The 136,811-nt window shown below is 54.1% G+C and overlaps 27 protein-coding genes; 12 read left to right on the forward strand and 15 right to left on the reverse strand.

Moving 5' to 3' along the window:
* Positions 1–6,881: 6,881 nt before the first annotated feature.
* On the reverse strand, positions 6,882–8,180 carry CHC_T00001986001 (hypothetical protein). The gene is made up of 2 exons (XM_005712878.1): positions 7,608–8,180; positions 6,882–7,454 (listed from the first exon to the last, which is right to left on the reverse strand). The coding sequence occupies exons 1-2, from the start codon at positions 8,178–8,180 to the stop codon at positions 6,882–6,884; spliced, it is 1,146 nt and encodes a 381-aa protein (XP_005712935.1).
* A 7,404-nt stretch (positions 8,181–15,584) lies between these two features.
* CHC_T00009051001 (hypothetical protein) lies at positions 15,585–16,607 on the forward strand. Its single transcript, XM_005712879.1, has one exon. It carries the CDS (start codon positions 15,585–15,587, stop codon positions 16,605–16,607), a length of 1,023 nt encoding a protein of 340 aa, XP_005712936.1.
* A 255-nt stretch (positions 16,608–16,862) lies between these two features.
* Positions 16,863–17,060, forward strand: CHC_T00001987001 (hypothetical protein). Its single transcript, XM_005712880.1, has one exon. It carries the CDS (start codon positions 16,863–16,865, stop codon positions 17,058–17,060), a length of 198 nt encoding a protein of 65 aa, XP_005712937.1.
* Positions 17,061–17,775: 715 nt separating this feature from the next.
* Positions 17,776–19,820, forward strand: CHC_T00010259001 (hypothetical protein). XM_005712881.1 is given in 3 exon segments: positions 17,776–18,560; positions 18,561–19,625; positions 19,626–19,820. The coding sequence occupies 1 exon segment, from the start codon at positions 18,561–18,563 to the stop codon at positions 19,623–19,625; it is 1,065 nt and encodes a 354-aa protein (XP_005712938.1). The 5' UTR covers positions 17,776–18,560; the 3' UTR covers positions 19,626–19,820.
* Positions 19,821–19,876: 56 nt separating this feature from the next.
* CHC_T00001989001 (hypothetical protein) lies at positions 19,877–20,750 on the forward strand. XM_005712882.1 is given in 2 exon segments: positions 19,877–20,656; positions 20,657–20,750. The coding sequence occupies 1 exon segment, from the start codon at positions 19,877–19,879 to the stop codon at positions 20,654–20,656; it is 780 nt and encodes a 259-aa protein (XP_005712939.1). The 3' UTR covers positions 20,657–20,750.
* A 30-nt stretch (positions 20,751–20,780) lies between these two features.
* CHC_T00001990001 (hypothetical protein) lies at positions 20,781–21,746 on the reverse strand. The gene has a single exon (XM_005712883.1). The coding sequence runs from the start codon at positions 21,744–21,746 to the stop codon at positions 20,781–20,783; it is 966 nt and encodes a 321-aa protein (XP_005712940.1).
* A 39-nt stretch (positions 21,747–21,785) lies between these two features.
* On the reverse strand, positions 21,786–22,001 carry CHC_T00001991001 (hypothetical protein). The gene has a single exon (XM_005712884.1). It carries the CDS (start codon positions 21,999–22,001, stop codon positions 21,786–21,788), a length of 216 nt encoding a protein of 71 aa, XP_005712941.1.
* Positions 22,002–23,297: 1,296 nt separating this feature from the next.
* Positions 23,298–23,928, forward strand: CHC_T00008843001 (vacuolar sorting protein SNF8). Its single transcript, XM_005712885.1, has 2 exons — positions 23,298–23,509; positions 23,610–23,928. The coding sequence occupies exons 1-2, from the start codon at positions 23,298–23,300 to the stop codon at positions 23,926–23,928; spliced, it is 531 nt and encodes a 176-aa protein (XP_005712942.1).
* Positions 23,929–24,115: 187 nt separating this feature from the next.
* Positions 24,116–24,664, reverse strand: CHC_T00001992001 (hypothetical protein). Its single transcript, XM_005712886.1, has one exon. It carries the CDS (start codon positions 24,662–24,664, stop codon positions 24,116–24,118), a length of 549 nt encoding a protein of 182 aa, XP_005712943.1.
* A 335-nt stretch (positions 24,665–24,999) lies between these two features.
* Positions 25,000–26,276, forward strand: CHC_T00001993001 (hypothetical protein). XM_005712887.1 is given in 2 exon segments: positions 25,000–26,187; positions 26,188–26,276. 1 exon segment carries the CDS (start codon positions 25,000–25,002, stop codon positions 26,185–26,187), a length of 1,188 nt encoding a protein of 395 aa, XP_005712944.1. The 3' UTR covers positions 26,188–26,276.
* A 24-nt stretch (positions 26,277–26,300) lies between these two features.
* On the forward strand, positions 26,301–26,690 carry CHC_T00001994001 (hypothetical protein). Its single transcript, XM_005712888.1, has one exon. It carries the CDS (start codon positions 26,301–26,303, stop codon positions 26,688–26,690), a length of 390 nt encoding a protein of 129 aa, XP_005712945.1.
* Positions 26,691–60,054: 33,364 nt separating this feature from the next.
* Positions 60,055–62,901, forward strand: CHC_T00008437001 (phosphoenolpyruvate carboxylase). Its single transcript, XM_005712889.1, has one exon. It carries the CDS (start codon positions 60,055–60,057, stop codon positions 62,899–62,901), a length of 2,847 nt encoding a protein of 948 aa, XP_005712946.1.
* Positions 62,902–62,935: 34 nt separating this feature from the next.
* Positions 62,936–63,043, reverse strand: CHC_T00001995001 (hypothetical protein). Its single transcript, XM_005712890.1, has one exon. The coding sequence runs from the start codon at positions 63,041–63,043 to the stop codon at positions 62,936–62,938; it is 108 nt and encodes a 35-aa protein (XP_005712947.1).
* A 94-nt stretch (positions 63,044–63,137) lies between these two features.
* Positions 63,138–63,349, reverse strand: CHC_T00001996001 (hypothetical protein). XM_005712891.1 is given in 2 exon segments: positions 63,138–63,193; positions 63,194–63,349. 1 exon segment carries the CDS (start codon positions 63,347–63,349, stop codon positions 63,194–63,196), a length of 156 nt encoding a protein of 51 aa, XP_005712948.1. The 3' UTR covers positions 63,138–63,193.
* Positions 63,350–63,550: 201 nt separating this feature from the next.
* On the reverse strand, positions 63,551–64,840 carry CHC_T00001997001 (hypothetical protein). Its single transcript, XM_005712892.1, has one exon. The coding sequence runs from the start codon at positions 64,838–64,840 to the stop codon at positions 63,551–63,553; it is 1,290 nt and encodes a 429-aa protein (XP_005712949.1).
* A 3,273-nt stretch (positions 64,841–68,113) lies between these two features.
* CHC_T00001998001 (hypothetical protein) lies at positions 68,114–69,286 on the reverse strand. The gene has a single exon (XM_005712893.1). The coding sequence runs from the start codon at positions 69,284–69,286 to the stop codon at positions 68,114–68,116; it is 1,173 nt and encodes a 390-aa protein (XP_005712950.1).
* A 2,187-nt stretch (positions 69,287–71,473) lies between these two features.
* CHC_T00008993001 (hypothetical protein) lies at positions 71,474–73,153 on the reverse strand. Its single transcript, XM_005712894.1, has one exon. It carries the CDS (start codon positions 73,151–73,153, stop codon positions 71,474–71,476), a length of 1,680 nt encoding a protein of 559 aa, XP_005712951.1.
* Positions 73,154–75,045: 1,892 nt separating this feature from the next.
* CHC_T00001999001 (hypothetical protein) lies at positions 75,046–77,061 on the reverse strand. XM_005712895.1 is given in 2 exon segments: positions 75,046–75,411; positions 75,412–77,061. The coding sequence occupies 1 exon segment, from the start codon at positions 77,059–77,061 to the stop codon at positions 75,412–75,414; it is 1,650 nt and encodes a 549-aa protein (XP_005712952.1). The 3' UTR covers positions 75,046–75,411.
* Positions 77,062–78,770: 1,709 nt separating this feature from the next.
* On the forward strand, positions 78,771–78,866 carry CHC_T00002000001 (hypothetical protein). The gene has a single exon (XM_005712896.1). It carries the CDS (start codon positions 78,771–78,773, stop codon positions 78,864–78,866), a length of 96 nt encoding a protein of 31 aa, XP_005712953.1.
* Positions 78,867–80,204: 1,338 nt separating this feature from the next.
* CHC_T00002001001 (hypothetical protein) lies at positions 80,205–81,794 on the reverse strand. The gene has a single exon (XM_005712897.1). It carries the CDS (start codon positions 81,792–81,794, stop codon positions 80,205–80,207), a length of 1,590 nt encoding a protein of 529 aa, XP_005712954.1.
* A 305-nt stretch (positions 81,795–82,099) lies between these two features.
* On the reverse strand, positions 82,100–84,629 carry CHC_T00002002001 (hypothetical protein). XM_005712898.1 is given in 2 exon segments: positions 82,100–82,919; positions 82,920–84,629. The coding sequence occupies 1 exon segment, from the start codon at positions 84,627–84,629 to the stop codon at positions 82,920–82,922; it is 1,710 nt and encodes a 569-aa protein (XP_005712955.1). The 3' UTR covers positions 82,100–82,919.
* Positions 84,630–85,320: 691 nt separating this feature from the next.
* CHC_T00010171001 (U4/U6 small nuclear ribonucleoprotein Prp3, putative) lies at positions 85,321–87,087 on the forward strand. The gene has a single exon (XM_005712899.1). The coding sequence runs from the start codon at positions 85,321–85,323 to the stop codon at positions 87,085–87,087; it is 1,767 nt and encodes a 588-aa protein (XP_005712956.1).
* Positions 87,088–87,235: 148 nt separating this feature from the next.
* Positions 87,236–88,676, reverse strand: CHC_T00002004001 (hypothetical protein). XM_005712900.1 is given in 2 exon segments: positions 87,236–88,118; positions 88,119–88,676. 1 exon segment carries the CDS (start codon positions 88,674–88,676, stop codon positions 88,119–88,121), a length of 558 nt encoding a protein of 185 aa, XP_005712957.1. The 3' UTR covers positions 87,236–88,118.
* Positions 88,677–88,696: 20 nt separating this feature from the next.
* CHC_T00002005001 (hypothetical protein) lies at positions 88,697–90,064 on the forward strand. Its single transcript, XM_005712901.1, has one exon. It carries the CDS (start codon positions 88,697–88,699, stop codon positions 90,062–90,064), a length of 1,368 nt encoding a protein of 455 aa, XP_005712958.1.
* Positions 90,065–90,197: 133 nt separating this feature from the next.
* Positions 90,198–91,568, reverse strand: CHC_T00009519001 (Dolichyl-P-Man:Man(5)GlcNAc(2)-PP-dolichyl mannosyltransferase, family GT58). Its single transcript, XM_005712902.1, has one exon. The coding sequence runs from the start codon at positions 91,566–91,568 to the stop codon at positions 90,198–90,200; it is 1,371 nt and encodes a 456-aa protein (XP_005712959.1).
* Positions 91,569–92,110: 542 nt separating this feature from the next.
* CHC_T00002006001 (hypothetical protein) lies at positions 92,111–93,430 on the forward strand. XM_005712903.1 is given in 2 exon segments: positions 92,111–93,370; positions 93,371–93,430. 1 exon segment carries the CDS (start codon positions 92,111–92,113, stop codon positions 93,368–93,370), a length of 1,260 nt encoding a protein of 419 aa, XP_005712960.1. The 3' UTR covers positions 93,371–93,430.
* A 60-nt stretch (positions 93,431–93,490) lies between these two features.
* Positions 93,491–96,040, reverse strand: CHC_T00002007001 (hypothetical protein). Its single transcript, XM_005712904.1, has one exon. The coding sequence runs from the start codon at positions 96,038–96,040 to the stop codon at positions 93,491–93,493; it is 2,550 nt and encodes an 849-aa protein (XP_005712961.1).
* Between the last annotated feature and the right edge of the window lie 40,771 nt (positions 96,041–136,811).

The raw sequence follows: 136,811 nt of genomic DNA on the forward strand, positions 1-136,811 counted from the left end.
AACGGGCAGGTCGAGCGATACAACCGGACCATCGCTTCGATGTTACGCAATTACGTCGGCGAACATCAGGACGACTGGGACGTGTACGTGGGGCCGCTCACGTACGCGTACAACTCCCACGTACATCGTACGACGAGTACCACGCCCTTCGAGCTCGTCCTCAGCCGACCCCCGCCGGAGTTCTCTCTACGTAGAGCCGACGGTGATGCGCCCCCGTCCGATAGGGGCAACGCGCGCGCTGAATTCCTCAAGACGTTGGACGACACGATCCAGAAGGCGTACGGGAGCCTGCGCCGGACGCAGGCTCGGTACAAGCGCGACTTCGATAAGCGCGTCAGACGGCTCAACGCACGTATCAAGCCAGGTAATCACGTCTACCTGAACCCCACCGATGGGGCAAAGACGTCTAACAAACTCGCGTCGCCCGCCGTCGGGCCATACCGGGTACTCGCCAACGACCGGCGAACCATCACGATCGATCGTGATGGTGTCACCGAGCGCGTCTCCGCAGACCGCTGCGTGTACGCGCCGCCACCGACGGGCGCGCCACGGGCGAGTACAACAACCCCAAGTGACCTTGCCGACAAGGTCACCGAGGGCACGCAGTATGCCGTGGAACGATTACTCCGGCATCGAGGCATGGAGGACGGTACTATCGAGTTCCTCATCAAGTGGGCGGATTACGACACGCCCACATGGACCGCCCGGACTCACGTTCCGGAGGAGTTGGTGTCTCGTTACGCCCAACGCCTCCGGAGACGCACCGGCAGGAACCTCACGTCTGACGTGAACGCGGACGTTCACGCTTGAGAGGGGGGCCCTCAACCGCTTCGTTACGGTTGACGTGAGGACCGCACAGAAGTCAAGCCGTATTTGACTTCCGAAACCCAAGGACACACGACGTAAAGGCGAGGCAATACGGACTGCCAGCGAGGATCTCGACCCCGCAGCGAACGACGATACGAGGACGCAGAGCTCGAAGGGAAGTCGAATACCCCTTCCGGAGCTGAAAGGTCGGACACTCACCCCCCGAACAGGGTCACCGGACGTTCCGTTAAGTCCGATCACCGCGGCGAGGGGAGGTCCGACGACTGAGGCAACCCCAGCGGAATCACGGGAGTCCCTGGCTTGATAGGACGCAATGGCTGAAGAAAGCGGTACCGCGTAACGTATCCCACGCTGGAGGTTCGTAACGCAGTTGGAGGCTGGGAGGCGATCGCCTCCATACGGCACACCAGCCCCAGAACGCAGGAGGAGCTAGGCAAGATAAGGAGTTGCAAATTGCTGAGAAGAGCTGCAACGCGTGGGCGTAGAGACCGAGAGTCACTGTGGCTCGCGAGGATAGGGGTCCCGGATGCGACACCGAGCCACTCCGCCAACGGCTAATACGCGAAAATTGGGGCAAGGAGAAATTACACTGTCGTATCCCCAACCCGGTCTCGGCAGCACCGGCGGTCGAGGTGTGAGAAAATGGAAAAATATGGACTCTTGGCGTACAGTGCGGCAATTCCGCACAGCGCACCGTTCACTCGGTGCCAATATGCCAGCGCCGGAACGGGGAAAATTAACGGAAATTTATTAGTGAAAGAAATGGGCAACTCACGTGAGCGAACGTACGCACGTTGGCACGCGAGACACAGCATGCCCCGACCCGACCCTTCAGACGGACAGCCCAGCACACGGGGGAGACACACCCCGCAGAGGCGCCAACGAAGCCGCGCTCCGAACGCGCAGCTTCCCGGCGGCACCGTACGAGATCGGCCGCCGAAAAGCGACGCCGTCGACACAGGCATCCTACCCGGACATCAAAAATTTTGGGTGGTGAAAATCGCCTTGGCCAGACGCGCAGCACGGATCGCACGTGCACGGGGCGGCGCGCGTGTCGTACGCTCGACCCGCAATGACGGGAAAGATACAAATCATCTCCTCTGGCTGAATGCGAACGCGACGTCGCGTTGCTCACTACAACGGATCGAGGAAGGCGTCCTTTTCGGGTACGGGATACGTGTGCTGCCGCTCGTGAGGCGACTGGCAGGGCCGTCGCTGGGATATCGGAGATTCGAGTCCGCCTTGTCCGACCGAAAGACAAGGAGAGGAAGCCGTCGTCAGGGGGAAGAAGGGATGTCGCGCGACACACCGACTTTGCACTTCGTACACCCTCACCGCCTACAACCCCCGGCGCCGACAAGGCCGGCATAAGCACGAGGTCCCCGCGACGTGAGCGTCCCCGGGCTGATCGCAAATACATGTCCAACAGGCTGTCCGACACGGCCTCGGGCTCGTCGTCGATCTCATATCCCCCCTCCCCGCGCACGTTCGTCGACGCCGCGCGCTTGTGCCCTCGCCCCGATGGCGAGGGGGCGCGCTGAAGGAGACGAAGTCCGCGCGCTTGTGCCCTCGCCCCGATGGCGAGGGGGGCGCGCTGAAGGAGGCGAATGCCACGCGCTCGCGCACCCGCCGCCCGGAAGGCGAGGGGCGCGAAAGATAAGGAGAGGCGCCGCGCGAGAAGACGAATTCCTCGTGCTGTACCCGCGCGCTGCGCCCTCGCCTCAGACGGAGAGGGACGCCAAGGAAGAGGACCGCCGCACGCGCCCTCGCAACCGATAACGAAGGGCGCTGGGTAAAGAAATTTGCCGAGGGCTCGCGCTCCCACCACAGACGGCGAGAGACGCGAGCAAAGAAGAAGACGTACGTCGACGCGTCCGCCCCCTCGCCCCGATGGCGAGAGGCGCGAGCGACGAAAAAGACGAACGGCGCACGCGCAGCGCCCTGCCACCGATGGCGGACGTCGCGCGATGAAGAAAACGTACGGCGCACGCGCAGCGCCCCCGCCACCGATGGCGGACGACGCGCAAAGAAGAATAAGTACGTCCACGCATTCACGCCCTCGCCCCGATGGCGAGGACCGCCGCACCGCAGCGCGAAGGTCGCGAGCCGTGCCCTCGCCATCGGCGGCGAGGGCCGCCAAACATAAGGAACGTCGCCGTGCGTCGTCGGGCGCCCCTGCCCTCGCCGCCGACGGCGAGAGGCCTCAAGGAGCATACGGGCCCTCGCGCGCCCCTGCCCTCGCCACCGACGGCGAGAGGCCTCAAGAAGGACGACCGTCGCGCGTGCCCTCGCCCCGAACGGCGAGGGACGCGCGAGACGAAGACAACGCGCCGTGCTCCGCCCCGGACGACGAAGGGGCGGGACGTGAAGACAGACGTTCGCTGCGCCGCGCGCCCTCAGCCCGAATGGCGAGGGACGTGATAGATAAGAGCGTTCGTTGTGCGCTAGGCCCTCGCTACCGATGGCGAGAGGCCTCAAGGAGAATATGAGTTCGCGCGCGCCCCTGCCCTCGCTACCGGATGGCGAAGAGGGACGAGGGGAACGCGATCTGCCATCGCCCCTTCCTCCTCCGCTTTGAGGAAAGCACAGGCGGGCGTGCTGTGTCACGCCGATGACAAAGGGGAATTAGAAGCAACGAACAGACTCGAAGAAACGCGTCACGATGGAAGCAATGTTTACTGTGTCGTCCTCGACGACGTAAGGGAAGAAGGGCACCGCGCGGTTGACGACCAGACCGCGCGGTCAGCGACTGGCATTGTTCGAGGGCCCGCGAGACCCCGAAGCATGTTTATCCGGGGGACAATACCCCGGATGCCGAGGTGTCTCGGTGTCCAGTTCGGCGAGGCTAGGCATGAAGACATGCGGCGTGCCCTCCCCATTGACGGTAGACGGAAGGGGTAGCCGGGCGAAACGAAAGGACCGGCCTGGATGGCCCCTCACCGGGGGCCACCAGTTCCAAGGACACGGTCGTGGACCGCGAGCGGGACTTCTGGAAACCCGGCGGAGGGAGCGGACCCGCTTGGGCCAGGACGACGCCACCCCCACGCGGTCCGGATGACGCACTTGGGAGTCCGAGCCCGCTCGAAGGCGGGGTCCCGACGGCCACCGCCTCCGCCATAGTTGGCTTCACGACGCCCGGGGGTGACTGCCGGAGAGGAATAGACCGCGGGTCGGCCATGCTGACACGGGCGGTGACGCGAGAGGGGACGACCAAATGGCGCTGTCAAGGACGAAGTGGGACAGTGCGCAAAGGGGGGGGGAAATTCGTATACCAGGTCGGATCTGCTCGGGGTTCAGGGAGTGGGACGGACAGGTTCTGCAAGCCTCAGGAGTGAACGCGGACGTTCACTCTTGAGGGGGGGGTGATGTGGTATAACCCCAAACGCAAATTAGATTAGGATTGGATCAGGGACAGTAAGGCAACGAGCCTTACAGCCATGCGCGCACACACGTGTCCTCCACGTGTACGGGACGTGTACTACACGTGGACTGTCAGCCCCGCCGGCTGACAGCGCTACAGTGTCGGTAGACCGGCACTACTGTAGAGTTATGATAGATTACGATGTACATTAAATATGAGCGGACCGCCGGCGGTGGAGGACGACAAGCACGGACTTGTCAAGGATCCTCCACCTTGGTCCGCCCGCTTACTTTTAGGTACTTCCGTCCGTTTTACCTAGAAGTAGCACCGCGCGCGGGTTGAGGACGCGCGTAGCACGCCCACGAGCCGGCTCCGCCTCCGCCCGTCGGTACTGGATCGTCACCCAGTACCGCTCCGGGGCGTCGAGGCGTAGAACCGCTCGCGCGTGCGCGCGTCCTCCCCGATCCCGCTCTACCACCGCTACCTCGAGCCCGTGCTCGGTACCGTGGGTGGGCCGAGCTTCTGTCTTCCCGCCGATCGGGGTCTTTCCGAACTGTCAGTACTCACCCCCCTCGTCGTTGGGGGTGATTATACTACAGATGCTGTACTACTTGGCGGACGGAAACTACCCGGAGTGGTCCGATCAGCTACATGCGCTGTTAGAAATCCACGACAAGGTGGACTACCCGCGCGTACCTTACGGTCAAGGTCATCATTACGACCGTACTGATCGGGCGAACGCATCGCCGGGGAGGCGCGAGGACGTCGGAGGGCCGGGGTCCGGAAATTGGATCCGGTTTGATCCGGTGACTTTTAAAAGTCTACAGCCCGAACTGATACGCAGCCAGGCAGAGCCGGTGACAACGGCTACCGATGAGCCCCCTACCCTTGAAGGCGGTCTTGGCTCGGGAGGGACTCAGGTTGCGTCGGCACCGGCTGAAGTACCGTTGCGCGGGGGAGGTCCGGTTGAAGTGCCTGGCGACGGACCGCCGTCGCCCGGAGAGGGATCAACGGCACGGCGTAGGCTGTTTGTCGAGTTGGGCGTCTCGGAGGACGAGTTAACGAAATTAGTACATTACGCCGAATTTGTGGCGGGGGTGAAGCGCTTTAAAGCGGGGGCAGATGCGGGCTCTTACGCGTCTCGGACGGATACCCCGATGTTGGGGGAGGTGCCGAGTGTGGGGGTTGTGCCGCCCGTGACGCCGCCTCCCGTAGCGACGGAGACCGAAGGAGACCCGGTCGATTCCGACTCGGGATCGGTTCCTTCGAATGCCCCGGCGGCGCTGGTGGCGGGGGTAGAGGATGACCTTGCCGACTACGAATAGTCGGAGGAAGAGCGGGTGTGCGTCCTCTTAAAGGAGCACCCCGAGGTTACGACTAGCACGCGTGTAGCAACCGAGAAGGGATTTGGCGATAGACGTAAAACGGGTCCCCTTTGCATATCGATCGCTATAGGCGGGCGCCTCGTACCGGGCGGAGCGGCCATGCGTTGTCTCGTGAGTGTCAGCAGGGACATGCCGGGGGTCACCTGAGACGGACGCCTGGTACGACGCGGAGGGTTCCCCCGGGACGCCGATCATACTCCCTCGGAGATGCCCGTTCCGCCCGCCTACGTATAGTCCGTGACGGGTTCAGGGGAGGGAGTCCCTCCTTGGATACGGATCCTTCGCCTACAGTGGCGGTTCTCCTACTCAGTTCGGAAATGACCCGTGCGTGCGTGCCGTCTCGGAGAGCGTGCAGTAATCCCGATGCAGAAGGGCTCCCTTTGGGCTGGATAATTGCTTTCGACCTTGAAGGTCTTGTTGCTTTCGCGCCATGCGTCGCGTTTTCGATCTTGCTCTTATCGCGGGTAGTGTCTTGGTCCTCAGGTTCTGTTGACTTTGGCGGAGATATATCCGGGTTACCTGTGTCGAGGTCGTCTCTCATCGGGCGGGGAGGTGCCCCGGCAGGGAGGAAGGTAGAAGCGTCGCCGTTGGCCGGCGTAGGTGACGAGGGTTCGGCGTCGGCGGGTATGGTCCGTAGAGGGGGAGCCTTCACAATGCGGTCTCTCGAGACTGTATATTTCAGGCCTGTTGTCCGGACAATGGTCACGGTATGCTCGTCGAGCGCCACCACCGGGAACGGGCCTTCCGTCCGTGGGGCTAACTTGTTATTGACCCGGTCCTTATCCGTCTTCTCATCCACTCGCAGGGATGTCTCTCCCTCGATGAGGACTTGATCACGAACCGAATATTGTGGTGTCGGCGTCCGTAATCTCCTATCGAAGTCGCATTTATATCGGTCCTGACCCGCGAGTAGCGTGTCGCGGGCTGTTGACATGAGCCGGCGTAACCACGTTAAGAAACGGAGCTTGTACTGCGTCCGCGAGACATCCTGTTCCAGTGTAGAGGTTTGTTGGATGGAAAGCGGCGACGGCGTCGGGATAACACAAGATCAAACGGCTTCATGCCGATCATGCGAGTCACGATACAATTGTAACCGTAGGTTAGCGCGTCCGTGAACTGGTCCCAATCGCGTTGGTTGTCGGCTAGGTAGTGCCGTAGTGAGGACACCAGGGTGCGGTTGAACCTCTCCACTTGTCCATTAACTTGTGGGTGATAAGCTGTGGTTAACATGCTTTCGACGCGGAGGATTTTGCACACGGCAAGGAAGAACTTTGACGTGAATTGACTCCCACTGTCAGAGAATAGCTTCACTGGGGCTCCGTATACGAAGACCCAGTGTGTGACGAACGCCTGAGCAACTGTCTCGGGGTAATTCTCTTAAGCGGCACCGTTCGGGTCAGCTTTGAGTAACAATCAGATATGACCAAGAGGTATCGATTGCCTCTTGGCGTTCTGGGGATTTCGCCTAGGATGTCAATGGCGATACACTCCAAGGGTCCAATCGGAGGGAACGATTTCAACTTCGCGTTGTGCTTACGCAGTTTAATGCGAGCTTTCGCACAGTCGGAGCACCTTCTGACTGTGGCGTATGCGTCGACGGACATACTCGGCCAGCAATACCGTTGTCTAAATGTGTAGAACAGCCGCCTGCCTCCGGGATGTCCCGAGGCGGCGGGGTAATGCGCCATATACAACACTCGCTCGCGCAGAGTGGTTGGTACGAAGATTTGCTCAACACCGTCAAGGTGCGCTTTCCGACAAAGTACCCGTTCCTTGTTCATGAAGAACTTGGAAAGGCGAGTTTGGGCCACACCCTCCCCCTTCTTAAGATGGGAAGCGATCTCCTTACAGAATGGCTCGGAGCGTTGAGCGAGTACCATCTCGTCGTGTGTAATTGCGGCCTTGGAAGCCGGAGGGGCGAGGGCGAAGCATCCGTCGTGAATGTCGTCGTCCCACTCCTCGGATTCCACTTCCAGCTTGTCTTCGTGAAACTCCATAACGGAGAAACACGGTATTTCTTCGTCGATGGGGACGGTTGTGCCCCCTCTAGACGGTATTCGACTGAGGGCGTCGGCGAGACAATTCTTGATGCCCTTCACGTACGTGATGTCGAAGTCAAACTCGGCTAGGCGCAAGCGCCACCGTGCTAGACGCCCGCTTGCGTCGGCGAGATTCATTAACCAACGGAGGGAATGATGGTCGGTATTAACCGTGAATCGCTCTCGTTCCAAGTATGGACGCAGCGTCTGAATTGCCCATACAATGGCCAAACATTCTTTCTCCGTCGTGGAGTAATTCCTTTCCGCCGACGAGAGCGTTCGCGACCAGAACCCGACAGGGTATCTGTTACCATCCTCGTGTTGCTGCAATAACGTGCAACCGAGTTGGGCGTCGGATGCATCCGTGTCGAGGGAATACGGTATTCCCAGTCGCGGTAGTTGCAAGATCGGCGGGGAAATCAGGCAAGTCTTCAGAGCTTCGAAGGAGGACCTGCTGTCTTCGTCCAGTTCGGGGAGGCGATCGGGCTCCCCCTTCTTGAGCATGGACGTTAATGGCGCCGCAATCTTGGCGAAGTGGTGCACAAAACGTCGGTACACGGTACACATACCCAGAAACGAGCGAAGCTCGGTCTGGGTTCGTGGCGGCTTGGCCTCGGCCAAAGCCGAGACGTTCTTCGGGTGGACATGAAGTTCCCCGGGTCGAATGATGTGACCCAGGTACTCCACGGAGTCCCGAAAGAATTTACACTTGTTCAATTTCAGTGATAACCCCTCTTGTTATAGAGCAGAGAGAATAACCTTGACATCCTTGAGATGAGTTTCATAATCCTTCGAGAATATGACAATGTCATCTAGATAGATGAGGCAGCTCTTCCATCTGTATCCGGAGAGGAGATGTCCAACATCCGTTGTAATGTGGAGGGCGCGTTCATTAGCTCTAACGGCATTCGGTTAAATTGATAAGTACCGGCATGACACGTGAACGTGGTTTTTGGGCGGTCTTCTTCGGCAAAGAGGATTTTGCCAATAACACGAGTTACAATCTAGAGTTGTGAACACGTTCGCCTCGCCGAGCAAGTCCAGGCACTCGTCCATCCGAGGAATCTGGTAAGTGTCCCGTACTGTCATCGCGTTCAAACGTCTGTAGTCGACGCAGAAACGGAGTGATCCATCCGGTTTGGGGATCATCCCCAAACCGGATGGATCAGAAGAGTATGATACTGTTTCCTTATGGGCAGGATGGGTGGCATCCGGAGCTGAGACTTCCGCCCAGTGCTGCTTCTGCAACATGCAGTACTGCTCCCCGTGGGCGCAAAGTAACACCTTCGATGTTCTACACATGGAGACTCTTCCAGAGGGCGTGGAAGTTTAGCACGATTTTCCACGCACGCAGACTCTTTCACCAGTACTTGGTCGACCAGTACTGCAAAATTGAGGCTGAGAGGCTATCGTATCTGCGGTACAATCAACAAGCGCTACGCGCATCCGATTACACCTCTCTGCCAGAGTCTATTGGTGATTCCGGGCGTGGTGAAGATGTGGCTGATGCTGTGTGTGCTGACCGATAGTTCATACTGCCTTCTACTCACATTGGGGGCGGTAGATACATGAGACAGCAGATGCATGACAACATTGCTATATCGAATAAGGTTGGGCAACCTGATATCTTCCTGACGGTCATCTGCAATCCTAACTGGCCTGACATAGGTCGAGCTCTCCTTGGAGACCAGATGACTCAAGATAGGCCCGATCTTTGTGGTCGCATGTTCCGACTCAAGCTTGATGCTTTGATGTCGTATGTCATTGAAAGAAAGCTCTTTGGAACAGTTGTCGCACATGTCCGTAAGATAGAGTTTCAGTAGCGAGGTCTGCTGCGTGCCACGTCATATTCTTTCTGGATGAGAGATCAAAACATGATCTTCGGACACCAGCCAATGTCAACAGCATTATCTCTGCCGAGATCCCGCCTTCTTCTGAGTCGGAACTGCACGAATTGGTCTTGAAACACATGGTTAATACCCCTTGCGGTTCTCAAAACAGACAAGCTACGTGCATGAATGAACTGTTCGGCAGAAAGCGCTTCCCGAAGGACTTTAGCAGTGAGACTGGTCAATCTGAGAATGAATACTACATCACGTACAGAGGAGGAAACCCACTGAAGGTGGCGTGTCTGTACAGAGGCATATAGGATTGGTAGAGCTCATCGAACGGTTACTCTTGACAACTCCTGGGTTGTCCCACACAGCCCGAAGCTGCTCCGACTGTTTTCTTGCCGTATCATTGTCGAATTGTGCGTGTCTCGCGTTGGTGGAATCAAGTATCTCTTCAAGTATTTGTGCAAGGGATTGGACAGAGTAACAATAGAGATTATTGCTGAGTACGAACGGTACGATGAGATCAGTAATTTTCAGGATGCGAGATATATGTCTGCATCCGAGGCTGTTTGGAGAATATTGCGGTTTGACATTGTTGATCGCAACCCGAATGTAATGAGACTCGATGTTCACCTCGAGAACCACCACACAGTAGTTTTTGAAGAGGGACGAGAGCGGGAGACCTCAGCCCGTAACAGACTGGGGAAAAAGCCGGCGGAGTGGTTCAAGGCCAATGAAAATTATCCGGGAGCACGACATATTAAATATGACGACTTTCCTAGATACTTCATTTGGAACAGATCCACAAAGACTTGGAAGCCATGCACAAATATCAGGAGGACAAAACCTCAAGAAGAGAACGAACTCTTCAACTTTAGTGGACCTGGGTCGATTGTCATTGGTCGCATCTACACAGTCAGTCCACGAGAGGGCGAGAGGTACTTTCTCCGTTTGCTTCTCACGCAAGTACCAGGGACTATTTCTTTCCGGAATCTGCGCACCGTCGATAGTGTAGAGTGTGCCAGTTTCTGAGAGGCCTGCTGTAAGATGGGACTGCTACCAGACGACGCGGAGTGGAAGCACGCCATACGTGAGTCATTCCGTTCGTCGTTTGTGCCCCTATCTCACGTGATTGCTACTATCCTGGAATACTGCGAGCCTTCTAATCCACGTGCGCTCTGGAACGAGCATGTGTCGTTATTCTTGACAGACATACGTGCACGCGCACGGGGGCCTGGGAACAGCTCCCGCCGACAACAACTCTCCAGAGATGAACATGCTTTGTCGTACGTTTTACTAGAGGTGATGGAAGCGCTGCAGTCCATTAGTCGTTACACTCTCACGGACTTCAACCTGCCTGAGCCTATGGAAGACCTTCCCCCGTTGCACGAAGAGCTGTCTACGAACTCGGGTCATGTGAACACGGAAGTTCGGGAGCAACGACTTCAGAAAGCTCTTCCCCTCTTCAATGAAGGGCAGAAAAATGCATCTACTCCAATCGTTGGTTCCATTCTTCCAGTCGTGTCCGTCCAAAGCTTGCAAGGGCTACCTACTCCACCACTTGCCCCAATCGCAAGTAGTTGTGCTTCACCCAACTCTCGCGTTTTCTTGCTTGATGCTCCAGGTGGCACCGGAAAGACTTTCCTTACCAATGCTATACAGAACGTGCTCACTATTCGTGCCAAAACTGTTTTACCAGTTGACACGCTGGCAGTAGCTGCGGTCTTACGCGATGGCAGCAGAACGGCGCATTCGGTCTTTAAGATTCCCATACCTATTCTGTCAGATAGTACGTGTAACATGTCGCTCAAATCCACGCTAGGTCATGATATGAAGGACGTCGACTTGATCATATAGGATGAGATCGTAGTGTGCCATAGGTATTGTATAGAAGCCGTGGATCGCAACCTACGCCACCTGACTGGCACCGACTTTCCTTTCGGCGGTAAACACGTCCTGTTTTCTGGAGACTTTCGGCAGATTCTTCCAGTCGTGCCGGGCGGGTCAAGAACACAGATAGTCAATGCATGTGTCAGATCCTCGGCTCTCTTCCAAGCATTCGAGTCGCTCTCTCTCACAGAGAACATGAGACTTTCAGCTCTCCGCCAAGAGACGTTTGCAGGCCGCGAAGCTCTCCAGTTCGCACCATTTCTGCTTCACGTTGGTGAAGGACAACTAAGAGGTCGGAAGACGTATCATGTCGCGACATGATACGTCTTCCGACCTCTGTACGGACTGTGAGATCCATTACAGACCTCTGTCGTTCCATCTTGACAGAATTGCGACACGGCACTCTGACATGGATTGGCTTACTTCTAGAGTCATTCGAGCAACCAAGAGCAGTGTCCTGCTAGAAATCAATGAGATTGTTGGGGACATGATTCCGGGTGCGCATCGCACGTTCTTGAGAGCAGAAAAAGTAGAGAACGAGGACGAAACGCCCTCAGGTATCCATTTGAACTATTAAATAAACTGACTGCAGGTTCGTCTCCACCTGACCATCAACTAAGGTTAAAGAAGGATTTCGTTGTCATGCTTCTTCGGAACCTCGACCCTAACGATGGACATGTCAACGGCGCTAGGTACATAGTAGACAGCATGTCTAAAAGCTTGCTTTGTCTCCACGTAGCTACGGGAAGTCATCAGGGAAGGCCACCCTGCCTGTCTGGCATGCCCTGCGGACCCGGAGACGACAAATATATTTCCCAGGATTTACAAGGGCCCAGTTTTCCATTCGCACTTGCTTTGCCTTGATTACGAACAAGGTGCTGGGACAGTATTTTGAAGGACTCCTGGGACTCGATCTTAGAAACCACTGCTTCTCTCACGGTCAACTATATGTTTCCCTGTCCAGAACCACACATCCGGGCAACGTCATTGTTTTGACATCGGAAGCAGTTGAAACTACCTGCAACGTAGTGTTCCCTGAAGTCCTTTCGCAGAGGGACTTCATCGATAGAGTTTAAATAAAGCTACTTTACGTTTTGTCAACCACCCCGTGCCTTTACCACTCCATTTTATTACACCAAATCTCTTTTGCACGACTTCCCACCTTTCCACTCTATTCCATTTTTTTATATTGAAACTGTCATGCCAAAACCCTTATTACTTTCAGACCCTTTCGCATTCCTCCCCACTTGCTGCGCGCAACGCGCGCCACGGAGCCCACTTGTACTTGTAGTAATCTCCAACCCAGGCGACTCTCCTTCCGTTGCGTATACTGTAGTGCCTACATAAACTTTACGCTTATTGCACGTGTGCGAACTCGGCAACTTGACACACATGCGGAATGTACAGTTGCAAATTACAGTGGATCGCGGTAGCCAGAGGTCTAAGTATCAATCAGCGGGGGAGTGAGGGATCAGTGTACTGTAGCGGATGGTCTCGACCCAGCGAGTTCGTTCGGTACAAGCTACAGTGCAACCTCCCAATAAGAGTGCTGTTCGTAAAAGACAAAGATACCCATAGACAGAGGTTTATCACTACGGGAGGCGTTATTATCATAATTCTGTCCTAAAAAAATCACTGATTCTTGTTTGACAAAATTCCTCCCGCGCTTGACGTCTCAGTCCCCGTTGCACCTTTTCCAACCCCCGTAGAACCGCCCCAGAGGTGTAATCATTGCTCATAATGACGTGAGCAGAAGCCAAAATGCGCAACTGCTCACGAAGGGGAGGCATAAACACTTCCTCATCGCCTCCTTCTGTGTTCCCCGAATCTTCTTCGGGACCGAAGATAAAAGCAACCAGATCTCGGTCTGTGACTGGCTCTGTAGACTCCATTTCTGATTTGTGATGAAGTAGATACTCCATTCGCATTCGCTCGCTGCTATCTTGTACAACTTGATCAATTTCGATGTCAAGCTCCCGACGGTCACGGTGCAACACAATTTCACCGTTCACATCAACATCCTCACCTACGACTTTGGTGTGACACCAGCAGTTTCGAATAACCCTGCTGTCCATTTCTTCCCATGCTTTTTTATCCAACGCATACCTTGTAGCACATCAAACTTGTATATATTCTTCTCTCCCATGTCAATAAAGTCAAGAGCTCTGCCCATTTGCAACCTCCTGTAGCGACACTTCAAAGCAGCGATAATTCCCGCATCGCATGGCTGCATGATTGATGTGGTATTCGGAGGAAGGAAAACAATCTTCGTGTTGGACAAGTTCAATGTGTCTACCTCTGTCATCGTTCCATGTGCGGAACAGTTGTCTAACAAGAGAAGAGCTCTCCTTCCTTTCTGAATCATCCTTGAATTGAATAATTGGAGCCACTCAAAAAAAGTGCCTGTGTCATCCAGGCCTTGGCATTATTTCTCTAGTCGAACCCCAGCTCCTCCCCACTTTTTGCCCGAAAAGCACGCGGCGATCGAGCGTTTCCAATTATCCGCAAGGGAACCAAATCACTTCCACTAGCGTTGCAGCAGGCCAGACACGTGATTCTTGCCTTGACCTTTTTGGATCCACTAAGGTGTGTGGCGGCAATGGTCTCGGTAGGTGCTAATCAGTACTGCAGACCGAATTCGTCGGCGTTATAAATCTCGTCTAAATTGTAGCCGTCAAGCATCGTCCTGATGAGAGGTAGTGCTCTCTCAGCCTCAGTAAACGCAGCCGATATCTGCTCGCCATGATATGATATGCGTCTTAATCCATGCCTTTTCTTACACTTTTGAAGCCAGCCGTTGGAAAAACGAAGCTCTGGAGCCCTATAGTCGTTTGTTGTCAATTTCCAAAGACGTTCGGCCTTCTGCTTGATGATATTATCCGAAAGGGCGACGTTACGGCTTGCACAGTCACTGATCCATACAGCAAGAGCTTCATCAAATCGTGAAGACAACGGATTCCGAAGAGATTTCGAATTTATGGATGCACTCGCCTCTAGCTTGCTGTGCATCTTAACGATGCTCGAGACAGTAGACTGCGGAACAGGTCGGTTGAGTTGAAAGTAACGACCTGCCCATTCTCCAACAGAAGGCTGGTCACAGCGTTCCCCGTTGCGACGGCGAAGATCGTAATCGGCAAGCAGCTCATTTTGCTGAGCAATAGTAAGGGGATTACGTTCTGACATGACTTGGGCGGGATGGGGGAGAAGGGAGATTGCCAAGGGGATGAGATGGGCTGCCGCCAGCGACTGCACGCGCTATGCAAAACCTTGGTGGGTATCGTGAATAAAAAGGCGGGAGTTGGTCGCCCAACACATACCTGTTGGTTTCGTGTTCTGTGACCACTACTGTATCCTTATTCGAAATGGTCTTACTTCAAATTTTAATAAATATTCAATGTGTTTTTGCGAAATCAACACACTATTTCCGTATCCAGATGACCTGCCTATAGCATCTCAAATCACACTTTTTCTTGCGGGAAAGACGGGTGGTATTCATACTGGGGGGTTTATTACTATTGGGGGAGTACTATTGGGAGGGCTGACTGTACCGGCTAACTCCTCCCCAAGGAGGGTCACTATTCTCTGGCTTTTATAGACGCGTGCTCAGCTCAGTCATCTCTCTCATGATTTCCTCCAATGCACTCTGCACTTAGCTATACGCCACTAACTCTACATTCTCGATAATGCAAGACTGAGTCCGTCAGCCTGCATTCATCCCCTTCTCGCTTTATGCAATCTCCCCATCATATCGCGGATCACCGTTCTTGCATTTGTCCACAAGCAGGTGCTCCGTGACCCGTCTGCTGTTCTGATGCGTATCACAGCTAAGATATCTATCTTCATAATATGAAGATAGCTGCGATACGCATCAGAACTGTACAGTTGTCAGACGTGTAATATAGTTACACGTCTGACAACTGTACAGTACCCTTCGAAGGGTACAGCAATGTGAAGTACTGCCAACCAGGCACTTAAGGTGTTGTGCAGTGTGTCACGTGTTTGCCGAATGTGTGCTGCGTTCTATGAATGCTAGATTGCTGCGACTGCGCCTTGTTTCATCAGTAAGATGGAGGAGAACGCCGCAGCACCCCACGCCGTGACCTCTACCTGCAGAAATCACGCAGCTTCCAAAGCTCAAGGACGCACCGTAGCACTCTGGAATGCACGCCTTCACTCTTCTCTCTGAGTGAGTGAAGCGCCTTCTATCTCTACATAGTTTGTTTTGGTGTCGACGGCGTTTCTCAAGATGTGGAACCTGGAAGACCACCGCGCAGTCGTTCCTCCCGTGGAACTGCAGCATGTGCGCGACGTCGTGTATGCATGCCGCGAATATGCAGCAGCCTCACCTAGTGCTGTAGGATTTGGCCTATATGCATATCATGCTCATGACGAACAAAACCTAACTCCTCTCAACATCATGTATGTATCACCTGCTGTGGCGAGAGACCGGGCCAAGTTTCTCAAGAATGGAGGCGGCGTGATTTCGGGCTGGTATGTGGTCGTACAGCCCCCCATGCCGTTCTTGGTTAAGATAACTATGGTAAACGGTCGAAGACCGGAAATACCGCAAAAGGACAGTTTTCTAGCTTTTCTGCATGTGGATGAACATAATGCGAATTACCATTACCGCCTTCACTACACTTTCAGCCGATTCACGGAAACTACAGCTAAAATGATACTAAAAAAACGAGAAGAGGTCGAGCCGGGGGTGTTTAATTTTTGCGGCCAACGGTTTTCATTCGACAGGGCGCCTACAACCGAGCAAGACGATGGAAAAGGGGCGCACTCCTTTGCAGGGTCGATACGGCTTCAAGTCCAGGTTGGAAAAATCAAGGCGCTCCCAGTGTCTAGCTCCTTTCTAAACTGGAGAGCAACCAAAGAAAAGGAAGATAGAAAGGTTCACGCAAAGACCGCCGCAAAGGAAGGCAAAAGCGTTTCCGTGTCTGCGAGTGGCCCGACAGAGACGAAGATTTGTCACAGAGACGAGATGCCAAAGGACTACGTAGGCGATCGAGAAGACTTGCCGGAAGCGACAATAGTGTTGCATGTTCGGGAACGGAATTGGATGTGGTCTCGGTCGTTGGTTGATGATGACGGCGAACCGATGACGTTTGCAAAGTATGATGAGTTCATCAAATCGGATGAGGCGGAGAAAAAGAGCCAGAAGAGACGGGCAGATTCGGTCATTTTGGTGAGTGAAACTAAAAAAAAAACGAAACGCAGCTGCGCCCGTGCAAACGATACTACTGAAACCATAGACTTGACATGATGCGGAGATTTGCTTATTATAAAAAGAAGACTGTCTTTACATGTACGAGGTGTGCTACAGTATGAACCACTTCGCAGTCTAGCTAAGGGTTTGACATTTTGACAGGTACCTTAGGTACCGAAGGTACCCTTCGAAGGGTACCCTTCGAAGAAGGACGAAGAAGGACGAAGAAAAGTTCAAGTCGTCGATTTGTCGCGTTCCGCACAAAGCGTGCAGCCCAGAAAATGCCTAAAAATCCGAAATAGGAAAAAATTTATGTCTGTCTTTCTCTCTGCACCATTCTACTTCATGCAATGCCACTGGTGTACAAGTACTACACGGCCTTTTGGGACGAGAGCGCCACCTCCTCCCCACCTCCACCTCTCTGCTCCAACCCCACTCCACCGCCACCCTGCCTTATCAACTTCGCCTGTGTTCTTTCTTAAACATCTTCTCCTAAGATCGCTTTTATAACTCTGGCCTTGCCTGTCAGCACCTCGTTTTCTGGTTCCCCGACCGCCTTGCTGGCACGGCAGCACGTTGGGCGCATGTTGCCCGAGAAACTTAAGCGCCCAGCTCCAGCCTCGTCAATCGTCTACCCCCAGTCTCACCAACCTGCAACAGTTCAGGTCGCCGGCGTGCCGCCGTAGACCGTGGCTAAGAGCGTGGCACCAACATGTGGAATGCCGTGGACCAACGGGCGGTGGTTCCCCCCCCGCAAATGGTGACTAGCCGTGACGTGTTGCAGCCGTCCGGCCTTGACTCGTCGCTTTCGCCATACCCACTCGGGCTAGGCATCTACAAGCCAAAGAAGGGATTGGAAGGTCGGGAACCAGTGCCGCTGTACTATGTGTCGCCCGTGGTGGCGGCGGACCGTTCACCGTCGGCCAACATGGCCAACGCAGCCGGCGTGCAGGCCGGGTGGTACGCGGTTATTGAGCCGGGCGCGTTCGAGGTGCGCATTACGCGTGTCAGCGAGAAGTACCCGTGCACGTGGCCCGAGAACCTACTGACGACGCATTTGTTCATCGACGGGGTGTGCACAAACGATTCACGCATATTTCACGAGTCGCGGCAGGTGTTCGGAGAGAGCGTGATGCTGGGGTTTGTGGAGCGGATGTCGTTTGCGGCAAACGGGGCGGTGGAGAAGGACGTGCGAAGGTTTGAGTTTGGACGGGCGCGGACGATGATGCAGGCGAACGAGGGGATCGGGGACGGGAATGAGGAGGCGGCGACAATATGCTTGGAGGCCATGGTGGGGGTGGGGGTATACACAGAGGATATTCCGACGGCGACGAATGAGTATGGGTATGAGGGGAGGTCGGGGGTGAGCGAGAAAGAGATGACGAAGGAAGGGAAGAGCTTGGCGATCAAAGTGGACGGTGATAAGATTCCGGAGAAGCGGAGCGCGTGCAAGTATCGAGCAGTGCGGGAGAGGCCGTGCCCGGAGGCGAGCGTGAGCGTTTTTGTGCGGGAGAGGAGCTGGATGAGGGCGAGAAGGTTGGTGGATGATGAGGGAAAAGGATGCACGTATGAGGGGTATTTGGAGCTGGTGAAGAAGGATATGGGGTCTTTGGGGGGTGGACGGGGAGGGGGAGAGGCACGAAGGCCGAGGAGGCCAAAGAGACGCAAGGTGGGTGTACCAGTTGTGATTGAGATTAGTGACAGTGGAGGCGACTCCTCATCGGATGTGCCCGTGATTGACTTGGAGTCGAACGTTATCGATCTAACGTGAGTCTCGGAGCGAGCTTGTACAGTTGACTGAGGCAGAGATGTAGATTACGGCAAGGTAGGTTTGTACGTTTGTACGTTCGTAATGTCGCTGTACGTGGAGAGCGTCTATAGAGCAAGAAGGGTTTGACGGAGTTGGCGCCATTTTGCAAAGGCGCGCCTCAGGCGCCATTCTGCGTGCGCCAGCAGTGCATCCGCTGAGTGCCACCTCATCCCGCGGCTTCCTGCCACCTTCCCCTTTGTATGCCTGCCCCCTTCGCCTCCCCCCCGTCCCCACCCCCCCGCCACCAGCCACCCGCGCCCCCGTCAATGGATCCCTGGGATCAACACTCCCCCCGCGCCTGCGCACCCCCGCCCGCCCTACTCGCGCACCACAGCGTGTGCCCGGCCACGGCCTCTCTGGCGTTGTCGTCCCCCCTGCCGCTAGCGCTGGGCTTGTATCTGTCGCGGGGCGGCACGGACGTCGCGCGCCCGCTGCCGCTTTTCTACGTGCCGCCCTCTGCCGCCTGCGCCCTGGGCATCCCCCCCGGGTGGTACGCTGCCGCGCCGCCGCGCGGCAGCCTCTCCGTGCGCGTCACACGCGTGCGTGAGCACATCCCGGGCTGCAACCACATGGTCGCGCGCGTCGCCGTGGACGGTACCGACGCCAACTGCCCCGAAGCCTTCCACGGCGATGCCGCGGTGGGCGAGGAGCGCGTCGTGCACGGGTTTGTCGAGAGTTTTGCCGCGGAGGACGGGCGCATGGACCGCGTGGTGCGGCGCTTCGAGCTTGGCGAGACGGTGGTGGGGGAGGGCCAGGGCCAGGGGGATGTGGGGTGCGTCCGGTTGGAGGTTAGCGCCGGGATAGCAGTGCGCGTGGAAAGGGGGAACTTGGAGGGCGGGTATGTGTACGGGAAAGGAGGGAACGAGGTGAAGGAAAAGGCGAGGGAGAAGGAGGGGAAGAGTGTGTCCGTGGGGCGGGGGGAGAGCCTGCTTATTGAAGGGTGGACGACGGAGTGGGAAATGAACTGGGGGACGGTTATCGGGTGTGTGTGTGTGAGATTGAGAGAGGGGCGGTGGCTGAAGGGGAGGGGAGTGCTGGATATGGACGGGGTGCCGTACAGTGGGTATGTGGGGGGGAGGGGTGGGGATGAGGCGGACCGGTGGCGAAAGTGGGTTTTGGCGGGAGCCGGGAGGTGGGAGAGGGCAGGGACGGCAAGCCTAGGGTGGACAGCGAAGAAGGAGGACAAGGAGGAAGCGAGGAAATCCGTGGTTAAGAAGTGCACGGCTATCGTGCACCTGGATCCAGAGGTGATCGACTTGACATGACGCGGATCGCCTGGGCTGGTTGAACAACGACTGCTGGCGGCGCCATTGCACAGGGGCGAAGATTGTTCGCACGGAAGGCGGCCTCGAAAAAACTGCAGCGGAGGTGAGTGGGTGTTCTCGCTAGATATGGTTGTTGAAAAAGCGATTGAGCTCTTGGTGGACCTGAGATCAAAAGTGTAAAAATCGAATAGACGTGCTCCCGCCCTCCTCTCCCACACGGTCGCCCGCTTTCCACATTCCAGTCCGCAGCCATGTCGCTTCCCGCTGTCTCCCTGGCCTTCATTTCTACGCCCTGCCCGGCTCTGCGCGTCGCTGCCCCTCCGCGTCTCACGCCGCGGCGCCCGCCTCGCAGAAGAACGCCGAGCCTTTCGCTTGATGCCGACGAGCAAGCCGCGAGCACGCCCTTCCCCCCCGCCGCTCCCGCCGACGAGAGTCCCAAGCCTCCCTCACCGCCCGAGTTGGAAACCCCCGCCCCGCGCTCCTGGTTTTCGCGCGTGCTCAACGATGACCAATTCGATGACCTGCGCACATTCACTATGGCTTTCGCTGTCGCCCTCCTAGTCCGCGGCTTCGTAGTCGAGCCGCGTTATATTCCCAGCCTCTCCATGTTTCCCACTTTTGATATCGGCGATCAGTTCCTCGTCGACAAGGTGTCAAAGTATGTGCGTTCGGCAGAGACGGGCGATGTCGTCGTCTTCGAGCCGCCACAGGCTCTAAAGGAACGCGGGTATAGGAAGAAGGACGCGTTTATTAAGCGCATCGTTGCCCGGGGGGGCGACATCGTGCGCATCACAGGGGGCGAAGTCTATGTTAATGACCTGCGGAGGGAGGAACCGTTTATTAAGGAACATCCCAATTATGAATGGGGGCCGGGCGAGGTGCCCGCAGGTTTTGTTATGGTGCTTGGCGACAACAGGAACAATAGCTACGACTCGCACATTTGGGGTTTTTTGCCGGAGGAGAACATCATCGGGAAGGCCATGGTTCGCTACTGGCCTCCGGCCAGGGTCGGCACTTCTTTTTATGACTAGCCCCGCGTGTGCGTCGGCATTACCCGAGGGGACCGTCGTCAGCTTGTATCGCGGCGACGGCGCATCTTCATCCGATAAACAGTGTGCCTTCCGTCTAGCGCGCCCCAACTCTCCCGCGCCTTCATCACGTGCGCCCGCGCCCGCGTTGTCGAAACCGGTTTCGCGTCAGCAGCGCCAGCGCCGCGCTGAGACAAAACCACGTCGTCGCGTACGTCACGTGTGTCGATGGCGGTGTGCGAAACTCGAGAAGGTCGTTGTAGCTTCTCGGGTGCGGCCATCCGCCGCGGGGCAACGGTTCCAACAGCTCGACCACGACGGCGCGGGTATCGCCGTCGCAGAGCTCGTGCGCGTGCAGAATCGCGTCGGGGTCAATGTAGTACCACTCGCCTTTGGCGGGTTGGTTGTCAGGCGTAAATCGGTTCTTCTCGTCGCAGCCGCGCACCACCGCCGTGAATGTTTTGAGCGAGCTCTTACCCGTGGCGCCGTCCTCGTAGTCACACGTGGGGGTCGAGGAGTCTACTCTAGTGAGAAATGGATGTGGCGACACCACGGCGTGCCGCCTTTTTGGCGCCTGCGCCAGGCGTTGGGGTACCCAACCGCGGTTAACAAGGATTACCTTACCGTCCTCCATTTCCATCGGCGTTATGATTTGTAACCCCGACGATCCGCCCCATTGCAGCACGGGGGATGGGAGATCCTTCGGGGCGCTCCGCGGCCCGACGGTGATCTCGGCGTCGTGCAGAAACCTACCCGACACTTGCACGCGGCGATGATCCAAGTCAGATGACGCCGTGAAGAGGTCGGCCGCAGCCAGCGGGGGCGCCGAGAGATGGTTTTCGCGTTCCTTGATGAGGCGGATTTTGCGATTCAGACGGCGAACCTGCCACACGCCCAGGGAGAAGGTCACGGCGATGGGGACTCCGAAAAAGAGAGCGGCTTGAGGCGAGAAGCCAGTCTGGTGAGCTCTTTGCTTACCACCAGTGGCCTGTGGTGTCTCCCTGCTAGGGGATCGTTTGGGCGTGGGGTTACTGGTGGTCAGGCAGCGACGTAGATTGCATGCCACGGCCTTGGACCGCAAGGAGGCCCACATTGTTAAGGGAATGGCTCGTTGATGACGGTGACGAGCGGATCACCAGATGTTGCTGCTTGGGATGCTCTGGTGTTGTCCCTTTCGCCACCGCCAGCCAAAAATTTGCGCCGCTGCAAATTTTATCATCTTGACCCCAAGTTTGCGAAGAAGAAACGACACAATTGAGGTTGCAACAATTTTTCCGTTAGCTTTCCCTTGCGGCACAAGCTCGCTCGTGCCCAAGCATTCCAGCCTCCATGCTGCATCCTCAGTCATACAAGTCCCTATGGTCCTCGACAAAAATCTCCGGCCCCGTCTTGCTCGTCAAATCTGTCTCAGTTCTCATAGACTGCCCCACATCCGCCCATGCCCGCAGTTGCCGTTCATTGCTTTCCTCTAATTCATCTGCAATACTTTGCAATTCTCTGAGATGCTCGCCGTCGATTCCATATGTTTCGAATAGTGCGCATAGTCGAACATTTGCGGAACCTGTGGAGCCGCCGGATTTGCGATCTGCGCGCCGAGTAACGCCGTGCGGTATGTCTATGAACTTATAGTCCGCGCGCCGGTGGAGAGTGCGCAGCTGCTCGGGGATACCGTCGGGGTTGGAAATACATATTGGCTCTTTCTGGAAGAGAATGCCTGTGTAGCGGACGTAGGGCCATTGAAGCGTTTCTTTGACTTGTTGCAGGAACGAACGGCCTAGTACGCAAAAATGTAATGACACAAATAAGGTGTTAGTAAGATGAATGAAAAGCCTCTGATCCTTGACTAGAATTCTCTGACTACCGCGAGTGTAGTATTGCACGGGACAGGCACAAAATAGTAAACGTAAACGCACTCTGTATCAATCGTCGCACTTCTGAGACAAACGTAGGAGGGAGGCTGTCTAAATTGTGGGTCTCCTTTGACGGAGGAGTCCCTGGTCTGCGGCGGCCCCCTGACCCTCCTGTTATGAGCGCGCACCGCGTGCTGCAGCGTCGCAAACTTCCTGGACACCCCCTCCGCAGAGGCAGGATGGGTGTCAAAAATGCGCCCGTGCGCGTCATAGTGCTTTGGGGCAGCAGAGTGTTAGTCTTGCGGCCACGACGAGGAGACGAAATACGAAGTGATCTGGTCGACCGGGAGGTGTGCACGCCAATGTGGATTTAAATGCCATGGAAACGGAGCAAAATTTGCCGATTTGAGTATTCGCTGCCGAAAAGTTGCCTTGCTAGCCATTCACAGTCGCACAAGGCCGGCGACAACTTCTCCTTCGCTGCTCGTAGCCCCTCACGGTTTCGCCCAGCCGCATTCGTTTACGACTCATTCTGCCGCAAAAAGCATCTGCGCTAGACATTAACTGTAGCCGTACGCGAGAATCTCAAGATGAATCGCGGAGGATTGGGACCTAGTTCCGTTCGCAATGCGAAAGCCAGGCGTGAGCACGCAGCGATGCAAGGGCAAGCTCTATCTGCGGACCGTAGCCCTCTGATGGCTCAATGAACTCGCCTTCGGCTACTAACGCAATTTGCTGTTAAGCACAAGAAGGAAATTCAAAGTGATCCTGCTTTTCGCGCAAAGTTCCATGCCATGTGTGCCACTATAGGGGTCGACCCGCTCACTTCGAAAAAGGGCGTCTGGTCGGACTTGTTGGGCGTTGGCGATTTCTACTATGAGTTGGCCGTGCGAATTATCGAGATTTGCGTCGCCACAAGACCGATTAACGGAGGGATTATGTCGCTCAGGGAGTTGCTGCCAGTGCTTCAGACGAAGCGCATAACATACACTGAGAAGATTTCAAGGTGCGCTGTTTCATGCCCCAATCGCTGGCTTGCACATTCATTGAAGACTCATTCACTAACACAACTAAATCTCGACTATGACGTGCGATTCTACATGCAGTGATGACGTCGAGCGAGCCGTGGCCAAGCTTGATGTCCTAGGTAGCGGGTTTAAAATCATGGATGTCGGCAACAACCGTCTAGTTCGATCTGTTCCTGTCGAGCTCAACCCGGATCATACCAAGGCGCTTACTGCATGTGGTACCAAGGGCTACACAAATGCCTCAGAGTTGCAGCGCCTTACTAATTGGGATGCATACCGCACGCGCACTACGTTGCAGTTTCTTTTGCAAAACGAGATTGCCTGGCTCGATGCTCAGTCGTCGGAACCCACGTATTGGATTCTTGGCCTAGTAGCGGGTGCTTCATCGCAGACATGAGCTTCTAGCTGTCCGGACGACAGCTGTGTATCTGAAAACAACCCAACTCATTTATTGATATCAGGTTTGCTAACTATTTTCACGGCAGTGTATAGGGTCACCCGCCTCAGTTGTATATTATTCTTAGGGTCCACCACAGACCGCGAGTGGCGAAATTCATTGTCTTTCTTCGACCTTAATCGCCACACTAAACGTCGTCCTCAAGCTCTTCGCCCAAAGCGGCTAGTTCTTCTTCCGTAAGCTCCTCGTATCTCTTCTTGATAACCTCGTCCTCATACTCGCGAAGCTGTTGAGCGTACGTCATGCCCTTCGTCCCTACGCGGAACAGGTAGGTGGAAACCCAGGCGAGGAGCGCAAAAACTGAAAAGAAACCAGTCGTGAGCTGCCCGGCCAGCAAGTCCGGCGCGCCGAGAAGCTGTATAATGCTCTTTATTGCGTACGCAATCGCAACTGCCGCAAAGCCAAACTTGATGACATCTCCATTTGTCTTGAGCTTCATCCCGAACATGCTAGACGTGGCTCTGCCATCATTTCGGTCAATCTGTTCTCGTCGCGGCGGGCCATCATCGGAAGCCATTCTGATTCCTCTCGCACGGCGCAAAGTTCCGCGTCGCGCTGGTGTTTGCGCTATGGCTAGTCTCCACTGCGTCCCACATGGGCATGAGACTGTGAAGGAAGAGGTTGTTGAAGCGGGACGGACCATTCCAGCCGCAGCAAAACAAATTGTCCTTTCCATTTCGATGAGCGGTAGTAAAGCTCGCTTTCGGGGGCTGCTTCGTTCTTGCAGAATGGCAGGCCTCGTCTGTTCGCTCCGGTCAGACACTTAGTGGCGGCGTGGTTTGCACCGAACGGCAGGCCTTCGTGGAAGAATTGCTCAGGTGAGGTGAGAGGAAAATCTCCGAAACCGTCTTCCGATTAAAATCTGGATGCGAAATTTTTGCGGGGATCGAGATGACAACATGTTTGCGTATGGTAGGCTTTGTACAGGCAGTGTCGAGCTGGGTTCTAGACAGCTATTAGTATCATTGTGAGGCTCTGCAAAGATCAGGTGACCCGCTTTGTTTTGTTCAAATGGACGATTTAAGGGTACTAGCCTTTTCTGCTCCGCTGCATCGCTTGCCAAGGCATGGCAGCGCAATTCGGTCAAGCTTCATGGAGAAGCGATGCAAATCAAAAGCGAAAAAGAAACCGTCTGTACAATGGACGGCCGGAGCAGATAAACGAGCCTTTTGGGTGATGCCCAAATCAAAACAAGCTCTGACGACTGCACTCGAAGGGAATATAAACGACTTTTTATTCACGGAGACTTCTGATATGGAGCGGTGGTCACCGCTAGGATGCTTTAATTCAACTTGCGTTGACGGCCAAGGCAGTTTTCCCGGTGGCAGACTGGCCGTCATTTCCTCCGCGGACGATGTCGAACAGTTGATGGCTATCGCTGGGACCAACGACGTGATCATCATGGACTCCATTGATTGGAAAGCCATTCCCGCGGAGAACCTGATTGCCGCCTTTCAAAACACGCCGACCAAACTATATGCGCTAGTGGATACCGTTGAAGATGCCAAGGCAATGTTCGACATGCTGGAGATAGGTGTCGACGGGTGCGTCCTGCGATCTCACAATGAACAGGAAGTGTTGGCATTCGCAGCCCTGAAACGGCAGTTGGTGGACAATGCAGGAATGCCCATGCAAGGAATGTCGCACGCTAGAATCCGGTCAATCCGTCCAATAGGGGTGGGAGAGCGTGTTTGCATAGACACCTGTTCTATGCTGCAGGAGGATGAGGGCCTGATGGTGGGCTCTTCCTCGCAGGCAATGTTTTTGGTCTTGTCCGAAGCTGCCAAAGTTTCCTACGTCCCGAGCAGACCGTTTCGAGTCAACGCTGGTCCAGTGCACTCGTACTGCCTCGTTCCCGGTGGTAAAACGAAATATCTAGCGGAATTGAAAGCCGGGAACGAAGTGCTGGTAGTCGGTGATGGCGGGAAAACATGTCGCACGGCTATCGTCGGGCGTGCTAAAATAGAGAAGAGACCGCTTCTCCTGATTGAAGCGGAGACGGAAGAAACGGACACTCAAGAATGTACAGTGTTCGTTCAAAACGCCGAGACAGTGCGTCTCGCGGCGGTCGGTTCGGACGACGAGGTATGCATGAAAAGTGTAACAACGCTGAGCGCAGGCGACCGACTAGTCTTGAAGACGGATCGCAAAGCGCGGCATATAGGCATCGCTATAGAAGAAAATTTGGTGGAAAAGTAAGGCATGGCCTTTTCCCTCCGCGCCAAACGGTACGCTTAAATGAAAACAACTCGATAAATAATTGAGACAGGCAGGGCCGACACAGAACAGTTTGTTCCAGAAGATGGTGAAACATGCAAGTGACCGACTACAAGCGGGCGCCCCTCTTTCCTCGTCAGACCTTTGCAGTCTCTGGGATGTCCCAGGCTTTTGCGGCATCTTCCGCGTCCCAGTCGTCATTCTCCCAGTCATCATTCCATCCTTCGGCCTCAGGGCTGTCATCGCCTTCTGCGACAGGGCCTCCCTCCCGCAGTGAAGCATTCTGTTCACTGACAGGCTGGTACGTGTGCCCCCCGGGTAGCAATCCACACATGGCGGTCTGTTTCGCAACGACACAAACAAGCAACAAGGCGACGGCGCCGATAATGATCTTTGCGACGAGCGGGGTGATAAAGGAAGGGAAGGGGTTGGGGATGTTGGAAAACGGGTTGTTGCTCTCCTTCGGCGGTGGGTCGGCGGGGTGATCAGTGGAGTCTGACGAAGAGTCGGTGGGGGTAGTGTGGTCGGGTGGATCCGCAGCTGGGGGTTGCTCCTTGCGTGGCGGCTGGTGCGTGGGCGGGTCAGGATCAGTGTCAGAGTTGGAAGTGGGGTCGTCTTCCGGCGGGACCTCGAAGTGGGGCTCTGTGCCTTCGTTTGTATCAGCCGGGGGTTTCGGATTCGGAGGGTCTGGATCTCTCTCGTGGGGTGTTTCTTCTTCTGCCGGGGGCGCGGGGGCGGGTGGTTGGTGCGGCGGGGGATGCGCAGGACTGTCGTTGGCGGTGGCGGCGGTCTGGGCGTTGTCTGAGGGATGCGGGTTGGGCGTGGTGAGCGGGGCGGCGGCCGCGAGTGAGATGAAGGTGACGGAGAAGAGGAGAAGTAGGGCGCGGGGTTTCATTTTCGGTGAGGGTCGTTGAGTGCGGAGGGTGAAAGGGAGGGCGGTGTGCCAGGGCTTGGTCGAGGTCGGTACGGGCGAGGAAGGGGGGCAGCGATGGCGGAGGGGTGTCGATGTGCACGTGTTTACGTGTAAACGTGGCATAGTATGAGAGAAGGCATGCAAGCTCTGTTGTAATGCGGGCGTAGGGAAGCTGCGTAATTTAGGGTGTCGCTGCACACTACGGTGTTGGGTACACGTGTCCGCGATATACGCTCTCTCTGGTGCTTATTAATAATAATTATTAATTCTTAAATTATTTAAAAATTATTTAAAAATTACCAAATAGACCTTTTTCTAAAAATCTGTGTATTGCCGCCCAATAAAAGAAAATTCGGGGTTTCTCTGATCCAGTAGATTCTGGATCTCCTCCCATTTGGTTAACAAACGCAGAACATCCATCCCCACCAGTCTGACCTCATTTGGGCAAGGGGAAGTAGTTTTTAAGTTAATTTAAAAAAGATGTTACCAAATTATACTTTTCTGGACGGGTAGTGACTGTGCATGGTTGCGCGCAATTTGCCGTTGGGTAATTTGGATTACAGTAAGTGATCGCGATTAGTACGGCGCGTCTCGTCTGCAGCACTGCAATTGATTCTCCCGTGGGAGCCTCGATGGTTGACGGGCTTCCGGGGGAATCTGTCAGAGTAACTGACTAGACGAGTAATCACTTTAATTAGCTTACCATTATCAATTCAGGTTAAACTATGTAGGCTACATTTATCTATCAACAATAGAGTCCCTTATGGACGTGCCACCTACAATTCTACCTGTACAGGGTGTAACCTTTTAGAGACATTTCATGGGTAGCGCAACCTCCCTTTTATGGTAGTGCGCCTACTGTTATTGTAGAGTCAATAGGACTATAAAGCCAGGTCGAAGACGCTACTCGTTTTCGACCTCAGCACATTGAACCAACCCGAATTACAAGACAACCTTGTCCCCTCCCGGTGTGCTCCCGCAGTTACAAGGCAATGGCCTGCTGCGTCCCCTTTTGCCCTGGTAGCGCTAATTACCCCCCTTTTAGCTACACCCTCAAAGCCCTCTCCGGACCGCCGCGCCCGGTCGATCTCCCGACACTGATCAGTTTAAGGGACCACCGCCTCATTTGGTTCTGCCCCGCTCCGCTGATAAGACCGGCCTTATTTCGCCGTCGATTCCAGCTGTTTTCGCATCGTTAATAAGGCCGCCTTATCAACTCCGCCGAATTGGAAATCAATTTTTTTCAAGAATCTACTTTGTCGTTAACGTTTACTGTACATACTACTGTATAGTTTTACAGTGAACGTTATACATTTGGGCTACAGTACTACGTACTGTACGCCTGGCGCAACAGCGCAGTAGTTTATGGCACGTTTAAAGCGCCCTATCAATCACCCCGACGTTATACGAGAACGCCGCATCGCCGCCGCCGCCGCTCGCATTAAGGCAACCGTAACCGCGCCGCCGTTTCGCTCGCCGCCTTCTACCCTCCCCGCCACCACATTACCGCCGCCGAATCGCTCGCCGCCAAGTACACCCTTAGCCGCAATACAACTACAACACGTGGCCACCACTCTTCCCCGCCGTTCAGTCACCCCGCCGATCTCCCCCAGCGGAACCACCGCATCACATTCTACATTGTTCAAGGCGCCTCGTCTGGTGGACATCGAGGGTACCGAAGCCTCGGACAAGGACACCTTCGCGCTCGTAGACCCTGGAATCGACCTCGACACCGGTCGTGCGTTACATATATATCGCGTCGCAACGCAGCGCGCTAATCGACGAGCTAATCCTCCGCGAAGTCGGCCCCTCGTCTACCGCTGCGAACAGTGCGCGCGAAGCTTTCTTAGCTACCGCCAGCGCCGCTCTCACGAGGCAGGTCTGCCTCACCGGCGTGCAGTAGCCGTCGCAGAGTACCCTACCCGCAAACTCACCTGCCACGTGTGCGACCGCCGATTTGCGAACGGGCACGACGCTGACGCTCATTACGGTGGCACTATTCACCATCGTGCCATACGTAAATTGCGCACTACTCGCAAATAATTAGAGTTTAAATTTTTTTGACTCACGTGAAATTGTTTCAACTTCTTTACTTCAAAGTTTTTGAAAAGGACACTCGTTACTAAAGCAAATTTTTTGGCGCACCACGGACCCACGTGTGCCTGCCCGCCACGCACACACGTGCTGTCAGCGTGCACGCAACCACGTGTAACTGCGCGCACACGCAAACACGTGTTACTGCGCGCATACGCAACTGTGGGAGAACGGGTACCGACCGGTGTCGGTAAATGTAACGACCCGGAGGGAGATCCCGTAGGGGTGATCAGACGATACTGGAAAGGCAGGGGATAATTCTGCTTGTACAAGGGGTGCGCGTACCGCCACGGGTGACAGGTGGCGGCGGAATGGCCACGTGTACCGCCGTACGTATAACGTCCTGGTCGGGTACAGTAGACTAGTAGGTCCTAGTGTAGGGGCGTAGGAATTAGTGTAATGGGAGTGTCAGCCGGGGGAGTCCCAGCTAGCACACGTGGTGCGCGCTCTGTCTGCCAGTACAGGTGGCAGGAGTACCGCCACGTGTGCCGCTGTACAGGTCACTCCCCGGTGGAGTACAGTAGAGGTACTCCACTGTAGTGATCCAAAGTAGAAGTGGATCACTACTGTACTGCCCGGCCGCCGGAGGTCGACGTACTTAGGGGCGGGGGCAGTACGCTACCAGAGTAAAAGGGGGTAGCGACCCCCTGGGCGAGAACTGAGGAGAAAGAGGCAGATCGTCCCGTACGGGTTATTCTTGAGGGCCGGAAGCACACGCTCCCCAGTTTGGTCGTTCTACGGCCTGGTGGAAGCGTATGCCTATTGAGCCCTATCCCCTCCGGGGCCGCAACTCCACTCGTCCGTTTACCGGAGTCATAACCGCCGCCCTCAAAGAGAGGTTGGTAGTGTTGTAATTTTACCGCTGCCGTGGACACCCCCTCCGTGACGGGGTAAAAATCGAACCGGAAGGATCCATATTATTACAACTGGTCTCCCGACCTAGAAATCTATTTCTAGGATTCTTTTATTGATCTCCGAATCGGACGACTGCGATTGGAAGGGATCGAGAATCACCGCCTCGTTTCAAGATGAGTGGACGAGAAGACGCGAGATCGCAGGGGGGCTTCCCCCGAGACGGAAGGGACGACGAGTCAGTAAATCGGTCCCAGCTGGGCGGACCAAGTCGCACGGACGGCTCGACAGAGAACGTGGGCTCCGATAGAAGCGCCGAGGCACGAGCGGCGCATGTGGAGCGCTTGGCCCGCGCAAGGACGCGATCGCAGACCAGAGCGGCATTACCACCGACGCCGGCGGAGGAGCCCCTCGAAGGCCGACAACGCGGAGAGAGCGAGCCGACCCCGGCCATAACTGGCGACGAACGTCCAAATAGGATGACGATCCACGGCGACGCCTTAGAGGCCCACCCGGACCTAGGGGACCTGACCCAGAGGGCGGCCCTAAACACGTGGTTGACGGCCGAGCTGGACAAGCGAATCCCGGCTGCCGTGGAGGCGCAATTGACAAGCACGCTCCGAAAGATCGTTGAGGATCACAGCCGGACCCTCGTCAGGAGCGCCGTGGACGACGTAGTCGGACGCGGCCCCTTTTGGGACACGATCACGTCAACCGTGGGGGACGTTACCCGGGCAGAGGTGCGCGCTCGAGCGCCGCCGGCAGAGCGACTGCCGTTGGCGGCAACGGACGTATTACCGCCGTCGCTGATGCTTGGGAACGCGCGGCCGCAATACCCTCATATGAGACGTGAGACCCCGTGGGATGGAGAAGAGCGCGATGGCCGACTTCAAACCCAAGAGATGGGACAGCCACCCGCGTTTCCGCTCGGGGCCGGTCGCGTAGTGCTGCCGACGCAGAAGTACCGGAGAAAGACCAAGGGCAAGGGATACGAGACCGACGGATCGGAAGCTAGTGATGTCACGAGGGACGAAACAGACTCCTCTGGGGACGATTTCGAAGTGGACGTGAGGCATGTGCGTCGGATTCGCCCCCTAAACGACCTCTTTAAAAAGGTCATGGATTACCGCCGGTATCGGCTGCACAACCGTTCGGGACGATACAACGCCAAAGTTGCCAGCACGGTTTCGAGGGCCGGGAAGCGGATGGCTCTTCAGATGAAGGGCGTAACCTTCAGTGGAGACGACCCGATTGCGGTGCTAAATTTCCTCTCCAGGTTTACGGCGGCGAGCAATCAGAACGGCGTGCATGAGGGAGCGGCTCTCTGGTGCTTCCAGTTCTTCATGACTGGCACGGCCTTGGCAAAGGTGCAGACCCGTATTGTGGGGGAGTCTGGTGTAGCCGACGCCCGTAGGGACGAAGTGTTGTCGTCCTATCCGGAGGTCGTCAATTACCTCCTCAGGACATACGCGACGAATGAAGTCATTGCAGAAGCCTACGCCGAGATAACGAACTTTATACAGAGTTCGGGGATGTCCGAGACGGAGTATGGCGACTGTCTCGAGAGAAAAGCCCTCCGCTGTCGAAATGTCTTCTCCGATAATCGGCTCAAGTCGCTCTTCGCAGAGGGCCTTCTCCCGGCAATTCGTACGCAGGTGCGTCACCACCTCACGACGCATCCCGGCATAGCTTTTACGGAGCTAACGCGGTACGCCGAGGGCATGGGGACGGCCTACCGGGGCGGAAAGAATTACCCGGCAACCGCAGGGAGCCGGGACCGCTCGGGCCACCGGACAGGACGCCAGCACCGTAGCCTGCTCCCCTCAGAAGAATCGTCCGAACCGGGTCCCCTCGAAGAAGTGGATGTTTTCTCGGAGCGCCCGCTCGCGAAGGCTGTCGAGACGGCCGCGTTCCCCTCGCCCCCAGGGACACGCACGACATACTTCACAGCCTCTCCGGGTTCGACGGCACCAGACGGTGGGAGCAGTATGTGTCCCAAGCCAAATACACCCCCTTGGGGAGGAGACGCCTGGCATTGGGAACCGCCTCAACAGGACGCGAGCAGCGGAACGCCCTGCTGCCTGTGCCTTCTGCGGGAGAGACCCTGCTGTCATGGGATGTCGCCGGACGTCCGAGCTCGGATTTTGGCCCAACGGGAGACAAACTTCCAACAGAGACGCACCCAGAGGAATTACAGCCCTGGGGGACGGGCTCGTAGCTCGCCAAGGGCGAATTCGTCACGGAGTTTCCGGACAACCCCGTTTCCGGGGGCCCGGCAGGGGACCCAGATTATTGAACCGGGCGCGTATTCCGGCGGCGCCCACGGAAGGAGACCGAGAAACGACAGGGAGGCAGCGTAGAGGCTTCTGTCTCCCTTAAACCGAGCCTCGTCCGGAGGGGAGCACCGTCGACCCGAAGGACACACCGGCACCGGCAGAAGGGAAAGCCTCGTGGTAATAATGTAGCAAGAGACCCGGTTTGCCTCCTGACAAAGGAGAACTATAAATTAGACCTGTCAGTCGGATGCCGACCGACGGTTATGTTTCCTATCAGGGGTGTCCTAGACACTGGAGCCGGCCCTCACATTATCCACGAGCGCGTCCTTCCCCCGAATTGGAGAGAGAACGCGGCGAGGAAACCGACCCCACGAATAACGGACGCTTCGAAGAATGCAATGGCTCTTAGCGGAGTGGTGGTGCTACACGTCCGAATTGGAAATATGACCACGAGGACGCATTTTTTAGTGGCGAGCAACCTAGGGGTGAGCGCCATTTTGGGGACGGAGTTTATCGATCGCCATGTGAGGGGCATCTTGCCAAAAGAGAGGCGAGTTTTCTTCCGCAATAGAGGAACTGTGACCCTGCTGGGGAGCGCCCCGGGGCCCGAAGGGAATCGGAAAACTATGGGGAACCTGCCGACACGGACGAGATCCAACAAGGTGCGGGTGGCTAAGCAGATTGTGCTGCCACCGATGTCACAAGCGCCGGTATTGGTAAACACCGAGGCAAGAGGCCTGGTGTTCCTCCAGTGTCACCGGAAAACGGTTAAGAAGAACCTCAGCCTGATGGCGAACGGGGTAATGGAGTCCACAGGGCTCCCGTTTTGGGTCTGCATGAGCAATTTCCGTGATCGGCCGGTACGGATTCCGAAGGGAGCTGTCATAGGGCTCGCATTACCGGCTCCCCAAGCGGTGCTGACGATAACATCCCAACAGGCTCAAGAGCTGGGCCTCGACCCCTTTGGTGGTCCACCCTCGCCGGGACGGGAAGAAGGAAAAGTTGGTGAGGAGCGAAGTAGTCAACCGGATCACTGGACGGAGCAGCTAGAGATAGGCGCCGAATACCAGACCCATAGGACTCGAATTGTGGACCTGTTACGGGAGTTCGAAGACATGTGGTCCGGGCGATTGGGGACCATAGCGAGCGCCAAGCATCGGATAGACCTCGAGGATGGCGCCCGGCCTGTTTATCAGCCCCCTTATGGGGCGGGGCATCAATCCAGAGCCGTCGAGAAGACCGAGATTGAGCAGATGTTAAAAGAGGGGGTCATTGAGCCATCCAGCTCAGAATGGGCTAGCCCCGTAGTCCTGGTGCCAAAGAAAGACGGCACCCTACGCTTTTGTGTGGACTACTGGCGCCTCAATGCGTTGACCCGTCTGGACTCCCACCTCATTCCGCGGATGGACGAATGCATTGACTCCTTTGGGGACGCCACCATCTTCTCCACCCTCGACTGCAACAGCGGGTACTGGCAAGTCGAGGTGGATAAAGCTGACAAGAATAAGACGACGTTCACGTCCCATATGGGGTTGTACCGATTCATCCGGATGCCGTTTGGTCTGAAGAACGCCCCAGCGACTTTCCAAAGGGCGGTGGACATTATCCTGTCACGGGTTAGATGGCAATACGCGTTGGTGTATCTCCACGACGTTATCGTATACTCCAAGACCTTACAGGAGCACTTCACCCACATGAGGACGATCTTGGGGATGTTAAAAGATGCGGGAGTGTCCCTCAAACTCCCCAAGTGCCATTTCTTTCAAACCTCGGTGGACTATCTGGGTCACGTTATTCGACCTGGAAAGTCGGAGGTGAGCTCACGAACGTGCGAAGCAATCCGGCAGGCCAAGGCGCCAACAACCCAGACGGGAATCCGTTCCTTTATCGGTCTCTATATCGTATTTCGGCGCTTTGTGCCAAACTTTGCACGCATTGCAACCCCCTTGAATCGCAAACTCGAGAAAGGACAGCCCGCAAAATTCGGCGACCTCACGGACGAAGAGCACGAGGCGTTCGACGAGCTGAAACGTCGTCTCACGTCACCTCCAATCCTGGCACTGCCCAAGCAGAAAGGGGGCTACAAATTGGACACAGACGCATGTGACCATCAGGTGGGATGCACTTTCCTGCAGGACCAACAGGGTCCTGTTTACGTCCCAATTGGGTATTGGAGTCGAGCCCTGACGAAGCAGGAGCGCGACTACACTACGACGGAAAAGGAATGTTTGGCCATTGTTTGGGCTATTCTCCTCCTGCGGCCGTACCTGGAGGGACAAAGATTTACCGTTCGAACGGACCACGATTCCCTGAGATGGGTCCTGAACCTAGCCGATGCCAAGGGACGACTAGCCCGCTGGCGCCTCCGGCTATCGGAATACGACTTCATAGTCGAACACCGTGCCGGGATTAAAAACCAGGCAGCCGACGCTCTCTCGCCGCTTGAGACGACCGGATTGGATACTTCGACCGTGAGGGATGAAATACCTTGCTACGTGATAGACGAAGACGTACAAGGAGATTTACTGTCCTCCAAGGGCGTGACACCTCGTTATCCCGGCAACCCGGACGTGATGACTCTCGCGCATGATGATGCCGAGATATTGCCCGTGATGCAAGACGACCTAATTAGGGGGCAGAAGACAGACTTGTATTGTAAGGCCATGATGGAAGAGGTCGGGAAATCGGGAACGCAGTTCGAGGTCAATAAACACGGCCTCCTGTGCCGGCGCACACCCTTGGACGGGAGTATACAGATCGTGGTCCCGGCGTCCCTGAGGGCGAGAATCTCCTTCTTGAGTCATTACCCGAGATTACAGGGACACCCCGGCACGAGCAAGATGTACGAGACAATGAGGCGTCTGTACTACTGGCCTCATATGGCTTCGGACGTCCAACAGACGGTCGCCGACTGCCGGTCGTGCGCCCGCGTGAGGGGAACGCAATATCGCCAGCAGAAGATGCTAACGTTGTTCCCCGCCGCCGGGCCGCTAGAATTCGTCCCCATGGACCTGTATGGACCCTTGCCAAAAACCCCACACGGGAACCGCCACATATTGGTCATCACGGACCGCTTTACCAAGCTGTGCCGCGCTACACCGCTTCGGACGACTCAAACTCAGCAGGTTGCCCAGACCTTCCTTGACGCGTGGGTGTACCCGTATGGCATGCCGGATACACTACTGACCGACAACGGACCCCAGTTCACAGCTAAATTCTTCGAAGCTGTATGCGGCCTTCTCGGAATTCGGCACGTGCTCACGACGGCCTATCATCCGCAAACTAACGGTCAGGCCAAGAGGTTCAACCGGACGTTGGCGACCCGATTGCGGCATTACGTCTCCGAACACCAACGGGACTGGGACGATTACGTACAACCCCTGACGTACGCGTACAATATGCAGGTTCACAAGTCGACGGGTACGACCCCCTTTGACCTCATCTTGACGCGGCACCCACCAGGGATATCGGTCCAAGCTCCTTCTAGCGCCATACCGTCCCAACATGGGAGTGAACCGACATCGGCACAAATGAAGCGCATCACCCTACAGCTGGTGCGGAAGATTCTCTCCCGCGCGGGTACCAAGTTGACACACGCCCAAGCACATAACAAGAGAAATTTCGACAAGGCCGTAAGGACGTTACCCTCCTTCGAGGTCGGACAGGAGGTCTTTCTCGACAGACCCCCGGATTTTTCCGCGACGCCGCTCGAGAATGAGGACGGCCACCGGAAACTCCTTCCTAAAACGACAGGTCCCTATAGGGTCATAAAGGCGCCAGTGGACGGAGACACCGTCACGATTGTGCGCAACGGTCTCTTGGATGCAGTATCCATAAACCGTGTGACAAAGGTGCCGCAACCCTCCGTCCCGAAGGCCCCATCGTCCGTAAGGTCGACGCCCATGGCCATACCCCCGGCAAGCGAAACCACACCACCCGAAAGGGCCTCCGTATCACGGTCCACCCCGGCGGTCTCCATCAACCCGGACAGCGAGGTCCCCGTCCATCTGGACCCCGCTGAGGCCGAAGCGGTTACAGAGCACGCCATAGACCGCATCGTCGCCCATGGCGAGTCAGACGACGGCTCCGCACTTTATCGCGTCCGATGGTTCGGCTATAGCCCCAAAGAGAACACCTGGGAGCGAGCGAGTAACCTCCCAGAGAATTTCATCCGCCGATACCGAGCTAGACAATGACCGAGACGTTCGGTCCAAGAAGAGGGGGGAAGGAAGAAAGAATGAAGTGTACGGAAAGGATGAGATTTTTTGCGCAAAAATCGCCAACACCCAATGGGGACGCGCCGTGGGACAGAGGCGGCGGTTTGAGGCACGAAGATTTGAGGGAACGTCCAATGGGAGCTCGTTAATTTACAAGGACAAGCCTCGAAGACGAGAAAACCAGGCACGTTTTACTGGCAAAAAGGCCGATTTTTAGTGCAAAGGAAAAACCCGATCGGGCAGTCCCTAGCCTAACGAAGGCGAAGTCCGGACCCCACATGGATATTAATGACGCACGAACGACCCATCATGGACGCAGCGACGAGGATTGCAGCTGGAAGAAACCCTGTACGGGAGAGCGTACGAAGGAAGACAACCGCGAGGAGGACGAAAGAAATGCGAAGGCAGTTTATTTGGAGGTAGGAGTACCCGGACGAGGACGCTTACGAGAAGGGGCGCCAGCAGAATTGGAGGCTGACGCCCCGTCGGCCCCGCTACCGGCAGAACGGTCAGGCTCGAGCCCGAACCCGACGAGGACGTCCGAAATAGCGCCGTCGGTCACGTCCCGAACGCGGGTCTGCAGAATCCCGCTAGGGGCAGACTGAACCTCATTCAGAGCCGAACGGGTACGCTCAAGGGTATGAGAGTCCCGTAGGAGAGTCGCCGCTTGACGAAGGACGGCCGGAACCGTAGCAGCCGGTTCAGCCCCAGAGGTCTGGACATTCTCAAGATACTCTTGCCAAGCTGCCCTGAGGTCTTCATCCACAATGGGCCGTACGTCCACTTGGTCGAACGTCTCCAGGACGAGTTCGGGCCTTGCGGCGACGAAGCTAGCCGTCGCACCGGCAGGCGGGCTGAAGGCAGGAACTTCAACGATGTCCTCCACAACCGCAGCGGCCGATTGGGTCGAGACAGCCCCGCGACTGTTCGGAGGAAAAATCGGAACGGCATCCGCGGCGACCTCAGGAGGATGAAAGCACTCCGGAACGAATCCTTTCCCTCGGGGGTAATAATCAGCGACTTCCAATACCGGCCAGGGGGAGCGACGAGGCTCGGGAAGGACGACCCGAGTGGGATATGCTTTGCCGTCGTCATGCCCACCAGGGTGACGCGGCATAGGCGCGAACCGGTCGGTCTCATAGTCGTACCAAAGGAACCCCGGGGTCTTCGTCCAATCGGTTTCGGCGGCGTATCGCAACAGCGTCTCCGTCTCCTGAGGGTCGAATTCCGTTTCTCGGACGATATTCTGTACGCCGAGCTCGGCGACGTACGAAATAAGCCCGGTAGGCAGAGGCATCAGCCGACCCACAGGGAAAGCGATACCGTGGTCGTGGAAGAGACGCCAGTCACGGCTCTTGGCGTTCATCTGAATCCCGTAGCGGGCGGCGTGAAGGAAGGCCATGACGGACGATACGGCCCACTCGACGGCGACGATCTGCCAAAGCCATGCACGTAGGCGACTCTTCTGAAGGTCCAGACTACCGTGATACGCCTAAACGGTTGGCGTGGGCACGCAGAGCGACCGAGGGACGTCCCAATAGAAGGGTTGTGGTGGCACGCGGATGTAGTAGTTCTGCCGGAGTCGGGAAGGCATGTCGAAGAATTCCAAATTATGCCACCCATAGAAGAACCACTGCGTATTCCGAACACGGGACTCGTCGGAACAGTTGTCGCTGTAGTGCAATGCGCCTGTTAGGCAGAGACCAAGGTCCGACGGTCCAACACAAACAACAGCAACAAAAACAACAACTGCCAACGGCACAGCGCTACGGAGTGTTCGAAGCTCCCTGTCCTCTTTAAGCGGGTTTGCGGCCCGCAGTAGCTCGGATCCCTGATAGGGGGGGCAAAGAAAAGGGCCCAGCCCGGGATCGGTAAATGGTGGTAGAGACTTGTAAAGGCAGCTGCTCGAAGAGTTCGGAGGGGTGTTTAGGTAAACCTGGTCCGATGGGTCGTAAATCCAATGCTCGAAGAGCGCCTTGTACACCTTATACCCTTGATAAGGTCTTCGACGGGGACGTCGCAACGTAGCCCGTCGGGAAAGAAGAAAACGTAGCAGCGCTACACCGTCGTACTGCCCGATGGCAAAGTACCAACAACGGATCGGTCGCAACCAGATTCCGATGGAACCAACACTGAGAAAAGCACTACTGGTGCACCAACACAGAAGCCCGATGGCAAATGACGTCACGTTGCGGATCGCAATCCTACAAGGTGGGACCAACTCAAGATTAAGGGAAATTAGGATAGGGAAATAAAGGAAAATTGATAAGGGAAAAGGGGACCCCCGAGCGCAAAGGATAAAGTAATCTGTAGTTAAAGGGAATGTCTTGTGAAAGACAGACTTCAACCAAGGCGATATCAGACTCTGGCAACTCGGGCTCGATTGGGAAATAAAGGAAAAAGGAATGGGATCCCCGAGCGCTGAAGGATGCCGTAGGCTTAGGTAAAAGGGAGCGTCTTGGTAGAGACGGACTTCGACCAAGGCGACATTCAACTCCGGCAACTCGGGTTACCTTTACTGACTTGGTCGTCAGAGGGCTAAGGTATATATCGCCCCGCCGGAGCCACTACAGTAGCTCTTGTCGCTAGATCCTAGATCTAATCTAATGTTAAATAACTAATATGCAACTAATTAAAATTAATAATTAAAATAATAAAGTGAAATGATTTCCACTTTTGCTTGTCATACCCCATCATTTTCATTTCTTTTCACCCCCCTTCTCAGGTGCATATTGCACTACATAACCCCCTTCTGAGCGCCCTTGCGCAACGCCCAGCCATCGTATAATCTCCTGCCGCTGCTGACCGTGTTTCCCGGTCATCAATCACTCTGGGCGGCGTTCTAGCAAGGGTAAGACGAAAATACCATGCTTCCTTCTCCATCGGAACACTCGGACGATAGTGTCACCCGTAGATGTCCGGGTTTTGGCTTTCCTCGCAAGTACGAAGTGCCCCGGGGTCTTTCTTCCATACCCCGTCTACCCCCTGTTACCATCCCTGCCGAGCCGGCCTTCCATCCGGGCCACCATTTCTCTTGGGTAGCTCGCCGTCATCCTTCGCTCGAGGAGCTGCAGAACAAAACCATGCGTGATAACGCAGCCCTGTTTGCTTCTGCTCAATGGTTCTCCTCTGTGGGCGTCCGCGACCTCGACGGCATCAAAAATAATTTCGCCGATGATGCGGGCATGTTGCCCGGTAACCTCCCTTTGCAGGCCATTCACACCTTTGACTGGCGCGCCCGCATGACAGTCGACTAGCGACTTTATCGTACGACCTTTGGGCGATAAAAAGAACCCACCTGCAAATCCCCCGTTATTTCCAACTTCCTCCTCTTCTTTTTTTTCTGCGTACCGTCACTGCGGTCGTACCTCTCTTTTCACAAACTTCCTCCTCTTTTGCACTTTCAATTCTCTCTTTCCTGATTCCCCAATGTTTCCTTCTCTTCAATCCCTCCTCTTTATCCTTGGCAATTTTCCCCCCACTTTTCATGCGCCCTTTTTACATCTTCAGATTCCTCGCTTACCTCCTCTTTTCCCTGTTCGGGCGTACTGTAGCCGACGGCTGTTCTCAATCTCCATCGAGCGGGCAGGAAATACCTGAGAAGTTGTGAAAGGATATGTGCTGGTTGACGCGCCGACCCGCAAAAATCTTAAAACAAAGTTTTTCCGTTTGGCCTCAAACGCCAGAACCGTCAGTGCGATAGAATCCCCGTTCTCACTAGGAGTTATCTTTCAGTCGACGCCACTCTTCTCCGTGGCCGTCGATCCAACCTCCGCCTGGCGCTATCCATAACGTGAGGACACACGCCGCGCGACGTTGTTCTCCGACACTTATTATCTCCTCCTTGGCTTGCCATGAACGGCGAGGAACCCACGACGGATGCGCCTCGTCTCGTGATCGGAAAAGGGCCTCTTCCCGTTCAAACATCCAAATGAAATTGATATCAGGTAACGCCACTATCGGCGTACCTGTGGCGAGGGAGCTGGAGCAACATTCTACAACCGTGTCCTTGAGGAAAAAGGATCATGAGAATTTGGTAGCCTTAGAAAAGTCATCGTCCTCGTCAGTGCCAATCGCAACTTCTTCGCTCTGGTCGCGGAGTACTGCATCTTCGTTTGAAGACTTGACAAGTGACGCGCTCTTTCTCAATGGGGTGCTTTGCTGTCTCCACCCTTGTAGCTATCCGTCATTTTCACGGGCACCCCCTTATAAACAGACTTTTCGAACAATTTGGAGTGGACCTGCAGCGGTGGAAAATGTCCAGTTGTCGCTGTCCCTTGGGAAAAGATCTCACTCGTTTCTTTCACGGCGGTCTCCGGTGGTTACACCGCCTTCCCCGAATAAAATCCCTTGATGCTCCCAGGTCGTCTGCTCTTTCCCTCGCGTGGGCTTCCACAAAATCCACACAATCCGCTCTCTCCCACGTTGCTACTCCACGCTCGGCGCCCTCTCGCGCTTCACCAACTCGTCATGCGATCTCCTCTCAGCCCCTATCGCTTCGGTCAGACAAGAAATGTCCATCGGCATCACGGATCATATTGAGCCTATGCGACGCGTCGATCTTGATCCCGCCAGCAGTTGCCCTGTAAAAAGTTCCTTGAACCAGCCTTTCGTCAGCGGTTTCAAGTGTGGCGGTTGGCGTCGTGTCGCGGAGTCGGGTTTCACCCTCAAATAAAAATTGTACATTGACCAGTTTTCTCCGTCGGGGTGAAGAAGCGGATGAACCTTCTATGCGAGTGCGCGTGACTAGTTTTGCGCAGTCGTCCCCGATTTGTAGACAACGGCTCCCGTTTCCTCATTTCTGCTTCCTGATTTGGCATCCCCCATCTTGCGCCTTCTCGTCCTTGGTAACACTAGAGCAGCTTGTCCTTCCTCTCGACTCGATACACGCGTAATAAATTAATTACGTTCGACGCGGCGCCTTTCTTCCTCGATCCGGCATCGCCTGGTCCGGATAACACGATTTTTTCTTCGCTTCCCGCGGTGCCTTGTTGCATCTCTGCTTCGCATGAGTCGTAAGATTACCTAGACAAAAACAAATTAAAGAAAACAAACGAAAACGAAACGGTACACCGAAGTGCGGTACAACAACAAGAAGTGAGTGAGGAGGTTACGGTGTCAATAAATCCTTGATGAGGGCGTGATACAACACAGTACGGCGACACAGCGTCGCTATTGATCGAGAGTGGTGCGGGCAAGTGACGGTGTTCACGATCCGATTGCGTGTCCCTTCGAGGGCGTGCAGTTTTAACTTCGACGAAGTTTTGGGGTTCGCTTTCCGGCGTTGTGTCAGGCCTTATGTTCTCCGAACAGTCCCCTCGGCGTCGCGACACGTGTCCATTAAATTTGATTAAAAATCCCGATGATTTGTCGTGTTCCATTTTGACTTCACAGAATTTGCCCGTCTGTCTCCCCTTGGGAGTACAGTGCCTCTGAATTCTCTTCGTGAACCCGCTCTGTTGAGAGCAGTATGCCGATTTAAACGTCGTTTCGCATTCCGCGCCGGTGCCGTGCGTAGGTCCATACCAGTAAACGTTAAACTCGTTTCCTCATTAGTGCGTATGGTGGTCATCCACCTTCCCTCTGCCTTCCGTTCCATTCTCTTTGGAACCGATCAAGCCTCGTTCCTCATGAGTCCTCCCCGTTTCCTTCTTGCCTCTCATCCTCGTTGATGTACAGTCCTCAGCGTGCACACGAATCAAACGCTTGCGTACGAGGTCCACTCAAACTGTACCTCCGTTTGTGAGTTGACTACCTTTCTTCTGACCGTGCTTCCGCGTCGAACCAAAACCGAAGTCACCCTGACCATGTGCATCTCCTTGCCACGACCAATAAAAAATCCTCCGCTACGAGCGGCGGTGTTCCTCACCATCCTGTGAATTGCTCTTGAGAGCTTGACCGGCGATGTCGCATCTCGCATCATCCACTTCCTCTCGATCCGTCTCGCTAACTTGCTCACGCACATCAACTGGATCTTTTCCACACCTTCTCTCGCGGCTCGAAGGTAACCCGCTCGTCTATCTGACACAGCCCCTTATCCCTTAGGGAGTACAGTCAAATGCTCTACCGATTGAGTTACCGGGAGCACTCTTGTAGGGTACTCGCGGCTATATGAGTCGTGACCCTTACATCATCTATGATAATCTGACACACCCTCTTCAGAACCACGCTTGTGCCTTCACTTACACTCTTCCGAATGCGTTCCGCTTCCTCCCTTCTGACGCCGTCTGGTTACCACCAGACAATTCCTTAATTAGGCACAGTCTGTCGGGCTCGGTCACTCGTAGAGCACGCTTCTTTCTCGGCTCGACACGCAGCGTATTTAACTAATTACGACCGACAGCTAGCAATTCCTTCTCGATCGTAGCCGTCCGGCTTATTCACACGAGACCGGTACGCTTGCTCTTGTGACGTCGTGGCCCGCGGTGCGGAGGTCTTGCTCTCTGCGTCACATAAAAAGTAAAAATGAACAAAACAAAAACGAAACGAAACAGAACAGTGTGAAAACAAAAATGACGGAAGTGGGTTACTGTATTAAGCCGGTAAATAGGTCGCTCGCAATATGCGCGTCCGTGCCAGTTCTTGCTGATCCAACTCAGCAATAGTTTCCCTCGATGAGGCCGTCGATCCTGGCAGAGTACGGGTTACCAAGCGGGTTTTTGACACAGTATCGCCGTGGGCATGTGTCTCCGCTGGTCTTCGATCTTAGCAGGTAGAGGCGAACGTTCCCTTACTTGGGAATGTGACGGTGCATGTGGGCATCTCTTTCAGCTCTTCGATCAGGGTCAGATCGCGACTTAGCCTCCGCACGGTTTTGGCCTGCGTGCCGCAACAACTAAAAAATATTCTTTTTGATTAAATGATCTTCCACGAGGGCGGACCGCTGATCCCGATTGTCATTTCACATGCATCCGTCGATTTCGTGTGCGTATTTTCCGGGGGGGCTCCTTGCCCCATCCGGATATACAGTCTCACTTCCATTCCTTGATAACGCGTCGCGCGTCCTTTCTTCCTTCTGGAGGGGCCCCGGGGGCTACCTACCTTGCTTCCTCTGCTCTCACTTTCCTCATCCGCAAAATCAGCGAATTCGTTTCTCCCTCGAATTTCTGACTTCTCTGTTCTCCCTAACCTACTAGCTCTATTTGCGATGGTTATCCCGGTTGTGCGTTCGACGCCTGCGTGGGTAAGGGTAGCCTTTTCCTTCGGAAATATGTGACTACCGCGCTGCGGGGGATCTGCTCAATAGGTTCCCACGTTGCGTCCTCGATGGTATACCCATACCACCTCACTTTGAGAATTAATTTCTCCTCGTCGTAGCCGTGGTCCACGATCTTGTCGATCACATACTCCTGACTCTCGGTTCCTTCTTCCTGCGTGTCCAACTGTCCTTCCCCCTTCCGAAGATCTTCCGACTCATCCTCGTCTCTGGACTTTCCGAACTCGCGTAGGTCTGGAGGTGTCTCCGCTGTCGGCGTTCGACCAACTAAATTATCCTGGTCCCCCGTCGTAGGCGCACGGGTGTGAGGACGTTCCTCGTCCTCCATTACCTCTCCTTCTTCGTTTAGCTCCGGCTCTCCCAGGAACTGTAGCGCTTGACATAGGCCAGTTATCGGCGCATAGTCTATCGGGCTTGGGGCTAACTCCACCCTGTCTCGCGATACGCGTTCCTCCTGATCGCCAATGGCAATGACTACCGTATGTTGATCCGATCTTCGGACCTGATAAGGTCCTGTGGCGACTTGTGCCAGCTTGTTTTTTGGTTCGCTAGCCGTGCCCTGCTCCTTCCGAAGGAACACGTAGGACCCCGGCGGGATCTCATATTGCGGTTTGCGAAGGCGTGCGTCGAAATTTCGCTTGTACCGGGCTTGTTCCTTTCGCAAACTCCTATCAGCGCTTCGCATTAGGCTCTCCAACCACGACTGCCATTTCAGGTAGTACGCTCGATTCGAGCTAAATCCTTCCAAACTTGGCTGTGCTTGTAACGCAATGCTTCTCGGCGCCCGAGCTAACACCAGCTCGAAGGGTGCGATATTCGTAGTTCGATGAACTTGCGTGTTGTATGCGAACGTCACAGCGTCGCTAAATAGGTCCCAGTCCTTGAGATGCACTCCAACGTATTTTCGCAACGCGGAAGTCAGCGTGCGGTTAAACCTCTCAACTTGGCCGTTGGCTTGCGGGTGGTACGTAGTCGTAAACACATTGCGTATGCCGAGAATTCGGCAGACATTCTGAAAGAACCGGGCCGTGAACTGTGTTCCATTGTCGGACAGCAGCTTGACCGGCGGTCCGTACACGAATACCCAATCGTGAACGAAGGCTTGTGCGATGTGCGCAGCTGATATCTTCTTCAACGGTACGGTTCGTACCAGTTTCGAGTATCGATCGCTGATCACGAGAATGTACCAATTTCCTCGTTTAGTTGTAATTAGCTCGCCGAGGATGTCGATGGCGACAAACTCCAGCGGCGCTTTGGGCGTGAACAGCTTCATTTCCTTCGTGTTTCTTCTTAACTTCACCCTCTCCCGCGCGCATGCGGCGCAATTCTTCGCGACTGCATAGCAGTCTAGGGCCATCGTAGGCCAATAAAAATATCTTCTCAAAGTCTTGTAAAGTTTCCTGCCCCCCCGGGTGGCCTGCCAATTTTGCGTAGTGGCTCAACCCTAGGACGCGGTCCCTTAACGATTGTGGTATTACCACTTGTACAAACTCTGCCGCGGTACGGCATAGAGTTCTTTCGAGTTCCTCGGTTTTCATGCTGAATGTTCTCACCTTTCCGGCGTCCATTTCTTCCTTGATGCGATTGCAGAAGGGGTCGACGGCTTGCTCGCGAATGAGCTCCTCCGAAGTGACAGCTTGGAATTGATCGAGGCGATCAGGGGCGGTCCCCCCCTCAAGAGCGAGGATGTCGTCTATCGCGTCAAAACTTTCCTCGTTCTCCACTGTACCCTCGGCCGGTTCGGCCATAAAGCATGGAATTTTGTCGTCGATTTCGTCGACAGTTTCTCCTGCGGTCCGTAATCTTGACAGGGCATCAGCTTGACTGTTCGCCTTGCCCTTTTTGTACTTGATTTCAAAATCAAATTCCGAGAGGCGTAGCCTCCATCGGATTAATCTCCCGCTGGGGTCGGTTACGTTCATCAACCACCTCAATGAGGCATGGTCGGTATGCACAATGAAGTGCTCGCCATATAGATATGGTCTTAAAGTCTGTACGGCCCAAATTACCGCTAGACATTCTTTTTCTGATACAGAATAGTTTATCTCGGCTGCGGCTAACGTTCTTGAAAAGAACCCGATAGGTTTGCGTTGCACATCCGGGTGTGTTTGAAATAGTGCAGCGCCTATTTGGTAGTGGCTTGCATCGGTATCTACCGAGTAGGGTAGGTCCTTCTTCGGCAGCGCCAACACCGGCGGTGCCAAGATGGCGTCCTTGAGCTTATGAAAAGCTTTCTTGCACGGTTCGTCGAATCCTTCCAACTGGACCGGTTGTCCCTTCTTCAACAGTTGATTGAGCGGATGCGCGATTTTCGCATAATGCGGAACGAATCTGTGGTAGACATTACAAAGTCCCAAGAAGCTCCTGAGCTGGGTCTGCGTTTGAGGGTACCTCACTTGTTCCAATGCGACGGTTCGCGCAGCGTCCACTTCCAATGTACCTGGCCGGACTACATGGCCCAGGTACTTGATCTTTTCGACGAAAAATTCACACTTGCGAAGTTTGAGCTTCACACCTGCCTTCTCCAATACAGAAAGTATTTCATCCACGTGCACGATGTGCTCCTCCCACGACTTGCTAAAAATTATTATGTCGTCCAGATACACCAAACAGCACTTCCAACGGAACGGAGAGAGCAGGATAGCCATTGCTCTCTGAAACGTCGCTGGCGCGTTAGTTAGCCCGAAGGGCATTCTTGAGAAGCGATACAGTCCTGAGTGACACGAAAATGCCGTCTTGTCGCGGTCGCGCTCAGGGATAGGCATCTGCCAATATCCCGAGATCGCGTCCAACGCGGAGAAAACCTTGGTGTCACCAAGCGAGTCCAGGCACTCATCCATGCGCGGTAAGGGGTACGTGTCCTTCACCGTCACTGCGTTCAACCTGCGATAGTCTACGCAAAAACGCATTGACCCATCCGGCTTGGGCACCAGCAACACGGGCGACGCCCATTCTGACTGCGCTGGTTCTATCACTCCTGCCTCCAACATCTTCTGCACCTCTGCATCTTCTACTTCGCGGGCTTTAGGCCCGGTCCGATACGGGGCTTGTGCGATGGGACGAGTCTCGGGGATCAACTCGATCCGATGGACTGTGGTATTAATTTCGCTAAGCGTCCCATCCCACATCCTTGAATACTTCTTCAACATCCGACGGAACCGCTCGCGCAGCCAGTCCGGCACGTGACTCAGGTCGAGTTCCTCCACGTCCGGCGGGGGAGGCTCAATCCGCCGCTCCGGCGTCGTAGTTGCCGTCGCAGAGAGCCTTTCCTCCCGTTCTCCTTGCTGGTTCTCGCGATCTTGATCCGACGGATCGCATCTTGCCTCGCCCGTAGGCGTCTTGGTAGAATTAGGAAAATTTTCCTTCTTCCTTTCTTGAATTCCGAGAACTTCACCAATGGTGGTTTTGCTCTCGAGCGCGGCTCTCGGGTGCGATAATAATTCTGCCACCACTTGGCTTTTTTGCACCCTGACAGGGTACGTCCTAAAATTCGCGACGAGTAAACGAAATGGCCGGTCAGGCTCGACCTGAACAACACCATTTGTACACGTCAGCCCGTGCCTTTCGTACAACGACGAGTATGGCTGAACCACAACTAAGCCCGCCCTCTTCGAGGTGCATTCCACGACGCGTTGCGTCCCTGGCTCAATAGTTGTGGCTCTTGCCACTTTTACCTTAGGGGAAATTCGCTCCACCTTTCTATCATTCTCGTCCTCTCCCGGGACGAGATTCTTCTTCCCTCTTCTCGTCGAGAACCGCCTAACTATCGGAACCTTCGAGAAATCCGCCAACTCAACCGTTTTCTCCCTTGGATAAATTGCTTCCACAAACCGGTCACAGTAGTCCGGGCCTAGAATTAGCGGGACGGCTAGTTTTTCGCATACAATAAACTCGGCTGTGGCCACAAATTTTCCAAGCCCCACAGGCATTCTAATTGCGCCGAGAGTCCGGAGTGGCCTATTGTTTGCGTCGGCAATGTCTTGGGTCGGTCCGTAGGACACTAGAGATTCCATTCCAGCTGGGAGTTCCGATTTTCGCACAAGGTTTGGTCCCGCGCCGGTGTCTAAAACAGACAACATTCGGCTCATCAATCCGACTGTTGGTCCAATGTCTGCGTACACTTTGTAGTTTTTTCGCGCAAGAACCAAAATCTTCTCGGGACATTCCCTTCGCTTTACCCTGTACCAGGGTCTTTGAACTTCTTCCAGCGGATGATCTCGGGCTCGGCTCAAAATTTTCTTGACTTGAGCTGGCCCTTTGGGCTTATCCACCAATCCAACAACCTCCTCCTCGAGGCCTGACTTTTCCTTTAGAGACGGGGAACGGGGCTGAGCCCCGGGCACAGTACGTCGACCCTGTGCCTCTCGCGACTCATGCGAGATTCCCCTCTCTAGTTTTCCTGCCGCTGCGGGATCCTTCTCACATCCGACGGCGCGGGCCCCGCGGCGGGCCCTCTGAAGGGTTGGTTCGACCTCGGCGTTGAAACACTCGGCGTGCTGGCCGTCTGCGAATCGAACCAGTTCTTGACCTTCAGATAACTCGTCGATGGTATTCCTAACCTCTCCATCGGAGACAACGCGTCATAATTTTCCAAAAGTCGGTGCATTTCCCGGAGGGAAAGAATGCACGTTGGCGCAGCGTGCCCCTTTTCATAGCAATGATAGCACACCAGTCCGTGCGTCTGGACGGGATATTGCGTCATAGGTCCTCCACGGGCCGGCGCCCTTCCTTGACGTTGCGGCCTTCCCATCCAGCCTGGCCTTCGAAACGTCATACCCTTGTCTTCCATCGGAATGCGCGGCGCCGGCGTGTGGCCGCGCCCCCGAAACATCATCACGGGATCCGTGGGCTCTGAAAACGACTCCGTCGTGTATGCGGGCGTCCGTAAAGTTGACGACCCGCTGTCCCCGTAGTCCTCGTGTCCGTAGCCCTCCAATGGCTCAATGAACTCGCCTTCGGCTACTAACGCTCCTTCGTAGTGACTTTCGCTACTTCCATGCGCACCGCGCTCATCTGACGCGGAAATAGACTCGGCTAAATGGACGGCGGCGTGACTTTTGCGACCCGGATAAGGAGCCCTCGGCTTCTTACCCGCCCTAATTGTCGACGGCGTCTGAATCCTGACCTTCTTGGTCTTCTTTTCCTTAGCGCGGCTCGCCGAGCCATGCGCCTTCGCGTAATTAACTAGTCTCAAAAACGAAACGTCCCGATCGTCTTGTCGGTATTGAGATACCATCGGCTTGATACTCGAATCGAGTCCTTCAATAAACATCGTCATTTGTTCTTCCATCGAATATACGTTTCCACATCGATTGATTGCGTCCGTCAGACGGATATAAAATTCCATCTCGTCTTCAGACGGTCTTTGCTGAACTTCTCGCAATGCGAGCACAGCTTGACGGATCGCCTCGTCGGTTGCGAAACTCCTCAACAACCACTGTACGGCCTCCGGCCAAACGGATATCTTTCCGTGATGGGCCCCGGCCGTCTGAGACACCGAAGTGTACTGTCTCAAGGCGATGCCGCTTAAAAATTCAGGCAACAGGCGGATCGCTTGCCCCTCGTTCATTTCTTGAGTATCGAACTCCTGAACTAATTTTGCCAAAAAATCCAACACAAGGACCCCGTCCTCACCTGTGAACGGGTTGTCCTTCTTCACCTTAGGCGGAATATCTCTCCTGATTTTTCGCACGGCGGTCCGCCGGGAACTTGACAAATATGTCTGCGGGTTCTGCAAGCGGTACGTTTGGTACGAAAGTAACTTCTTGAAGAGGTAGTTGGTCGGATTCAGCTCCTCCAACTCCTCCCATCGCGGCCCGCGCCGCGTTGCGACACTTTCGGGCTCCGCGTCCTTGTCTCTCCGCGAGGCGGACGAAGTGACTCCGCCTCATCTGGAGGAAATTTTCTTGCTTGACGAAATTCCGTTTCCGTCTTCTGAACGGCGTTCGGAATCGCCCGAATGGTTCGACGAACCGCCGTTACCATCTTCGGAGGGACCAAGCGACTCCGACTGTGAGTTGCGGTTCTCCGGATCGTCACTACAGTGACCCTTGCTTGTACGTCGCCTGTCCTTCTTCGAGGGCTTCGACTTGGAACACCGCTGCCGAGCGGGCTTGTCCTTCTTCGACCGACGGTTGCCCTCTCTACCAGAAGGGAGCGGCTCGTCGTCCGATCCTTGCGAAGCTTGATCCGCGGTCTGCTCAAGGTCCTTGAGACGTTGCTCGGCGCGATCGAGTCGGTCATCGATGCTTGCTCTGACTTTTCCTAAGGACTCCAAGGCTTGATTCGCGTCGCGCCTCGCGTCCTTGACTGAAATTTTCAACGAGGCTACGACCTCCGGCTCCAGACCGTCGGTCGCCTCACCTCGCTCCTTCTCGACGAGATCCACTCGAGCCGACAGCTCTCCCAAAACGGTGTGGAACTCGGATGCTTGCAACTCCAGTTGCTACCGGACGAGGGCTAATTCAGCCTCGAGATTTTTCGTCATCTCTTGGCGAATTTCCTCGCCCATCTTCTCGAACCTGTAGGATAGGTTATCCTTGTCGGTTTCAATCCCCGTCGGGGATTCTTGACCTTCGGGATCCGTGGCCGTATTGGCCTGGCTTCGGGTGCGAGGACCTTGCGGGATCCTCGACGCCCTTGCCGATCCGCTCCTACTCGCCCCGGGACCGACGTCTCCGGGGGCGCTTGTCGACATGGTTCGTTTCCAAAAACGAACCTAACTTAACGCAAAGAAAAAACAGAAAACGCCACCGCACCTGAATAAACTTACGTCGCAGATAAAACTCCTGTAGTCCGTTTCAGCTTACGCAGTTTCTAGGCCGGGTCTCCTGTACGCAATTCTAGGTCGGGAGACCACTTTTGTAGTGCAATGCGCCTGTTAGGCAGAGACCAAGGTCCGACGGTCCAACACAAACAACAGCAACAAAAACAACAACTGCCAACGGCACAGCGCTACGGAGTGTTCGAAGCTCCCTGTCCTCTTTAAGCGGGTTTGCGGCCCGCAGTAGCTCGGATCCCTGATAGGGGGGGGCAAAGAAAAGGGCCCAGCCCGGGATCGGTAAATGGTGGTAGAGACTTGTAAAGGCAACTGCTCGACGAGTTCGGAGGGGTGTTTAGGTAGACCTGGTCCGATGGGTCGTAAATCCAATGCTCGAAGAGCGCCTTGTACACCTTATACCCTTGATAAGGTCTCCGACGGGGACGTCGCAGCGTAGCCCGTCGGGAAAGAAGAAAACGTAGCAGCGCTACACCGTCGTACTGCCAGATGGCAAAGTACCAACAACGGATCGGTCGCAACCAGATTCCGATGGAACCAACACTGAGAAAAGCACTACTGGTGCACCAACACAGAAGCCCGATGGCAAATGACGTCACGTTGCGGATCACAATCCTACAAGGTGGGACCAACTCAAGATTAAGGGAAATTAGGATAGGGAAATAAAGGAAAATTGATAAGGGAAAAGGGGACCCCCGAGCGCAAAGGATAAAGTAATCTGTAGTTAAAGGGAATGTCTTGTGAAAGACAGACTTCAACCAAGGCGATATCAGACTCTGGCAACTCGGGCTCGATTGGGAAATAAAGGAAAAAGGAATGGGATCCCCGAGCGCTGAAGGATGCCGTAGGCTTAGGTAAAAGGGAGCGTCTTGGTAGAGACGGACTTCGACCAAGGCGACATTCAACTCCGGCAACTCGGGTTACCTTTACTGACTTGGTCGTCAGAGGGCTAAGGTATATATCGCCCCGCCGGAGCCACTACAGTAGCTCTTGTCGCTAGATCCTAGATCTAATCTAATGTTAAATAACTAATATGCAACTAACTAAAATTAATAATTAAAATAATAAAGTGAAATGATTTCCACTTTTGCTTGTCATACCCCATCATTTTCATTTCTTTTCACCCCCCTTCTCAGGTGCGTATTGCACTACAGTCGCCCCACCAGCGCCGATCGCGAAGCCAATATAACCGGTCATACGGGGGCTCGATGGCAAGGAGCCCGAGCACGCTGTGACCCGCAGGGAGAAAACTCCCACCAGCGGCGACGTCCTCAGGTCGCGGAAGATGTTGAAGACCGGAGAGGATGGTCTGCAGACGGATTTGATACTCCCTTTCGGGCCAACAACGCACACGGGATAGATCGGCCCGTCCATGCGTGCGCGTCCGGTCGTTCGGTGTCAGGAGTAGGTGGCGCCAGCGAGCTGTCCACGCTTCGTCCCTTCTTCGGCGATACCCATTCGGGAGGCTGATTCCGTCTTGACAGACTTCTTGAAAACGGAGAGCGTCAAAGTACCAATGGGACCAGCCCACGTACTGTTCGACCGGGTACGGCACCACGGAAGGACGTTGGGAAGTCTCGGCGGGGGTGCGGCGCTGACGATGGTCGTACTCCTTTGCCGGGTTGACCCTGCGGGACGCCGACCCGGGCGCGAGAGGAGACATAGCTGGAGGCGTCGGAGGTGCTCGAGAGGGTTCCGAGATGAAGGACGTGGGGTCGAGCGGCGGACTTGTAGGCGGTAGGGAGGCCGTCGCGTCCGAATTTATAGCCACCGTTCGCGGAATTCGTCCCGGCGGCGGAGGGGCGCCCCAGTGGGTTTCGCCCTGAATTACGTCCGTGGAGGTACTGTGCGCACTTGTCGGCCTGAAAGGCGTTGCTCCGTAGCCCACGCCCCTTCGGCGGCGGGCCTGCCTCCTAATCATTGCGTGGGAGGGAATCGTCCGATGGCGGAGAATAACGCAAGGGGCGGGAGAAGCGACACGACCACAGGATAGGCGGACGTGAGAGAGAACACCTGCTCCCCTCTGTCACACGGGAATGTGCCGGCCTCCCTCAAAGGACAGAAGGAGCGAGCACTCCCGAAAGGGCACGGAAGGCTTGACGGGAACAGAGCGTGTGTCCCAGTTCGGAGGAGTACCGCGAGGTCGAATGCCGTGGTGCAGAGGCGTCGCGGAGGCGAACCGACACCTAATCACGACCCGAAGGGAGTTCACACCGGGCCGGCTTGGGCCAGTTTCGCAATGGCCCCGTGGCGTCGGTAACGTACGTACATCGGCCGCTTGAAGGAGGCTAACGGGAGCGGGCCACGAACGTAATGGCCCCCCCGAGGACGAGGCCCACTCAAAGAAGAGGGGTGTGTGGGAGAACGGGTACCGACCGGTGTCGGTAAACGTAACGACCCGGAGGGAGATCCCGTAGGGGTGATCAGACGATACTGGAAAGGCAGGGGATAATTCAGCTTGCACACGGGGTGCACGTACCGCCACGGGTGACAGGTGGCGGCGGAATGGCCACGTGTACCGCCGTACGTATAACGTCCCGGTCGGGTACAGTAGACTAGTAGGTCCTAGTGTAGGGGCGTAGAAATTAGTGTAATGGGAGTGTCAGCCGGGGGAGTCCCAGCTAGCACACGTGGTGCGTGCTCTGCCTGCCAGTACAGGTGGCAGAAGTACCGCCACGTGTGCCGCTGTACAGGTCACTCCCCAGTGGAGTACAGTAGAGGTACTCCACTGTAGTGATCCAAAGTAGAAGTGGATCACTACTGTACTGCCCGGCCGCCGGAGGTCGACGTACTTAGGGGCGGGGGCAGTACGCTTCCAGAGTAAAAGGGGGTAGCGACCCCCTGGGCGAGAACTGAGGAGAAAGAGGCAGATCGTCCCGTACGGGTTATTCTTGAGGGCCGGAAGCACACGCTCCCCAGTTTGGTCGTTCCACGGCCTGGTGGAAGCGTATGCCTATTGAGTCCTATCCCCTCCGGGGCCGCAACTCCACTCGTCCGTTTACCGGAGTCATAACAGCCGCCCTCAAAGAGAGGTTGGTAGTGTTGTAATTTTACCGCTGCCGTGGACACCCCCTCCGTGACGGGGTAAAAACCGAACGGGAAGGATCCATATTATTACAGCAACCACGTGTTACTGCGCACACACGCAACCACGTGTTACTGCACGCACACCCGCCCACGTGTTCATACCGACTACGCATACACGCGTACTGCTATTGTACACGCACACACGGTTCACGTACACACGTGTTAGTACTGTTGTACGAGTAATCGTCCGGCCCTAGTGAACGTACACATGTCTGAAACACTACCACGGGTACAAAACACCACACGTTTACACGTAGTACACTCTCCACGCTACTACAGGAACACTTTTCGAGGTTAACATTCGCGTTTAGCCCGGATCCATTTTAATTATTATTTTGCAATAATTTTTAATATGGCTACTCTAAATGGTATCCGAGATGCTTTGTCAAACTATGACCCCCGATCCATGATCCAATGTGATATCAAGGCTACGATAGCTCTCCATGTTATGGCGGATCCACAACCTGCCTCAGATGTTTGCGTTAGTAACCTTCGTGCTGATCTTCCCCCAGAAGTTCTATACGCAAGGGAGATGTTACAAGGCCCCACCTTGTTATATCGACTTATCCGAGACTACCTACTGGTTAAGGGATTGTCGTACACCGCGCACCCCTCCACTAACCGCATTTCTCACGGTGTAGTTAACATGATCTATGAGGACAATGCAGACCGTATGCTTGTCAACCAAAGTCTCACCAGCTCCTCCATCGGCTCTACACATAGAAGCCAGCAATTTTTCCCCCAGTCCCATGACCCGCCCAACTCCAAGATTGCGCACAACATATCGTCCCGATTCAAAAAGGACATCGGATATACCGGGAAAATTGGGGAAGACGTTCAGGATGCAATCAGCAACTATCGTGATTGCGCTGAAGAGTTTCACCTCAGTGATGAGCAAATGCTTCGATTCTTTCACAACGTCTTCGATGAAGAAGCTAAGCGATTCTACCGCTCCCACGTCATCCGAAACGCGCAAGAGTTTAACGCAGCCGCTTCACTCATAGTTAACGAGTTTAATAGTCTTACTCAACAGAGTAGGGTTCGTAAACTCCTCCAGAACCTCCGACTTTCGCGAATTATGGACACAAAACGAATCCCTGTGTCAGAAGCTTTGGAAAAACTTCGTGAAACGATCACAAAGTATACTTCACAAGGTCCTCCCACGCACCAATCGGAACAAGATAAAACGGAGTATCTTCACGACGCCGTAATTGGGGTCGAGTGGGCCAAGAGTGTCTTAACACAAAGCTTGGCTGCCATAACCTCTTGGACGTTTCAGCAGCTCTATACTGTCCTTGATGCCGCTTGGCTACAGTAACAGAAGCAGAAAGAAGGACGCCGTCGTGATCACAATGAAGTACACCGTACTCAGCCTTTGCCTCCCATCTCTGGTATTCATTTCCAACTTCAGAACACGTATGGCATCCCCCGCCGCCCCGGTTCCGCTTCTTCAAACTCAAGGAGGCCATTTCCTCGCCAACGTTTCTCCCACAACCCCGCCCCGACCCAGAATGGTGCAGATCGCTTCGGAAATATTCGTGCTTGCCACAACTGTGGAAGTAAATTTCACCTCATTCGGGACTGTCCCAAGCCCTTAGCTCTCAGGAAGAATGTCAGCCACATGTTACAGACCAGACCAGCGAAACGCATCCTTTACGAGCTATGCGAGCAAGCCGAACACGCCCTAGATACGAATGAGATCGATTTTGCAGCTTTCGCAGACGAACCACAACATGACCCCGGTGAAGTGATTCTCAATGATTACACCCTCAACGATGATGACGATGTCCCAGATCAGGCTGTGACACATCATCAAGTGGTACACACGCCACTGAAAGAAGAAGAAATACTGTGGGATACTGTAGACAATCTTTATCCAGTGGATTTTTGAGTAGCAGCAGTCAACACCCACAAAGTAAAATAATTTCCTTTGAGACTGTCTGCGGAACGAAGCAGTGTAAATTCAAAATCTACCACACCATCCGGGAACATCGTCCTGAACGAGCTAGGACGACCAACCATGCGTCCAAGTGGGATGGAGCTTGTCTTGACACTGGTGCCCAGCGAACTGTAGTTGACCTCGCTCAAGCCAAAGCCTACTGTCGATTCACAGGCACCAAATTCAAACCCAAGCCGAGCCTGATACACTTCAGATTCGGTAATGACTCCCAAGCTTCACTTGGAACCATGAAAATATCCATTCTCATTTCTGATGGTTACTTAATTCGCGAACAGGTTGACATTGTCAAGGCCAATGTCCCCTTTCTTATTGGACTTGACCTCTTGGACAAGTACCATATGTTCATTGATAGCGTCAACAACATGCTCCGATCGCCTAAGCTTGGTCTTGACATACCCCTTCGGCGCAAGCTGGGTCACATCTATCTGGAGTGGGATCACTCCTCCAGAACGCACTTCACCAAAGCTGAACTGATCAAGCTTCATCGCGGGTTTTCCCATCCCACATCAGAGAAACTCATGAATCTGCTTCGCTTGGCCCGCCCTTTTGAAGCTGATGAGGAGACAAAGCAGTTTCTCGAGTCTCTGCAAGCTGCTTGTGACACCTGTCAACGCCTTGGCCTCACTCCTGTACGTTTTAAAGTATCGCTACCTAATGAACAGGATTTAAAGTTCGGTGACGAATTGTCCATTGACCTGATGTTTCTAGATGGAAAAGCAGTATTTCACGTCATCGCCACAGCCACTAGATTCTCGTCAGCCATCTTTCTAGACGCTCATGGCGCCACTTATGGCCAAAGCGTTGAAGGTATTTGGCTAGCCTTCGTGAAAGCCTGGTGTACCTTGTACACTGGCTTTCCAAATAGACTTCGCACTGACCAAGGATCCGCATTCACATCAAATAGACGGCGCGAGATAACTGCAAAAGCTGGCATTCAACTTCGCATATCTGGTGTAAAACCCCACTCATCGTTAGGTATTGGAGAACGTCTTCACAGACCGCTGCGAAGGATTTATAGAAAAGTACGATCGTAAGTCCGCTCGAGCGGACTTCTCGGACGCTTCTCCGTTCATTCTTCTAAAAATCGCAGTCAAAGCAATGAACGACACAATCGGAGAGAACGGTCTAGTCCCTTCTCTATTGGTCTTCGGAATTGTTCCGCACTTCCCAATCATAAGTACGGAAATACCTTCGCAGCGAGAAAGAATGCAAATTCTTACAACAGCGCAGATGGAAATGAATGCAATCATCGCAGAACGACGTGTCATAGCTGCTCTGAATCGGAACATCCCTCCAGCCTCCGATCGTGTGTATAATCTTGGAGACGAGATTGTAGTATTCTTAGAGCAAGAGAAGCAATGGATCGGTCCATTCCTTGTTTGCAATGTTCACGGACGAATGATAACTGTTCAGAACAGCGAAGGAACTTATCGACAAACGCTCAACGCTTATCAAATCAAGCCATACTACGCTTCGCCCGAGTCTATTCTCCACCAGCAAACTGCTCCATTCCGTAGTGGCAAAGCCTCAAATCCACCCAATACCGTCCTTCTTACTGAAGTCATACATCCCAATGATCCTCGTGCACAACAATTTGATAATGCTAAGCGAAAGGAAATAGAAGGACTGATCGAAAGAGGTACTTGGAAGTTAGTGCTTCGCGATGAAGTTCCAGATAACGCAAACATCTTAAATGGTCGATTCGTCCTTGCCATTAAAGACTCTGGAACAAACAAGGAAGTATGGAAAGCCCGATATGTTGTACAAGGCCACAAGGACAAGATGAAACGGTCATTCGTTCACGACACCTCAACGGCACGACAGTTCAGCGTCAAACTACTCGTCGGTCTTGCTGCTCTTTTTGACTTTAGACTCTTCTCAACAGATGTCACACAGGCATATTTGCAGAGTACAGAAGAGCTCTCCCGTGATGTCTATGTTAAACCATCATCTGAGTTCGACTTGGATTCTAATCAACTCTTGAAACTACTCAAGCCCTTCTACGGACTAGCGGACAGTGGTGACTACTGGGGTAGAACATTAAAGAATCATCTAGAGAAGGAACTTGGGATGAAGCCCAGTGTAACAGACGCCGCTTTCTTCTTCAAGCGCATTGGTGAGAAGCTTGCTGGTCTCTGTGCCACGTATGTAGATGACTGTCTTCAAGCTGGCACTGACGAATTCTGTTACGAGGCAAAGTGTGTCGAAAGGAAGTTCAAATGTCGACCGAGAGACTATGGCAATGTTCAGTTTGCAGGCGTCAAGATAGAATCCACACCTTACGGGTTCCAAGTTCATCAGAGACACTATATCTCTAAGATCAAGAAGATCAATAGGGACGCCTCCTTCAAAGGCTGCCGGTCACTTCGAGCTCAATTATCCTGGGCTACTCAGTCACGCCCGGATATTGCATGTGCAGTTGCACAGGCAACCCAGGTTACGGAAGATATTTTCAACTCGGACCCCAAGAAGCATTGTAAGGGACCAAATTCGGTTGTAAGCCATATACATACAACTACGGATCAAGCGCTTAAATCCCCTAAGCTGGACCACAGACGTCTTCGGCTGCAGGTCTATTCCGACGCGTCCTACGAAAACAACGGATCTTCTCAGCTAGGCTATATCATTTTCCTTGCTGACGACAACGATAGATGCCAACCATTATTTTGGTATTCGCACAAATCTAAGCGTGTTTCGAGATCTGTCCTTTGCAGCGAAACAATGGACTTAGCTGATGCGTTCGATATGGCTTTCGCAATGAAAACGACATAACATCTGAAAGGCGACTAATGATCGATGTTAATGTTGTTAAGGATGCGAATCAAAGACATGAATTAGGCACTATTGGATTCATTCGTTCCGAATGCAACCCTGCAGACGAATTGACTAAGGTCAAGAAAAGTGACATACTGAACAAGATGCTACGAGAGTCAGTTCTTTCACACCCTATTGAGCAGTGGATCAATCGAAATTCGTGAACATGCACTGTCACGAAAAAGTTTGGGGAGTTTCAGAGTAACTGACTAGACGAGTAGTCACTTTAATTAGCTTACCATTATCAATTCAGGTTAAACTATGTAGGCTACATTTATCTATCAACAATAGAGTCCCTTAAGGACGTGCCACCTACAATTCTACCTGTTCAGGGTGTAACCCTTTAGAGACATTTCATGGGTGGCGCAACCTCCCTTTTATGGTAGTGCGCCTACTGTTATTGTAGAGTCAATAGGACTATAAAGCCAGGTCGAAGACGCTACTCGTCTTCGACCTCAGCACATTGAACCAACCCGAATTACAAGATAACCTTGTCCCCTCCCGGTGTGCTCCCGCAGTTACGAGGCAATGGCCTGCTGCGTCCCTTTTTGCCCTGGTAGCGCTAATTACCCCCCTTTTAGCCACACCCTCAAAGCCCTCTCCGGACCGCCGCGCCCGGTCGTTCTCCCGACAGAATCCACTGTAGTAGTGTGGGAAATTATGGTATGACGGTGACGCATACAGGACGAATAAAATACACCTCAACGCAATTAATGTAGTGCACAACAACGGGAGCATTTTAATAATCTCAGCTATCAACATGCAGTGCATCCTCTCCTAAAAATGCTTCGATAGTGCAAAAACATTACGTGAGGAGAGGACAAAGCACCTGGCTGAAGCAGTATAAATAAGGGAAGAGTCGAGGCAGACTAGCTGCCAAGACAAGCGAAAAACAAAAACGAAGCCACGACAATAAAAAGCGCGATTCCCCTCATTCGCCCGGTCTTGCCGGTTAACCTTTATTGTTCCCCCCTTTTCTTTTTCTTTTTTGCGACAAGTAGGACTACGCAAGGGTACCCTTGGGTATACAGTAAACTTTGCAGTACCAAGGGTACAGTATTGTTGTGCTTCGTTCGCCCCTGGCATCACTCTCGCTTCCACGTCAATACTGTACCGTAAGGGTACTGTACCAGTCGCCGCCCACCGCTCGCGGGAGTTTGATCTACCGTCCCACGCCCGAAGAGGCTCGCTTGCGGAAGTGAGGGACATAAATTTAGAAGCTGGGGATTGATGTGGAATAATTGATTGGCAGGTGCGGAGGCCAACAGGACGGTGGACCAATGAAAGTGCAGAAGGACAGATGAGCAACTTAGAAATTCGGAATCTACAGGCGACAGCGGAAGAGCAAAGGAAAAAGTTTGTTCTATGCCTTTCATTCGCTGTCGAGCACACGAGGAGACACGTTTCGCGAGGTCCTCGCATACCAAACACTGCATTCACGATCTCCCCTATGCATCCTCCTCCTGCCACACCTTAACTGTCCCGCATCCTTTCGCTTCCCGCACACCCTTCGTTCCCCTTCAAAACCCCCCATCTCCCATCCCCCATCCCCCCTCCACTTCCCCGACCTCACCTCAAGTCCCCTCCCCCCACTTTCCCCTCCATGGTTGGACCCCCAGTGCCCTCCATGCTGCGCTCCGCCATGAAAGGCGTCAACCCCCTTCTCAAAAGCGACTCAGTCGACTTCATCTCCCCCCTCCAGGCCGATGTCTCCCATCTCTGCGACACCCTCTTCTCCCTCATTGAGAAGAGCTGTCCCCCTGCCACCATCGCCCTCCTCGGCAACGTCAAAACCCTCGCCAAGATCTACGACGTCTCCAGCAAGGACGACAAGGCCTTTGCCAACCTCGCAAACCTCATCGAATCCCTCTCGGTCGACCAGCTCACCATCATCGGCTCCCTCTTCTCCAACATGTGCAACCTCGCCAACCTCGCCGAGCACGTCCACCGCATTCGTCGCCGAAAGGCCTTTGATCGGGGCGAGTCCTCATTTCTTTCGCGTCACTCCCTCGAAGAAATCGTCGACGACCTCCAACGCAACGGCTTTTCGCTCCACCAGATTCGCGACCAGATCTGCTCCCAGACCGTCGAGATGGTCCTCACCGCACACCCCACCCAGGCCGTCCGTCGCTCTATTCTCGCAAAGCTTCACGACATCGCAAAAATCATCGAAGCCAGTCATGATGCTTATCTTACACCGGAGCAGAGTCGTATCAATGAGGAGCTTCTCAAAGCAAATCTCCTTTGCCTGTGGCGCACAGACGAGGTCCGTCGTTCCAAGCCAAAACCAGAGGATGAGGCTAGGAATATTATCCATGTCATCGAGGAGACCGCTTGGCATGCCACCCCTATCTATATCTCCCGAATGGATCACTTTTTTATCAAGAATGGCCTTAAGCCTATCCCTCTACATGCAACTCCTTTTGTTTTCGGATCCTGGGCTGGCGGCGACCGTGATGGTAATCCATTTGTTACCCCGGATGTAACAGTAGAGGTCGTCAATATCAATCGCTACCGCGCTGCATGCCTCTATCTTGCTGAGATTGAAAGCTTGCTCTTTGATCTCTCGATTCACTATGGTTCCGATGAACTCCTCGACTATAACAAGAAGATCGCCAAGCAAACCGACCAAGCCGCCAAATCACGTCCGGACCTCAACGTCACCACAAAGATCAAGTACAAGGAGTTTTGGAACTATGTCCCCCCGAAGGAACCGTTTCGAGTTTGCTTTTCCTACATTCGCGACCGTATGACCGCCACCCGTGATCATTGTGAAGCCTTGCTTTCCAATATGCCCCCGCCCCAATCAAACCCAGCAGCCCCCATCTACACGACCAAGGATGAGCTCCTAGAGCCGCTTAACATCATGTATCGCTCCCTGGTCGACACAGGGGATGAAATTATTGCCGATGGAAAACTCAAGGATTTAATCCGTCGAGTTCACATCTTTGGCCTCACTATTGTCAAACTTGACATTCGTCAAGAAGCCGAAGAACATACCAATGCTCTCGATTTCATTACGAGATACATTGGCCTTGGCAGCTATGCGGAGATGGATGAGGACCAGCGCATCAAGTTCCTGACAGAAAATTTGGAAGGGAAAAGGCCCCTTATTCCTCGTGCTCACTCTGCCACTGGCAAGGCAAAGAACGTACTCGATACTTTCGAAGTCGTCTCTGACCTTGGTCCTGAGGCTCTTGGGGCGTATATCATTTCAATGTGCATGAAGCCATCCGATGTTCTCGCTGTGGAAGTTCTTCAGAGGGAATGCTCAAGCAATTGTGGTGAGTCATCTCTTCGTGTAGTACCTCTTTTAGAGACAATTAATGCTCTTCAAGATTCTGCAATGGTGCTGGGCACACTCTTTGAGAACAAATGGTATCGCAAGCACCTTGAGCGACGATTCGACTCCGTACAAGAGGTCATGGTTGGGTATTCAGATAGTGGAAAAGACGGTGGTCGACTGACTTCTGCCTGGGAGCTGTACAAAGCACAAGAGCATATGGTGGAATGCGCTGCAAAACATGGAGTTACTCTCCGATTCTTCCATGGTCGAGGCGGAACTGTCGGACGCGGAGGCGGTCCCCAACATCTCGCTATTTTGTCTCAGCCTCCGGGGACTGTTAACCAATATTTGAGGGTGACTATCCAGGGAGAAGTCATGGAGCAGGACTTTGGACTGCCTAACCTTGCCTTGAGAACCCTGGAGACGTACACGACTGCGGTTCTCAAGGCAGATCTCACTGAGCCAGTAGTCGTCAAACCCGAATACAGGGAACTTCTTGATAAGCTTTCGGAAGTATCTTGCACCAAGTACCGAGAAATCGTTCATGGAGATCCGCGCTTCGTACAATACTTTCGTTCTTCGACTCCAGAGCAAGAATTGGGCCTCCTCAACATCGGGTCAAGGCCTCAAAAACGAAAGGAAGGCGGAGTGGAAACACTTCGGGCCATTCCGTGGGTTTTCGCTTGGACTCAAACTCGGCTACACCTTCCTGTTTGGCTTGGTTTGGGATCTGCATTACAAACCGGGATGAATGAAGCTGGAGGAAAGCAATTGCTGAGAGAAATGTACGAAAAGTGGCCTTTCTTCCGGTCGTTTTTCGATCTCATTGGGATGGTGCTCGCAAAGGCTGATCCTCATATTTCGAGTCGTTATGAGGATGTTCTCGTGGAGGAGGAGGAACAAAAGCAATTTGGTAGTATGCTTCGAGATTTACTCGTGGAAACAATAGATCTCGTGTTGCAGGTATCTGGAGAACAGAGGCTTTTGGATAAGGATCGCGTGCAGCAGCGAGCAATCGAGACTCGTTTGGAGTGGTTGACTCCTATGAATCTAGCTCAAGTTGAGCTTCTCAAGCGATGGAGATCTGTTTCAGTCAAGGGGGTTGTAAAACCAGAAGTTGATCAACTGAAAGCGAACCAACTCGTCGACGCACTGGTTATTTCGATGAAGGGATTGTCATCGGCTCTTCAGAATACCGGCTAGTGCTTATACAAACTGGGCACGCGGCGTTCCATGGTTATAGCGCAGCGGTTTGCGCTGCACTAGTGTGTACTTCGCCCTGTGTGCCTTCACATGTTGGTAGTAGCTTGTCAATTGGGACACCCTTACCGAAAAATATAACCATGTAGGTGAAAGCGATGCATGTCATGGTTGCACCGGCATACGTATACTGTACTGCGCACAGTTGTCGCAACATACAAAAAAAGCCGTCTTTGTAGTTCAATCTGGGCCACTTTTAGTGAGCAATAAGAACAGCAGTTCGCTACAGTACACATCATTCTACGACATAGTCACTGATACCACTACGTAAGGTGTCGCTGAGGACGAAGGAGCTCTGCCAAGTAAACTGCAGCTCGTAACTGCTTTCTCTGAAGCACAGAAAAGTAACGCCGCTTTCTAAGAACCGTGCGCATACTTCTCCATTGTCCATCGGCACTTTGCACAGTCTAACACTCGATCAAGTTTTCAAACGCACCCTACATCGAGATTAGTATTACACCTCTGCCATTCCTCGTCCCTAAAATAACCACACAGTCGGTTTCCTGACAATCACTGCTTGCAGAGCAAGGATCAAGAGTGAGGCCTTCTGTTGTGAGTGGACCGCTGCTAGGACTTAAAAAGAGAGAGGCTATTAAAACGTCGGCCCCGGGCTAGGCGCCCCCGCGGGAACTGCTCGCCAAAATGACAGCCTTCGTACACTATCTTCAGAGATGCAGTAGAACGATTCTAATTCTGTATCAGTTCTTTCCGCACATATTTCTCCCCCATCCGGACAATCGGCGTTTGTTTCACACTCGGTCAATTGCGTTGCAAAGCAATTGCAGCGCTCGTCATGATTATAGTTACATTCCTTGAGCTCATCATTATCCAGCACAATCTCACATATGCGGGGGGCAATACACTGAGAAGACGCTTCACAATCATCCCAGGTGAGTCCATCGGTTTGAACGGTATTGGCACTTAGGATGGCAAAGATCCGAGCTGTACAGAATGGCTCTGTTCCGTCAGTGGAAGCGCAAACTTCCCCTTCCACACACTCGTAACTGTATCCACAGTTTTGCAATTGGTGCCTCGTGGGAGCAGCAGGAGGCGGTGAAGTCGATCCTGTACAAGGCTTGGTGGTAGGAGTTGGAGAACCCCCGACTGGAGCTGGTCTCCAAAATGACAATCTTCGCACACTATCTTTTGAGATGCAAAGAAACGACTCTAATTCCACATCGGTTCTTTCGGCACAAATTTCTGCTCTACCCGGACAATCAGCGTCTGTTTCACACTCGGTCAATTGCGTTGCAAAGCAATTGCAGCGCTCGTCATGATTATAGTTACATTCCTTGAGCTCATCATTATCCAGCACAATCTCACATATGCGCGGGGCAATACACTGAGAAGAAGCTTCACACTCATCGAAGGTGAGTCCATCGGTTTGAACGACACCAGGATTTTCGGCGACGTAGTCCTTACTTAGGCAGAATGGTCTCTCTCCGCCAATGGAAGCACAGAGTTCCCCTTCTACACACTCATGACTGTAATCGCAGATTTGGAAATGCTCTTCCCCGAAGCAGAAGCACCAGGAAGAAGAATTTTTTCCATGTTCACTTTTGTTTGAACATGGAAAAATTTCGTCATCTTCTAGATATATGCATTCTCTTGATCCGACACAGTCTTGGTCCGAAGAGCATTCGTCAGCCGTCAGGCCTGCTCGAACTTGCACTCCAACAACATCACCAGAACGCATTGTAAAGGCTCTTTTCAGCTTAAGCTTTGAGTGGGATATCCGAGACAACGGGTGAAGTCGAGCCTGATTCTTCGAAATCTGGCTCTTGATAAGAAGAGTAGTAGTATCAGATCTGTCGGCTTGAGTTCGAGACAAGACGAGCAGAAAGGACAATATTGCCATGAAAAAAGGGGTGCGCTTCATCATCGGTTCACAAGTGTAAGGGCACTACAACTTTGAGAACCGAGATATGAAGGATAATCAACACTGTCAATTCTCTACCGGGGTTGCAGAGAATAGGGAGAGGTCGGGGCGGGGGACCGGGGAAGGATTCGTATGCAGCGCGAGTGAAACCCGCAAGCGCAGAAGATGGGGCGTTTCCAATGTGCGCAATGATGAAGACGTATTGTTGATGGACTCTTTATGTCTTTTAACATGTTGGTGTAGTGCCCTATGAGCCCTCTTGTGTGTGCAAGAGGTGGTTTCGGACAAGGTTGCTTTGAAGCTCGGTCAGGTACGCGGTATACAGTACCAAAGGGTACAGTATTGGGTGATGAGGGGATACAAACGGGATCTGAACAAGGGCAACAATGCCAAACACTCGAACAAGTACATTGTTGCTGGCCATAAAATACGTTATCCTACACACGAGGTGCGATGATGTGTTGATTTCAATAAAACGTATTGAGAATGCCTTTTCTGTAGGTACAGTATTATACGGTGCCTCTCACATAGAAAACTGCTTAGAACGAGCAGTGTATATGCTAGGAAAGCGGAAGCACCTGATATACTGTACGATAGGGTGTGTGTACGTATGTGCAAAAATGCGTTTTCTGGAAGGTATTTGATCCGTGACGGAACTTCACACAGAAGTTGGCTGACGACTGGGCGGCGGCCTTAACAGCGATGTTTTAAGCGGGAAGCAATAACCAGGTCAGTTCTCCATTCACGTGTGAGGTCTGTCTCGCGACAGTAGTATGTCTACTATCACAGGTTTATTATGTTCCTGCAGAAACTCAGAAGGACTACGACAAGCTTTTGGGCAAGGCGCTTCTGGCTTCACTTCTGGCTTTTGTGACACCTCTATAATGTCAATGGCAGTCTGTAGCAAGAGAAGAGTAAAGACGGACGTGAATATCCAGTCATCGTTGCCGCGTAGGGATTTCCGAATGTAATCCAATAGAGCGGCGGCAACGCTACATTTGTTCCCTACTGGCGCCAACAAGAAACGAAGCTCGGCATCCATCATTCGACGTGGCTTGCGTTGCATTGCTGTATCACCAGACCGGAGAGTGCTCACTTTCTTGCCAGCAGTGCAATGTGCTCTGTGTAGTGCGGTACCGTACTGTGTCCGTTTTCATCTGTGGTAGCACATGTGAGTTGTGAACATCTGACCTAAGAGTTTAGCGCAGTCGAACCTTGCTGAGTGCATCTCGACAGGAATAGGACCCACACGTTTGTTATATGACATGACGGTAAAATCAAAGCTTCTGACGACCACATGTCTGTCTACCCTCGGAGCATCAACCTCCCCATCTCCTTTGAGCTCCCCTCACCTCTTTTCTGTGTCACCTCATCATCATGTACAGGACTACAATCCTATTTCATTTTCCACTTTCTCTACTCCCTTAGTTCCAGCCAGCCCACCCCTTCTAATGTCCTCTCCCACGCAACAAACCAAGTCCCGTATTCCCTCCCCAGTACAGTAACGATACAGAAGTGCGATTCGGTGTGAAAACTCTCCTGCGAGTTATAACAAATCCTGATAAATAGATACTGAACAGCATTGTCGGGATTAGTAGGGGAGTACAGTACTATGGCGGGGCGGGGATCGATTGTACATTGTACTTTCGTCGCCAAAGGTCAAACATGTGCATGTGTTGCCGAAATACGATGAGCCCATTGCAAGATCGCCTACATCGACATGTCAGCGACAAGTATCAGGGAAGAACCGTACAACTATATTACGAATCTCCGCAAAACGGTGCCTCAAATGTTTAGATCCTAGGGAAATGGTCGAGTGTGGCTTACAGTTGTCTCCAAGCAGGATGCAAGCAGAGAAGATGAGTATTGTGCGTGCCATGCGAGAGGGACAACGTAGCCGGACAGGAGGTCTTCGCGGAGGTAGAGGTCCTACTGTCGTACGGAGGACGGAGGAGGCCATTGGGATTGGAGTGCACTTGGTGCAGGGAAGAGTATACCTTCGGCTGGGGCGGAACCAGTGCGGGAGACGGAAAGGAAGCACTGCTGCCCATACTTGCTGCCAGGGTTGGACGAGGGCGGCTGCGACAGACGGGATCGATGGGAAGGGTTCGAAGCGAATGGCTGCCGCGGCACGTATAAAGAGGCAGAGAAGCCCGCAGAGGAAGAGGGGGGTCTTCGCGAACAAGAAAGGCCAAAGTGAATAAGCCTGCGCGAAGCGATCGGCTTTCGACAGGAGTCTTTTGGTGGACCGAGCCCGACCGGCAAGAATCTCCACCAGTGCGTGGCAGACGTACACACTACTGTATAGTTGTAGAATACACGAGGCCAAACGGCTTTTTCAGTGCCAATTTGGCCGTGGATATCCCACCGATATTCATCGCGGATCTATGACGATTAAGAACGGCGGATAGGTGCAGGTCAGATATGGAGCGAAGGGTCAGCCATCAGCAAAACTGCGAAGGTGGACAGGGCATGGGTCAAGCATGACCGTGGCGAATAATCAGAACCCCACCGCGCAAGGGCGAACGCGAAGAGGCGACAAGGGTCTGCAGGCGTGCAGAGGCAATCGATATCGGCACACCCCGACTAAGCTAGCGATGGATAGATACTGTACGAAGCGAGCAGGAGCGACAACATGTATTTAAGCGAAGGTAGTATGCGAAGAAAAGGCAGCAGCAGACAAGCCCAGCACCTGTGGTGAATCTGCTGTTCCCCCCCCGACCATCTCCCGTCCTCGTCACTGCGAGAGTACCACCGGTAGACTCTTCACGTTTCACCCAGAGTTCGTACGGTCTGAGCTTCTCAAAATAGTACAGTGCAGGAATTATGCATAGATACACCCCGCCACTGGGATAAATGCACTTTGGACGCCTCTGGCGCATCACCCCTGGAAAGCGCTCACCGGAATGAGAATCTGAAGGCCCTTTTCAGAATGCATAAAAACATTATTTACGGATATACACCTCTCTAATAATATTAGATATATTATTGAGTGGACACTGTGCGCAACGTAGGTGTCAGATTCATAGCACAGTGATTTAAACATACTTTTCGAACAAGTTCGTGATCTCAACTCATTCGTTTCATGCCACGACAGCAAGATGTCTGGGGCTGTTCTCCCGTCGAAGCCGCCCATCCCACGCTCTTTCGTTTTTTAATGTGACGTGAATATATCCCATATCCCACTCGATAATGTACCTTTCCTTCTTGATAAACTCACACCACGTTCGGATCAACCCATTCGCTCCATTACATATAATACCTGAACATTCTCGTCTAGAAGCCAAGTCGCAATACAGACGAAATCACAACCTCTTCAAGGCGAGTCCCGTACCTTGCCGCAAAAACAGTAAAGTGTAGCCCCGGCGTCTTAGACTTGACAACAAGCCTGCGATAATACTTGGGGCTGTTCACATACATGTTTTTCTTTGTACATCCCACAGTTGCGCAGTAGCTCCTCATCATCATCGGCCTTCCGTCATGCATCACGACGTGCGCTGGAGTCGCGCAACTATCGTTCGAATCGCATAGAACCGGTGCCACGAAATGAGTTTTGAAGACGAGATCTTCTTCACTGAGATGTGACAGAGCTCTTACATCGATACAATCAGACGGTGGCGGCAACGTGACGTCTAGAATTGGTAATGGTGAACTGATCACACTGGTTGGAGTAGGAGCTGGTCGCCAAAATGACGGCCTTTGTACGCTATCTTCTGAGATGCAGTAGAACGATTCTAATTCCTTATCGGTTCTTTCTGCACATATTTCTCCCCTATCCGGACAATCGGCGTTTGTTTCACACTCGGCAGTGCGCTCCGCAAAGCAATGACAAAGCTCGTCAGGATTATAGTTACATTCTTTGAACTCATCATCGTCCAGCTTAATCCTGCATATGTGCGGGGGAATACACTGCGAGGGAGCTTCACAATCATCCCAGGTGAGTCCATCGGTTTGAACGACACCAGGGTTTTCGGCGACGTAGTCCTTACTTACGCAGAATGGTCTCTCTCCGCCAATGGAAGCACAGAGTTCCCCTTCTACACACTCATGACTGTAATCGCAGATTTGGAAATGCTCTTCCCCGAAGCAGAAGCACCAGGAAGAAGAATTTTTTCCATGTTCACTTTTGTTTGAACATGGAAAAATTTCGTCATCTTCTAGATATATGCATTCTCTTGATCCGACACAGTCTTGGTCCGAAGAGCATTCGTCACTCGTCAGGCCTGCTCGAACTTGCACTCCAACAACATCACCAGAACGCATTGTAAAAACTCTTTTCAGCTTAAGCTTTGAGTGGGATATCCGAGACAACGGGTGAAGTCGAGCCTGATTCTTCGAAATCTGGCTCTTGATAAGAAGAGTAGTAGTATCAGATCTGTCGGCTTGAGTTCGAGACAAGACGAGCAGAAAGGACAATATTGCCATGAAAAAAGGGGTGCGCTTCATCATCGGTTCACAAGTGTAAGGGCACTACAACTTTGAGAACCGAGATATGAAGGAAAATCGTCACTGTGAATTCTCTACCGGGGTTGCAGAGACTAGGGAAAAGTCGGGGCGGGGGACCGCGGAAGGATTCGTATGCAGCGCGAGTGAAACCCGCAAGCGCAGAAGATGGGGCGTTTCCAATGTGCACAATGATGAAGACATATTGTTGATGGACTCTTTATGTTTTTTAGTACCCTATGACCCCTCTTGTGTGTGAAAGAGGTGGTTTCGGACAAGGTTGCTTTGAAGCTCGGTCAGGTACGCGGTATACAATACCCAAGGGTACAGTTTTGGGTGATGAGGGGATACAAACGGGATCTGAACAAGGGCAACAATGCCAAACACTCGAACAGGTACATTGTTGCTGGCCATAAAATACGTTATCCTACACACGAGGTGCGATGATGTGTTGATTTCAATAAAACGTATTGAGGATGCCTTTTCTGTAGGTACAGTATTATACGGTGCCTCTCACATAGAAAACTGCTTAGAACGAGCAGTGTATATGCTAGGAAAGCGGAAGCACCTGATATACGATAGGGTGTGTGTACGTATGTGCAAAAATGCGTTTTCTGGAAGGTATTTGATCGGTGACAGAACTTCACACAGAAGTTGGCTGACGACTGGGCGGCGGCCTTAACAGCAATGCTTTAAGCGGGAAGCAATAACCAGGTCAGTTCTCCATTCACGTGAGGTCTGTCTCGCGACAGTAGTACAGTACACTGTATGTCTACCATCACAGGTTCATGTTCCTGCAGACACTCACCGGAAGAAGGACTACGACAAGCTTTTGGGTGAGGTGCTTTTAGCTTTGCTTCTGGCTTCTGTGACACTTCTACAATGGCAGTCTGTGGCAAGAGAAGAGTAAAGACGGATGCGAATATCCAGTCATCGTTGCCGCGTAGGGATTTCCGAATGTAATCCAATAGAGCGGCGGCAACGCTACATTTGTTCCCTACTGGCGCCAACAAGAAACGAAGCTCGGCATCCATCATTCGACGTGGCTTGCGTTGCATTGCTGTATCAACAGACCGGAGAGTGCTCACTTTCTACCAGCAGTGCACTGGGCACTGTGTAGTGCGGTTCTGTACCGTGCCCGCTTTCATCTGTTGTAATACATGTGAGTTGTGAGCATCTGACCTAAGAGTTCAGCGCAGTCGAACCTTGCTGGGTACATCTCGACAGGAATAGGACCCACACGTTTGTTATTTGACAGTGCCAATTTGGCCGTGGATATCCCACCGACATTCATCGCGGATCTATGACGATTAAGAACGGCGGATAGGTGCAGGTCAGATATGGAGCGAAGGGTCAGCCATCAGCAAAACTGCGAAGGTGAACAAGGCATGGGTCAAGCATGACCGTGGCGAATAGTCAGAACCCCACCGCGCAAGGGCGAACGCGAAGAGGAGGAAACAAGGGTCTGCAGGCGTGCAGAGGCAATCGATATCGGCACACCCCGACTAAGCTAGCGATGGATAGATACTGTAAGAAGCGAACAGGAGCGAGAACATGTATTTAAGCGAAGGTAGTATGCGAAGAAAAGACAGCGGCAGACAAGCCCAGCACCTGTGGTGAATCTCCTGTTCCCCCCCGACCATCTCCCGTCCTCGTCACTGCGAGAGTACCACCGGTAGACTCTTCACGTTTCACCCAGAGTTCGTACGGTCTGAGCTTCTCAAAATAGTACAGTGCAGGAATTATGCATACATACACCCCGCCACTGGGATAAGTGTACTTTGGACGCCTCTGGCGCATTACCCCTGGAAAGCGCTCACCGGAATGAGAATCTGAAGGCCCTTTTCAGAATGCATAAAAACATTATTTACGGATATACACCTCTCTAATAATATTAGATATATTATTGAGTGGACACTGTGCACAACGTAGGTGTCAGATTCATAGCACAGTGATTTAAACATACTTTTCGAACAGGTTCGTGATCTCAACTCATTCGTTTCATGCCACGACAGCAAGATGTCTGGGGCTGTTCTCCCGTCGAAGCCGCCCATCCCACGCTCTTTCGTTTTTTAATGTGACGTGAATATATCCCATATCCCACTCGATAATGTACCTTTCCTTCTTGATAAACTCACACCACGTCCGGAGCGTCCCATTCGCTCCATTACATATAATACTGAACATTCTCGTCTAGAAGCCAAGTCGCAATACAGACGAAATCACAACCTCCTCAAGGCGAGTCCCGTACCTTGCCGCAAAAACAGTAAAGTGTAGCCCCGGCGTCTTAGACTTGACAACAAGCCTGCGATAATACTTGGGGCTGTTCACGTACATGTTTTTCTTTGTACATCCCACAGTTGCGCAGTAGCTCCTCATCATCATCGGCCTTCTGTCATGCATCACGACGTGCGCTGGAGTCGCGCAACTATCGTTCGAATCGCATAGAACCGGTGCCACGAAATGAGTTTTGAAGACGAGATCCTCTTCACTGAGATGTGACAGAGCTCTTACATCGATGCAATCCCACTGTGGCGGCACCGTGCCGACTGGGTTTGTTGATGGTAAACCGGTCGCACTGGTTGGAGTCGGTGAACTGATCGCACTGGTTGGAGCTGGTCTCCAAAATGACAATCTTCGCACGCTGTCTTTTGAGATGCAAAGAAACATCCCTATTTCCAAATCGGTTCTTTCGGCACATATTTCTGCTCTATCCGGACAATCAGCGTCTGCTTCACACTCGGTCGGTAGCGTTGCAAAGCAATTGCAGAGCTCGTCACGATTATAGTTACATTCTTTGAACTCGTCATTGTCCAGCTTAAACTCGCATATGCGGGGGGCAATGCACTGAGAAGAAGCTTCACACTCATCGAGGGTGAATCCATCGGTTTGAACGGTAGCGGTGTTGTTGGCGACGAAGGCCTTACTTAAGCAGAATGGGCTCCCTTTGCGAATGGAAGCGCAGAGTTCCCCTTCTACACACTCATAACTGTATTCGCAGCTTTGGAATCCCTCTTCCGGGTTGCAGAGGCAATTGTCACTTTCGTTTGAACATGGAAAATTTTCTTCACCTTCTCCATCAGTGCATTCTCTTGATCCGACACAGCCTTGGTCCGGAGAGCATTCGTCACCCGTCAGGCCTGCTCGAACTTGCACTCCACCAACATCACCAGAACGCAATGTGAAGGCTCTTTTCAGCTTAAGCTTTGAGTGGGATATCCGAGACAACGGGTGAAGTCGAGCCTGATTCTTCGAAATCTGGCTCTTGATAAGAAGAGTAGTAGTATCAGATCGGTCGGCTTGAGTTCGAGACAAGACGAGCAGAAAAGACAATATTGCCATGAAAAAGGGGGTGCGCTTCATCATCGGTTCACCAGTATAGGCGTATTGCAGTTTGAGAACCGAGATACAAAGGAAAACATTGTCGTCGCCAATTATATACCGGGGCCGCAGAGAATAAGGAGAGGGCGTGGCGGGGGACCAGGGAAGGGTTCGTATGCAGCGCAAGTGAAACCCACAAGCGCGGAAGATGTGGCGTTTCCAACGTGTGCAATGATGATGAGGTATTTTTGATACGCCTTCATCATTGCGCACGCTTTCGGACAAAGATGTTCTGAAGCTTGGCATACAGTACAAAAAATGGACGGTAATGGGGCCGGTACAAACGGGATCTGAAGAAAGGCAGCAATGCGATACGCTTGCTGCGGACAATGTTGCTGGCCTTGGAATACGATGTTCCCACAGACGAGGTGTGAACATGTAAGATTTCTGTAAAACACAGTGATAGTGCTCTTTCTGCAGGACTGTAGGATGCCTCTCATCACAAGGCACAAAGCAGGAGCAAGCAAGCATATGATATATGAGACGTTCCATGTACTGTCACAAAATGCCTTTTCCGCAGCTTTTTGACCCCCGACATAGCTCCAAGCAGAAGTAAGCTTACGCAAGGGCGCCCTGATGAAACACTGTATTCCGGAAGAGGTCAAGAAAAATGTTTTTGCCGAAATCGGGGACGCCCGTTTTGCGAGGCGGTATGAATGGGGCAACACGGGCAGGCCAGATGTGTTAGCAGAGAAGGAGGTCCTGCTGTGGCACAAGGAAGAGGGGAGGACAATTGGGGCGGCATCGGGCAGAGTGCCGTATACCTCGGGTGTTGCGAGACAGGAGCATGGAAGATTGAAAGGAAAGCGTGAGGTAAGTTGACGGGGAGGAAGTACAAGTGATTACATATTTCGTGACAAGGACAGAGAGGGAAGCGCAGCCGGCGTGAGCTGTTCCCGGGAGGGAGGGGGTTGGGTGTGACAGAGGCAGCAATAGGAGAGAGTCGAGGCGAAAGGCTGCCGGTGCGCGTACGGACACTGTGAAGAAGGTAAAGAAGGGCGCAAGAGAAGAGCAAAGTCTGCGCGAATGATAGAAGGTAAACGCGGGGTGCGAATTTGGATTTCAATCGTTCTTCGGGAAGTTGAGGCAAATCAGTTTTGGCGAGACGTGTTGCCGTGGGCGGGCGGAGATCAAAGTACTGTAGAGGTTAATCGTGGGCGGAAGCCGCGCGTGGCGGTCGTAGTGCTGTACTTGTGAAACAAATTTATGATACGGAGGCGCATCCATTTATCTTGTTGCTGGATGCGTCAGAACCTGTCTTTCTTTATGATACACTTTATGTAAGGGTTGGGTACAGTAGTACCAAGGGTACAGTATATACAGTACCTGTACAGAGTAAAGTCTCGATAAGCTATGTAACCGGTTACCTCATAGGATGAACTGTCCCGGTGCAGTGGACCAAAAGGCTGTGAGGGAGGCGCCACCCCGCTTTTTTGGCCCAGAAACGACGGCTTCGTATTTCTAAGGTTAAGCAGACTCGCTAGAATGAATTACGCGATATAATGAACATAACAAGCATGAAAAAACAAGAGTTCACTTTGCCGGGGCCTAAATGCACAATAGAAACTAACCGTCAACGACTACAGAAGCTATCAATACGTCTTTGCTTGCTATAAAAATAGAGGGAAGGCCGATTCACAACGGGAAGAGTTGTGGATGTCCGAATGCGCCCGTCGACGTCGCCCGTCGACACACAGGGTCAAAGCAAGTGAAAGCAAGTGAAAGCAAGTGAAAGCAAGTGAAATCAAGTGACGTTGTGTGCCTCGCTGTACCTGTACGACGGCTACACGTGTACATGAGCAGTTATGCCACTGTTCGCAGTGGAGTTCATGTGAACTGGCTCGGAAAGGCGAACTCTCAGTGGGTTGCTTGCTCGGAAGCGCCACATTTCGGTTCACCATATCGAGACTTTACTCTGTACTGTAGTCCAGTATTCTGTGTCACTCATAAAAAGAGTACAGAGTATCCAGATATCCGTCGGTATGAGCTAGCATTCGCAACAATGACTATTGTGGATACTCGTCATATGCATTATTCAATAGTCATGTCTAGGCCCTGAGGACAAGTTTTTATTCAAAGCTTCAAGTTTATTGGTTGCGACAACTGTACATACCGTAAAGCACACAGAAGGCTCAGCTTCACTACGAGAAGCAAGGCAGGCAAGCAAGGCAGGGGGACAGACAGTCAACTTTACCCTTGGTACAGTACCACGACTTACTCATGCGTAGCAGAGTGCACACGAGTGAGCTACAGTACACAGTACCCTTAAGGGTACCACTGGTACTGTACCCTTGGGTACAGGACCCAGAAGGGTACCCTGTACCCTTGGTACGGTACACGATAACACTGCGTCTTCAGCATACTGTACCCGAAGGGTACCGTACTTGCGCAATACCGTACCTTCGAAGGTACGGTATGTTGATTTACTGGGCTACAAATTTCGAGTACTGTACTGCCACGATACTCCGCCCATTACAAGATGCCATCATCACAATACGGTGATCTAAACATTCCTTTCCAACCACTCCGAGAGCCCGACTCGTCGTTTCATACACGACAGCAGGATGTCTGGTGCTGTCCTCCCGTAGATCTCACACGCCTCACGCCTTTACCTCAACTTTGACGTCTTTCACGTCAACATATTTCCATGCGTAACTCGATAATGTACCTTGCGTTCTTGATAAACTCACACCACGTCCGGATCGACCCATTCGCTCCACTACATACAATACCTGAACATTCTTTCTCGTCTAGAAGCCAAGTCGCAATACAGACGAAATCACAACCTCTTCAAGGCGAGTCCCATACCTTGCCGCAAAAACAGTAAAGTGTAGCCCCGGCGTCTTAGACTTGACAAAAAGCCTGCGATAATACTTGGGGCTGTTCACGTACATGTTTTTCTTTGTACATCCCACAGTTGCGCAGTAGCTTCTCATCATCATCGGCCTTCCGTCATGCATCACGACGTGCGCTGGAGTCGCGCAACTATCGTTCGAATCGCATAGAACCGGTGCCACGAAATGAGTTTTGAAGACGAGATCCTCTTCCCTGAGATGTGACAGAGCTCTTACATCGATACAATCCGACTGTGGCGGCAACGTGCCGACTGGCCTTGGTGATGGTATACTGATCGCACTGGTTGGAGCCGGTGAAGTCGATTCCGTAACAGTAGGAGCTGGTCTCCAAAATGACAGCCTTCGTACACTATCTTCTGAGACGCAGAGGAACGATTCTAATTCGTTATCAGTTCTTTCCGCACATATTTCTCCCCTATCCGGACAATCGGCGTTTGTTTCACACTCGGTCAGTGGCAATGCAAAGCAATGACAGAGCTCGTCATGATTATAGTTACATTCTTTGAGCTCGTCATTGTCCAGAAAAATCTCGCACATGCGCGGGGCAATACACTGAGAAGACGTTTCACAATCATCCCAGGTGAGTCCATCCGTTTGAACGGTAGCCGTATCTTCGCCAACGAAGGTCTCACTTCTGCAGATTGGTTCCTGTCCGTCAGTGGAAGCGCAAACTTCCCCTTCTGTGCACTCGTAACTATACTTACAGTTTTGCAATCTCTGGCCCGTGGGAGTAGCGGAAGGCGATGAATTCGGTTCAGTACTAGGCTCTGGGGAGGGAATTGCAGGATTCTCGGTTGAGGCTGGGCTCCAAAATGACAGCCGTCCTACGCTATCCCTTGAGATGCAAAGAAAATATCCTAATTCCCTATCAGTTCTTTCCGCACATATTTCTCCCCTATCCGCACAATCGGCGCTTGTTTCACACCTGGTCAGTTCCGTTGCAAAGCAGTTGCAGAGCTTGTCATGATTATAGTTACATTCCTTGAGCTCATCATTATCCAGCACAGCCTCACATATGCGCGGGGCAATACACTGATAAGAAGCTTTACACGCATCGAAGGTGAGGCCATCGGTTTGAGCGGCATCGGACCTTTCGGTGACGAAGGCCTTGCTAGCGCACATTGGGTTCCCGGTGTCAATGGAAGCGCATACTTCCCCTTCTACACATTCATAACTGTATTCGCAGCTTTCGGATCCCTCTTCCGGGAAGCAGAAGCAATAGTCACTTTCGTTTGAACATGGGAAAGATTCTCCATCTTCTATATCAATGCATTCTCTTGATCCGACACAGTCTAGGTCCGGAGAGCATTCGTCACCCGTCAGGCCCTCTCGAACTTGAACTCCAACAACATCAGCAGAACGCAGTGTATAGGCTCTTATCGGCTGAAGCTTAGGGTGGGATATCTGAGACAACGAGCGAAGTCGAGCTTGATTCTTCGCAATATTGCTCTTAGCAAGAAGAATACTAGTATCAGGTCTGTCGGCTTGAGTACGAGACAAGACGAGCAGAAAGGACAATGCTGTCAGGAAGACGAGGGTACGCATCGTCACCGGTCCAACAGTAGAGGTGCGTTGCAGTTGCGATACAAGGCGAAGAAAGAGGACTGAGAGAGGGAACGGGAGGGTGTGTGGAGTTTGTGGTGACGGACGCTGATGTTTTCAAACAAGGGATGTGGAGCAAGAATTTGCTGCCTTTTTATGCCTGGGAAAGCGGTTACCTTCGGAAGCGCTGCTGTTGAAAAGTACCATTTTGAAGCTGGAATGGTCATCTTGTACTGTGTGCGGGGTGTAGGGTACAAACGAGATCTCAAGAAGGGCAACAATGGCGTGCGCTCCAGTGCAGCGGGTGTAGGGTACAGTACAAACGAGATCTCAAGAAGGGCAACAATGGCGTGCACTCCAGTGCGGGCATTGTTGCTCTTCTTTGGACATTGCTGCCTGATGAAGACAGTCATCTTCATCTGTGCTCTAAAAAGTTGTTTGTTTGCTTTACAAATATGCTGGCTTCAATGACATCTTTTGTGTGTACAGTACCGTTGGTACGGTAAGCCGTTCGGTACAGCAAGGTACAGTTGAATAATTCCTTCAAAGCACTGCGACGAGTATCCACCGGATGTATTCTAGGGCACAATACAGAAGGCACAGAGATGCCGGCCCTTTTCCCGGACTGTTTTGTGCTGTTTGACCCTATACGTGTTTTACACCAACCATAAAGGGGGAAATTTTCACACATTACATGATTGTTCATGCTGTCTTGCGTACAGTACAAGAGGGTAGGATGGATGGTGCGTTTTAATATTTTTGTGAAGTTGTTCATTCATTCCTTCCTTGCTTCCAGTCTAAAGCACTACGTTTGCGCAGCTACTGTATCGAGCAGATGAGAGGAGATGGCACCAGGGGGGAGAGCGGCGACGGGGAGACGAAAAGGAGTAGGAAGGAAGAATGAAGCCAACAAATATGCGTACCCCCTTTTAGGCCAAATAAAACGGACAACAGTTACGTCTCCATTTGCGAAGTACCGCCTGCTGAAGGCGCCCAATCTCAGGACCCAGGGACTCAGACTCGAATCTCAGGCTGAGATCATACCCTTCGAAGGGTACCCTTCCCCAAAAGGGTAATTTGGAGTAAACTTTGAAATATGGCAAAAACAAACAGATTTATTAGTAGGATATAAAAACGCTCGGCCCCATGACATACAAAACTGGGTCAAAAGTTCGTTGGTAGCTTCAGATTGGTCAGAAAACGGATATTATTTGAGATATTCACATTTGTCTATTCATCACAAGTGGCCTCCTTTTGAGGAAGGAGAGGGCAATTTGGAGTGTCTATGTCATGCGCATGAAGCGTGACCAGCGCCTCCACGACATCGTTCTCTTCCATGGAACGTTCTCCCAAAGATGCCACTACGGTCTCCGGTGCTGATCTGCATCGCTTGGACCGGTCAGAACACTTAAGACCTTGGGGGAAAGCAGCTTGTGCATTGGAAATCGCCAATTTTCGTATCTTTTTCATCCTTTTGGCTTCTTCTTTTTGAAGCCTCATATGTTCTCTTTGCGCCTTTTTACGCTTCTTAAGCTCCTCTTTTGCCTCTTTGGCAGCAGCAGCGGCAACTTGGCGTTCTTGGGCCATTCATGCAGGACGGAATTTACCCGTCAAGGAATTTCGCTACCTAAGGATTCTTATAGTTAGAACTGTCGTTGGTTTACGCGATGGTATCAATAGGTGTTTTAGGTTTTATTGTTTGAGCTCATCATATGTATACTGTTGGGTTAGATGTTGATACACGTGCTTATTTCACAGCAGCAACAATGATTATTGCTGTTCCAACGGGAATTAAAATATTTAGTTGAATTGCCCATGTGTCAAATATAGAGCGGGGGGGTTCCATGTTGCAGCACTGGGCACGCCCAGATTCAGCCTGTTTTCCTTTCCCGTTCACAACTGTGCGGTTCAACATACTATAATTTTCGAAAAAATCAACGCTCTCCAAATTACCCTTTTTCTCCAAATTACCCTTTTGGGGAAGGGTACTTGTACAGTACATGCCAAGTCTGAGTCGGGAATCTGAGCATCTCGTTTCCTCATGGGGCCAGTACGAAACAGATGTATTGTTGCCGCATTCCTATTGGCTTGTGCTCCGGAATATCACTGGCCCGCAACTGTCCCCGAGGCCTCCTCCATTTGTACCGTAAACTTTACGTGTACTGTACTGCAGTGTCGCTCGCATAAGCCAAAAGCTGTTGTACCCTTCGAAGGGTACAGAGGCGCCTCCGGAAATTTTTTTTTTCTTTTTTGTGCACAAAGAATGAGTTTTGCCACGGAAATGCTTGCGCACATAATGTGCGTCCCCCTACTGTACGCATGCTTTGTACTCACACCGGACGCCGGCGATGACGCCGTCAGAGCTCAAACTACAGTGTGTGCTGTGAGCTGAGCTGATATCGGAAAGAGAGACATGGCTGTGTTGGGACAGGCTCTGACCAGGCCCACCCTGTCAATAAACAAACATTTTCAAGAACTGAACTTGCTACGTGCACGCTCCTTATCTACTAATTGACAAAAACAGAGATATCATATGATAGATGCGATACATGTCGTCGCAGAACTCCCGTCTTTGCCTTGCAACGTAAGAGACTTGTATACTAGTAGAGTAGATCTCTTACCAGGAGGGTAGGCTGCTGTTAGCATGGTGTGTGCACGTGTGCAAGAAAAGGATGCTTTCCCCCATGTGAAGAGCTGAAGCATATCAGAATTGGAAGCAGGCTGCAACGTAAGCATGTAGTGGAGCACAGCCGCAGTCTTTCTCTCTTGGCATGGCGATGAGTTATACTGTAACTGGTGGATGCGTGCAGGTGCCCGCAGCAACACGTTACGTTGACACGAGCTTTTAATACCAAGGGTAGTCCTTGTACTACAGTATCAGATGTACGCCTCTGATTGCGGGGATAAGACCAGTCATCTCAAGGGCAATGTCACGCCGCGAAAGACGTCTGCTCCACATGACGAAATACATTGTGTAGAGTCGCGAGTACCCCACTGTGTGAACGTCGAGGCTTGTCACGCAGTCAAAAAGCTTGGGCATAGCTGCCATAGATTCTTCTTACTTCTTAGGCTCTCAAATTTGCCCCGGATGTTTCCGTAAAGACTAGGAGGGATCGAATATCAAGTGATCGGTCTTGAAATAGATGTTAGAACCCATGTCGAATAACTGATGATAGTATTCTCTCCTCTATCAAAGTCCCATACCTTGCAGCGAACGAAGTAAACTGGAGACCATTGGTGTAGGTCTCAACCGTCATTCCGCGGCGATATCTTGGACTATTTACTAGCATCGCCATTTCCTTGCAGCTGACAATGGAGCAGTAAGATTTCATCATCATCGTCTCATCATTGAAGATGACCATGTGTGCAGGAGTAGCACAGCTTTCATTTTTGTCGCAGAGGACGGTCGCATGAGCATGCTTTTTAAATATTAGCTCTTCCGCCGCCAAATGCGATAATATTCTAGCATCTATGCAGACGAATGGCTCTGGTGTGTCGGCGGGAGGAGGATTGGAAGTGATCAACGGGGTAGGTGACGGTGTAACAGGCTCGAAAAAGTCTAGAACTTCTTCGGCTCTTTGAGAAATACAGAACAGACGTGATCTCCCAACGTCTGTCCTTTCCGCACATATCTCCCCAGACGCTTCGCAATCTGCATTGCTAGCACAAGATATGACTCTGTCGGGAATGCAGTTACATATTGATTCTTGATCGTTGTTACATTCCAGCCTTGCTTCTTCCTTGGTTACGATCTCACAAGTTCTCTCTCCTTTGCATTCGTCTGTCGATCGACAGGGATCCCAGGTAAGACCGCCGGTTGTGAAGGGTGGAGTACTTGACGAGGCGGAAGACGTGTTAGCGGGATTCTCTTCGTCGATCGGTTTAGGCTGTGGCGTAGATAATGGTTCGTCTGATGAAGCCGCCGGTTCGGTTGGCTTCGGGGTCAGGCTCACAACAGGCTCCGGGGCGACGGAGGGTGTCTCGCTACGACAAAGTGACGTCAAGAAGACCTCCCTTTCTTCTGCTACTTTTGAGACGCAAAACTGAAGTCCGCCTTGTGTGACATCGGTCTTATTGGCACAGACCTCGTCTGGATGGCTGCATTGCGTGCAGCTTACACAGTCTTCAATAGAGCCGAAGCAGTAGCACTCCGGTCGGTCGCCAAGGCACTCATTTTGATCATCTGGTAGGACAGACCTGCATTCTCGATTTCCTTCGCAGTCGGTCGTAGTTACGCACGCGTCCCACGTCAGCCCTCTGTAGATTCGTTCAAATTGGGTGATGTTGCTGTCGACATAGTCTTTCTCGGCACAAAGCGCGGACCCTTCAGTCGGAATGCCATCTAGCACGAATACAGCGCAGACTTCCCCTGGAGTGCAGTCGGAATTTCGCTTGCATTCCAGTGCGGGAATTGGGGCGCAGACGCATAGCTTGCCGTCGCACTTTTCACCCTGGCCGTCGGTGCAAAGGCGGGGATGGAGACAGTCCGAATCTCTTTTGCAGCCCTGTCCCGTGAGATTGCGGCCGTTGTCAGATCGCGACAGTGAAGGAAGTTTGAGATGGGCGGTTTGTTGTTCATACGAGAGAGAGTGAAGGGAACGAAGTTTGACACGGGAAGAGTGATTGAAGTCTGGGACAGACTTGAGGCGAGTGGATGTGGAATATGTGAGATGAGAAGCTTTCGAGGAAGGAGGTATCAAGAGAAAAACGATAAAGAAAAGGATTCGGGTGTGCATAGCTTCGGGGCAGTGGGGTAGAAAAGGAGACGGCTCGCCAGGCGAGGTTTTTGGGAATTGTCTGAGTCAGGCGTGTAATGGAGCAAGGGGGATTCAGGGAAGAAGGGAGAAGGTATTCTGTTATAGTGCGCTACAGTACGATAGGTGCTGCTGCTCTGGAAGCTGGGGACGGTTTAGTTGCGGTTGTTTGGAAAAAGAAATTCAGGGGCTCGCAAAAGCAGGCAGGGCGGACGGATTGGAGCAAGAGCACCGTTCTCGAGGTGGCAACGAGGAGCATGGAACAGGGCGAAGACGTTTGGGAGTGCGGGGGCGGGGACGTTACTCTTTCTATTGCTGTACGGTATTGCAGCAGTACACCTGATCGCGGCAATTAACCTTGGTCTATATATCTATATATATATATACAGCATTCTGACTAAGGAAAGCCGTCAACTAGATGGTGGGCCGTTGGCACGAGCTTGTTCGGATAAAAATACTCGACTGCGTTGCCGCATTAACGAAGAGAAGATGTGCTCCGCGAATCACAATGCTGTTTTGGGAATGTCGTCATGGTACATCCAATCACAATGCGTCACCTGGCAGATCAACAGGTTAGAGGATTCTTCATATAAGACCTCGTCCACCCTGTCTCGCCACGTTTGTGCCTTGGGTGCAAACGAGATGACCAATTCCTGCCCATCTTATAAACTTCTTTACAGAGCGTCGCACATGCTCCCTCACCGCGCACCGTGGACCGGAAGATCCTTCGAAAGTCCTTGTAAAATGCTGAATCCTCTATGAAGACTTGGACGCGTGTGCTTTCCGCATACCATCGTGGCAATCGCGTTGCAAACTTCACCGTCGTTGCTCGTTTCACCCGACCGTTCGATAAAGTTGCAAAGAAAGCCGAGATACAGCACAGCAGAATTGCCATCAAAATTTCAAAAGCTTCCTCGTTTGACCACGATTGGTGTGGAAGTATCATAGTCGGACCCCGCTTGCAACTATCAAAGCCACTCAGGCTTGTGTCATGATCCACACCTTTTCTTCCGTCACGGCGGATGTAAGACAGGTCCGTCCGCGCGCACAACATTATTTGGTTTGCTTGACAACGCGACGTCCCGCCGTATGCATACCATCGGCGCCCTATTCTGAGTCTTTTTCAACCAACGTTGCGGCCTCCTCCTTGGGGCTTTCCGATGAAGAGCTGCCTTCCGAATCGTTCTCGTTCGGGAATAGTGGCACACATTTGCCGACTGCCCAGCTCTCTTCACAACGCATTTTCTGAGGCTTCTTGCAGAATGCATCGAAATGCCACGCATAGATCTGCCCAGAGTTGGCCCCGATGCCCACCAGAGAGTGCTCCCCGACTAACGCCATGTCCCACAGCGGTTCACTACATTCCAATGACCACAGACGTTCTCCATGTTCCAAGTTGAACAGCGCGATCAATCCAGCCGACTGTGCACACACCACCAGCATCCGGTTTTCCATACAAATCGCTGTCCAGCTCCACCCTGTTTCGGGGGGGTCAAATCCTTGCAGCACTGACTCAGTAGATGCCATCGTCCCATCTGGACTGAACGTAGCTCGAAACACACGTCGAGCGAGATCTACCCCAGCGTTGCTGCGAATACCCTTCGGGACGATGAAGATTTGTCGCCCGTTGGGAGACATGCTGAACTCTTCTGATGCCATCACCAGTGATCCATCATCTACAGTCGCTATACGAATGGGCCAACGTCTTTCCATATCCACGAGCACATCGCTCTGTTGTTCTTCCTGACAGCTCACTTCAACTCTCCACACAGTGAGCGTCTTGCGATCTTTTGTGACACGGTACGCCAACACCTTGGGGAGGTGCCCTTTCACAACGTCGATAAGTTCCTCCCCATCATCGATGAAAAACTCGTTCATTGCTTCGGGGTCCTCATCGAACAAGAGAATAGCACATTTTCGTTTGCCTGTTCCGCCGACGACATCATTGACATATACCACCCCCGCCACGGTGAAGCCGCCCGTCTCTGGGAAGACTGCTCTAAACAAGCGCCCGAATGCGCCATCTGTGACTGAGTAATTGCTGACCTCTTCACCTGTAAGACGGTCTACTACGCGCAACACATCGCCACCGTCGACAAAGTAAGCCAAGAACTGCCCATTGCGACCAGCGAGGTATATGGCTTTCGGGTAGCACACGCAATATTCCATGCGCGCATGCGTGAGACCCTTCCTCCCCACTGGAATTTCTATCTCATGGAGCAGCTCGCCAGACACGGCATCGATGGTCTTGAATTTGGACCAAAACTCTTGATCCACAAAGCCCGTACCGCCAGCCTTTGACTGTAGAAATCCCAGGCCCAAGGACGGAACCTGGACGCAACATGCGATGACTTCCTCTGGATCGTCACATAAATCAGACACGTCTCGCTCCCAGCCGACGGGGAAGCCTCGAATCTTTCCCTCGTTTTGAAAGAAAAGCACTATGGAATCGGCTACAGTAGCAAGGATACGGGCGCGACAATCAAAGCGCGGGACATTTCTGACTGTTGATGGGGGAAGGCGAATGGCACAGGAGCGTCGGTAAAGATTGGGCCACGATATGCCCTGCACGACGGAGGCCGGCGGGGACGAGTTTCCATACTTTCGCAAACAGAAATGTTCAAAGACTTCGTCGGCGACGATGGCTTGGTGAAACTGCTTGCAGGATTGCGAGAGATTCGTGAGCTGACTGACGTCGAGAGTGGAGGCTATGACGCGCCAGATGTCTGGGGAGAGCTCAGGGAGTTGTACATATTTGGGCAGGGGTTCCGTTGGGCCGGCTGGAGGCGCTTTAGCCTCTGTAGATGGCGAGGACATGGTTTGTCGAGGATGTGATTTTGGGGTGCAGGAATGACTCGTTGAGATGGAGATTTGCGAGGGGTTTGTTTCCGCTTTGGTAGTAGACGGCGGGGTGATTGTACGTGCATCAACAGGAAGTCGTGGATGGGACTTTCAGAGAGATTAGGGTTGTGGTAGGTTGCTCATCATTTGAGGAGAAGTCACACAACCCTTGAGGAAGATGAGCAGCGGCCGTTGAACTCGACATCGCACCAGGGTGACGGTTAAAAGGTGGCTTCGTTGTTTCCGGCCATGTCCTTGCTGAACGCAAGGGTCAAAATGTACAATATTTTTACAATCATACATCTGTATCATGTCACTGCGCACGTGGACACGAATGCATTGAATCCGTTTTGATCTTTGTCGGGGTACACGGAGACCACGCAGACAACGTGTTATACGTGGGGGACAACACTCAGTTTCACAGTACTGTACTGTACTGTACTGTAGACATTCTCGTCCAATCCCGTCCTTCCTTTCCTCTCCTGAGTCCGTCCGCCTGTCCCACGCGTTTCCTTTCCGCCCGAGCACACCCCCGGACTCACCCCCAGGCACTCGCGGCGGGCATCAAGTCCTCAAACAACACCAGCTTCAAGCCGGCACGCGTTCCTTTGCTACCCGCACCACTCCTTTTTCTGCCGCCCCGCCCTCCGCCAAAGCCGCAACTCCCATGGAGGCTCCCGCGGCGAAGCGAAGCCCTGTGCGCGATCCGCCTGAAAACCCGCGGAAGCGCCGCCGCCGATCACGCTTCGCCTCCTCCGTCCCATCGCCCTCCACGGACGCCGCCCCATCGCACGCCAAAGACGCCAACCCTCCCTCGGCCCCCGCTGCACCCTCCAAACCGCCGCCGCCCCCGAATGCCTCCGTGGCCGCGTTGCGCGCCCGCCTGCCGCGTCCCGCGGCCGCGCCGCCGTCCGATGCGCCGCAGCTGAACCAGGCCCCCACGCCGAAGCGGCGGCGCACGGGCCGCTCGCGCTTTTCTCAGCTGCAGTCGCCCGCGGCCCGCCGGCACGTCGCTCAGGTCGTCCCGCCGCCCGCCGTGCCGAAGCTCCCGCTCGACGTCACGGCCATTCCCGTCGCCCCGGTGTCCACGTTGCGGATTAACCGCGATGCGCAGAAGCAGCGGAAACTCGCCTCCGTGCTGAAAGTGTCCTCGGCGGATCTTCTCGAGACGGATCCCGAATTGAACCCGTATTACGACGCGTCCATTGCCAAGCCGGCAAACGCGGTGCGTCAGCCGCGGAAGGAATTCGTGTTTATTCCCCAGGGTGATATCGTGGCGAAGGCCGGGAAGAAGCGGGAAGAGGCACAGGTCCAGGCGAAGGTGGCTCACTATCGTGCTCAGTTGATATCAAAGGAGCGTCAGGAGTCAAACCTTCCTGTTCTTCCTCCCCACATTGATGACTTGAGAGCGAGTCACCAAGTGCGGGAGGTTCCTCAATGGGAGTGGTGGGACCTGCCCTTTCTGGCAAATCGGAAAGAAGCTGCCGCTGCAATGGATAAGCTCGTTGAGCGAAAAGAACAAAAGCAGGATGCAGACAGTGATGCCATGGACTTGGACTGCAAAATCGAACTGAAAACGGATAGAGTCACGCATTATATTCATCATCCACCTCCCATTGAATCAACAAGACCGAAGAAGCCTCCTCCAGCGTTGCCTCTGATGCTGACGAAGAAGGAGACGAAGAAGCTTCGCAGAAAGAGACGAATGGAAGCTCAGAAAGAGCAACAAGAGATGGTTGCCGTCGGCTTGCTCCCACCTCCGAAGCCGAAGGTGAAGCTCAGCAATCTGGTGCGTGTGCTAGCGAACGAGGCGAGTGCGGACCCAACAAAAGTTGAAGAAGAGGTTCGCGCACAAGTTGAAGCTCGAAGACGCAAACATGAAATGGAAAACGAGGCGCGGAAGAAAACGAAAGAAGAACGACGAGAAAAGGTACATACGAAGATTGCAAAAGATAGAGAAGCTGGGATGCACGCAGCCGTCTTCCGCATAACGGATATGCGGAACCCGCAGCATCGCTTTAAGATTGACATCAATGCGAGGCAATGGGAAATGACGGGTACGCTTTTAAGTTTTGGTGGATGCAATGTGGTGGTTGCTGAAGGAGGTCTGAAAGCTCTGCGCAAGTACAAAAAGTTGATGCTTAGAAGGATTGACTGGAATGCCAAACGGGAAGCTGAGGGCAATGTCGAAAAGGAGACCAACCAGGAACCTTCCGCAGAGGACCACGGAAATAATAGAGACAATTCGTGTCTTCTCGTTTGGGAGGGCCCGATCGCCTCGAACGCGTTTAAAGAATTCAACATAACGAGTGCAAGAACACAAAGAGAGTGTAGGTATCATTTCCGAAAGCATGGCGTCGAGCATTACTGGGACTTGTGTACCCAAGGCACACCACTGGGGAATGAAAACCTTGGCGTGAAGCAAATTGAATAGGTTTGTCTCTGTCCGGCCCAAGTTCACACATGAGCGGCGCTGGGGCTCAAGCTTGTACGTACGAGTTGCATAAGACGAAACTATAACTAACAATTTGCGAACACGTTTCCTATTGTACATTGATGAGTCATTTGGTCCGGAGCCGGGGTAAGTGAGAAGCACGGGAGCATCTAATTTACTCCTTGGATTTCTGGACCTTTGTAAAGCGACAGAACATAACCCATTGTTGCGATCCCCAGAAGGTATTTCCATACCTTAGCACAAACGTGGAAGCTTCTTCGAGCAATCTGGGTGTTTTTGCAAAGATGCGAGGGAAGATGTGGCTTTCAATGCCATTGACTAACTGATAACGGCTGCCCGACGAGGCGCCCAAAAACGTAGCATACAGCAAGGACACGAGCAATGGATTTTGCTTCTGGGTCTTGGGCTTGTAAGTCTTGTCAAGCCTCTCGCGAATGAAGATGAGAGTGTTGGTAACAATTACACCCGTGAAACAACAAAGCATGCCGACAGCGAAAAGCTGAGAAGCCTTGAGCGCAAAACCACCTGCCCGTTGGGACATAGTGAACGGACGATCGGTCTGGAAAATATTGCTAGGCAAAGTGGTAGACAGGTTTGCCAACCACCCACCAAATCCAGTTCCCGAAGCACGCTTGAGCGCAACGGAAGGTGCTGGAAGATAGACGAGGGCAAAGTCTGCTAGGATGGCGGTGATCAAGTTTGCGAAGACAAACTCGCCCTGCCTCCAGAACATCTCGCGACGCTGCTCGTACTCGGCGCTGAGCTTGCCGAAGACACCGATGCCTTCTTCGATACAGATCTTGAGCAGAAACAACTTATCCGCGAGAAAGCGGTTGCGCATGCCGGAGCCGCAGCGCATGAGAATGCTGCTGAGCCAGTTGGCGTTGGCCGAGAAGTAGTTAGCAATTGCGTCCAGGCCTACATAGCCGTTGCGATACGCGGCGAGGATGTCTGCGGGGATGTCTGCGAGGGCGGCGTTCTGGTCGGAGAGCAGGGCGGAGAGCTGCTCGTCATCGGCTGATTCGCCCGAGCCGCCGCTGCCACTGCCGCCGGGGCCACCGCCGCCAGAATTGCCGCCGATTCCAGAGGCGGAGCCGGCGCCGCCGGCGTAGGAGGGATCGAAAGCGGCCGCGGATGGGTCCTCTTCCAGAAGGGGGAGGCTCGGGTTGACGAGCGGGCGGAAGTCGGAAAGATGGTCGACAGAGGGCTGCGCGTGGTCGAACGCGGGCAGATTTGCGCGCAGGGGAGGGCGGCGACCTGGGGAGGCAATAAGGGGGCGGCGATGTTGGCGGATTAGTCGCGAAGGGCGGTACAGAGGGGCGTGGAACGGAGCGGCGATGAATGCGGGCGCCATAGCTGAGGAGTGGCGGAGGGGAGTGAAGGCTGGAGCCGCGAGGACGGCTGTTTGAGAGAGGCGGCAGAAGGGTTGGGATGTGGGCATGAAGAGGAAGCGACGTGGGGAGGCGTTTGATGCAGGTGTATTCCAGGGTGGAAGTGGTATGCAAATTTGGGGATAGGCGGGTTGCCTGGCCAGACTGCAGATTGGGAAGCGGAAGGGACGATCGCATGGGCGGCAAGCGCTCTGCAAATGACTGCAAACGATGCATCCTCGCCACTAATCATTCTACTGTACACCTGCCCCGCAAGAAGTAACATCAAGTCTGACCTGACCCACCATGACGCAACCTCGCCAAGATCCGACACAGAGCCTAGCCATTCACAGAGTGCCACCTGGTGTACCTGTTGTGCCTGCCCTTGCTCCTCTCCGCCCTGTACAATTGTACTGTACACGTATCACGAGCACGTCCTCAGATCCCTCCATATCCTCGCCATCCTCCCCCCTCCCCCCTCCCCCCTCCCCCCCCGCGGCAATGCGACGCAACCGCAATCTCGCTCCGCCTCCCCTATCTCCATCATGACCCCATCTCCCGCCTTCCTCCCGCCCGCCTTCCCCACGCCTCATTCGCCACGCTTCCGCCCACCTCCAAGCTCCCGCTGCCCGCGCTTCAGGCCAACCGCAGCGGCTGTCCCGATCCCTGACGCGGGCCTCATCTCCTCCCCGGGCATCACAGGCACCGCCTGTACAAACCTTTTCCCGCTCCCAATTCTCGGCCGCTACGGCTGGTTCCTCAACGTGTACGACCGCTCCGTCGCCTCCAAGGTCGGTCCTTTCGTCGTCAAAGCCGGCCCGTCGCAGGACAGTCCGCTCGTCCTCTCCTTCTCCCCGGACCAACCGCCGTCCGAAAAAGACACCGCCTCGTCCCACTCAGCATTCCCGGGGGTGGCCGCTGGCAACTTGAACGTCGCGAAAATCCTTGCCAAGTTGGGTCGTGGCCAGTCCGTCCCGTACTCTCTCAAGCTCTTCGAAAAGGGCGCCGGAGAGCCGTTTTGGAAGCGCAGGAATGAGGTCCACCTCGCTGATCCGGCAGACCCTCCCTTCGCGCTTTCAGACGCATGGCAGGAGGCTGCTCCCACTTTTTTTATCGAGTCTAAATCCTCCGCCTATGACATTCGTCATGTATACTCGGGCGTCGGTGCCAAACCACGAAATTCATCAAGGTTTGAATATTTTGCCATGAATCTCTCCCCGATTTGGCCGTTTACCAAGTACTCTTGCGTTGTGTGCGTTTGGAAACAGCGCAAGGGAACGGCCCCCGTCGCTATCGACAAGGTTAACGGGTCCCTCAGGCTTTCATTTTTTGATCCGCTTGAGCTCCCCACCTCAGAAACCGACAAAAACCGCCCACTTCCAATCGCCAAATTTGCTGTCAAGACCTTTTACGGAGCTGTCACAGATACCACCGTCGCTAAACTGCACGAGGTTCTGCTTGCTGCACTTTCCAAATCTCCCTCCATCAAACCCGTTTCGGATACCGCCTTCAGAATCGTGGTCGATAATAAGCCTGACGTCTTCACACCCTCCCGCAAGAACGAACTCTGGGTCCAACTTGAATGACATATAGTCCTATATGCCCTTTACCTGCGATGCGTGTTGAGCAATAACCGCCAGTCCATCACCAAGTTAGTGAAAGCAAGGGATCTCCATCATCGACCTCCTTTTTCAAATGATAGCGCTGCGACGGAAGGCATCATGTCGTCTTGTCGCCATGGTCTGTCCGATATGAGCTCTTGAGGCTGTCCCTGTTATCGCCATCTTTGAATATGGAGGCATCCGTTGCACGCCTATCAAACCATAGCGAAATCAGTATTCCCAAATGCGCGACATGTAGTGAGACAGCTGCCGTTGCTTCGGGAGGGTATATATTGAAGACAGCCTCGATCGTCACTAGTAATGCCAATTTTCGTATCCACATGAAATCACCTCGACATACGAGCATTGGGAGCGCGTGCGCATACCAAAGGTAAAATTGATAGTGCAGCGTTCTCGCAAACGCGATTCCAATGAAATTACTTGTGAACAAAACACCAGCGACGTGACTGGTGTTGAGATCTCTCGATTCAACATGTGTTGCAATACGCAAAATGGAGTCTTTAACACTTGCTTGAGACAAATGAAAGAACTCCAGGAGGCCCTTGCTTCTCTCTGCGGTCCAGCGGAAGTGACCGAAAAGAATTAGAACAGTCAAATGAAGTAGGAGCAGCAGCATGGCCAATCTCTTATCTAAGAAAATGGTCTCTTTCAGGAGGGCGCCGTTGACGCTCCACTTGTACATGAACTCGCGAGTGAGTTCAAACGCACGGGCCACGTAACTCTTCGGGGCGTGAAGCAAAAATGGAGCTCCTAATATGACTTGAGTGGTGAAACAAATACCCAAGATCCTTCGAATGGCACCACCTGTGCCACGCGCCTGACAGAGCAAGACTGCAAGCCCCGGGGCGAACAGTAGGGCGTTCATCTTAATAGAGACGGAGAGACTGTAGACGAGGCATCCCAAACTCCATCTGTTTGAAATGAAAAGGCAAATGGCGGCGTGCATGAGAAGCATCTGAACAGCATCATTGAATAGACGCAAAACGAAGAGCGACATCACTCTTCGCGAAAGCACTAGGAAAACAACAATCCATAGAGGGAATGGATGGATGGTTGAAGCATCTCTGTAACTCTTTCTATAGATGAAAAGCACAAAGCATAAGTTGAGACAATGCAACATGGCAAAGATAGTCTGGGCCGTGAGGAGGTCTCGGCCGCGATCCGTCAAGTAATAGAGTAGCGAATAAATGTAAACGAATCCAGCCGGGTAGACGAGGGGACCCGTGCCGCCGCGCAGTTTGATATAATCGAATTCGTTGTCGTTGATGACGCCTGATACTTCGTCCATATAGGCGACCCAGTCGATCTCGGTGTACGGCACTTTGGCAATCACAAACGCGCAAAGGAGAGCGTTTGCAAGAACGAGCAGGATGGCAGCCGGGAAGAAATGTTTGTAAAGCAACTGATTAAGTGCGGCTCCCAAAGCGGCTAGGGAAGCGGCTAGGCGCTTGAAGACATGAGGCGGCATGGTAGGGAGGTGCAATCTGTGGTGCCTCAGGGGTGGATCGGCTTGAGAGTGGATGGTCTTCTCATCCGGAAGGCAGAAGCAGGCGCAGGTTGGTCGGTTGTTCTGCAGTAGAGTCGATTCTAACGAGAGTCATGAACCGTGAGAGAAGGGATGAGGAAAGACAGGCAGGGCTAAGCTGCACGTGTTTGCTCTGTCTCGGTTTGTCATGTTCTGCTGCACAAAGAGTCATGCAAAGGCAAGCATGGCGTGAAGTCATCGCTGGACCTGCCCGCATTCTGATTACATTTAGTACACGTGTTGCAGTACCAAGGGTACAGTACAGAGCAGTCCTAATCTTTCCAACCACACAGATGTGCTATGCGGTTGACCGCATAGCACATCTGTATAGCTGACCTCAGCTCTTGTCACACTGCAATCTTCAGATCAAGAGCCATCTTTCTCCAAAGCAGATAAACGCTCGACAGATCCTCGCGCTACCTCCGCTTAGAACCTACGTGCGGGACTACAAAGCCTCTAACAATCTCCATCCGCACCTACATACTATGGCGTTTGTTGTTCCGAACCTTATTGCCCCATCCGGATGGCGTGCCCATCGCCACCCCGCCCCCAAAGTCCGACCAATCTCCCCATCAAAGCGACCGCGCCCCTCCAAGCGCCGACGCCCATGCACGAGAGCATTGCTCATCGATTTCGCACCGTCCGACTTTGAGATTCGTCGCATTGTGGGCCAACAAGCCTTCGCCAACATCACCGATTGGGAGTACTACGGCGTCAAGGATCCGCTCGCGCCCACCCGAACCGTCCAGCCGAGCCAACCGGCAATCCGCCTGTATGACGCCCGCATTACGAGCAACTTTCCACGCCTGTCCAACGCCCGTGTCATGCTCAAGGAGTTTTTGAAAGACGGCGTGGAATTGGGCGTCAACGAAGCGGAAGCGTATCAAGCCTTGTACCAAGCGACCGCAGGTAGTGTTGACCCCGATGTCGTCCCGGTTGCGACGCTGCTTGGCACTTTCATGACAGATGAATCGTTTTCCTCCCCGGACTTTGCGGCGAGCTGGGCGAGACGCTTTCCAAACTCGCCAAACCCTCCAACGGCAGGTGCACCGTTTCTTGTTTTTCGATGGGAGGGCATGCAAACTGGGCTCAACTGCGCAGCTGCGAAGGACGCCGGCGCGGACCCTGGTACCTCCCTGCTTGATAAATGGTTTCCATCTAATTTGATGCAGCGAAGGTCAATCTTTCTTCGCGTGTTTATGAAGAGAACCCTTGATGCTCTATACTATCTGCATTCCACTGGCGGAATTGTACATCGTTCCATGGGGTTGGCGAGTATCATGGTTAACACGGCAGAGTATCGCCTGGCATCCAGCCTTCTGGTCAAAATTCGCGACTTGGGTTTCGCGAAACCTGTCAGCGCACTAGCCGTAGGCGATGGGTTAGAAAAGGCCAGAAAAGCGGGAGCTGTTACCCCAGGCGAGATTGCCAGTTTTTACAATGCCGATGACATCTATGCGCTTGGGTACGCCTTTCTGGAGGTCATCTTTTCGTCGTACGGTGGAAAGCCGGTCACCCAAGACAGGTTCAAAGTCTTGTTCGAGGATACCTTTGAATTAGATGTTTCCAATTTCCGTCAGTACTGCGCGGAAGACCCGGAATGGACAGAGGCCGTTAGTTTGCTAGACAAGGATGATGGAGCTGGGTGGGATTTATTGAAAACGATGCTTGGATCACGGGAAAACTTCAAAAATATCTCCGTCGAAAGCCTAAGAAACTCTACATTCTTCCGACCACGAAACTAAAGAGATGCTGATACCAAGCCCTGCGTAAAGGTTGCGTCACCTGCACATACTTATCTTAACAACGACGACTTGTTCTTCCCAGCCAATAGCACAAAGCCCCCACAATCAGAGTGATCGAAATCACTTTCGACGGTATATGTACAAGAAGCCAAGATCTGTGGGCGGATTTTGGGAAACAGCAACTTTCTCGTCATTGAAAAGAACAAAACGAGCCTCCTTTTTGATGTGTGCCACATAATGGCCACAACCCGTATTGCTACCAAGATGGCTTGCGAATCCGAGCAATTCGTACTTCGGTTCTCCGTCAATTATGCTTCCAGAAAGAGCAGATTCCCCGCTTCCGCATCCGGAGTTACCTGATTCATTTGTCACCGCCGCGACTGCTGAATCTAAGTCGTCTGCGTGACTAAACAACCAGTCTGCCGCACGCTCCAAAGATCCGCCTGTTGCTTTCAGCGCTGCTTGTGCCTGCTTGTCAGTGAACCCCATCGCAGTAAGATTACTCACATCTTCGGCGCGGAATTGTCCTGCTCCTGCTTGGGGTGACGTATCTTCCGGTGCTGGCAATGGTTCGTTAAAGTCAGAGTCGCTCATGTGTGCAAACACCCATTCCATGCTGGCCTCAGCGCCTGCGTTCTTGGTGGCCAGCGCCGCGCGTTTCGCTCCATTCTCGGAGAAACCCATCGCAATAATTTGAGCAACAATCTCAGGGTCCGGAACGAGTGCAGTTGATTTCTGACTGCTTTCGACTTCAGGGACATCGGGTAACAAGACTTCGCCGTCTACTAGCCCAGTGCTCTTCAGCTCGCTGAGATCCAGTTCTTCTGGCATTAGAACGGCAACGTCAAGCTTCTTTGGTACCCAATTGTCTGCAATGTAATATCTCTTCAGATAAACTGCTAAGTGTGGAGGGAAAGTCTCCAACCTGGTACGCTTGTTTGCAGACCCCTTCGTGCCAGTCTCGGGAGATTTGAAGTCATCGATCCGCTCTGGCTCAGCGAAAAGCCGCAAGCATGCCGACAGTGGAACTTGTAGCTGGACCGGTTCTGGCTCTGCTTTGTCCTCCGCATCGGTGTTCAGTGTAGTCTTTTGCTGTTCCTGGTAGTCATCATATTGCGCTTTGTTCAAGGCCGCATCCAGATCTATGGCAAGTCCTAACGTGTTCTCACTCCGAGATGTGTATCTTACTTTCCCAGACTGGTTATCCTCTAGTCGCTCTTCAACCTTAAACTGGAATAATGCAGCAGTTGGAACGAAAGCACTATCTCCGGCAATTGCTTTGGATAATCGGTCCTGTCCACTTCGTTCCGCTCTGCTAATCTTGTCGAGAAAGTACTGAAAAAACTCGACGGCATCCTGTTGCCGAGGGCTGCGAAACTCTGGATGTCCCTTTCCTATAAGCATTTTAAACATAAATGGTTTGATAGATCCATATCCCTCGAGCTCCTTTTTCGCCGAAAGGCGAAGCTCAACAGAACCCGCCGGATCCTTCTCGTAGAATGGTACCGGCTTTGAATACCTCTCCGAAAGCAACCCTGTGGCAAGCTTAGCCATCATGGCCAACAGGTCGTCAGCAGGATCCCCAGAGACGCTCTTAAAAATAGACAAGGCAGAGTCTTTGAACCTCGCTTCCATTTCCGGAATCGAAAACAGTATTTGCATGACGGACGCCATATAGCAGCTGTTGCCCAGGTTGTCCAATCCGATGTAACCCGGACCGTGAAGGGGCTCAAGTTCTGAGCCGCTCTCCGTTATTTTGCTAAACGAGTGGGTGGCATTCAGCTTGAGCTCAAGTTCAGCGGTGGTTTGCTCAGTTTTCTCTTGTTGCATCATGTTGATACCCCAATGCGCAAGGTGGTCCGCAAGATAGGGATCTAAGACCATTTCGTTCTCATCTGGAGCATACGAATATACGTCCGCGCCGGAGGGAGTAATTGTGCCGAGCTTGACTACCAATGGATACTTTCCTCCCGTCTCTTCAAAGTGCTTCAAAGCTGCGCCAGTACCACCGCTACCGTCAAAATTCTTTCGCGCTGAACCAATGTAACCGGTCGAGAGATTGAGCCAAAGGTTTTCAGTCATTCCAGATTCCTCGCACTTCCAAAGTTTAGGATCGGGCGAAATTTTCTTCCCAAGTTCCAACTGTACCAAATCTTTGGCGTACCTCGATTCCTTCCTATCTTCCTCTTCCCAAGCCGCGGCTAGTTGTGCGACCTGCTCGAACCCTTGATGGTTAAGAACTCCATCAATTGCAAGCGTGATCATTGTAGGAATTTCATCGCAAGGTAGCATAATTTCTTTCCGCTGCGGCATAACGAAAAGATAATTTGTAACGTGCTGGTCATACGACTTCTTGTTAATATCGAAACCGCCTTTGACACCTATTGCCATCTTCGTTGGGATGCTTGTGTGTGTCATTTCTTCGTCCTCAGAAGTTTCATCGACTGCGACGCGCTTCCATACTTGCTTGACGTAGAGCGGATTCTGGTGACGTTCATAGTCAAGGTCGACATAGTCTGCACCAAACGACTGCCAGGTCGTTAAAGATGTGTACAGACCATCAGTGCTCTCAGGGGTGTCAAATGAGAACATGCATTCGTTCTTGTAAACGCGGTCTCGCGAGGTGGGCACCTTGACAGAGTTCATCGCTTCTCGAAGAACTTGCTCCATGGTGGCTTTCTTTCCGTCTGCGGAGCGCGTTTTTGCAACAAGCTGTGTCTCCAGGAAGCCCACGGCAAGAGAGGGTCGCCCAATTCGCGGCTCAAACACGGAATGGGACGTTGGCTGTCTGAAGAAAGCACCCCTTCTATGGCGCTGGACAGAATCCGTAATGGCTCCAGCTGATTGATGCACCTGCGCAGTACGTACAGTTCCCCAGCTGGCCTTCGAATCGGTGAGGGTTACTGTACTTGAGTGATATAGGATGGATCCTATCCAGGGTCCAGAAGAGACCCCAAAATTTATACAAATTTTAACCCTCCAGCCTGCACCCTGCATGTGTGCGTTGAGTCGAAAACCTCTCGGCAGAAAGCGGTAACAAAGCACCCGGCAATGGACCGTACCGGCCATTGGGGCTGGCTCTATTTGCGGACATGACTAAAGTTTACATGCGTTTCTCCCGTTTCACATATTGCACGTCATCCCGTATCATCCCGTGTAGACATCCAACACTCGAATAGGCCAGGCCCATACTAAGCCTACTCTTCACGAATATTATACTCAACATTGGGTATCCGTGAAATTTGTTCTCTAGGAAAGAATGTATCGCTCTTGCAGTCTGAGTCCCTCTGGGCCACAACTCTCTTGCTTGAATGCCCACGCTTTAATCCCAACAACACTGTACATCTTTCGCATTGCCATGTTTTTACGTACACTATTCGAAATGTCTCATCGAGTGAAACTACAGTAGTCCTTACTGCCCATCAGTCAGCATGAGGTTTGCAAACCACGTCCTACGGTATTCACCCCAGGCTATTGTAGCCCTTAAACTACGGCGGCCGCCCTCGCTACAATGCAGTGTTGCAATACACACTCACCATACTGTACCCTAAGGGTATTGTATTCAAAGTATGTCTTGTCTCCGGGCCCGAGATCTCAATAATGATTTTGATGCCTCTTCACAGCGGCAACTTCCATTTCTCTGTTTCCAGAAAAACGAATTTCCAATCCGTGCATGGCAGGCCCGCCGTATGATACGTACTGTACGGACTCCAAGCAATTCGCATGATGGACCTGCCATGCAAGGCTTGGAAAACTCACAGTGTGAAGTATGGATGAACGCTTTTCTACAATTTTTTCATTTCGCAAGCATGCCCTTGGTAAAGAACATTCTCAGACAAAAATCAAAGACGCCAAAAACGACAAACCTGCACAAAGACAAACAAATGAACACACTGTCGCATTGGGGGACTGATCGGTACTTCATATTTTGCAAACTGAACAACGACGAAAATGAACATGCTATTGATTCAAGGGTCGAGACAAAGATTTTTACTAATCAAAGAAAAGTGGCCTGCGTCATTACATATTAGAAACCTTGGCAGAGTATTCCGAGATCTGCTTGGTCACCTTGTCCATATCAAAGCAATTATCGACACGATAAATCTGACCATCCTTGACACGAACCAGATCAACGATCGGCATTTCCTTGACGTTGCCCTTGAGCAAAAGGTGGAATAGAGCGATGAACTGGTCGGTATCTGCGACGCGTGTGACAGCCTCGACGCGCATGGAGACGACCATATTGTTGAGGAATTCCATAAAACCGGCGACAACCGCGTCGCGACCGGTCGCTTTGAACATCTGCCCGTGGAAGATGATGTCTTCCGACAGGGAAGAGGCAAAACTTTGTTCACTGCAATCGTGCTGACCTTCGAGATAGTTGCGCACAGCAGTCCCGGCGGGCGTGTCTTCTAGGGTGATGTGGTCCAGTAAGGCCATGTCGAAAGTTGAGTGAGTGGATAGATTCGCTGAAATATAGTTCGATGGTGGGTAGTTGGATGATGGGAGGTTCGAGAAGATGTGTGGGGATAGAGCTTAGTATTTATTCTAGATAAGCACGGTAGCATGAGCGGCTCTACTACCGCGAATGCAGTTGTTAGTAGACATGAATGCATGGGGGGGTCAGTGCTGTGTTGTATGAATCATGTCCATCCTAGCTCGGTATTCGGTAGGACGTTAGGGTCCATCCTTGATAGACATGGTTCCGAGAGCAATTGCGACCACGGGGGTAGCGATCGTTACCCTTGCTCTTGTATTTTCTACAACAACTGGCTAGGATCATGTATACTTGAAAAAAGATGTGATGGCAGCATGCTGTGAGGGACAGCCAGCACCGCATGGGGCCAGGCATGAGTCGGATGGTACGTGGAGCAGTCAAAGAGAGATTTTTTGGTACTGAAAATCTGGCCAGTACAGGGGTAAAATGGCCGATTTTAGGAAAATTCTAAAGCTACCCAAATTGAGCCGATGAGAAGGGTACTGTAACTCTCATCCTCTGGGGGGCGCCCGCGATACAACGGAGTACAGAGTAAAGTCTCGATATCGTGAACCGAAATGTGGCGCTTCCGAGCAGCCCATTGAGTCCGCCTTACCGAGGCAGTTCACGGCGGCGGAACTGCTCGTGTACACGTGTACCCTTTTTACGGGTACAGTATGATTTGGACCACACCGGTGGAGACGCTATTAGAGCGTCTCCACCAATGCTGATGATACTGTACGGTCACAGGAACACAAACTCACTTTCCTTCACTCTGTCCATCGACGGGCAAGGTCGACGGGCAAGGTCGACGGGCGCAATTCCATATCTGGACCACTTCACATTGTGATCCATCCTTCCTTTTCTTTTAATTCTGCCACATCCAGAGTCTATATCAGAAGAGTCAGCTCTCGGTCAAGCCATTGATCTTGGATTAGGGGATTTTGGGGCATTTACTGGCATTGAGCAAGATAAATTTAACGGTGATTCAGATAGTGAGGACGATCGCTCTACTGTGCCAGCGAAAGACCGGACAGGGCGCAAACCGTCGCTTGCTCGGTATCGCGGAACATTAGAAGCTCTATCTAACGAACTCAGTTGTGTTATGACGGACGCGAATCTGGTTCAATCGGGGCTGCCTTCGAGCATCAAGTCACTTCTGTATGAGGAACAAAGCCGCGTAAGGAGGCTTCAGCGTTCGAATCTGAGGCAAAGTCGTATGGATGGCTTCTGTAGTCGTTGATGGTTCGTTCCTAGTGCGCATTTCGGCCTCGATAAAGTGAACTCTGGGGTTTTCATGTTTTTGTATGTTCATGGTATCGCGTAGTTCATTCTATAGAGTCTAGTTCACGTTAGAAATACGAAAACGTCGATTCTGGGCCAAAAAAGCGGGGTGGCGCTTCCCTCATAGTCCTTTGGTTCACTGTACCGAGACAGTTCATCATATCAGGTACGCAGCTTATCGAGACTTTACTCTGTACTGCAACACGCAATCACCATATTCAAAAAACCGACCTGGCTCTGAGATCTCAACAATGAAATTGTTGCCTCTACCCACGCGCAAACTTCATTTCTATGCTTCTGGGGAAATAATATTCTGACCCATGTATGGGACGTCCGCCGTGTGAATCGCTTGGCTTCCAAACTCTTTGCATGACGGACCTGGCATGCAATGCTTGGATAACTCTCAGCGTGAAGCTTGGATGAACGCCTTTCTACAATTATCTGCTGCTTCTTCCTTTCACAAGCATGCGCTGGGCATAGAGTGCTGTCAGACAAGAAGCAATAATGCTAAAAATGATACAGCTGTACATGGACTTCTAGATTAGCGCATTGTCGCATTCAGAAAGTGCTCGGTACTTGACACATAGATTGCGATCTGAACCCCGAAAATGAACATGCCAGTGATTCAAGGAACGAGACAATAACTTTTACTGAGCACAGAAAAATAGCCTGCGTTCTTGCATATTGGAAGCCTATTCAGCGTTCGCCGAGACCTGTTTGAGCACTTTGTCCACATCAAAGCAATTATCGATACGACAAATCTTATCGCCCCTGACACGAAGCAGATCAACGATCTGGGCCTCGTTCTCACGTCCTGGAAGCCTATTCAGCGTCCGCAGAGACCGGCTTGGGCACCTTGTCCACGTCAAAGCAATTATCGATACGATAAATCTTATCGTCCTTGATATGAAGTAGATCAACAACCGGCATTTCCTTGACGTTGCCATTGAGCAAAACATGGAACAGAACGATGAACTGATCGGAACCTTCGACGCGTGAAATAGCCTCAATGCGCATAGAGTCAAGCATATTGTTGAGGAAGTCCATATAACCAGCAAGAAAGGCGTCGCGACCGGTCGCCTTGAACATCTTCCCATAGAAGGTGACGTCTCCTGACATGGAAGAGACGAGCATTTCCTTATTGCGAGCATTTTGTCCCTCAAGATAGTTGCGTACAGCAGTCCCAGCGGGCGTGTCTTCTATGGTGATGTGGTCGAGAAAGGCCATGTTGAGAGTTGACTCAGTGGATAGATTCGCTGAAATATAGTTTGATGGTAAGTGGTTGAATGGTAGGTGGTTGGATGGTGGGAACTTCAAGAAGATGTGTGGGGACAGAGCTTGGTATTTATACTGGATAAGCACGGTAGCATGAGCGGCTCTACTGCCGCGAATGTAGTTGTTAGTAGAGATGAATGCGTGGGGGATCATTGCGTGGTGTATGAATCATGTCCATCTTAGCTCGGTAGTCGGTAGTAGGGAAGGGTCCATCCTTGATAGAGATGGCTCCGAGAACACCGGCCATCGCTGCCGTCGCTGCGGTAGCGCTTGTTGCACTTGCTCTTAGATCTCCTACAATAACTGGTGAGGAAATATGTTCGTTTATACTTGAAAAGAAACATGATGGCAGCATGTTGTGAGGAAAACGCAGCACTGCATAGAGCCAGACAGTTTAAAGACGACAGGGGTCACAACTGAGAAAACGAGCAGTTTGAATGAGATGCTTCACACAACGAACGATGTGGTTGGTCAGGCTCCCACCATCGGCACACGTATTATCTGAAGGTACTCATACTTCTACTGACATAAATTAGAGAGGGGAAATCGCGATGCATTGCTGGGTGGTGGGGATTGGCTGCAGTGTTTAGGCAGATTGTGAGTGAAAATAGAATTGAGATTTAAAAAGAACCCAAATTCTAGAAAACATTCGGCGAGATCTGGTCATGAGAAAATCAAAACTAAAACAATAACGTTGTCCGCAGTCACGAAAACGCGTGTTTTGCGGGGCGAGTTTGCTCGGATTTTCTGAACGCAAAATTTTCAAACAACGCGATTGGCATAACTCACAGCATACCGAAAACTGGGGGCATGTGAGTTTCCACGAGTTTCACATCCGCCTGCCTGATCACAGCAGTGCCGGATCAACCCGTCTTGAAGGAAAACGAAGTGGGTCTTCCGTTGTTTTCCTCAGCACAAGCGAGTCTCAGACTGCACGGATCGTACCGATATGCGTCATGGACGCCCCTATCGCTTCATCTGCGCAGAGTCCATCAATGGATCAAAGCGCGACAGGATCTGCCACAGATGCCGCCGAAGCGACCGCGAAAGAAAGACAAGTAGAAGCTTCTAAAAAGCGGCCCTCTCTAAGCTTCCCCCCTCAGCCTGTCAAGGAGACGAAACACATCGCCCTTTCGGCTGAGAACCTTTCTATCCTTGTGGCGAGCTGCAATATTCGCTTCAGCGAGTATTCGCGCAGGTGCAAGTGATCCGTCGGGCGGCAAAACGATATGCAGAGGGCCCTACTCATTAGTGCTGCCCCGTGTAAGACCCCAAAATTGGCACTATTGGGAGACGGCATTAATAGGTGACGTCGTCACATCTATTTTCATGCATTCGGTAATTAACGTCTGCCTGCTTCGCGTTGGGTCTCTGTCGTGTTTTGCAGTGAGAAACGCGCGCTTTGCGGACCTCAGATACGATAGAGCGTCTGAAACTTGACATTCAGTAGCCAAATTTTCCAGCTCTCCAAACAATTCCGCAATCTCAACGACAGAGGGGACAGTCCTTCGCTCTCTCGCGTCCTCTGCGCTCCTATCTTCATCACTTGATTGCGTTGTAGTGGTGTTCGTCACACCCTGAACTGACTCAAAAACGTCCATGGCATCATTAACAAACGCCTCTACCACACTTTGGTCGGGCTCAATATTTACGCACCGTTCCACATGAGAAATTCGAGCAGCTTAGCCTCTAGATTTGGGACCCATACGGCCTGACGGGTCTTCAATTGCAGTGATTTGGGCTTCTTGTTGGCTACGCGGAGTAATTTGGGAGCAGTTGCTCTGATGTTTCGCACGGTGCGCCCTGCGATGCCGAACTGCCGCTCAATTGCTTCGGTACAGTGTCCCTTTTCGAGCAGATCTGCAATGTCTAGCTTCTGCGCTATTGTCAGGCGCTTGCGCGTTGCGTTTTTTATTTCCGGAATCGGATCCATAACGAGGACAAGCTAAGAGCATCTCCACCGCGCAGGCAAATTGTGGCCATTTCTAAAATATGGCGACTCAGGCTTGAGTTTGGTCTCCACCGCGCAAATCTGCACACAAATCTGTTTCACAAATCGTATGATAAATAGGATTTGTGTCTTGACGGCACACATATTTTTTGATTTTGTGGCGCGTCACGTCACACATCCCATTTTTTGGCAACACTCTTCTGCTTGAACGGGCTGATTTTTTGTTACTTTTAGACACCGAAACGGCAAGAACGCGGGAAGCCACGGGTACACCTGACCCGCCCAAAACGTCTGAGCATGCCAAATGCGCAGTGGACGGTCTATGCTCGCACTGCACATGCCCGCATCCACCCGCACGCAGACATTGTGCACGCGTTAACACTCATTTATTATGGGAGTCCGCGGGCGTGGATGGGGCGGCTAACTGAACTCGACCATCTGGCAAAGGCGTGGGTGGCGACGCGGCCGGGTACGCTTCGGGCGGCGAGGACAAGTCTGGGTGGAAGAGGTCAGCGTCGACGAACTGGACCTCGGCTTTGTGTCCTGCTGGTCGAGGTGGGGGGCAGCCCAGAAGTCGGGGCGCGGGAAGTCTGGGCGCGGATCGGGGGCGGGTGCAACGCAGTGCGCCGTGGAGACTGCGACGCAATTTGCGCAACGGCGATTTGTGGTACTTTCGCAAACGGAATGCGCAAAAACGAATGCCCATGTGGGAGCCTGACAAGTGTCCAAATATAGAAACAATTTGCCTATGCGGTGGAGATGCTCTAAGGTCTGTGAACGCTGTCGGCGAATGGAATGGGGCTTAGAGCACCCTTAGTGTCTATTCGACGGAAAGTTGTCCTGAGAAAAGGCATGGGAATGCCTTTTGTAAGGCATACCGAAGGAATTGCTTCCGGAAGCCAAATTCCCTTCTGCATTCACCTTTCCCACTTAAGTAGTGCACTAGTCAGTCTCTCAAACGTTGCCGTCCTGGGACAGCCCCAACATCGGTTTGTAACCTGCGCGTTGCCAGGCGAAATGCATAATCACGACAAATCAGCAAAGTACGGGAGCCCGTCCACTTATCTAAACTTTTTATTAGGCACCGTAGCCATTCTTGACGTGTCGCCAAACTAATGGGCCTGTAGTTCATGTCTTTCGAAGCAATTGCGCCCTGTTCGAGCATGACAAACGTATATCTCTTTGTGACCAATATGCTTGCAACTGATACAGAGCCATGTAGTCTTTTTTCGACATCCAGCTATGGTGTAACGCCCTTGACGCCTTACATTAAGGCGCCGTTTTTTCGACGGTGACACTTTGCTCGGAGTAAGGCAAATACCTGTGCCGAATTTTGGCGTATCGTAGCAATACCGCCCACCTGGTGAAGATAATATAAGAGGCACGCCTCCCACAAAATCAAACCGATTGTCCACCAGCTGTGTGGCCATCTGAGCCTAGTAAATATGAGGCTTGAGAATCAGTCGTCCGCTACACCCAAACTTGTTCACCAACCAGCTGTCAGTTAGAATCATTCCTAATAAAGAGCTGTTGGCTCTAAAACTCCATTTTTTCACGTCAATAGATTTTTCCAAGTACAGCGAGTCCTGCTTCACCCGGTTGTGCTGGTCGATGATTCCTGCCACTCGATAATAATCGCTGACAACCTCAGGCATAGAGATAGATACCTCCACAGGGCAAGCACCATCCTCATACTGCCTCCATCGAACGCGCTCTTGCCAAACTTTTACAGAAAGACTTCCAGCGGTCGCAACAAAATGACGTCGATTTCGATCAAGCCAGCACACTGCAGCAACCCCTTTCGTTTCGCCACCGCAGGTGAGCGATGAAATAAGGCAGTGAAAGTCTCCCTTCTGTGCAAGCTCCTTCTCCCCAAATTAAGTGCTGGGAAATCGTTTAGTGGCTGTCTTTATCATACCAATAAATCGGAGATTTTTTCTCAGCAGCGTCTCCGCTGCTTCCACGGAAGCAAAATAACTGTCGTCGCATACAATTCCCTCTTTGCCTGACCACGGCTTTGTAAGCTCGACCAATACTTTCGTGCCATGTCCCATAACTTGTACCTTGCTGATATCTGAGTTTGCATCTCGTACGTTTTTAGACTTCACAAGCTTAATGCCAAGTATTATTCCCGATGATCCGCACGCAATGTCCTGCATCTCCAACCCGTACTCTGGCTTTCGATCGAGCTTCACGAAGTGAGGAGAACCTGCATCAATCCACGAACCTGCGATTCCGTACCAACGCGATATTGAATCGTCTACACACAGAAAATGGCAGGGACGCACGTACTCTTTTCGATGAGCATTAATTGCATCGACGAACCCTTCACACAACTGCCATTGGTTTTCTTCGTCGTAGGTCTCTGAGGCTTCGTCTTGGCGACTAAAGCGAATAGTGGCTTTCAGGGCCTCAAACCGTTCCCTTGAAATCATTCTGCCAAATTTGTAGTTAGGGAGATACGATGATATTTCCCCAACCATCCACAATTCTCGGCGGTCCGAAAATTGACACCTCGTCATCATCACCAGCACTCCAAAGTAGCGTAGGATCTCACCGCAGGTTGTAGTTTTTTGCGCACGTTCAATCAGGCCAACAGTAGTCAGCTGGACGATTATATGGAGATACCGAATGGGAAACATCCACATAAAGTAGTCAAAAAGCTTCATACTGGCCGGAGCAGTGCCCTGATGAGTAACTGTTTTGTCAGGACCTTTCGCGTGGCATGAGATAGGATTGACCTCAAGATTAAGCCAAGTTGAGGTAACATCCTCCTTCCAGCGTTGACCATGTGCCACGACATCGGATTCCACAGTTGGGACATTATTGAACCGGGGTGTTGCGATTGTTTTTGTAACTTCAGTCGAGGTAGGAGCTTCTGTAATTGGCAAATGATGTTCTACCAGGTCGCCGCATGTGTTTGGACTGCCGTCACCGGGGCCTTGAATGCCTTGCAGTTGAGACAGCTGCTTCTTGTACTAACAATCAAGTGCCCAAAGTGGGTCTTCTGCAGCGTAAAGTGGCTGCCTATCTGGAATAGACGTTGGTCCAGCCTTCACAGCACCAATACCTAGCTCCAACACTTTCGATTTGGACTTCCCATTAACAGCGTACACAAAAATGCAGCGCACTTTTTTGTAACTCAGGCCATTCTTTACTTGTTTGTAGCACTTAATTACGCGGCCATCGAGCTTCTTCGTAATGTATCCAGTTCCAAACATGTTCTTTGCCTCGCTCAGCCTGAAAAGGCGACGAACAGGTGAGTATACATGTGCCCTGGGGCTTTCGCAGGGATCTGAAGGCATTGCTGTCGCACTCTGAAAGTGGTTTCTCCTGCTTCAAATTCGAGGACCTGTAGCTCCCAAGCAAATGACATGACGGAGCACGTAAAATGTATAACAGGGAAAGAGGGGTCTCTACGGTACTGTGTTCTACCTAGTAAAGGTTTCCGGAACGCTTTGGTTCCGGCCAAACCGAGGTTAACGGATGCGCCTTAATTAAGTCAAAATGCCTTAAGAAAGGACAATTGTCGAATAGACACTAGTGGTTGAGTAAATGAGTAAATTTTTGATTTTTGGAGATAGATTTGGTCACGAGCAGCTCTAGAGTGGAGTGAGTATCTCTAAAAACTTTACTATTTTGAGTAAATCTATCTCCAAGCAGCCGACCACATGGAGACAGATTTACTCATCTGCGCAAATAGATATGCGAGGAGAATTGCGCCACTTGGAAAAGTTACCAAAAAATCGCGCCAATTCTATTGGCCCGTTCCTGACTTGGAGGGAGCAATATTATCTGTGCACAGGGAACACACTGTTTTCTGTGCACAGGGAACACCCCCCAAACCCCCATCCCAAGCTGAATTTACCCGCCACTGCCACTCTCCTGAATTCTTCCTGAGGCCTTCCCTTCTCCCTTTCCTCCTCCTCTCCTCCCCGCCCTTCCTCCAGGGCATGATGGTGTCATGTGGGGCTTGAGGAGATGGGAACCGGAGACATCCCCTACAGTATATCCGGACAGCACCACCACTACACCCAGATACTGCAAATAGTAACACGCACAGCAAAGGGGTGAGGTTCATTTGGACAGAGATCACACATATTAGTGTATGTTTCCCTAATAACCGTAGTTTCACTATATAACTCACAACTGTATTTAGTGACACTTACATTAATTCCGTTCGACATAATTAGTCACACTGTCAGGGGCCCCCAAAGTAACGGTAAAATTGTGTTTCACTTTATCATGGATTTACTGCTGTCAGCAGACGCCTTCAAAAAACAGGTTCACCATCGAAGTGATTTCTATGTTTCACAAATATGGCTTGCAAATTGGGAAACAGCTGCTTTTCCTCCTACAGCCCGTTTGTGTTACAGGCCATTCCAGTGCGGATCATCGCTTTCCTAGCATATGTCAAGCCCTCTTCGTCCCTCTGTGCGTTAACTTTGTAGTATAACACCCCCCAACGGAGAGGGGTGTATACTTAGCTCGACGTAGACCCCGTACGAGGGGCGAGAAGACGGGGAGAACACACAGCTAACGAGACAGAGAAGCGGGCCCTGGTAGCGTGGTAGAGCGGGACGGTCGGGGACGACCGTACGCGCGGGCCGATCTACGCCTCGATCCCCCGGAGCAGCGCTGGGTAACGTACCAGCGCCGACGGGCGGAGGCGGATCTAGCTCGCTCGCGTACGCGGCTGTCCCCTACCCACTTTGTCCCGGTTAACGCGCGCGAAGGCGGATCGCGCTCGTCAGTTAAGCTGGAAGACGGACCTAGGCGGTAGGTCGTGGACAAGTCCGTGCTTGTCCACCTACCCCGCCGCCGGTCGCGCTCGTATTTAATGTATACAATGCGTCTATCATAATACTACAGTACCGGTATGCTGTAGTAACTTACTGTAGCGCGGGTCGTCCCACGCTGTAATGCTATCAGCCGTCGGGGCTGACAGCACACGTGTGAGACGCGTACTGTGCGCGCGGTGGTACGCGCCTCCTAGACGTGTACGCGTGTGGTCCCGCGTCCTCCGTACACGTGGGGGTACACGTGTGCGCGGGTGTGGTTCGTATTGATCTGATCTAAATCTAATCGCGAACCGCCGTTATGCCACACGGCCCCCTCGTCGAGAGTGAACGTCCGCGTTAACCCTTGAGGAGTGAGAGAGCCATGTTCGACCCGGTCGCTTCCCGAGCCTTGGTCCTGTTCCCCTTTGATCCGGCGTTGTCTTCGGCGCCGTCCACCGATCGACCTTGCCGCCCTTACGTCCCCGCCGTACTCTGTGCCCCCTGGTTTTGCATCCTCATCCACCTCTCCTCACCTGCCGCCGCGGGTGTTCCTCGTCGTTGCCACTCACGCGCTGCTTACCGCGTCGTCGCCCTCATGTCTTCGCTTCCCGAGGCGCGTCCTTTGTCTGGGGGCCCTTCCGTCGGGATCCCCGCGCTTCTGCCGCTTTCGGGGGCCTCCATGCCCCCGCGTACAGTACCTCCCCCGGGCTCTTCCGGGGACTCCGTCGCGCATCCTTCTCGCGCCGAGAGATTTGTCGCTCCCGTGGCGCCCGCGCTGCCGCCCTTCCAGAAGAGTCGCGGCCCCTCGAGGTCCACCGGGAGTGTGGAATTTCGTCCCGCATCGTCGGGGGCTGCGCTGCCCCAAGGGGGCGACGTCGTACGCGGGAAGGTCGGAGAGGTTCCTCCTGACCACATGTCTGACGCACCGCGTATGAGCGCGCCTTACCAGCCGCGCCCCGGGTCGTATGGAGCATGGGGGAGCTCCCGGCAGCCGGGCCTCCTGCCTCCGAAGACCCGAGGTAATCTCGAAGCGGGGGCGGAGTTGGCCGACGACACCACCCAGTGGTTTGGCACCGCCCTGGCTCGCTCGATGCCGCTGCCCGTGGAGCGGCTCAGGTTCCCGTGGCGTCGTTACGCCAGAACGGGAATCACCCATGCGGAGTTGTTATCGCGTGACGTTCTGCGCCCTGACCTCATGCGCGTGCGTCGCATTTACGAGGCAGGTCGCGTGGACGAGACCGGCCTCGTCCTTGCTAGGCTGACGGGCAAGGGCGGGGGAGTTCCCTATCAAATCCCCGACGCGATCCCTTGCGACAGGACGATCGAGTACAATTCCGGCGAATTCATCTATGTCGACCGCATGGCCGAGCACCTGGTTGGTCGTTTGCCGGGCGCCCCGCGACGGTTCATGCTATCCGAGGTTGAGGAGCTCTACCTGGGTCCCCGTCCTTATGCTTATTCGAAGGCTCGCGTGGCTCTCCAGAAATCGGCGAGCTCCCTCATGCGCCTCTACTCGGTCGCGGTGTCGCCCCACGATTGTGCGACCTACCGCCACTGCGAGGAGGATGACGGCCGCGTCTTCAGATCGGCGTCCTTCGAGCAAGGTATCACTCCGAGGGACTTCCCCGAGCTACCGGAAGCTGTGCGGGAGTCCGTTCCGTCTTTCGGAGTACACGCGTTGCTTCCGTATGCTTTAAAGCATTTTGGTTACGCGTGTGCGGACCCCGATCACCCGGCCCACGCCGAGCTTGTACACAACTTCGAACGTGAGTGGGCGTGGGCCCTGGGTAACGCGTTCATGGCCGAGGTCCACATCAACCGTCGCGTGTTTTTTCAGCCCACTGGGTCCTCGCGTTGCTTGGAAGGGTTGCTTTCGACCTCCCCGTGGTACCACTCCACCCCCTGGAAGTGAACTCTAAACACGCGATGTGGGACCTCGTCTCTGTGCTAACCCTTATGCACCCTCGTGTCAAGTCTCCGAGCGTACGCATCGCCCGTGGACCGACTACACCACGGGCGAGCGAAGCGCTTTCCTCCTGTACGACCTGCGGTCCGACGCGTTCGTCGCGAAGCCGGCCTCTCCCCAACCTTCACCGATTACCACGGGGAGAGGGGCCGGTGTGGGCTCCGCACGTCGCAGGGCTCAACGTAAGCGACACCGAGATGTGAACAGCGATGTCCTGGCCTTTGCGCCGTCGCGCATGATCAATTTCCAGTCACCGGAGGCACCCGGGGTGTCTCCTCAATTTGCGTCGGGGGTTCCGCCTGTTCCTCCTCTGAGTTTGGCGCGTCAAGACCCTACTCCCCCTTCCGCGACGCCACAGCTCATCTTATCGCCGGGGGACATCTTGGCCATTCCCGGCCTGGCTCGTGCCCTCGGGACCTCGTCTCGTCGGGTTTGGAAGGTTGACGGGTTGTCGAGCACCCTCGCCAGCTGGTATCTTACGCGCAGCGACGAAGCACGCCGAATCAACGCGGAGCGGGAGGTCCACGCGACGGACCTCCGCCGAGCTCAAAGAGCCTTAGACGATTTCCGTGAATCGTCCCGTCGGCAGTCGGAGGCTCTCGAGCGTGCTCTGGCGGATCGCGACCGATACCGCCGCGAACGAGACGATCTCCGTGTCGCGGCACAACGAAGGGTCGCGACACCCCGTCACACTGGGGCGTCCGCATCGCGCCCCGCCGTGCGGGATCCTTATGCCCAACCGAGATACGAAACCCTCCGTGCCGAGGGTGGTGGCTTCACTCAGGACGCGTCGGCCCACATTTGGCGGCGGCACAGCGAGGTTACCACGCCGTCGTTGGAGGAGCTCGGGTCAGAGGTGCCCCGGCACCCGAGCTACTGTCCCCAGCCTTCTCACGTTTCTGGTCCGGCAGGGGCTACTGATGGCACGAGCCATTAGTCGTGCGGCCCTGCTATACCTCGAGGTTCCTTCCTCGACTCGTGCTTTCCCGTAAAATCGATAGATCCTTTTTCCTTACTTGGCGTCTGTCCGTGATGTCGCTCACCGACGGACCGTCCGACTCTTCCTTCCTCCCCCTTTTTTCTTCTTCGCGTTACGGCCTTGGCACCCCACCCCGTTCGATGGGGCGAGCGAGGGGTGTGAGGTCGGATATCGAGGGTCCCCTTCACGTCACGTACGCTCCGCCGCCCTCACCTCGTTTTTCAGTACACAACTGTTGTGTTAAACGAAAAACACGTCAGGGTGCGAAGAGGACCCCCTACGTTTTGCCGAAAATGCGCCCCGTCCCACGTGGGGATTTTCCTCCTTCCGCGCGGTCTTCCCTACGCGACTGCCGTACGCGTCGTTGAGGCGCGGTGGCAGGGCGTCGCGGAGACTCGTGGGTGATCGGACCACCCCGCCTCCGTACGTTTAGTCGTATTGGACCCTCTCGTTCGTGAAAGAGTCGGTCAGCGTGTCCGCGGTTTTGCGGCACTCCTCGAAATTTTACGCGAGCGGGCTGTCGCAAGATATGGTAGCCATCGCAATTGCTCGATAGTTCAGGGGAGACAGTAGTGCACTTCGCTTCTCGTCTCGCTCGCGTGCCCCATACGAGCGCGTCCGGGTGTCTCGTTGGGTCGGAGGCAGGGCGAACGTCCCTCCTCCATCTTCTTGACCTTCTTCCTTGTCGGCGAGGGGAGGTAGGACTCCCCTGATATGTCATCGCGAGAAAAGTGGCATCTGCCCTCCATTTTTTTTTCTATCCACGCCGGCGGCCGGTACATCGTCCGACCGCACCTCGTATCACCACCTCGGCTACCGTCCGGACTTACACGGAACCTCCTATCCTCCTCTTTGTTTTGTCCCCTTCCGCCCCTTTCGGCCCTAACTCATCTCGTAGCGCGGTGTATGCGTCTCGTACTCCCATGCCCGAATTTGTCGATGAGCGGGGCATGGCGCGGCCACCTCTGCGCATAGTCCCGCCGAATTTTTTCTGCGTCATGGTTTCCTTCCGGTAGAGGTCTGTTTCAAGATCGCGTCGAATGCGTCGGCGAGCTCACAGAAGTGCTTCATAGTCATCTTGTACGCTCTGCGTCCTGTAAGCGCGTACTTCACACGGTTGCGCGGGATCAAGTCGAGCCCAGGCGTCGCGAGCTTGCGGAAGATCTTCTTACTGGCGGGTTCGACATCCGCCGGTTCATCGCCGGCTTGGTTTGTGAGGACGTCGAGGGCCCTTTCCGTACCGCCCTCCGGCACGGTTCTGTCAATCCGCGCGCTCTACGGCGTCGCTGTTCAGCACGACTCGCGGGTCGCGCAGGTGTCATATATGACACGAAGTATACTTCGTCTGGCGGTAAGCCGCGGCGTTGCATCCTTGCTCCGCGCAGCACCCGGGCGCGGCGCACAATGTTCTTGATCTCTGTGCATGCGCTCGCGGTAAACAAACGTTAGATAGAAGTTTAGAGGGGGGGTTGGGTTGTGTGCGCGTCGCGAGGGGTCGCGTCCCTGGCGCGCTGGTGTCACGATCGCGGTCGCTTTGTCGCCCTCACGATTTGTTCCCGTACTGTGCGGGGAGGTGTTCGTGGCGTGAGGCGGACGCCCGCGAGCCCTCCGACTCCGAGGAAGGAAATCCGGCCGACGTTTCGGGACCCGGAGTCGGGCGCGCGCTCGGTGGTTTGGTAAATTGCGACAGCTTCGTCGTAGGCCCCTTGGGTGGCGCGAGCGCGACTGTGTCGGCGTATTCGCCTGAGGGAGGAGTCAGGGTCCGCTCCGGTGCCCTCTCAGTGCGGGATGGCTCTTACCCCCGCGAAGGGCAGCTTGCTCCGCGCGCTGACCTCCGCTGTCCGATTGCGTGTCGTTCCTGTCGACACTTGTCCTGTCGGTCGTATGCGCACGTGCGCACGTGCGTCTTGCACCACTGTACGTCACCCCTCTTTCTTGATTATTTCCGGAGGCGGCGGCGATTTGGCATACAGTGTCAATCGGACTGTATTTTCCCCATATTTTTGGTACGTTCCCGCAAATTATTTTGGGTACGTGGTAACGGATTGACTGGAGGGGTAGGGCGGCCCGCGCGGCTTTCTAGTTCTTGTAGGCCCGCCCTTTTTCCATCGGTACCTCTTTGGTCGTGCGCGGTCGCGAGAGCATGAGTCTCCCTACGCGTAGAGCTCGTCGCGACCGTTCGCGTCATTTCCCGGCTAGGAGGGTTACGTCGCCCTCCTTCTTCTCGTTGGCAAGTACGCGACACGCTTCGTTACCAGCGGTTAGAGCTGCTTGGTATTTGTGTGTCGCGCAGTGAGCCTGGACTGTCCATACGTATTGGCGTCGCTCTTGTTTTCCGATTCGAGCACTCGATCGGCGAGTGTTATAGTGACGCTCTCGCGTATCTTGGGAGATCGTATGCTCTCGTCCGGTACTTGATGTTCCAGGGCTTGCCATTTTCGTTGTACAGTCCGTACTGTCTTCGCTTTTCGCGCTTTCGTTGGCCGCCCCGATTGGGTACGTTTGTCCGTTCGTACGCGTCATCTGTTCCTATCCGCGAAGTGTTAATTACGCGGTGATGAAGCGGTTGGGGGCCGCCTCCTCAAGAGTGAACGACCGCGTTCACCTCGGAGGTGAGTTCCCTGCCTGTACGCGTTCTCAGTCGTTTCGCGTATCGCGACACTAGCTCCTCGGGAACATGTGTTCGTGCAGTCCAAGTGGGCTCGTCGTAGTCAGCCCACTTGATGAGGAACTCCGTAGTTCCGTCCTCTACCACGCGATGCTTGAGCAGACGCTCGACCTCGTACTGCGTGCCCTCGGTGACCTTGTCGGCAAGGTCACCAGGGGTTGTTGCACTTGCTCGTGGCGCGTCCGTCGGAGGGGGCGCGTACACGCAGCAGTCCGCCGAGACGCGCTCCCTCACCCCATCACGGTCGATCGTGATGGTTCGTTTGTCGTTGGCCAGTACGCAGAATGGTCCAGCGGCAGGTGACGCGAGCTTGTTCGACGTCTTCGTCCCATCGGTGGGGTTGAGGTACACGTAGTCCCCCGGCTTGAGTCGCGTGTTAATTCTTCGTACGCGTTTATCGAAGTCGCGTGTGTAGCGGGCCTGCGTACGATGCAAGCTTTCGTAAGCTTTTTGGATCGTCTCGCCCAAAGTCTTGAGAAACTCTGCGCGTTGAGATCCCCTGTCCGGAGGGGGCGCGTCCCCGTCGGCTCTTCGAAGAGAGAACTCCGGCGGGCGTCTGCTGAGCACGAGCTCAAAGGGTGTCGTACGCGTGGTTCGGTGTACGTGGGAATTGTACGCGTACGTAAGCGGTCCCACGTACACGTCCCAATCATCCTGATGCTCGTTGACGTAGTTTCGAAGCATCGACGCGATAGTCCGGTTGTAACGTTCAACCTGTCTATTCGTCTGGGGATGATACGCGGACGTATATAAGTTAGTTATCCCCAGTACGCGACACACGCTGTGGAAGAACTTCGCGTTAAATTGAGGACCGTTCTCCGACAACAGCGAACGCGGAACGCCGTATTTGAAGACCCACGCGTCACAGAATGCTGTCGCGACAGTGTACGCGGTCACTGTTCGGAGCGCGACAACTTGTGTTAACTTAGTGAAGCGGTCTGTGATAACGAGGAGGAAACGTTTCCCTGCCTTCGTCTTCGGGAGCGGACCCAAGAATTCAATCGCGAGGCTCTCGAGTGGCCGCTTGGCGGGGAACAACTTCAAACGGTTGAGGTGTTTCCGCAACTTGACCCGGTTCATCGCGCAGGTCCGACACCCTCGCACCGTGACAGCGACATCTGCAGCGAAATGGGGCCAGTAGTACTCGCGTCGAAGGGCGAAGTACATACGATTCTGGCCCGAGTGTCCCGCGATGGCCGGGTTGTGGCACAGGCGGAGGAGCCTAGCGCGAAGCGTCCGAGGTACCACCACCTGGACGATATCAGGATCAAAGGGGTGTCTCCGTTTGAGCACTCCTTGGTGGTCCTCGAAGAACGCGGAGTCCCGGGACTCTGACTGTCGTGCCAAGACGGTTTGGCAGAAGTCATCCACGCGTTGCTCCTCGGCTATCTCCTCTATCGTAAGAGGAGCCGGGAGGTCGTTCTGCGGTGGCGCGACCGGAGAGGCGGGCGCGCCGACTTCGGGGTCTTCGGCGCGCTCGATGTCGGCGGCGTCGAACTTGTCGTTCTCCTCCCAAAACGAAGTGGGTCCTTGGAGAGCGGGGGATTCGTCGTCGCCTCGCGGTTCGTCGCGCGTTCGTACGCGCGACCTCGTCCTTGACCCGGCTTGGTTCCGTGTCGTCACGAAGACATGGACGGCCTGATGGTCACAGCTCGCGGTACAAACGTGGTCCGCGAGCTCGTTCGATACGTCTCGAACGGTCGTACCCCCGTCGAAGGTGGGAATGTCGTCATCCACCTCGACGATGGGGCGAGGGTCATCGGCGACACGAGGCGTCACGGGGCGTGACAGGGCATCGGGCACCTGATGCACGCGCCCGGGGCGGTACTGAATGGTGAAGTCGTATTCAGCCAGACGTAGCCGCCACTGGGTGAGTCTTCCGGAACTCTCTGTGAGGGACATGAGCCACCTCAAGGCGTCGTGATCCGTTCGGACGGTGAAGTTCGTTCCTTCTACGTACGGTCGTAGTGTGCGGACGGCCCACACTACGGCGAAGCACTCGCGTTCCGTGGCGCTGTAATTGCGCTCGCTGTCGTTCAGAGAGTAGGACCAATAGCCTACGGGGCGCCAGTCGTTTGGCTGGTCGTGTTCCTGGAGCAGCGTGTAGCCAAGCTGGTAGGCACTCGCGTCCGTGTCGATCATGTACGGACGGCCGTACCGCGGTAGCGCGAGGATTGGCAGAGCGATCATACACTTGTTGAGGTTCTCGAACGCGTTCAATTGGGTCTCCGTGGGGTTGTAGAAGTCAGGATTCGCATCCTTGCGCGTCATGTCGGTCAGAGGACGCGCTATCTTCGCGAACCCCTTAACGAATCGGCGGTATACGTTGCACGCCCCGGGGAACGAGCGTACTTGCGTTAGTGTCCTCGGGAACGTGAACGTCTTGAAGGCATCGGCCGCCGTGTCCGCCACGCTTAACTTACCTGGGGAAATGACGTGCCCCAGGTAGTGTACCATCGGCTGAAAGAAGCTACACTTCTTGAGCTTGAGGGAGATTCCGGCACTCCGAAGCAAGCTCAAGACAGTGCTGAGATGCTTCGCATGTTCCGCGTGCGTACGCGAGAACAATATAACGTCATCGAGATAGAAGAGGCATGTTTGCCAGCGAACGCATGAGAGAATAATATCCAGGGCGCGTTGGAAGGTGGCCGGTGCCCCTTTTAGTCCGAACGGCATTCGCAGGTGGCGAAAAGTGCCCATGTGCGTCGTAAAGGTTGTCTTATCCCGGTCCTCCGGGGCGACCCGGATCTGCCAATACCCGGAATTGCAGTCCAACGTCGTAAAGACGTCTGCATCTCCTAACGAGTCGATGCAGTCGTCCATACGCGGCAGCGGATACGAATCCGCTGCAGTCTTCGCGCTGAGACGACGATAATCTACACAGAACCGAAGAGAGCCGTCTTTCTTCGGTACGAGCACCACCGGGGACGCCCACTCGGTGCTCGCGGGTTCGATAACTCCTGCGTTCAGCATCTTGGTGACCTCCTTCGCGACCATTTCGCGCATCGCGGGCCCCTTACGGTAGAGCATCGAGCGTATCGGCTTCGTACCCGGTTCGAGGGTAATGCTGTGCTCCGTCGCTCGGATAGTTCCGAGCGCACCGCTCTACAGACTCGAGTGCTTACGGAGCATCTCGAGTACGTGGCCACGGAGCTTGTCATCCTCGATGTATGACAAGTCAACCTCTTTTTCACAATCCATCGGTGGATTTTCGGGATCCTTATTCTGTGGGGGTACAGTACCCCCCGCCGTCGGGTGGTATAAAGGTGACCGTTCGTCCGTGTCAACCTGTCCGTCACCCGCGGTGGTCTCATCATCGGAGTTGGATCGGCCAACTCCTACCTCCCAGACTTGATCGGTCAAGTCGGTCAGGTGTAGCGCGTGCGCGATCTCCTCCGCGACCCGGCGCTCCGGCGTTAGGATCGCGAGGGGGTTTCGTTTCGCGTAGCCAACGACGGTGTGCTTTGGTAGCCGCCTTGTGCAACGCGAAAAATTCGCGACGACGGCCTCGAAGGTCTGGTGCGGTAGGACCTCGGCTACGCCGTTGGTCAACCTCACCCCGAGGCGGTGCTGAAGCGACGGCTTTGGTTCCAAGAAGACGAGTCCCTTCCCCGCGGTCGTTACGCGTACGCGAGCTTGTGACATCGCGGGGATGGTAACCCAGCGGGCAATACGGATCGCCTGCGGGGCTTCTTCGCGTACGTCAGCTCGGCTCGTATGACGGCCTTGTCGCCTGGTCGGGGGAGACGGCTCCCCCCTCCCGTCGACAATGGCAATGGAGCCACCTTGACGGAGGTCGAGCTTCTGCGCGTCGACATCGATATAACGCACGTGCGCGTCAATGAACGCGGTCCCAAGGAGAACGGGAACCGCGAGCTGGTCCGCGACGACGAACGGAACCCGGAACGTCGTGTTCCGGAGCCGGACGGCCAGCCGGACAACCGCGCTAATCTTGAGCGGGTTGCTATTCGCGCCCGCCAGCCGTGGAAGAGGCGCGTCGCGTATTACGTAACGCGTCCAGTCGGGAGGAAAGTCGGCCTTCCTCACCAGATTGTATCCCGAGCACGTATCAACGGCGATAGTGTGGGGCTGGAACGCGTTGCCCTCCGTGGCTATCGAACCGAGGACATTATATATCTTCGACGTTATCAAGCAGATGACGCCGTCGACAACCTTCGGCGCGGTCCGATTCGCGAGGTCGTTTCGCCTGGGGCGTCGGCGGCGGCTCTTTCCGCGTTCACGCGTCCTTCTTCCTTGGTCGCGGGACGTCTGTTGTTCGTTGAAGTCCGCACGACAAGTCCCGTCCTTGCGCGGTTCGCGGTCCTCCTGCAGCTTAGAGCCCACGGGGGGCCCTGGGGGCTTCTTCTCGGGCGTCGGGCATACGGAAGCCACGACGTCCCTTATTTCCTGCGCCGGAATCACGCGAGTCTCGGCGTCTTCGCGTGAGGGCGCGGGGGATATTATCGGTAAATATCCCCCGTGCCCTTGTCGGGCTCGCGGTGGCCGGTCGATGGGATATGGACAAGACGGCTCACGCGACCGCGCGAACGTAACCGTCTTTACGCGTTTTTTGAGCTACCGGAGCTGTCGGAGCTAAGCGCGTCGCTACCGATAGCTGGTGCGCCTCCGCGTCCCTCGTCGAGTGGGGGCGCGGGCGTGGTCCATCTCGGTCTCGCGGCTTGGTCGAAGTATTCGGATACTTTGAGGCCCTGATTCACCACGTCCGGACGTTATAGAATTTGCGGGGCCGCAGGTGCCGGATCTCCTTCGCGTCCCCCCTGGACAGGGCATGCGTATCCTCTGCCCAGTCCTGGAGGTACATTATCGCGTTCTGTACCCCCGGCGGGAGTCGGGAACGGTCCCGGTCTCCCCTTCCGTCTTGACGCGGATATCGTGTGTCCGCCTGGCGGAAGTCGCGTCTCCCGTGTTGGTCGAGTTCATTACGACGGTACCCGCCACCGCGGGGAGCGAAGCGGGCGCCCGCACCCGCTCGACTCGGGTACTCTTGACGAGGAAATCGGTCCTCGCGAACCGATTGCTGGAGGAGGTTGCGCATCCCAGGACGCGTCTCCATCTGGTACTTGTAATTCCTGTACGCCGTGAACATCCGTTGCTCTGGCGACAGGAAGGGACAAGTGTACATGGCATGCCCGTACGTACGGCATAGCCAACAGACGTACGCGCTACCGTCTGTGGATGCGAAAGATGCCGCGTGACGCGTCTCCTCTTCGGTTAACTTGGGGACGCTTGCCGATGTTCCATCCCCTCCTTGACGCGAAATGTCCAGCTCCTGCACCTTGTGGTCCGTACCACTTGGCAGGTGCGGAGTATGCGCGAACGCGGTGGCGAAGCTTCCGGTCGACCGCGTTGACGCCGGTGTGGGAGGTCGACCTCCCCCTTGCTCCATGCCTCGCGCGATGAGGACAAGGTCGGCCTGCCACTCATCTTCTCCAATACGGAGGGCTGTCGCGGGTGAACTTGTCGCGTTCGACCTCGATGGTCGACCCGCTTTCCCTGCCGGTTTCGGATCCGGCAGGGGTAGGCCGCGACGCGCGCGGAATGTAGTACCTCCCGCCGTCGCCATACGGCGGATGCTTGAGAGGTCTGTCTTCTGCCATCCGGGCAGTCGTTGCACCGTCTCAGCCACGGCGGCTCGGGTCGCCGGGGCTAGTCCGCGCACGAAATAATGCGCGAGTGCTTGTTCGGTGAACACCGCGGTGCACTGGAACGCGGCGGACTCCAATCGATCCGCGTACGCGTTCTCCCTCTCGTGGGGTTGCTGTCGCGCGGTCGCGACTGTATCATACGCTTCACCTAACACGTCGTCCGTGAGGTAGCGTTTGATGAACTGGTTGACGAGACCAGGCCAGCTTATGTCGTCGTGAAGCTTGTGGTACAATTCTACACTGCGACCCCCGGTGGCAGATGAGAACCGTCGAGACGGGCGGTTACTACTGTAGTAATCGTGCACGCGCCCTCTGCGAGCACAGTAGTACCTCCACGGCGTACACGTGGTACAACCGTTGGCGCCAGTCGTGGCCACGGGCACACGTGTGCCACCCATCCGGTAAGTAATTAGCAATTAGCGTTTAATGGCACAAATTAGCCAATTTAGTACAGTAGCTGGTATACAGTATGAAACAGTTACTGTAGCGGGACAGGTGTCCTGGCGTCCCACTTAGGGGTTAAGACCGGGGGCACCTGCCCCGTTCCAGTAAACGGGGGCAGACTCGCCTCCCTTTCCCTTACGGCTTTGTGCTAACTCTGTCCGGTTTTGCCTCTAAGTTTCAGGCTTGTAACCCGTGACCGGCCGTCCGGATCTAACACCACCGACCGGCTGCACGTCAGCGGCCACGTGAGGCTTCCCTCTTTTCGAGTCCTTCCGTACGGTTTGCGCTCGCGTGGGTTACCCAGCGGCGCGCGCTCCCTTACCTCTAACCCCCCTCGTTCCGAGAGGTCGGGACGAAGGTTGTTATACCACATTTTGGTACTCTTGTAGAGGGGTATAAGTACAGCGGTTGAGCCCGCACTGGATCGCCAGCGCGAGCAACTACCGATCGGATTGAAAGAGGTCGAAAATCACCGCGTCGATCGCCAGTGATCATCGACGATGAACCGTGCGGATTCCGCCGGAGAAGATACCGCCTCCGGGCGAGCAAGTACCCGCAGTGGCAGAGGCGCACAGCGCCCCCGGATCGACAATCCGGAAGCCCTGCTACGCCCGCCGTCTACCAGGGGCCAGAAGACTCCTTCCGTTTCGGACACCACCGCCGGGCTACCGGCTGGTGGGGGGAACCGCGTACAAGTACTGTACGACGCGTTACTCACGCGACTACAAACCTGGATGGAGGATTTCCTCGCTGAGGAACTACCTCAGGTCGTCCAGGTTTGCCCCGACCGAACGGCACCAAGACTGGTGGCGGAGCATGCGGACACCGCGCTCCGCGCCCTGCTGGACAAGAAGATCGCCCCCCTCGTACGCGACGAGGTGGTGGCAGCGCTCGCCGCAGAGGAGGACGAATCTCCGACTGCATTGGCTCTAAAGGGAGCTATTAGCTCCGCCGTGGCCATCCGTCTGGCCACGACATTTACCGAAACGGGAGGCGCGGTACCGCTGCCGGCGCCGCGCCGTGCAACCGTTCCGGACTCAAGCTTTAATATCGCTGATCCGATCGGCGCCATACCCGGGATTGATAGGATGGACCCTCACCCGGAGGGCAGAGCCATCTATCCCCCAACCGTTCACGGTGCTACAGGGAGGACCACAGAAAATGTCCTCCCCATACTCGTCGGTACGGGCGACCCCCGCGGGACAGACAACGGCCTGGGGCCCCCCGAGACAGAAAATCGGGACCCGTACCGGTTGAGCACAAGACGTGCACCCGGCACGCGCAGAACCGAAGCGGAATACACCCGGTATTCCGACGCAGAAGGCCTCCGTCACAGGACGGATGAAGACCGCGAGGAACGCCGCTGGCGATACCCCGATAGCCGCGAGGCACGCCACGGGCGATACCGCGATGCCGGAGGGGGAGGATACCCCTCCGATGATGACCCATCCGGTTCGGAAGACTCTCGCAGGCGGAGCCACAGGGCACGCCACGATAAAGGCCGAGACCGGCACCGGCACGACCCGTCCGACTCGGAAGACTACCACACCGAGTCGGATGAGGAGCGTCGTCGCTCGAGCAGACACCGCCGGGCTGCCCCGAAGAGCGACGAGCGACGGCCCACGGTAATCAAGCCCCTCAATGACCTGTTTACCAAGGTCGTCAACTACCAGACCTACCGCCTGGAACGGCGTAGCTCGCGCTACGACTCTACAGTAGCGCGCCACATTAACCGTTACCGGAAAAAACTGGACGTGCAGATGAGGTCCCACACGTTCAGCGGTCAGGATCCGATTGCGGTATTGGGATTCCTCGCACGCCTCAAGATGGCGTGCGACCACAACAGGATTACCGAAGGAGCCGCCGTGTGTTGCTTCCAATTCTACCTCACCGGTCAGGCTCACGCCCTACTCCAGTCCCGTCTCAATGGAAATACCATGGCGGTTGACGTGGAGCGGCGCGAGCTGCTCCGGACATACCCCCAGGTGGTCAACTTTCTGTTGCGCACCTATGCTACCGACGAGGTAATTTCCGAAGCAGCTCCAGTTTCTTGTGTCGTGGTGTTCTCATGTCACAGCATACCATCTTCTTTCCCAGAGCGCACAAAGGTGGTGATGCGGTACGGTTTTCTCCGACCGGCGGTTGAAGTCCCTATTCGTCGAGGGGTTACTTCCCGCCACGTGCGCGCAGGTCCGCAATTACCTCGCTACGCACCCGGATGTGGATTACCAATCCGTCGCTCGCTATGCGCAAGCGATCGGGGAAACCAATCGGGCTTCCCGTCGACAGGGTATGTCCGCCATGGCGCACCGAGAGCCGTCCCGAGCGGCTAGAAGATCTGACCGCACCACAAGGACGAGGCCCGTGCTGTCGGTTGAGTCGGCATCCGACATCCCGACGGCCGGGGGATTTGCTGAAGAAGCAATCTTGGCCGTGACGGACCAAACCGCCACGCCGACCTCGATGAGCTCGGCACCAACGAGTTACTATCCGTCGCTGGCAGCCTCGACGGCGGGCGCCCCGGTTCCGCCCGCCGACCCTGGCGACGTGCGCACAGGACCGTACGGGAGGTAAGGGCAGGATCCACGCGTCCGGTTCTCCGGCGGGAGATTTCCCGGACCGCCACCGTGCCGGTTCTGCCTTGACACCACGCACCGACAAGAGGCGTGCCCCGTCGTTGCCGATGCCGGCCTGCGGGCCAAGCTTCTGGAGGCACGAGAGGCCAACTACCAGAAGCTACGCATCCGGAAGTGCCTCCGCCCGGGATCCCCGTTCAACCGCCAGGGACCGTCCGCTTGGAGAAACCAGCGTCCGACGGCCCCCGCGGGCGTGAACGTGGTAGAAGAGCCGCACCACGGCCCTACCGAAGACCACGTGGCGCAAGCCGCGTACGAAATCCGCGAGGACTTGCTGCTGACGGGGGAAGCCGGGGAGGACGCGTAGAGGCGACGACGTCTCTCCCCGTGCCCAGCCTCAGAAGCTTAGTCACCCCCGATCCGGCTGCGCCAGTGGAAGCGCAGCCGGGTACCCGAACGGAAGTCCAGGCCATCTGCTTCTTCAAGAAGCAGAATTACAAGATCTCCGCGACGGTTGGTCAGAAGCAGGCGTTGATGGTCGCCATCACGCCAGTGATTGACTCAGGAGCCGGCCCGAACCTCATCCATTTACGGTGTGTCGCTGAGTCGTGGCGACCATCGATAAAACCGGTTCGGAGCCCAGCGCTCATCGACGCGTCAAACCGCGCGATGAAGGCACTAGGGGAAATCCCCCTGCTCGTCCGAATCGGTGAGTTTGTGGCGCGCGTCCCGTTCCTGGTAGTCACGAGCCTCGCCGTGGACTGTATCCTCGGTACGATCTTCCTGGATCGCCACGTCAAGGCGATCCTCCTACCGCAACGGAAGGTCGTGTTCCACGACGCGCCACCCGTGGCGTTGGTCGGAACAACCCCCTCGAGGCACAACCGCAAGATGGCCTCGAGGAGCACTGCACAACAACTACCGCCGTCGGATAAACCCGAACGGAAGCAGGTGGCGTTCCCCGCCAACACACCGTCACGGAAGATCCGCCTCGTCAGAGGGGTGACAATTCCCCCGATGACGCAAGCCATGGTGAGGGTCGCCAGGCCGGTGGGGGGACTGTGTTTTTTACAGAACTCCCCAAAAACCGCGCACAGGAATTTGACCCTCATAGCACAGGGGGTCATGGATGTTGTCTCCGAAAAACCGTTCTCGGTAATGCTCAGCAATTTTGGGCACCGCTCGGTTCACATCCCGAAACATACCGTAGTCGGACTGGCTCTTCCGTCGCCCACTCACATCCTGACCCTTGGCGACTCGGCCGCGGAAGCGGCCGAAGCTAAGGAAGGGGGAGGGATATTTAATTCCAACCTCTCAACCGCAAAGGATGGCGCGGAAGAAGCCGCCGACAACCGTACGGACAAAGGCGGGGCTGAACAAGCCACGCTGCCTAAGGCGCACCTCGGGGCGGTTGGAACGGATAAACCCGAAGACACCGCCGCCCCTGAGGAGGACCCCAACGCCTGGCAGGAGGACGTCCACATCAGTTGCGAGGACGAGGAGGTACGCTCGGAGATCCTCGAGGTACTGTCCGAATTCAAGGACATGTGGACGGGCCGTCTGGGAAAAATCGGGGCCACGAAGCACCGGATTGAGCTCAAGCCCGGTGCTCGCCCGATTTACCAGGCGCCTTACCGCGCCGGACCAACCGCACGGGAAAAGGAGAAAACGGAGATCGACTGCATGCTCCGGGCAGGGGTAATCGAACCGGCCACGGCCGAATGGGCAAGCCCCGTGGTATTCGTCCCTAAAAAGGATGGTATCATGCGGTTATGTGTCGACTACAGAAAGCTCAACGCAGTCACCGTTCGGGATTCATATCCGTTGCCGAGGATAGACGAGTGCATCGATTCCCTCGGCGACGCTACTGTCTTTACCACGCTGGATTGCAACAGCGGGTATTGGCAAGTAGAAATCGCCGAGAAGGACCGCGAGACGACGTTCGCGTCGCACTGCGGGTTGTACCGTTTCCTCCGCATGCCGTTCGGTTTGAAGAACGCCCCCGCGACCTTTCAGCGGGCCGTCGACATCATACTGTCGCGGGTAAAATGGGAAACCGCTCTGGTCTACCTGTATGATGTTATCATCTACTCCAAGACCGTAACGGAACACGTCGCGCACGTCCGCGAGGTTCTACGCCTACTGCGGGACGCGGGCGTGTCGCTGAAGCTGTCGAGGTGCGTCTTCTTCGACACCTCGGTCACCTACCTGGGACACGTGATTCGACCAGGCAGGTCGGAGGTCGAGCGCCGCAACGTGGTCGCCATCGAGTGCGCTCGACCTCCCCAGAACCAAACGGAATTGCAGTCATTCTTAGGAATGTGCAACGTGTACCGTCGGTTCGTGAAGGGCTTCGCAAAAATAGCCGCTCCGCTAAACCGGAAGACGGGGAAAAATCGACCCTTCGAGCTTGAGGTTCTTACCGATGAGGAATACGAGGCGTTCGCGGAACTCAAGAAGCGCCTCGTATCCCAACCGATCCTCGCTCTACCCCGTTACGGAAAGAAATACACCCTAGACACGGACGCTTGCGCGTACCAGGTAGGCTGTGCCCTATTACAGGAGCAACCGGACGGCGACCGCCGACCGATAGGTTATTGGAGCCGCGCTCTCACGGACGCGGAGAGGAACTACACCACTACCGAGAAGGAATGCCTCGCCGTCGTATGGAGTATTCTCACGCTTCGAATACGTTCGACCTCCATACGGATCATGAGGCCCTCCGCTGGGTTCTCAACCTGGCGGATAGCTCCGGCCGGCTAGCGCGCTGGCGTCTCCGCCTAGCCGAGTACGACTACGACGTACAGTACTGGCCGGGTATTAAGCACCAACTTGCAGATGGTGTATCACGCCTCCGAGTTGACGGCGCAACCTCCGAACCGGTTGACAACGAGGTCCCGTGTTTCGCGGTACAATGGCGAGAGGAGGAGCATAACCCCTGCCAAGGTACCGTACACTGGGAGACCCCCGTCGACCCGGGGAGAGCTGAGCACGCGTTCGCGGTTATACCCGAAGAACGCGACGTCTCATCCGTAACGGTGGAAGAGTTCCTTCGGGAACAGGCCGAGGACCCCTTCTGTAGGGCGGCCGCCGGGACTGTGGAGAACCCGGACTCGCGGTACGACGTTGACCGATACGGGTTCGTCGTCCGCAAGTCCCCCCTCGATGGGACCCTGAAGCGGGTTGTACCGAAGCGGCTCCGGACGAAGATATTGTACCTCGCCCACCATCCCCGCCTAGCCGGACACCCGGGCGGTACGAGGATGTACTATACCCTCCGGCGGGAATATTATTGGCCTCATATGGCCCACGACGCCTTCAGTACCGAACGGAACTGCGCGTCATGCGCTGCCACCCGGGGAACCCTGGTGAGGCACCAGAAGGATCTCAAGCTCTTCCCAGCGGCAGGACCGCTGGATTTCGTCGCCATGGACCTGCTGGGTCCTTTACCGAAGACGGCGCACGGGAATCGCAACGTGCTCGTCATGACCGACCGGTTTACGGAGCTGACGCGCAGCATCCCGTTACGGACAACCACCGCGTCGGTCGTGGCAAACGCCTTCCTGGACAATTGGGTCTACGCATACGGCGCACCTCGTTATGTGCTAACCGATAACGGACCACAATTTGCCGCCAAGTTCTTCGACGCGGTGTGCGCCTTGCTGGGGGTGAGGCACTACCTTACTACCGCCTATCACTCCCAGACAAATGGGCAAACCGAACGGTTCAACCGTACCCTGGTACAGCGCCTCCGACATTATGTCGCGGAGCATCAGAGGGACTGGGACGAATACATCCAGCCCCTGACCTTCGCGTATAACACGCAGGTCCACCGGTCGACGGAGACAACCCCGTTCGACCTGGTGCTGACGCGACCACCGTCCGGTTTGGCCCTACCTGGTACTGTACCGCAGGATGCCATCTCCAACACGGAAGATCCGAGGACCTCGGTACAGTACAAGCGCGCGACGCTGCGTAAACTCCGCGACGCCCTTGAGCGCAAGCGCGTGAAACTAACCGCGGCGCAAAGGCAGTACAAGGCCGACTTCGATAAGAAGGTGCGTTTCCGCCCGGTCATCGAGGCGGAAGACCTGGTCTATGTCGACCGCCCACCTCGGCCATTGACAAGTACCGAACGGGGAGACCTGCCAAGCAATGACGGGGGACCCTCCGTCAAGTTTTTGCCGAAGACGGAAGGCCCGTTTCGGGTCCGATCCGCTCAGGAGACCACAGTGGTCGTCGATCAAGACGGGGTCTCAAACCGCGTGAGCATCGACCGGATAACCCGGATGCCACGGGAACCCCGCGACGTCACTGCCGCCGCCCCGACCCAGCCCCGCTGCGGACGGAGAACTCGAACCCGCCGCGGAGTATGTGATCGACCATCTGGTCGGTCACCGGGAGAACCGCACAGGAACCCAGTACAAGGTCCGCTGGTATGGCTATGCCCCAGCGGACGATACCTGGGAACCCGCGGAGGGACTCCCCAGGCCTTTATAGACCGCTTCTGGCGCACGCGGGCGGCAGCACGCCACCGCTAACACCGCACTGGGCAACTCAGCGCGGGACTGGACGATCCCGCCGTGGACCTCCCCCGCGCGGCGGCCAATCGCCACAGACGCACGCCGAACCCCGCGTGCGCCACTGCAAACCCCGCGCGGGAAGACCCGGCGCAGGAGGGGGCGAGGTCGCCGCAGACGCACGCGGAACCCCGCGTGCGCCAGTGCCCACCCCGCGCCGGAAGACCCGGCGCAGGAGGGGGCGAGGTCGCCACAGACGCACGCAGAACCCCGCGTGCGTCACCGCAAACCCCGCGCCGGAAGACCCGGCGCAGGAAGGGGCTGACCAGCCGGCAGGACGACACGACGCCGCGGTGGTCAAACGGCGCGGCACCCCGGTGCACACTCGCTGCCGAGGGGCGGAACCCAGCGCGTAAGTACTGTATGGGGGCGACCTCGCCGAGGCTCCCAGGCACCGCGGACCACGAGGTGCGCGGCCGGCATACACCGCCCGGCACGTGTGGCCGCTGGACCACAGCGGCGGTTCAAGACGCCTCCGATCCCCGGGGAGTACCCAATCGGAGTTCGTCAATGCGCTGGAAAAGCCACCCGCCGCGAGACGGTAAAATCCGGCCTAAAATTACCTACCGGACGGGCGCCCTCCGATGTCGCGGGGGCAGCTGGAGGACCCTCCACGCGACCACATGGTACACCCACCGCGCGGGGTCTCGCCGGCATGAGCCAGAGGGTAACCCGGCCGCCATGATGACGACCGGCGCGGAGAGACCACAGTACCGAGCGGGAAGGGCGGTGAAGGAGCGTAAGAAGAAGGAGAACAGGGGGCAATTTACTGGACTGGATGGGACCTGGTCCCCGGAGGCGGTTCGCTACTCTCCCCGCCTCCCCCACGGGCATCACTCACGGCGATGGCGCTTGGCAGAGGGCTCCGCTCCCTGCACCGCCGCGCTGGCGGAATCAGCATCAACTGCACCGTACGGTCTTTTTGCGGACACCTGTTCGCTCAAGACGGCGAGGTGGTCCTGTGCCGCACGGATCGGCGCCATCGTCTCACCGCGCAGAAGATCCTCGCCGGTGTGGCGTTGGCGGATGGCGAACTGCAGGCCGGCCACTCGCGCCCTGAGCTGAGTCGCCTCGACCAGCCAGGCGCGCGCGGACTCCAAAGCCGCCGCGAGGGTGGTCGGTGCAGTGACGCCCGCGTAGCCGCACTCTATCTGCAGAGCGCGCAGGGCGGCCTGCGCGTCCGGGACCAAGACGGGGGCTTCGTTCGCTGGTGCCACCACCGGAGCTCCATCGGCCGCCACCGAGGGGGTCTGCGTCCCCGTCGCGGTCATTTCGCTGACGGGGAAGACGGCGGAGCCCGGCACCGATCCGGTAGCTACGGCAGGGAGGTTATCCCCCGCGGGCTCGACAGTAGGAACCTCGCGAGGGGCCCCCACTGGGGCGGGGTCCGTGACCGGCACTTCCATGGCCGGCGTCTCCGTGGCCGGCGGTGGCGACTCCGCAGTGGTCGCGCCGCCCACCCTAGGGGGCGTCGACAGACCGACTGGAAGGCCCTCTCCGAGGGCGGTGTCACCCGGCATCGGTGGGACCGGTGGGGTCGACACGGGCAAAGACTCCACGGACGGTTCGGCGGGAGTCCCGGCGGAGGCAACCGCGGCACCCCACCCGTCAGCGGAGGCGATGGCCGCACCGTACGACGGCAACCCGTCGTCCGGGAGGGGGTCGAACCAGTTGTCGGCCTCCGCCGACGTACCATCCCAATGCGGCATCCGCAAGGAGCAGCCGCAGGCCCAACTGTACCACACGAAGTCTCCGCGCTCTAGAAGAGACCAGTCCAACCGTTCGGAAAAATCGAGGATGGCCTCGGCGCCAACCGGGTCGAACTACGTCCCCTCGAGAATGGCGGCCACACCGACCGATCGGATGAGCTGCAGAAGCCCCGCCGACAACCGGAAGAGGGAAACTCGCTCGCCGGGTTCGTTCCCGTTCCGGCTCGCCAGGCGAGGGTCCGGACACTTGGTGAAGAACGGGAGGCCGTCCCGTGCGGCGTGTAGGAAACACAGCAACGCCAGGACTGCCCACTCCGAGAGCAAGATGGCGTCGATCAGTCGACGCATCCCGGGCGTCGCCTCTCGGCCGAAGGAACCGTCCGGCATCCACCGCGCTGCAGCATATGCCAGCACGCTGGGGGTGGGGACGCAGAGGAACTGTGGAGTCTCCAGATTGCTCCAACCGTCCGGTAGGGCTGGGTATAGCCGCCCCTAGCGCCCGTGGGCACGGCGAAGAACTCCGTCGTGTGCCACATATGGAAGTAGGCATCGGCGCGGCTACACCGCAGCCGGCTCTCCTTGGCGGAATTCTCGCCCCACCGTACACCGTCGGCCACACTGTACCACCGGTCGAACGGGCGGGGGAATGCCACCAACTGCACGTGGGGCTTAGGATCCACGTCCCCGCCGAACCTCTCGAAGAGGTCGAACAACCGCGAATGGTACTGGTCCTCACCCGCACAACGGATGTACAGAAGATCCGAACGGGAATCCGCCATTACGCGGTGGGGCACGTGGACCTAGCGGGTCCTCCAAGCGGCCAAGCGGTTGTCTTGGCGGATTCGTCCGCGAGAGGAGGGCGTGCGGATACCCCGCCGCCTGGGGATGGCCCCAAACCGAGCGGCATCGGGGAAGGCCGTTCCGATGTAAGCCTCGACGGACATCGGCGGCTGTGCCTGTGAGGGGTTGCGACCACCCCGGGGAATGTGGTGGTCTAAGTCGTCCCCGGGCAACAAACTCCGAACGGCACGAACACCCGTCCGGAGCCAGCCGGATGGCGGAGCCTCTGTCGCCGGGGGCGTGGTCGCGTACGGGTCCGGCGGTACCGGGCGGTCACCCGCCCCGGCCGCCGTCTGCCCCGTGGCTACAACCCAGTCGGGAGACCGTCTCAGTACGGTCATCTCACCGACTTGGAGAGCCGGGGCTGAGCGCGGAGGGCGCGGCAGGGGACCCTGGACGGCGGGAGGTTTGCGCGAGGGGGGAACCCCCGCGCCCGAAGCCCGCACCCGCGGGGCTGCGATGCTTGCCGCGGGTTGACTCACGGGGCCCGCCGCCAGCGCCGGGTGAAAGGTAGGGACCGGCGCGGCCGGCACCGTAGGGAGCTGAGCCCGAGGATGGTGACCCCGCTCGGACGGTCGGTTGTCCATGCGGAAGGAAGACAGGGGGAGGGAACGAGATGTGGAGGTGGAGAAAGTGGGGTGCGTAGTGTGGGGTGATGTGGGAGAAAAGGAAAGCGTGAGGGGACCCAGTGCCGCGCCAGGGGATCCGACGCGGTTAAATACCAAAAACTCCATGGGCTCCCCTATGGAGTTGGCCGTAGTCCGCCCGCGCCCCCGTGGTCGGCGCGGACTTCTCCGTACGGATGGGACACCCTGCAAGCCGGTCATGTCAACCCCCGGCCGAGACGAGGACGTGTCGCGAAGTAAGGAAGGGGGTCTGTTGTACAATTCCACACCGCGACCCCCGGTGGCAGATGAGAACCGTCGAGACGGGCGGTTACTACTGTAGTAATCGTGCACGCGCCCTCTGCGAGCATAGTAGTACCTCCACGGCGTACAGTGGTACAACCGTTGGCGCCAGTCGTGGCCACGAGCACACGTGTGCGACCCATACGGTAAGTAATTAACAATTAGCGTTTAACAGCGGCGCGCGCTCCCTTACCTCTAACCCCCCTCGTTCCGAGTGGTCGGGACGAAGGTAGTTATACCACAAAGCTGGCCAGCGCGTAGTCCGCGCATGGTATAACTCGTATACAAGCTTTCCGCGTCGCGTTCAAGAAAATGCGCGAAGACGCGGCCGGCAACACCTTCGGTTAGGTGTTGCGCGTTGAAGGTGATACGTATTTCCTTCAGGAACGGTAGTAACTGAATCGCGTCAGTGCCGTCGAAGCTGCGCATCGTGGGTCGAATCCCACGACAGCGCTGGACGTACTTCGCGATCCGTCCCGCGTCTCCCGAGGTAACGAGCCTCGACGTATTGTCCAACCGATACATGCGGTAGTTCGCGACATCGCTGAACTCCTGTATCATGGTATGGACGGGCTCGACCCCGGGTGCCGCGGGTCCCAACGTCCCGAAAGGGGTGACGGGTAGCGCTCGGATATCGACCGGACCGGGATGCGCGGTGAGGTCCACCGGCTGGTAGCCGCCCCAGCGAGGATCGAAAGAGAGAATTGGTTCTCTTGATCCGCGGGCGGCTCCTCCACGGTCCTGGTCGTCCGCGTACGGTACGCGTCTCATCCCCCGTATGTCTCCGGCGACATACGGGAGGGCTTGTGTTTCGGACGCGACATTCGCGTCCATTGGTGGTCTTGGGCCATCCGCGCACCGACTGGATCCGGGCACCAGTCGGTCGGAACTCCGGCGCATCTGACGCGATCGGGGAAACAGTGGCACCGGGCCCTCTCGTAGGGGCTCCAGGCGACCTGTTGGTCGGGTTCTGTTCCACCTCGCGAGCGCGTCTCTACGTCGAATTGAGTTCCGCGGCCATATGAACAAACGCGCGTATTTGCTCCGCGGACGGGAAGGGTTGTGCGTCAGGTGGTCTTGATGAGGCCGACCTCTCAGGGCGTCCTTCTCTGTCCTCGACGGAGAATCAAGACGCGAATCCTCGACGAGCGTTAGCCGACTCTGTAGCTGGTCGACTAGTGCTCGGAGGTTCTCCAAAGATTGGGAGACGTGGTCGAACCTTCCTTCGCGAAGCGAGCGTAGCTCTTCCATACAGCGCGAATACACCGCGTCCGAGACGTCCATTCGAAGCGAGGTCCGGACGTCCTCGATGTATTCCGCGATCTTGTCGTACATCGCGCGAGCGCGTCCTTCTGAAAACCCAGGCGACGGTTCGCGGTCGGTAGGACCTGCGGCGGCGCCGCCGAAGGGGGCGCGCAGCGCGCCTGACTCGGAGGCGCGGCGCGCGGTTGACTCCATATTCGCCGGTTCCGTCTGAATCGAGTTCGCGGTTCCTTCTTCCATTTTGACGCGCGCGGACGCGGATCCGAACGATATTCTTCTCGCGATAATGGCGTGGCCTTCTAGGTCGGGAGACCACTGTAGTATTACACCCCCCAACGGAGAGGGGTGTATACTTAGCTCGACGTAGACCCCGTACGAGGGGCGAGAAGACGGGGAGAACACACAGCTAACGAGACAGGGAAGCGGGCCCTGGTAGCGTGGTAGAGCGGGACGGTCGGGGACGACCGTACGCGCGGGCCGATCTACGCCTCGACCCCCCGGAGCAGCGCTGGGTAACGTACCAGCGCTGACGGGCGGAGGCGGATCTAGGCTCGCTCGCGTACGCGGCTGTCCCCTACCCACTTTGTCCCGGTTAACGCGCGCGAAGGCGGATCGCGCTCGTCAGTTAAGCTGGAAGACGGACCTAGGCGGTAGGTCGTGGACAAGTCCGTGCTTGTCCACCTACCCCGCCGCCGGTCGCGCTCGTATTTAATGTATACAATGCGTCTATCATAATACTACAGTACCGGTATGCTGTAGTAACTTACTGTAGCGCGGGTCGTCCCACGCTGTAATGCTATCAGCCGTCGGGGCTGACAGCACACGTGTGAGACGCGTACTGTGCGCGCGGTGGTACGCGCCTCCTACACGTGTACGCGTGTGGTCCTGCGTCCTCCGTACACGTGGGGGTACACGTGTGCGCGGGTGTGGTTCGTATTGATCTGATCTAAATCTAATCGCGAACCGCCGTTATGCCACAAACTTCACGTACTGCAGCAACAGCCAGACGCAGGAAAAAGCTTTTTCCCGGATTTTTAAGCTTCCCCGACCCATCAGTCCAATCGTAGCACGTGATGCGTTCCATTTTATGCTGCTCCCAACGGGTGGTCCAGGCCCTCTTAATTTTTTGGATCACGAAGGAATCACATGGCTGAACGAGATGTGTGGCGTTCTTGGGGAAATACCTGATTTCAGTCCTAATAGTATTAGCAGCAGCAGCCAATGCTGTTGTATAATTATGACCACTGCAATTATCGACGTACAAAATCCGTTTCCCCTCGTGTGGTAAAGGATTGATAATGCGACGTTCTGAAAGCCATTCAGGCATAACCACAGTGTCCATCCAGCCCTTTGGTCCAGTTCGATAAGCAACACCCGGTACATCATCCGGCACCCCTCTGATAGGATAGCTTCGTAAATCATTTCTAAAACCCATAAACGGACCCTCGATAATCGCATCCCGTCCCCCAGAAATTCTGACCACCATTGTCATCACCTCTCCGCCCAAGACCACATCGGCGTACTTCACCTCACTCTCTCCTGAGAAACCGAGCGTCCTCCCATTATCAAGGTTGATGACAAAGTGGGTTTCGTCTGCGTTTTCCACATCAACCTCATCGAGTTCTCCGTTCCGAAACTGGCGAGCCAAAACTCCCAAATGGAACGCCACTTCCTTTTCAATAAACAACTCCTTCGCAGGCGAAGTTTGAAGTTTCCCTGTGAGCGCAAGACTCACAATCTGAAAACGCTCGCAACAGGACTGTATCCAACGGTCTGAGATCATAGTCAGGATTGTGTTTCCCGATTTCGGATCGACGAAGCTCGGGCAGTATGCGTCACTTTTGCTTGTGGAAATGAGGTGCAAGGCCAAATATTTCATTGTCTTCATGTTAAACTTCACCCCTAGTTTTCGCAGTCGATCAAACTCGAGATCGAGATCTTGATGAACTGCCTGAACCCATGCCGCGCGTTTGCGACCGCGACCTGCCCTGACTTTTGAGTAAACCCGTTTGAATCCACACTTCGTAACACGGGTAATTGACAAACTGCAACCACGGCTTATTATTTCCCCACTTTGGTTGAGATACTCAGCTTTGTTTTTCAACAACCTCGAGGGCTTCAGGATGTTGGCATTTGTGGTACCACGGAACAATGCGGGAAAGTTGCGCACTGCTTTTTGCGGGGAGATGTTTGTCCCCCTCCACCGAGGAAGTGAATATCATCCATTTGACAATTTTTGTACGATCAGCTCGCGTGAGTACATGCTGCAGTGGCCGCTTTCTCCCAAGAACGGGTTCGGTATGCGAGGTACAGGGAGTTGGAACCAATGGATGAGTTTGAGGGGCCACAGTGGTGGATGATGGGATGCTACGACTTCGTTGCGCCTGCCGTTGAAACGCGGCGATAATTGGTGAAGCAGAAAAGGGCATGACAGGCAAAGCAGCCTTGAAGTGGTCACAATGCTGGGAAGTCACGATAGGAAAGGATCTGTTGTATGCCGACTTATTGTGATAGCAGCGATTTCGTCGTCGCCTAACACGTTACAGTACGTGCTTCCATCACCGAACCACAGAAGCGATCCTGCGATTGACCTGCCTCAACAATTAAATCAGTAAAGTTTGGGGTTACACTAATATTATTGAAACCGTATTTGGTGTGTGTGTCACTATTTCTATTTTGGTTTCGCAGCAATGCACACATATTAGGCACACTTTCAGTATTTGACGTAGTTTCACTAATTGTTCACTTACACTATTTGCAGTAACTGGGTGTACCACCCCTTGTACTGGATGACCGTCACGGCTGCCGAAAGATCCAATCACTGCACAACACGTTTGAATTTGCCCTCTAACCAGTAGTGTGTTGCGCCTAGTGTCCAGGTGACAAATGGCCTCATATGAGGCCAGTTTTTAGGCGGGCTTTTGCAATTCGAATAATTGTAGAAATTTATCGCTACTGTAGTGAAAAGCTTACGACTAGAGTACTAAACGTTGGCAAACCAGAAAACATTCAATTCCGTATGTCAGTCTTCCCTAATCAACACTTTCGTCTTCCTCTTCTCAAAATTTCTTCAAAATGGTGAGCGTCAATGATCCTCGAATTATTGCAGGTGACCGCGTCCACACTCGTGCAAGACTGCTCACAGCTCAGAGTAAATGTCGTCGCATGTATTGAGCCTCCTGGAAGATCAAGTTGGTCATGGGAACTGTCATTAGCATGAAAACTGACAAAGTGAAGGGTCGTAGTGTCACTTCAGTCAGGGCTAAATGGGAATTATCAGATGGCGTCAAGGAAGTCACGCTTTGCATAGCTAACATCAAGGCTGGTGAATTGATGGACCTGATCGATGACGGTCCTGAAGATCATATCCATCAAGAAACTGAACATTATGCGCAACCGGAGCCTACAGAGGACCGCGTGACGCCACTGGAAGCAGCACTCAGCCTGCGTACGAGAATCTCCGAGAGTGACGAAATGGATTCCCAAGATGGCCTCATGAATGTCCACGGCCGGGCCTGGAAGCGTGAGGAAGTCACGATGCATTTAAATGGTATGATACCGCCGAGAAGATGGAAGGTGATTGGACCGATTGATGAGATTATATCCCGTGGTCACAGTCCATCTCAAATGCATCCCATGGACTAATTCATGTGGATGTTCCCACAGGAGCACTTGGCATTAATGGTTTCCTACACCAACGATGCAATGGAATCAAGGGGACTTCGCTTGACTACAAGAGGTGAAATTCTGAAGTTTTTCGGGGTGCTAATCCTTATGAGTCGGATTGAATTCAGCACCAGAAGGTCTCTTTGGAGCTCACAGGAAACCAGCAAATATCTCCCGCAACCTCAATTCGGAAACATTATCTCCCGCAGAAGATTCGAGGAGCTTCGTCAGAATGTAATGTTCAGCTTTCCAGCCGACTCAAATGACAGATGGGGTATGATCAGGGACTTCATGGTCGCAATCAATGATCACAGAGCATCACATGTGATTCCATCACAGAACATCTGCGTTGATGAGAGTATGTCACGCTGGTATGGACTTGGAGGAGATTGGATTGAAACCGGTCTTCCTCATTATGTGGCCATGGACCGAAAACCCGAGAATGGCTGTGAGTTGAAGACTGCTGCATGTGGAAAAAGTGGAATCATAATAAGAATTGAGAACGTCGTCTCAGCTGAGGAGACTTCTTAAAAGGATTTTGAAAGTGACCACTTACACGGAACTGCAGTGACTTTGAGGTTGTTACAGCCATGGTTTCACACCAATCGTGTTGTCTGCGCGGATTCGTACTTTGCTTCTGTCCACACGGCTGAATCACTTTATGAGAAAGGTCTTAGATTCACAGGTGTAGTGAAGACATCTACCAAGAAATATCCGATGAAATATCTATCTCATCTAGAGATTGCTGAAAAGGGAGAGCACGTCACACTAGTTTCGAAGCCGGTGGCCGGGCCTCATCTCATGGCAGTGATGTGGGTGGACCGAGACCGCAGATACTTTATTAGTTCTGTCGGAACATCCAACGAAGGAACTCCAATATACCGCGAGAGATGGCGTACACGTCATGGCGTGAAAAGAAAAGAGGAATTGTCTATCCGTATTCCTTCAGTCTGTGAGCAGTATTATGAAACTTGCTCTCAGATTGACGGCCACAACAGATCTCGTCAGGATGATCTCGGCTTGGAAAAGAAGTTCGAAGTCAAGGAGTGGTCTATGCGTGTCAACATTTCTTTATTGGCAATTTGCATTGTGGATGCATGGAAACTGTATGCAGGTGCAAAAGGAGATGGTTCTAAGATGTCTCCAAATCAGTTTTATTGTGAACTTGCTGACCAGTTGATTGATAACAAGTATGATCGTATATCGTTACGTCAGCGAGAATCAAACAGTGCTGTTGAAGATGAAGATGTTGGGTTTGGCAGTGGAATTGGTACTCACCTAACTCCAACCACTCGCAAGCGGAAAAGCGCATCCGGCGAAGAGACTTGTGCTCTTTATCAATCCAGGTGCAATATTTGCAAAGGTACAAAAAAGTCAAAGTTTATTTGCTCAGCCTGCAAGATATATTTTGACAAAAAAGTATACCTTTGTCATCACCAGACTGGGCGTGACTGTTTTAAGAAACATGTCGACGAACGTCACGATCTTACTTACAAAGGGAAGTAGTACTAGTGCTTAAAGCGTTCTCGGCCATTAAAACTGACTAAATGGGTCAGCATTTGAGTAAAATAGAGCAAAAAGAGATAAAAAACTCCTTTTGCCCCCTACGGTTCTATCATGCGTCTAAAGACTTTCTTGGAAGACCTGCAGCCGTATCGGAATGCCCCTTCATGAGATGTCACCGTATTCAATCTCATGTTCGAGTGGGCGCTATAACGCGTCCTGGGCTGCAGGTCACGAACAAGAACCATCGAGATCCCCGAAGGGATTTTGCGACCACTAAAGTGCTCCGCGAGGAGTTGAACCCCGGCCTCTAAGACTCAGCGATGCTTGCAGACCACTGAGCTGGCTTGTCAGTTACTAACTAGTCGTTTGTAGTTGTCTTTATAGTTGTTCAAAGTTCTACTTCGTAAAAATTGTGCTCCTTTTGTTCTATACTTGCGAAAATCTTAAATTTTGTTTAAAGTTTACGGTAGAGCATTTGACCTCATATGAGGCAAATTGCCGGTCGTCTAGACACTAGAATCGTTATCTCCAAACGCTAAATTTCTCATATTTAACCTCGAAATATAACTAAACCAGTAGGGGTGCTCTTAGATGCCGCTTTCACATGTTTTCATGCGCGACGGACGGACGGCTGCATAACACCTGGACTCGTGTGACACGTAGCACTTTTCGTGTTCGTACGTCTGGCCGGCATTTAATGGGAGGATGGCATTAGCAAATATGGCACTAATGAGAGTCCCCCCCTTTACCAGACTTCCTTTTGTTGCGGGCAGGTACCTTGCTGGAGGTCCGGCCCTGAGGGCCGTTCCTAACGAAGAGTTCGGTGTGCTAGCACGCGAGCACCCTGATATTTGGCATGAATGGATTGGTTGAACGGGAGTAAAAGCATTTCCAATAATTTT

The sequence above is a fragment of the Chondrus crispus genome, genomic scaffold, assembly GCF_000350225.1.
Source record: "Chondrus crispus Stackhouse genomic scaffold, scaffold_121, whole genome shotgun sequence".
In the NCBI taxonomy this organism is placed as follows: domain Eukaryota; phylum Rhodophyta; class Florideophyceae; order Gigartinales; family Gigartinaceae; genus Chondrus; species Chondrus crispus.

Coding starts and splice junctions, on each gene's coding strand:
- CHC_T00001987001 (XM_005712880.1), top strand. CDS start 16,863: ATGTCTGTCTTTCTCTCTGCACCATTCTACTTCATGCAATGCCACTGG.
- CHC_T00001986001 (XM_005712878.1), bottom strand. CDS start 8,180: ATGTGTACCGTGTACCGACGTTTTGTGCACCACTTCGCCAAGATTGCG. Junction 7,455..7,607: donor CGTCTAGAGGGGGCACAACC/GTCCCCATCGAC, acceptor ACACACGACGAG/ATGGTACTCGCTCAACGCTC.
- CHC_T00002001001 (XM_005712897.1), bottom strand. CDS start 81,794: ATGCACACCCGAATCCTTTTCTTTATCGTTTTTCTCTTGATACCTCCT.
- CHC_T00001989001 (XM_005712882.1), top strand. CDS start 19,877: ATGTCGCTTCCCGCTGTCTCCCTGGCCTTCATTTCTACGCCCTGCCCG.
- CHC_T00008437001 (XM_005712889.1), top strand. CDS start 60,055: ATGAAAGGCGTCAACCCCCTTCTCAAAAGCGACTCAGTCGACTTCATC.
- CHC_T00008843001 (XM_005712885.1), top strand. CDS start 23,298: ATGTGTGCCACTATAGGGGTCGACCCGCTCACTTCGAAAAAGGGCGTC. Junction 23,510..23,609: donor TACACTGAGAAGATTTCAAG/GTGCGCTGTTTC, acceptor TTCTACATGCAG/TGATGACGTCGAGCGAGCCG.
- CHC_T00009051001 (XM_005712879.1), top strand. CDS start 15,585: ATGTGGAACCTGGAAGACCACCGCGCAGTCGTTCCTCCCGTGGAACTG.
- CHC_T00002004001 (XM_005712900.1), bottom strand. CDS start 88,676: ATGCGATCGTCCCTTCCGCTTCCCAATCTGCAGTCTGGCCAGGCAACC.
- CHC_T00008993001 (XM_005712894.1), bottom strand. CDS start 73,153: ATGGAACGTCTCATATATCATATGCTTGCTTGCTCCTGCTTTGTGCCT.
- CHC_T00002000001 (XM_005712896.1), top strand. CDS start 78,771: ATGTATACTGTTGGGTTAGATGTTGATACACGTGCTTATTTCACAGCA.
- CHC_T00009519001 (XM_005712902.1), bottom strand. CDS start 91,568: ATGCCGCCTCATGTCTTCAAGCGCCTAGCCGCTTCCCTAGCCGCTTTG.
- CHC_T00002005001 (XM_005712901.1), top strand. CDS start 88,697: ATGACTGCAAACGATGCATCCTCGCCACTAATCATTCTACTGTACACC.
- CHC_T00001993001 (XM_005712887.1), top strand. CDS start 25,000: ATGGACGATTTAAGGGTACTAGCCTTTTCTGCTCCGCTGCATCGCTTG.
- CHC_T00001992001 (XM_005712886.1), bottom strand. CDS start 24,664: ATGGAAAGGACAATTTGTTTTGCTGCGGCTGGAATGGTCCGTCCCGCT.
- CHC_T00002006001 (XM_005712903.1), top strand. CDS start 92,111: ATGGCGTTTGTTGTTCCGAACCTTATTGCCCCATCCGGATGGCGTGCC.
- CHC_T00001998001 (XM_005712893.1), bottom strand. CDS start 69,286: ATGATGAAGCGCACCCCTTTTTTCATGGCAATATTGTCCTTTCTGCTC.
- CHC_T00002002001 (XM_005712898.1), bottom strand. CDS start 84,629: ATGTCCTCGCCATCTACAGAGGCTAAAGCGCCTCCAGCCGGCCCAACG.
- CHC_T00001999001 (XM_005712895.1), bottom strand. CDS start 77,061: ATGCGTACCCTCGTCTTCCTGACAGCATTGTCCTTTCTGCTCGTCTTG.
- CHC_T00001991001 (XM_005712884.1), bottom strand. CDS start 22,001: ATGACTGAGGATGCAGCATGGAGGCTGGAATGCTTGGGCACGAGCGAG.
- CHC_T00010171001 (XM_005712899.1), top strand. CDS start 85,321: ATGGAGGCTCCCGCGGCGAAGCGAAGCCCTGTGCGCGATCCGCCTGAA.
- CHC_T00001995001 (XM_005712890.1), bottom strand. CDS start 63,043: ATGGTTATATTTTTCGGTAAGGGTGTCCCAATTGACAAGCTACTACCA.
- CHC_T00001990001 (XM_005712883.1), bottom strand. CDS start 21,746: ATGTGGGCCTCCTTGCGGTCCAAGGCCGTGGCATGCAATCTACGTCGC.
- CHC_T00001994001 (XM_005712888.1), top strand. CDS start 26,301: ATGCAAGTGACCGACTACAAGCGGGCGCCCCTCTTTCCTCGTCAGACC.
- CHC_T00001996001 (XM_005712891.1), bottom strand. CDS start 63,349: ATGGACAATGGAGAAGTATGCGCACGGTTCTTAGAAAGCGGCGTTACT.
- CHC_T00010259001 (XM_005712881.1), top strand. CDS start 18,561: ATGCCTGCCCCCTTCGCCTCCCCCCCGTCCCCACCCCCCCGCCACCAG.
- CHC_T00001997001 (XM_005712892.1), bottom strand. CDS start 64,840: ATGATGAAGCGCACCCCTTTTTTCATGGCAATATTGTCCTTTCTGCTC.
- CHC_T00002007001 (XM_005712904.1), bottom strand. CDS start 96,040: ATGGAGCAAGTTCTTCGAGAAGCGATGAACTCTGTCAAGGTGCCCACC.